Source organism: Emys orbicularis, chromosome 10 (assembly GCF_028017835.1).
Source record: "Emys orbicularis isolate rEmyOrb1 chromosome 10, rEmyOrb1.hap1, whole genome shotgun sequence".
In the NCBI taxonomy this organism is placed as follows: Eukaryota; Metazoa; Chordata; order Testudines; family Emydidae; genus Emys; species Emys orbicularis.
Window position 1 is genome coordinate 6,904,445 of NC_088692.1, and position 132,405 is coordinate 7,036,849.

The 132,405-nt window shown below is 55.4% G+C and overlaps 3 protein-coding genes across 6 annotated transcripts; 1 reads left to right on the forward strand and 2 right to left on the reverse strand.

The window, feature by feature from the left end:
* Positions 1-1,368: 1,368 nt before the first annotated feature.
* MIEF2 (mitochondrial elongation factor 2) lies at positions 1,369-11,692 on the reverse strand. Of its 2 annotated transcripts, none has more exons than XM_065411580.1 (4): positions 11,624-11,692; positions 7,811-7,964; positions 5,609-5,789; positions 1,369-3,797 (listed from the first exon to the last, which is right to left on the reverse strand). In XM_065411580.1, the coding sequence occupies exons 2-4, from the start codon at positions 7,955-7,957 to the stop codon at positions 2,728-2,730; spliced, it is 1,398 nt and encodes a 465-aa protein (XP_065267652.1). In that variant the 5' UTR covers positions 7,958-7,964; positions 11,624-11,692; the 3' UTR covers positions 1,369-2,727. The 2 variants fall into 2 exon arrangements, with proteins under 2 accessions (XP_065267652.1, XP_065267651.1); XM_065411579.1 differs by lacking the exon at positions 11,624-11,692 and adding an exon at positions 11,208-11,317.
* Positions 11,693-13,505: 1,813 nt separating this feature from the next.
* Positions 13,506-39,995, forward strand: FLII (FLII actin remodeling protein). Its single transcript, XM_065411994.1, has 30 exons — positions 13,506-13,588; positions 16,255-16,365; positions 18,434-18,505; positions 20,113-20,193; positions 22,039-22,124; positions 22,830-22,991; positions 23,911-24,014; positions 24,789-24,964; positions 25,463-25,620; positions 26,511-26,595; positions 27,653-27,800; positions 28,094-28,230; positions 28,922-29,134; positions 29,704-29,883; positions 30,152-30,234; positions 30,775-30,849; positions 31,500-31,583; positions 32,141-32,312; positions 32,447-32,551; positions 33,157-33,348; positions 33,605-33,793; positions 34,204-34,343; positions 34,581-34,824; positions 36,707-36,861; positions 36,991-37,051; positions 37,994-38,122; positions 38,388-38,494; positions 38,893-38,998; positions 39,336-39,401; positions 39,861-39,995. Exons 1-30 carry the CDS (start codon positions 13,526-13,528, stop codon positions 39,993-39,995), a joined length of 3,819 nt encoding a protein of 1,272 aa, XP_065268066.1. The 5' UTR covers positions 13,506-13,525.
* A 9,775-nt stretch (positions 39,996-49,770) lies between these two features.
* LLGL1 (LLGL scribble cell polarity complex component 1) lies at positions 49,771-109,403 on the reverse strand. 3 transcript variants are annotated; one of them, XM_065411674.1, is made up of 22 exons: positions 109,323-109,403; positions 94,796-94,893; positions 72,947-73,028; positions 72,321-72,451; positions 67,471-67,629; positions 66,427-66,589; positions 65,733-65,868; positions 64,530-64,584; positions 62,316-62,470; positions 62,007-62,224; positions 61,626-61,693; positions 59,151-59,304; positions 58,419-58,523; positions 57,248-57,540; positions 55,595-55,748; positions 54,816-54,969; positions 53,737-54,020; positions 52,801-53,065; positions 52,346-52,460; positions 51,911-51,999; positions 50,996-51,116; positions 49,771-49,849 (listed from the first exon to the last, which is right to left on the reverse strand). In XM_065411674.1, the coding sequence occupies exons 1-22, from the start codon at positions 109,401-109,403 to the stop codon at positions 49,771-49,773; spliced, it is 3,159 nt and encodes a 1,052-aa protein (XP_065267746.1). The 3 variants fall into 3 exon arrangements, with proteins under 3 accessions (XP_065267746.1, XP_065267745.1, XP_065267744.1); XM_065411673.1 differs by having other exon boundaries at positions 51,905-51,999; XM_065411672.1 differs by lacking the exon at positions 109,323-109,403 and adding an exon at positions 107,211-107,339 and having other exon boundaries at positions 51,905-51,999.
* Between the last annotated feature and the right edge of the window lie 23,002 nt (positions 109,404-132,405).

Genomic DNA, 132,405 nt, shown 5'->3' on the forward strand with positions numbered 1-132,405 from the left:
TTAGTCTGTATGTGATCACCTGCAAAACAAGAGTTGACTTGATATTGCTCAGGACAGAGGAAGTGTTCAGGCTGCCTTTATACATCACAGCAGAAGAGGGCATACACGCTTAGTTTAAAGTCCTTTGGCATTCACCATGCAGCTTGCCTGTACCTCTGAAAACTCCCTCTCCCCCTGCCCCTCAGGTAGCGAGTGGAGCTGTTTCAAAGACAGCCTTGACTTCCCTTTCCTTAGCAGGCACTGCAAATAAAACTCTAGAAATGCACAAACAGGAATCCCTTTGTTAGTACAGAGAAGAGGCTGAAGGTTCAGCAGCCAGGCGGGAAAGAAGCAAAAATACGTGCTAGATGGGACTTAAGTCCAAGAAGCTGGGGTGAGCACATCTACTGAAACCCATGGAGTTCTCCCCCAGAGAGCCAGTCCCATTTTAAAATGCTCAAGGATGAAGGCATGGGAAGTATCCTTCCTCAAACTGAATGACAGCAGCTTCCCCACCTTCAGACAACTTTGCAGTAATCCTCCTGGGATCAGGACAAAATACAAAGTAAGGTTAACAGAAATACCACGTCACATGTTCCATTTTACTTCTCTGTCCCTCACTCCTACTGGTAGGAGCAGCTGTGGCCTAAAAATACATCCCGGACCTGCTGGCTAAAATCGAAGGATTAAGAGGCTTTGTAGGGCAAGCACTGAGCTGCCTGAATACTGTAGCAGAACTTTAGTCAGCACTATTATAACTACACTGGCAGTAAGTTGGCTGCAGCCTATTCAACCCACAGAAGCAAGCCTCTGCTGCTTACTGCCACAGCTAAACATTAACAGCATGATCGCATATCAGTTTCACCGCACAACACAAAGTGTGGTTTAAAGGTAGCGTCCCTATTTGGCCAGTTGAGTACTTCAATTGTTAGAGCACTGTTTTGAAACTCTAGTAGCACGTACAGGAATCTTGTTCTCCAGGAAAACGAAGGCAGCCTATAGCTGATCGTGAAATAGAATTAAAGGCCTGAGCCCCTCAACTCGTGAACTGCCATTTCCTGAGTGAAATCTCCCCTCAGTGTGAAATTTGTGTAGGGGCTGGAGGAAAGTGAGAGAGTTGTACTATCTTTAAAGCAACGGGGAGTCATCATCTGGTAGCGAGGGCCATAAGTACCTGGATAGGCAGAGCAAATGCTGTTATCCAACACAAGAGACCCATTCCGCAGTGAGGTTTTATTCTTGTCACTAACATTTGGAACATGGTTTAGTGCCTACAGATCAAGTAGTCTTCAGATGGAGGGAATGACAGTGCACAGAGAAATAGATTATTCTTCCCCCCCAACTCAAAATACCAGCTCCGCAGAGAAAACTAAACACCAGTCGATACTCACATTAAAAGGCTGCAGGTTTATTTTCCACCCATAGTGTGCAAAACAGGCATGGTTCTTAATTCATGAGAACAGTCAGAAAACATATTTCTAGTATCTGAAATAGAGCTGGTACCAAAGTAAATCTCTCAGCAGCACTATAAAACCAACTCATTCTTAACAGGAAGACAAACATAAAATCACTTCAGCTCTTGCTAACAGGAAGCCTTCTGATTAAAGCATTGTCCCCATCCTGCCCCTTTCTGGTCTTACGGGTGACCGAGAAGGGGCAGGATATCTAGATAGCAGCAACACATGCATAAAACACTTGAATCTGAAAAGCTGGAGTGGGGACTGTCAACATGATTCATTTTAAAGCAGAGGGGGACGTGGGTATGACAGCAGTAGGTCCAGCACTGTCCTACCTTGCAGCCATGCGACAGTCTTTTGTGTGTCCACAGCTGTAGGACCCATCTCTCTCCCTCAGTCACCACCACCCTTAATCCCACCGTGGAGCCCCCGCTGAAGTGCATAAGGAGGGAGAGTTATAACATAAAAAGACTCCCAATCGGGTACTGAACCCCTAGTATTAGAGCTCACATTAACAGAATGAGCAACACCGGTTAGATTTAGCTTGTCCTGTTGGGAGCTACATTAGTAACACTGAAAGTGCGTCAGGAAAAAGCAGATGGGATTTGATTGGTTATGGCAATATCCTGTGGTGCATAATCAGTTTCAACTGATCCTCCCCTCAGCCCTGTCCCTTCATGCTGCCAACATCCTGGGTTTGCAAATTCATACCAGGTTCCAACACCACCCTCTTATAAATTTAGAGTCTGGCACTTGAAGAGTGAATTTTGTGCTCGTGAAAGGGGCTGGATTGAGAGCCCTGAAGACAAGTCCAGTTTATACACAGCCCAGGTACAGTACAAGTAGCGGCAGTGTAAGGTTCCCCACACTCACCAGTGAGGGTCTGGTCTGGAGGGACTACCTCCAGGAACAAGGGGAAGTTCAGGTTCCAGGCCCATTCAATCCTGGACCGCTTCATGCTACCGTGACGGCAGTTTGGTAGGGACAGGACGGAGACCAAACTCACTTCAACCAGGCCTCACCACTCTATAGATGATACCTGACTTCTCGTGACTACAGCCATGGGCTGGATTGGAAGTGGTGAGACCTGGTGGTGATGGGCTCCAGATCCCATTTCCCATCCCTTTACTCAGGCACCTTGTGTCGAAAAAGTGACTACTTTGTTCACTAAGTGCAAGGATTTCACCTGGTAGCAACTAGGAAGTGAGAAGCTTTGCAATCCACTCAGCTTAGAGAAGTGGATGCAGAGACGCGCAAAAACCCCACAATCAGGAACGCCCAGGCTAGCAATTCATTTATCCGCCTGTTCCTGCAACAAGAGGTCTGGCTGAGATACAGCACTGTAGAGTGCATACCCCATCTCATCTATCTCCTCCTCCAGCAGCTCGCAGAACAAGTTAATCTGACTGTTGAAATAGCAGGGGAGGAAGCCTGTCTCCAGGTAGCCAACCAACGCTTCAAGCACGTGCTGGAACCTCGCCGCCAGGGCTTCCTCTGCCCAGTCCGATTCAGTTTCACTCAGGTGGAGGAGGACATGAGTCAGGTGGCTGCCAGTCAGTTTGCTCAAGAAGGGATGATTTTTACAGACGCCTTTTAGGATTTTGAGGCAGCACCGCCTAGCTCCAGAGTCTGCAGCATCCAGATCTTTAAGCTTGGAGACCTCGGACCTATAAAAGCTTTGTCGCCAGAGGTTTTCCACTAGTCCTTTTGGAGGCTTGGCAAGAAGAACCGTATCCCCAGCTTCTGTCACTGGGCAGAGGGTTATGCTCAGCTGGGTCTCGTAATGCGTAACCTCCAACTTCAGCTCCTCGGAAGCCATCACGGGTCTGATGAGACACTCCAACATGCTGCCTATGGCAGGCCAGTTGACAGAGGCCACCAGCATTTTATGGAGCGCCTCATTGATCACGTTGGAGGAGAGGTACCTGCCCACTATGAACCTGTCCCAAGGGCTGCTCCCGCGAGGAAAGTACTCCAGGTCAGTCCGCCTGATCATCCAGAACTGGGGGTCTTTTACGATGGTGTCCTCCCCTGGGATGAGGCTCCAGAGCGTAGTTTCAAATACCAAGGGCAGCATGAAGCAGACATGGTCAGCAGCAACAACCTGGAGGTCATCGCAGAGGGAACCACTGAGGAACATGCTGCCGAAGGGCAGTTCTGGGCACTTGTTTTGCAGGAAGCTCTGCAGTTCAATGCAGATGTCCTTTGCCAGCTGCTTACCAAGGGCCACGTCCGATTCCGGGATGGTGACGTGGTTTCTGTAGTAAGAGAGGAGTTTCTCCTGGAATGTGAGACAAAGCAGAGTCCTGGATTCTACTTGAGGAGTCTCCAGGGAGGTGGGATGGCCATGAGTCTCGGCGGCTGGGAAGGAAATAAAGAGATACATTAGAGTCCGTGCTTCCAGAGGGGGCACTGCAAGTACAAAAAATAATGATCATCATCAGAGCTGGAGACCAAATCTGTACTCAGAACAGCAGCAGCATGAGCAGTGGCAGTGCCAGCTTCCCCCATGCAAGCTGCATCGGACCCTGACCTGGAAGGATCATCAAGACTTCAGCTTGATATCCAGGGTCATCCAATCCTTGGCCTCTCAGCTGAGATTGCCAGCAAAGTATCAGTGAATGCTTTCACTCAAAGATCACAACTAAGCCCTACAACCGTGCTGGGACAGGGATTACCCTCACAGGTCAGGCTGAAAAGCCGCAGTAGGAAAGACTTCGTGACTTGCCCTGGGTCATCAATTCAGTGCCAAAGCTGGAAATGAGACCCAGGTCTCCTGACCCAATCTGGTCCTTTAGGCCTGGTCTACACTTACCCCCCAAGTCGAAGTAAGGTACGCAAATTCAGCTACGTGAATAACGTAGCTGAATTCGACATACCTTACTTCGAACTTACCGCGGTCCACACGCGGCAGGCAGGCTCCCCCGTCGACTTCGCGGTAGTCCTCTCGCCGAGCTGGAGTACCGCAGTCGACGGGGATCACTTCCTGGTTCGATTTATCGCGTCCACACCAGACGCGATAAATCGAACTCGGAACTTCGATCCGCAGCCGTCGAACTACCGGGTAAGTGTAGACTAGCCCTTAGAGACTCAGGGTACATCTGCCTGCCATAAGAGACATGCAGCTGGCTTGGGCCAGGCTGACTCAGGCTACGTGCAGCATAGACGCTTGGGCTCGACCTGCAGCCTGGGCTCTGGGACCCCAGGAGGGGGGGGGGGGGGGACGGTCTCTGAGCCCGAACCTCTACTCTGCAATTTGATAGCCCTGTGAGCCTGGGTCAGCTGGCCCGTAGGTCTTTTATCACAGCACAGATGTCTCCTCACCGTCACAATGAGGGTTCTCTACCCTGGTGGCTTTGATTGAGGCACACCCCCACACCCCATTATAAACTGGACTAAAACCACCACACAAGCTCTTGGGGGCAGTCACTGACTGTTTTGTGTTTGTACAGCACCCAGACAAGGGGCTGTGATGGGGCTCCTCCAGGCTACACTACTACGAGTAATTGATGGAAGCCAATGCCGACGCGGAAGCAGTGACTTGCAATCACTGCCAGACGGGCTGGCTTTGAACAGGCACCTAGATGAGAAGAGCTCCACGTTCCAGGACCACGGTCTGCTTGATGCAGCAGAGTATCTTAATCTCTACCCTGACTACCTGGCTGATGTTCCAAGCAGTCTAGACCAGCCTCCCACAATCCAGCCAGCTTTCCCATTTCTGGATTAAAATACGCCCTACCTGGTCTAGATGGCAAGGAGACTCAGGAGTGAGTGTAACCATCTCTGCCCGCTAAAGTGATGTGGAACCAGCTGTGAACTGTGTCATCAGCTACCCACTAGCCAGCCAGCTGTGTGGAACATAGTGGGCCAAATTAACACTGGTGTAACACCCCGATGCCAAGCAAGGAGCCCACGGAGACAAGCTGTGGCTAGCTGGAAAGGGCAGGCAAGGACTGGTCCCACAACAGGAGACAGGATGAGTTCCCCAGGAGCCAGAGGATGGAGGACTTCTCATATGGTCGTGCAGCATAGTGTTACGTAGGGAACAACGATCAGTACGAAACAAGAGGTTGCCTGATGGCAGCAACACACAGCGAACACCTGGGACAGGTGTTTTAACCCTGTCTAGAACTTGGACACTAGGAGTAAGAAGACGCAGCATAGATCCTGACCTTGGGCAGGAAGGGTCGCAGATGGGGACAGCAGAGACTCGCTGAGGTCTGCCCGGCTTTGCTTCTTTGGAGGCTTCGGCACTGCCTTGATCAGGCTCAGATCTTGCCAGCTCTCCTCGATGGACTTCTGCTCTGCCTTAGTGTCGTCCTCGTCAGGCGAGCTGGTGGCTCGGTCTATCAGCTGTGGGAGCAAATGGAAGAACAAAGGTTCACAACTGCATCACTGCTCTTACCAGCTATAATCTCCGACTGACTCACCCCAGCTCTGCTGCCAAAGCATCCATCCACCCACCCAGAAGTGGATTGCTCTACAACAGTTGTATTTAGTTTTCATGTAAGTTTTTACTGCTCACGAAAGACGCTCAGCTGCCAGCACTACAGAACAAAGAGTACGGACGGCAAGCAGCACTGCAGTCCCGGCACACTGCCCCACGTCGGATGTGGAGGGAGCACGTCTAGACGTGCAGAGGGTAACATGAGGACATGTACCATAGATTAATTGGTTCTGCAGACTGATGGGCTTGTTTCAGAGCTGCATCCACAGATCAGCTTTTCTTCCCCCTTGTGACTGTTACAAGGGATTTGCCCTGTCTTAGTCTAACTATAAGAAATTAGAATTTCCACGCCAGACGAACAGAGACTCTGGACAAATCACAGAGCGTTTCTGTCAAGGGTGAACATGTAGATACAGCACCGTCTTTCCTCTCCCTTTGATTCCTTGCTCCTTATCCTCAATCAGGAGGGATTAAAAAAAGGGATTTAAAAAAAAATTTTTCCCCCTCATTTTAAATGAAAACGAGGATGATTTTTTAAAAATAAATCGATTTAAAATTGGCAACCTATGTTAAGGCCTAAGCTTCTTGTAAGCATTTAAATTAAATACCATAAATAATATTAAGCAGTACACATTTGCTGCCAAGTTTTAAAAAATGTCAGTTCACTGCATTGATGGAAGTCTCTGGCCCAGAACCTAGAGTCGGAGTTTAATGAAGTGCTTAAGTGCTTTTGACAGCAGTAGCCTCTTGTACAGACTCAGAGAAAATATTTTCTTTATTTCAGTTTATTCAACTAGTTCAGTTCAATGATTAGTTCATTCAAAGATAAAACACCAATTGGAGCTAAAAAACCAGGAGAGCTTCAATCTATGGGTGAAAACTAGCTGTGAGAGGACCTAAAATCTTGAAGGATGCAGTGGCCAGAAATAATCAGTTCAAGTCACTAACTATAGTTAATACTTCTTTTGTTTAATACATCAGTTAATTTTAAACGCAAAATATGTATCCAGCACATTTAAGGTAGTTTTAGTTAATAAAAAATGTAAATGCTGGTTTTGTGCATTTTAATTGAATTTGAATGTCAATCCAAATGGGATTTGAATTTGATCCAAATAACAAGATGAATGCATCATTCACCACTTTCTAACATAAAAAAATGTAAGTTATACCATATAATTGCATAAATAAATGTTTAGACACAATGTATCCTCCTGGTTAGCAAAAAAGAACCACCAAATATACCTAAACTGTAACAGCTATATTTAATTTCAAATCAGCGTAAGAACATACAGTTACCAGTCAATGAAAATCAACCTTTCTTTAGGGAAATAACTAGATAGTACAAATGCAAAACAATTAAAATCAGTCATTTAAATCTCTTTGATTGAAAACAATTCACCTTGTTCTAAATGAGAAAATCTTGCACTTTTTTTTGGGGGGGGGGGGTTGAGGAAACCAAAAGGTTCTTTTCCTTTTAACAGAAAGCCAAATCGCCATCATAGGCAGAGTTCAGGGATATTTCAGTGTCCCAGGCTGGGAAGAATGATGGAGACAAGTCGCTTTCTCTCCCTTTCCCCCTATAGTAATGCTCCTCCCTCAAAAAATACACTCAACAGGTTTTGTGATCTTTGATCACATGGGTATCACATGCAGGGCTTCTACTGGCCCAGATCACAGACTCTACTTAGAGGAGGCCAAGGACTGTTTGGAAAGAGACGCGTATGGAAGGTCTGCTGCATTGGTGTGGCTAGGGTGGTTTTGGGAAGGATGCATTGCAAGGTCTTATTCCTGTACAATCTGGAAGTAGCGCTCTTTTGTTAATAAGGGACAGCTACTTCAGTTCCTGAAGTCCCAATGCACAAGTCACAGCTTGACAGTGAAAAGGACATTAGTCACTAGTCATGTTCCAGAGGGAACCCAGGCTTACCCGTTTCACCACCAGAGTTGCGATGGCCAGCACAGCAGCACCCCCCAACCCAAGCACCAGCCTGGCATTGGCCAACAGGAAGTCAACAGCGCCACCCAGCCCGTTGTCGTCCTGCCTCTTCCCCCTTTTATGAACCAGGTCAGCCATGTTCAACCTGCAGAAGAGAAAGAAATACGCAAGGTGAGGAGCCCGGGCTGGGGTCCAAAGCGGCTTTGTGGAACCATTTGAGGATACTGAAAATCAGGGAAATTTTTCACACAAGAGGATCTACTAATTTGTGGAACAGCCTCCCCAGGGAAGGGATGAATTAGGGTCGGAAGAGACCTCGGGACGTCATCTAGTCCAACCCCCTGCTCAAATCAGGACCAACCCCAACTAAATCATCCCAGCCAGGGCTGTGTCAAACCGGGCCTTAAAAACCTCTAAGGAAGGAGATTCCACCACCTCCCTAGGGAACCCATTCCAGTGCTTCACCACCCTCCTAGTGAAAAAGTTTTTCCTAATAACCAACCTAAACCTCCCCCACTGCAACTTGAGACCTTTACTCCTTGTTCTGTCATCTGCCACCACTGAGAACAGCCGAGCTCCATCCTCTTTGGAACCCCCCCGCCCCATCCTTTCAGGTAGTTGAAGGCGGCTATTAAATCCCCCCCTCGCTCTTCTCTTCTGCAGACTAAATAAGCCCAGTTCCCTCAGCCTCTCATAAGTCACATGCCCCAGCCCCCTAATCATTTTCATTGCCCTCTGCTGGACTCTCCAATTTGTCCACATCCTTTCTGTAGCGGGGGAGAGGGGGCAAAACTGGACACAATACTCCAGATGTGGCCTCACCAGTGCCAAATAGAGGGGAATAATCACTTCCCTTGATCTGCTGGCAATGCTCCTACTAATGCAACCCAATATGCCGTTAGCCTTCTTGGCAACAAGGGCACACTGTTGACTCCTATCCAGCTTCTCGTCCACTGTAATCCCCAGTGCAGCCAAATCTAGACTAGACAAAGCAGGGAACAGACCCAATAGATCTCTTTGGTCTTTGATAGCTTCTTCATACTCACCTTCCTGGGTCTACATAATCGCACCTCCATCTCCCCTCTACATTCCTCTTGCCACCTGTCCTCGTCAACACCTTCTTACCACTGTCAGCTCCATGCCCTCCCCCCGCCAAACCTGGAATTGCCTCCAAGTTGCTAGAACAGCCCCAATAACCAGCACTTGGTGATCAGAGGAGAAGTTCTCCATTTAACACGTTTCTGCTACAGTGAGAACATTGAGTCCTCTATAGGTTACTGAACCCAGTCCTGGAAACGTGACAGGGACGGGAGAGAGATCATTAAACAAAGATGGATGCTAACGGATGTCCTCCCCTGTTTCTCTTACACTGAGAAAGGGAGTTATTTGGTGCAACAGGATTTTCAGACTCTTGTAATGGAAAATTAACTGAGACCGAGATGGGCTCAAATTCAGTTTCTAGACAAGATCTTTGCTCTGAGATGGTAGTTAGAGCAGGGGGTTGGGACAGGAGTCCAGACCACTAGTGACTCATTGCAGTACCACGATCACAGGACCTCTGTGACTCGGTTTACCCAGAGGTATGTTGTAAAGTGCTTTTAGCGCTCCAGCTGAAGGGAAGTAGGCAATTACAGAGTATCATTATAAAGCAGTGGCCAAAGCCTAGACAGGACTCCCTTAAAGATACAGTGCAGGGGGATTGTCTAAGATTGCTCAAGCAGCTCAAAGTCCATTCAAGATAAAGGCACCTCACGCTGCCCTTTACATGGAGATTCTGCTTCCTTCAGCCAGTGAACAAAACAAGGGCGTGAGCTCCTCAGGCAGCACTAGCCATCAAGCAGCTGCCTTGTCCTATTTCCACCAGGCCCTATAGCCATGCTCTTAGTTTCACATTGCAATCCTCCCCTTGCCAAGCTGCAGGACCACATGGGGCATTATTCTCACCCCACAGAGGAGACCACCGCACACATCCCTTCACAGGCCAAGCACGACTTCTTTCCTACTGCTGCTTTGCAGCAGAAATGGGCCGCAACCGAATGATTAGATCCTGCAACGCTGGGAGTGTACAAGTCTGCCTAGACCTCCCCTCCCCTCAAGTTTGAAACCCACACAGCATCTGTGTCCATTCCTCACAGGGCAGGCACAGCTCATGAGTAATGATCCCAATATGGCTCAGTTTCACTATGGGAACAGGAGATGCAAATCAACAGTTTATCGGGGGCTAGGATCTCAGGCTATTAAGAGCTCAAAATCTAGTTCCGAGCAACAGTTCCTGTTTCAGAACACAAGCACCACAGGGCAGCCTGCCCATCGCTTGGCGTTCTGGTGCCAAGCCACTCACTTTCGTACGCACCACCCGCATGAGCAGGCAGTCACCGAACGCCAAGCGGGGCTGTGCTGGGAGCTGGTCTGTAAGTTCAAGCTCTCAGGTTTTTCCAATGAGTAATGGAATGGTTTTAAAGGGCCCCAACAGGGCAAACTCTAGATCAAGGAATCAACAAGGCTATGAACGTGTAGCAGGCTCACCGAGGTAACTGGGTTAAAGAGTAGAACTGAGTCTATTAGTCCCTCGAACATACGGCATTTATGGAAGCGGGCAGCACGTCCCTGAATATGCTGGAACTTGTTTTCTACAGACAAGAAACAACAACGTTGTCCTGTGCATAAGGCACAGAATGTCTCCCTCTCTGTCTGGAGATGATCTATCACAAGCTACACATGTCTGCACTGAAGCGTTAACATGCAATTAACTAGCACTCTCCATGCAAAACAAATTTAATATTAAGCCCCAGCACCACTCCAGCAGGCAAGTACCCCCCCTTCCGCTCCCCCAATCTGTCTGCCTGCAGATAAAACAGGCACAGCTGTGGCTCAAATGTACACAACCATTTAAGTTGCAGAGCTAGCTACACCAGCCACCCTTCCTGCTCTAACCACCAGACTACACTTCCGCTGGGAACAGCGCAACCCACAGCAAACCCAGGTGGGTGGCTGCCCACAGCGGGACTGACAAGTGCAGAAGATTTAAGACACCAAAGCAGGAGTCTCCAGGCGGGGCACGCCACCTCTGCTAGCTCGCAGCCCCAGAGCAACTTGAGCATGGCCGCTGTCACTCTGCTTGGCTGCCATTTTCTGCCATCCCCCCAGCCAGAACAGCTCCCCATTCACACCCTGGGGTGCAGAGAACTACACAGGGGAGGGGTGAAAGGATCACACCGCATTCCCCGGCCCCACTACACAGCAGGAGGCAGAGTCACCCCCACAACACCCACCCTGTAAGGCCCGATTCGGTTTGGCCCCTCAGCTGTGGGCTCCTGTCCCCGCAGGGTGGGGGGGAGAGCGGGCAACGTGGCAAGAAGCCAAAGTTGCCCCAGTCGGAAATGCTCACCCAGGGGGATCGGCCCAGCCTAAGAGCCAACGGGGATCAACGCCAGGTCCCAGGCGGGACCGGATGCATGCTACAGAAACACAGCCCGGGCGGACGGGAAGCAGGAAAGCGCCCCCCTCTCCCCTGCGGTAACCGGACGCACCCGGTCCCCTCCATCGGCCCGACCTACGCAGCTGCAGAGCAGGGACTCTGCTCCCGCCCCCACGTACCCCCCTTGCTGTGTAAACCAACGGGTAGCGCGCACACAGCGGTCTAGATCACGCCCCCCCCCCGGTCGTGCCCCCTTCTAGATCACGCCCCCCCCCGCGCGTCTCCTCCCCAAGTCCAGATCACGGGGCCCCCGCTCTAGATCCACACACCCCCCCCCCACAGACCTCCTTGAGCCCGGCCCCCGGGCGAGGCGCGACCGCGCTCACCTTGCGCAGCGAGCCCCGCTAGGTCAGGGCATGTTGAGGCGGATCCCGGCAGGGCCCGGGCCCCGGGGGCTGGAACACGCCTCGGCCGGCCCCGCGGTTCTGGCAGCGGCCGGTTCTTCTGCAGCCGCCCCGCAGCGAACGTTGGCGACCGTGAGATTCTGTCAGGCCGCGGCGGCCAATGAGAGCGCCCGCCCGTTGTCTCAGCGTTCCGAAATGGAACGACCGGTTGGGTTGCCAATCGCACCCCGTCCCTGCTCCCGGCTCGTCACACGTGGGCGGAACCTGGCAGCTCTTCGCCTTAAAGATACAGCGGGGCCAGGGCAGGGGTTGGGGACATGGGGCCGGGGGGGCTCAGTTCTAGCACAAGCAGATGGTCATGGTCCTACATACCGAGCTGCAGAGACTCTGGGGGGAAGTGCTGAAAACCCGCCCCGAGAGAGCCCCCCCCCGCCACACACTAGCATCCCTCAATCCTAAATTAGGGTTGCCACCTATGCAGGTTTTCCCAGGATCATCCCTTTTTTGAGGTCGCTGTCCAGGGAGTGGGAGATCTGTAAGGGTGTTCAGTACACACTACCACCTGTGCAGCTTTATGGGCTCAGAGGGGGCAACCGTAGCTTGCCCCAGTCACAGCCCAGGAGGAGCCCACTGTGCTGGGCGTGGTACAAACAGAACCAAAAGAGGGTCTCTGCCCCCACAGGATCTGAGTATGAGACAAGATGCAGCAAGTGAATACAGACAGAAGGGGTGGAGGGAGCACAATGAGACAATTAGCATTGTTTTATGAATTAATATTTGTTAGTTATGATTAATAACCTGTCTCCTTTTGCCCACAAAGACAGCCAGCGTGTGGTGCAGACAATGAAATACATTGAAATCAATTAAAACAATGGGGAGTCTGTTGGCACCTTAAAGACGAACAGATTTATTTGGTCATAAGCTTTCATGGGTAAAAAACCCACTTCATGAGCAGAGCCTAAGGGAGACCTTAAAGGCTGAGGCCCTACCTGCTCCATGTTGATGTTGAAGAGAGGCCTAGACTGGACTAGGACTCTGCAGACTTAGGTTCTAGTCCCAGCTGGGTGACTTTGGGACAGCACCTTGCCTCAGTTCCCCCTTCTGTGAAATGGGGCTAATGATGCTGACCTTGTTTGTAAAGCACTTTGAGATCTGCTTGGTATTATTTTGCTAGCAGTAGATGTTCGTCCCAGCGTCCTTCACAAATACATCCCCTCTCTTTCACCGATTGCTGCCCTTCACCCCAGAAATGGCTGCATTTCAGTAGTTTGGGGGGCGCTGTGGATCTTTCACGAGGACGGGAGCTATAATAAAAATGAACAAAGCACCTCTAATGACTGCAAACAACATGTATGAACAATAAGGCTGTAGTGCTAGTAGTGTGTCATTAAAACATTCCACATCACACATGAAAACAGTGAGGTTGCATCACTAGCGTTCTCTTCTCACCATCACTGTTATGGGGGGCTCTGCTGGGATACATGAGGGTATGAGAAGCTATCTAAAAACCGTGCTCGGAGCAGCACAGCTAGAAGAGTTCTCAGCTGTAGGTGAGAATGAACCGCAAAGGAGAATGGGGACAGATTTCCCCCCAGGGACCAAATAAAGGGAGATTTGCACCAATTTGTGTGTCTGCACAAGACAGGCAGCTGCAATCACTTCTCCCCCGGGGTGGGGGAGAGGTTAAAAGCAGGCATCCTCTGAGCCTGGGAAATTTGTTAGCACCCCTGTCAATGAAGGGGTTAAAAGAGGGAGAGCCCGGCCTCCATCAAGCTTGGCTGTAGTGTGCAAAGGGCCGGCCCCTGCTTCCTCTAGGGCTGTGTCAATGTAACACACCCTGCCAGGAGGAACAGCCAGCCCCACTGGCTGCAGCTGAGAGGAGTAATGGCTGCCACTGGAGTGCTCCCCTTTATCAGGGGGGTGGATCTGAGTGGGAATGACTTCAAGGTAACTCAGGGCCCCCCTTAAAGTGGGCTGGGTGGGGGGAGGGGAGTTTAATTCTGGGGCTGGGCTGTGGGCAAAGCCCAGGGCTGGGAGACAGACAGGGAGGTGGTTGGGCAGCTCCCAGAGTCTAGGCCCTGCCTGCTTCCTGCCTGGCTAATTTTAGACAGTTGCTCACCCCTGTGGCTGCACCGTAGGGCCTGAGCTCACGCTTTGAGCTACTGCGGTGGACTTTTATCCTCCAGAGGCCCCCCAGGGATCTGAGCGGTGCCTGCCTCTGTTGAGCTGATTTTTGAGAGAGGAGGAGAGATGGTGTTTAGTTGCCAGAGATGCCTGGCAATTTCAGAGCCCCTTTGTGCGGCCGTGGAGGGAGAGATGAATGGATCCCACGGTAGGCCTGTGGCTGAAAAGCGCTATGTATTGTCATGTTGGTTCTGGTCCATGCTGTTATTAATGGCTGCATCAATGAGATTTGGCGCTTGTCTAGCATTTTTAATCCAGGGCTCCATGCACTGAAACTAATCATGATCCCTGTAAAGGGGACAAGTATGTAAAACAGCGGTTCTCAACTGGGGACCTGGGCCCCCTGGGGGTCCTGAGCAGGTTCCAGGGAGTTTGCCAAGCAGGGCCGGCATTAGACTTGCTGTGGCTCAAGCCAAAGCCCCACCATATGGAGATGAAGCCCAGGTCCTTGATCCCCGACTTAGCTTCATGGGCCCCCCAGGCGCCTGCCCTGCTTGCTATCCCTTAATGCTGGCCCTGGCTTTTATATGCAGAAAATCAGTTGTTGTGACACAGATGGGCCGTGGAGTTTTTATAGCATGTTGTGGGAGTCTGGGGCTCAGAAAGAAAAAGGTTGAGAACCTCTGATGCATCGCAGAGAGATGAAATGACTTGCCCACGCTGGCAGAATTGGGAATAGAACCCAGGCACTGTTGTTCCCAGTCCCCTGCGCTAACCCCTCAATCGTGTTTCCTCCTTGGTAATGCTGCTCTTCGGAGTTCTGTTTCCCCAACCTAAGCTCCGACCAGGGGTTGAAATGCTGCTGGGGGCTGGTAGTCCTTTGGCCATGCTCGCAGGTCACCCTTGTTCCCTGGGCCCATTACTTGCCCTTGGTCACAAGTGATTTTGCTTGTGTACGTGAGACATAAGTGACTCACCCAGCTTTGTCCCGTGGTGTGACATGACTGATATTTTGTGCCTGCATAATCTGACTACACTACTAAGAAGCTTGGCCCCTGGGATGACCCAATGTGCTACATTTATACTGATTCCTACCAGGCATGAAACTGGAACCAGGCCTGGCAGATAATGAGCTCACGCTGGCCCATGCCGGTCGCTGCATTTGAGGAGCGGGATTGCAGCTCTGCCGGCCCGTGATGGGGCCCACAGAGATTTTACCTCCTCTGAGGTTAAAATTCAGGTTCTTCCTTTGCGATTACCCCCCACCCCCACCCAACAACTGAGCCCTCCCATTCCGGTGTTGGCATACCTGATCTGGAAGGTAGTTAAACAAAATAATAGCCACTTAGGCCCTGGTCGTGCCAGCGGTTCCATGCAGGTGGGCCCCCGTTGGTATGATTGGGGACGGGCGCAGGGGTCTGTCTTGTGAAGTGGCTGGCAGGGTCGTGGCCTCCGCCTGTCGCTGGGAACCTACTGCTAAGCAGGCCCTTAAAACGCAGTTGCACAATCTGGGTTAAGCAGTTGGCACATTAGAAAGGCCTTTTGTTGCGGGTGCGTGCATCTGCAGGCTGGGTTGTTTTTTTAGAAAAGAAATCGTCTTCCTAACAGAGGTGGCAACATGCCTGCTAAGGCCGTGATCCTGCAGTGCCCGAAACTCATGCATGACATCACTCATGGGAGCAGCTACCTTGAAGCCAGTGAGCAGATGCTTGTGAATGAAGTTACACGTATGCTTGGGCCTCTGCAGAATCAGGGCCAGCTGGTGTCAGTTCATGTGATTTTATGCTGCCTCCAAGCCCCCTAATCTTGCGTAACCTGCCTGGCCATTGCTCCATTCGTACTCTGCTATGGAGATGTTCCCCTCCCCTATGTCAATTCCTAGGGCCGATCCTAGCTGGGCATGTGTGCACTGGGATAGTTTCTCTAAAACCTGTAGATGAGGCACCTGCAGCCACCCGTATTCTAAGCTAAGAGGGCAACCGTGATCCTCGGCTGCATAAGCGGGGAAATAAATCATAAGCAGGGCGGGGGAGGGGAGGGGAGGGGTCGAGAGCCACACAGGCGGGACAGCAGGGGGCTGCTGTTAGGGTGGAAGGTCCCAGGGTAAGAATCCCATGTGGGAGCTGCAGGATGTTTGGGGGCGGGAGTCAGGGGCTGAGAGCCGTTGGGGTGGGGGCGGCTCAGAGTCCTGTCCAGCTGTCTCTGCGCCGATCCGATGCGTCCGCCTCATGGTAACTGCGACGTCCGAGTGCATTTCATTGGGAGTTTGTTACAATAAGTCCTACCCTGTCAGAACGGCCTGTCGCCTTGGTATGTTTGGCAGGGATCTTGGGAAAGTGGCCTTGGTTGGTTTCACACCTGGGGTGTGGTGGAGGGTGTTAAGAGCACAGGATCTGTTTCATCTCAGGTGGATGGGAAACCTGGCAATGCCCATTTCTCTGCCTATCGGATGCCGTAAAATGCCTCTTTCTCTCCCCCTCTCCTCTCAGGGTGGCTATTTTCCTGACCATGTGAAGTCCATGACCAGCTTGCGATGGCTGAAGCTGAACAGGACGGGCCTGTGCTACCTGCCGGAGGAGCTCTCTTCCCTCCAGAAACTGGTAAGAGCTGTGCAGAGACCTGCCAGCCCTCGCTGCTGCATGGACGCTCCTCTTGGGAAGCTGGGCTTTTGGGAGGGGTGTGTGAGTTGTAATGCAGGTGATCGCATGGAGCCGTTGAGCGCCAGTGAACAGAGCTGGCAGGCTTCAAACGGAAAGCATCGTGGGCAGGCAGACCCACCCGAAAGCTTCCCCTACAATCATCACCCTCATAATACCTAGTTTTTAACTAGTGCTTTTCATCCATACAGTCTCAAAGAGCTTTGCAAAGGAGGTCAGTGTGATTATCCCCATTTCATAGCTGGGGAAACTGAGGCACGGGGAGGTGCTGTGACTTGCCCAAACTCACCCAGCAGGACAGTGGCCAAGCCAGGAATAAAACCCTTGTGGCTTGGTCCGGTGCTCTATCTGCTAGGCCATACTATCTCCCCTGCTGTGCATTCCAGTGTGCGTGTGTACACACCCTCTTTAAGGGTGACCTGCAAAGGATCTTTAAAAACTGGGCTTGGGTCTTTTCTTTAGCCAAAGTGCTCATTAGATGTTGGAATGAAACCAAGAATGGAGTCCCCCCTGTGCGAGGCGCTGCACGGTCTTTCTCTCCCGCCGCTGCTTGGCTTTCACTGTCTTGTGATAAGAGGAATGTGGTGGATTCACCATCACTTGAAGTCTTTTAAGTCCAGACTGGGCATCTTTGTAAAAGATCTCTTGTCGCTCAATCAGAAGTGATGGGCTTGATGCGGGAACTGCTCTGTGGTTTTGTGTCGCCTGTGTTCTAACTAGGTAATTCCAAGGCCTTGGAATCTGTGCATCTGTGTCATAACTTCACTAGTTCTCCATAGAGCCTTCCTTCGTAGACAAGATCTGACTATCTAGTGGTGTGGGCAAACGCACCTCCTCTCCGGCCTGCTTTCTACATTATAAAGAAGCAAAAATGGGCTCAAATCCCAATTTTGTTTATTTTTTCTTTTCAGATTCTCTTTAATGGAATCCCGTCAGGTTAAAACTCTCGCTTATAACCATGCCCCCAGGAACTCCCATGATCTGTGTGACTGATGCTGTCCTAGATGTCAGTCTAGCAGCTGCGTGCCTGCCTGACCTCCCTCACGTGAATGGTCTCAGGGATGTCAGTGCGATGACACACAGGGGTCAAGTTAAACTTGCTCAGAAGCGTTTGCAAGAGGGAAGCTTTTGCTGATTAGAGTGGAGTGAACGTCTTTAAACCAGATTCACAAGTCGTTTGATTTCTGTTTGTAACCAAACAAAAATAATTCAGTCAATTTCACTTCTGTTCTTTGCCTATTCAGTTTGTAGTCAGTTTCACTTAGAGGTTCCCGTGTGATCTCTCTATACCTAGTTTTTAAATAGTGCTTTTCATCCATAGATCTCAAAGAGCTTTACAAAGGAGGTTCTTCTCCATTCAAGGCATTTATCTTAGCCCCCACACAGTCTTTTCATGTATTTATCCTCACAACACCACTGGTGGTAGGGAATGTGGTAAACTGAGGCACAGAGACTGTGGTGTGCCCAAGACTACTCAGGAAGTCTGTGGAATAGCAGGGAATTGAAAGACCCTGGGTCTCCTGAGTCCTATTGAGGCCACCCTGCCGCTCAACAAAATGCTGCAATGTTTGGGATGCAGCAGGGCGAATAGTTAGAAAATAAATTCCAGTTTCCGCTGGAATGAGAAAAGCAAACGCTGGGAAACTCTTCTCTAGCATCCACCTGCCGAGGGGTGTCTAGGGCCTATAAAAACAATGGTTTGCAAAACAAGCCGGAGTGTTGGGGACTTGACTGAAGGAGCCTGCCTCTGTTCGGAGCATGGTTTGATGCTCTAGCTCCTGACGGGATGACGAAAGCAGGATGATCCTTTATTTCCCTTTGGAAGCACCAAGACGCTAGGTCAGTAGTAGCCAGTCCCTTCCCCAAAGAGCTGGACAGTCGAAAGAGACAAGGCACCCACAAGCCGGGGGAAGGGGCAGAAGGCTCAAGCAGAGTCCAAACGGCCTGGCAGTGCCACGGTTTCTTTTCATTGGGTTTATAACCAGGTGTTTGTTCTTCGCTTTCCAAACAGGAGCACCTGTCTGTGAGTCACAACAACCTCACCACGCTCCACGGAGAGCTCTCCGGCCTGCCGTGCCTCCGGGTGAGTAACCCGCGCCGCATCCCTCTGTCGCCCAGCACCCTGCTGCACCAGGAGAGAGCGTTTCTCTGCAGACGCTCGGCAGCCAGCCTCTAAAGGCTGGCCTCTCCTCTCCCGCTGGTCGACATGAACCCGCCCCGGACGTGTCAATTGGACAGATCCCAGATTGGAAGCCCAGGCTCCCTTGCCAAGCCTGGGGCCAATGGACGAGCTCGGAGAGCTCCCCAGTGCTGTCAAGTGGCACCCATCCGAACAGGGCCAGCGAGCTCTTCAATGTGGCCTTAGAAACTCGCCCCGCTCTAGAGGTTGAATCCTCTAGCTGCGTGGAAATGCTCCGGGGCTGCCTTGGCGCGGGAGTTGGTCTTGTCTGCAGTTACCGCACGCAGGCAGCCTGCGCTGCTTCTCCTTTTGCACTTCCAAGGGCGAGTGCCAGTGCCTCCCCTGGGCCTGTGCGTGGCCGCTGTAGCCGGTCCGTCTCGCGCAGGGGAGGAGGGACTGGCTGCTCTGGAACCGGATTCTCCCCACGCTCTGGTCGGGGAATGTTTTGGATCTGCTGCAAACCCTGAAGGAGGGCTTAGTCCACAAAGATCCAACCCCCTTCCCCCCCACACCGCCCCGTGCTTTGGTAACTTCCTGAACCGCTTGCTGTTCTGTAACCTGACCGGCTTCCTGGCTGCCGCTCCTTCAAGGGGCTGGCACCCTGGGTCGCTCTCAGGCAGAGGGCCTGGCTGCCGGGGCTGTGTGTCTTTTTTTTTAAAGCGTCTCGTTGCCGGGGTCAGCAGAGCGATGGTGGGGCTGAATGGTTATCCCCCCCACCAGGGGAGAGGGGCTCTGCCTTCTGGGGCTCCCCGCCTGCGGAGGTCCCTCTTGGTGCACCTGTGCCCATGTCGATGCTGTCAGCATATTTAAGGCTTTAACCTCCAGACAGGGGTGTCACGTTACACTTGGAAACCCCTGTTGGAAAGTGCCGATGGGATGGATCACTTGATGGTTACCTGCTCTGTTCATTCCCTCTGGGGCACCTGGCACTGGCCACTGTCGGAAAACAGGAGACTGGGCTAGATGGACCTTTGGTCTGACCCAATATGGCCGTTCTTATGTGGCCCAGCATGGAGCAACTGTGGAGATGCAGCCTGGGGCTCTTCCCTGGTGGGGGTGGGTGCTGGTGCCCTTCTCTGGGGGGTGGGGGAGGCTGGATGCCCTTAACAGCCATTGGCACTGCTGGGAGCTGAGAGGATTGGGCCCTTGGTCTGGCTGAAGCTTTGTTTGGTGGTGGGTCGGAGGAGATCCCTGAATGTAGCACTGTGGCTGAGAGGCTGAACGGGTCGGTATCCACCCCCACCCCCAACCCAGGGCTTCCCTTCCATATGGCAGGAGCTTTTCTGTTCTCTCCTCTGATCCCACCCAGCTTCTCCTCTGTCCCCGTTAGCCCTCCCTTCCACATGCTGCCTCCCTCTGCTAATCCTCCTCCTTTGGGCCCAGCGGGACCTGCTCACGTCTGGTCGGTCTTTGTCCCCGCTCTGATGTGGGTGCTGAGTCAGGGGCTTGCGAAGGCCCGGGCCGTGCCTGGCTCCAGAGCCGTGACTATAAATCTCTCTTCCCCTTTTAAGGCAATTGTGGCTCGAGCGAACAGCCTGAAGAATTCAGGAGTTCCTGATGACATTTTCCAGCTCGATGACCTCTCGGTGCTGGTATGTGCTCCGGGTCCCTCCTTGCTCTCCTAATCCAATCAGTGCAGTGAAACTAAAGAAGCAGAGAGATTCCAACAGCATCAGTGGGGAGGGGAAGGGAATCCTAAACCAGCATGTTCAATCAACCCAAAAGAGAGGCAGCATTGTCTAGTAATTAGAGCAAAGGGTGCGAGCCCAGACTCCAGGGTTCAATTCCTGCCTCTGCCACTGACTTGCTGTGTGACCTCTGCCAAGTCTCTTTGCCTGTCTGTGACACTTTTTAAAATGGGGATTGTACCCATCTTTCTGAATTGCTTTGAGTCAGGGCACATTCATGAATGGTTTAATGCTATACAGGCTCAGTAAATCCGGGTTTTAATAAATGGCTCCTCGGTTGTTAAAGTCCAATAGCACCAAAGGTTGCTTATAAACTAGAGCTTAGAACTATCTCTAACCCCACCTATAGCTAGGCGAAGCAGCATGTGATTTATTTAGTTTTAATTTATTTTACAATTTCAGTGAAAAATAATCAACATTTATTTTTAAGCATTTTTTAGATTTGTATCAATTTAAATTGTCTCAGTTGTGTGAAATTCTGGGAGGGGGGTCAGACAGAAATTAGTCAATGACAGTAGATGTCGAGATTCAAAAAGTTAAAGCTTTATAACTGTGAAAACACAAATTGTCAACATCCCAGGTCAATATATATATAAAGTAAATTTCCTTTGATCAAACTCCCAAGTTCTCAAGCAGCATTCTTCTGACATTGCCTATCTGTACATTTTGACTGTTGGAAATATTTTTCTGGTGGTTAGTGTGTGGGTGTGGTGAAATCCACGTTTCCAGTAAAATTGAATCCTTCCAAGCCTACCTAATACCACATTCTACCTGATTGTTTGCAACATGCTTATCACATCTATTAATCCTTGATTAACCCTTTACAAATGTACGCATGCCGCAAGGTGTGACTGTCCTGTTTACCGAGGGTGAGCCTGTTAAAAAGTGCCTAACTCCCATTGGCTTTCCATGGGAATAGGGAGTGTAACTTTCTTCGGCAGGTTTGACGGTCCCGGCTCTTATTATTAAAACCTGGTTGTTGTCAATAGGGCTCACCAAAGAACCCAGCTACGGACAGTATAATGGCTTCATTCTTGGATCCCCTTTTTAAAGGGACAGGCTGTTAACTCTGGGGCAGGGTTCTTCTTATGTGTCTGTACAACAATGGAGCCCAGATCCTGATTGGGACCTGTATTATGGTAATGCCCAGTTTGACCTCTGCTCAGGACCTTAGGGCATCATTGTAATACACTTTACCATAATACACATCATAACCTGCTTGACCTCTAAATTAGTCTCCATTTTAAAGCTGATCTAGTCTGCTCAGGAATATCTTTGGGGATTTCTAATCTTTCTTTCATAAACACGACGATCTAGCTGAGAAATAAGTAAAGGTCCAATAAGCAGCCACCATTTTGGTGTGAGACACCAAAACCCCAATGTGCGTGAGCTCCCCACGGGTGGCTGGCAGTTGCTGACTCCATGAGTGGCGCCGATGCCCCTCTGAAGGGAATCGACGAAGGGCCGCTGCCTCTGGTGCTGCTGTATTGGAAATGGCACAGTACGTGGCGTCCTTGTGATCTGCTGGGCAGGTAGCACAAACCACGGCTAAGTTCAAATGACTGGAGGCCACGTCCTGGCTTTGGATATACGCACAGATATATCAGCAGTGTGGCCCTGAAGATCCTTGCGGTGGCAGGAGGGGGCTGATTTCAGCCATGGGAGGGATGCTGTTGCTGGGCGGGCCACTCCGTGCCAGCTGGGATGGAGGGGTTCTCCTGACAGCTCTCTTGCTTCCCCTCCCCCCAGGACCTGAGCTACAACCAGCTCACGGAGTGTCCCCGGGAGCTGGAGAATGCCAAGAACATGCTGGTGCTCAACCTCGGCCACAACAGGTGGGTCTGGCTGCTCCGGGGTTCTGGCCAAGGCTGCGTGCAGGGGGTTCCTGGGCTGGCTGCACCAGCTGGGCAGGCAGGCGTGGATTTCCCTGTCAAACAAACCCCCTCTCTGGATCTAGGGGAGGCCTGCGCCTCTGGGGGCTGGTGACGGGTGAGAGAAGGGAGGCGGAACTGACGCCAGGGGCACTTGAGAGCAGCTGGTGAAGATCACTGAGCGCTTGTCCCATGCTGCCCGGTTCCTCCATGTAAATGCCTTCCCTCCCTGGGCCGGGGAAGCCCCTGTGTCCCTGTCGGAACCCGGGAGAGCCCCAGTCTTTGCCTCGCTGCCAGGATCGTGCCCCTGGCTGTGCTGGGTAGCTAGGCTGGGTCACCTCCCTGCTGCCCTGTTGGGGCTGCCCGAGAGCCTAGGCATGTGTCTGCACCCAGTTGGGGGGCAGGGTGACTGCTGCACGTGGAGACCTGAGCTAGCACCAATAACCACAGTAGTGAAGCTGCAGCAGCCCAGGCTGTATGACCCTGGCCTGTGCGGCTTCACTGGCCAAAGATCAAAGCCAGCCCGGGGATGTCCCCTCATGCTGCGGACACGTCGGATTGCAGTGTAGACTCTCGGCACCCTTCCCAGCATGGTGCAGCGCGGCCCTGGGGAGCTCCCTCCGCCTCTCCTGGCTGGTAAACAGAGCGTGGCTCGTCTTTCTTCTCCAGCATCGATAACATCCCCAACCAGCTGTTCATCAACCTGACGGACCTGCTGTACCTGGACCTGAGCGAGAACAAGCTGGAGAGCCTGCCGCCGCAGATGAGGCGCCTGGTGCACCTGCAGACTCTGATCCTGAACAACAACCCGCTGCTGCACGCCCAGCTCAGGTAGAGGGGTGTCCTGCTGCGCTGCCGGCGCTGTTAGGGGGCGGGACGCGCTCAGGAGAGGTCCCCTTTGGCTGGACTCTCTTCTAGCCGCTCTCCTGGGAAGAGACTTGTCCGGCCGGGGATCCGGTTTCTTGATGGGTTTCTGGTTGCATGGGGCCGCTGACCGACAACCAGACAGGCCTTCTCCCCAATAAACGCCCGAGAACCCAGCCTGGGGGGCCCCTTCGCTCCTCTCCAACGAGCCCTTTTGGAAGGGACGTGACCAGCCTCTTGGGGCCTGATCCAGAGCCCCCCGTGACATCAATGGAAACCCCCCCCCCTTCCCCCCTACTGACCTTCTGAAGCTTGGGATCCGGCCCTTAAGTCTTTAAATAAGACCAGTTTCTTGGACCTCATGGTGCCGGCCAAGCCCTAAAGACTGGTCGTCTCTCTCTGCCTAGCTCTGGCAGGCACAGGTCCTGTCCCCCGCCCCCCACCAGTCCCCCACCAGCAGCACGGCCTCTAGGAAGGGAGGGCTGATCCGGCTCCCACGGCCCAGTCCACCCTTGGCCTCCAGCCGGGTGCAGGGATGGCTCTTGCGGAATGGGCTCATGTCCCTGGGGAGCTGGGCGGAAACCCAGCAAAGCTGAGACCAGGTTTAAACCAGTCCTGGCGTGGATGTGCTGCATCCCGCCGCCTCTTAGAGATTCATAGACTCTAGGACTGGAAGGGACCTCGAGAGGTCATAGAGTCCAGTCCCCTGCCCTCATGGCAGGACCAAATACTGTCTAGACCATCCCTGATAGACATTTATCTAACCTATTATTGAACCAGAGCTTGGGATCCTGCTCTCCTCCGGTCCGGGATCTCCCCGCCAGTCCCTGGCTCGGCCCAGCGGTGGAGCTCCCCTCACTGCTTCTCTCTCCCTTTCCATGTAAAGGCAGCTCCCTGCAATGACCGCTCTGCAGACCCTGCACCTGAGGAACACACAGCGCACTCAGAGCAATCTGCCCACCAGCTTGGAGGGCCTGAGCAACCTTGCAGGTGAGCCGCCCATGGAGTCCGGGGCTGAGGGGGCACATGTGGGGAAACAGCACCTCTCCGGGCCTCTTTCCGACTGCTGCCGGGCAACAGGGCCGGTCCAGCGAGGAGGCCCTGCACTAGGAGAAAGGTATCCCACTCCCGGCGAGCCATTGGCTGAGCTCACGCCACCCGCATGGCAACTCGTGTCCACACACGGTGACTGTCCCCAGCACTGGTGGGTAAGCTGGCTGGGTGCATCTCCCAGGACCAGGCCTGGCTGATCCTGTCATCCACAGCGGCATCTTCCCTGGTCCAGCCGCTCCTCCTCCCTCCATCCCACAATGCAGTGCCTTGTGTCTGGGGAAAAGAAGCCCCTGCTCCCAGTACCAGCGTGGGCAGCCCATGGCATAGCTTCTCCTGCAGTCCCAGAGCGCACTGGGACAGCCACCTGGTTGAGCCGCATGGCTGGGTGGGGCAAGCCGTTGCAAGGATGATGCCCCTGAAATGATCCTGTTGCTTCTGGCCCCATCCTGAGCCCGCTGGCCAAGCTCCTATTGGTGGAGCTGGTCCAGGCTCTGACACTGGGAAGACTGCAGCTGTTAGATGGGCTGCCTGCCCCGTCCCTGTGAAAGTGGATGCGTTCGGGCCAGGACCTGCTAGATTATCCTGGCATCACGTCCGCGCACTCACAATTACTGTGTAACCCAGCCAGAGCCCTGGGTTCTCCGTGCCTCTCCGCTGACCTGGGCCCAGTCCGGTTGGTGGCTTCACATCCCTTCTGCTCTTCTTCCCCAGACGTGGACCTGGCCTGCAACGAGCTGAGCCGGGTCCCCGAGTGCCTCTACACCCTCTCCAGCCTGCGCCGTCTCAACCTGAGCAGCAACCAGATCTCCGAGCTCTCCCTCTGCATCGACCAGTGGACCCAACTGGAGACCCTCAATCTGTCGCGGAACCAGCTCACCTCACTGCCCGTACGTAGCGAACTCCCCCGAGATGACGTCAGGGAGCTGGCTGGCTTCCCACGGCCAAGCTTAGGGCAAGGTCTCATTGGGACAGGCCTGGTGGCTTTCTCTGGAGCTTGGTCCTTGGCTTGTGAAGCTGTGAATGCCACAGCGGCATCACAGACCCGAGGGGCTGGTCCCCCCCCCATGCCGCTGGCTCCCCATCCTCTGACTCAACAGGCCTGTGCTTTCCTCGCTGATTCAGGCCGAGCTAAGAGCTCCTAGGCCCCCACTTACCATAGCATCAGCGCCCCTCATGGTTTGTAATGGGTTTAGCCTCACAGAACCCCTGGGAGGCAGACGGTGCTGTTATCCCCATGGTACAGTTGGGGAAACTGAGGCACAGAGCGGCTAATTGACTTGTCCAAGCAGCTGGCAGGATGCCCTGGACAATAGCCCCTGCAGAGCCCAGTGGCCCAGGCTATCAGCTCTCCCTGATCTGTGGCACGTGTCTCTCTCTGTCCCCAGTCTGCCATCTGCAAGCTGACCAAGCTGAAGAAGCTCTACTTGAACTCCAACAAGCTGGACTTCGACGGCATTCCCTCTGGCATCGGCAAACTCACCAGCCTGGAGGAGTTCATGGCAGCCAACAACAACCTGGAGCTGATCCCCGAGAGCCTGTGCAGGTGAGCGACCCGCCGGCCGCCCTGGCCTGTCCGAGTTGGGTTGGGTCTGGGAGGACAGAAGCGGGATCCTCCCCGCAGCCTAGGGCAGAGTCTCCCCCAGGTGGCTGCTGTGTGGGGATAGGGAAGGAAGCCGTTCGCTCGCTTTGGATTCGAGCGGCAAGGCCGACTGGTCCTCTCCATCCCTGTGCGCCTTCTGGCTGCCGGTTACCCCCCCTCCCCCCCCCGAACACCTGCAAAGGGCTGGACTGCCCAAGGGACTGGCACCCGCCGCCGTCGCTGGCCTGGGTGGGGACTCGGCACCTCCGACATCAGCCCTGCTATGTGTTGAGCTCAGCTGCCGCTGACGATGGCCGCAGCCTGGCTGCGAAAGCCCCCGCCCCACCCCCTGCGAGCTCACAGCCCCCTCCGAAGCCCGGCGGGGGTGGATGACGACTCGGTCTGACTTCTCCAGGGTAGACCCGCTTGGTGCAGATCTCTGAGCTGCCGCGCCCCGCTCCCTGGCATGTCTGGGGCGGAGGGGAGGGAGGAGCAGGTGGGTGCGTTCTGCAGAGGGGAAGGAAGGGCGTTGCGTTTCTTGCAGGCGAAGCTGGGCCTGAGCGTAGAGCAGCATCTGGGTGGGACGGGGCAGATGGATGACGTACGGAGCAGGGAAAAACTAAGGACTCGGCTCGGGCCGAGCCGGCTTCCCAGCCCCCTTCCATGAAGAGCTGAGCTGGCTTGTGATGGCTCCCCCAGCTCCTTCCTCTGGGTGGCGCTGTCCCCTCTGCCCGCTGCGTCCCTCCTTCCTCTCCTTCTGGGATCCCCCTGCCCTGCCCTGCGGCTCCGCATCAGCCCAGCGCGTTTCGGGAGCGGGGGCCAGGCTTCTCCTAGCGTCTCTTCTGCCCCTCCAGGTGCACGAAGCTGAAGAAGCTGGTGCTGAACAAGAACCGCCTGGTCACCCTGCCGGAGGCTGTTCATTTCCTGACGGACGTCGAGGTGAGGCCGCGGAGGGACCCTCCGTGCTTCTCCGGCGCCTGCCGGGCAGACATCCCAGGCCCCGTGCTGCCGTGGGAGCTGGTCCCTGGGGGGATCCAGGCAGCCAGGGAGAGTGCGGGCTGGTGTGCGAGCGTAGGGCACGGCTCCGCTCTTGACCCCTCTGCGGAGGGTAACCCCACCCGCAGCGCCAGCCTGTGCTCCCCACTCCGAATGGGCTGGGCAGGGGGGAGGCTCTCTGCGCCCCTTGCCAGCCATGGGGTGGCCTGAGTTAATGTACTGGGTCGGGATAACCCCATTGCACAGCGGTAGGAAACTGGGAGCCTAACCCCATCCAGGATGTGGGCCTGAGGCTCTAAGGGTTAAGACCTGCGGCCAGGCAGCATGGCGCTGGGACTCCAACGAAGGGACTGTGGGGCTGTAGCCCCAGGCCCAGTCCTACTGATCATGCTGCCCCTTGCCCTGGCCCAGCACATCCCAGGGCAGGAGCTGCTCCGATGGAGCCGTCTGAGAGCCCTTTGCTCCCTCTGCCGCCCAGCCAGGCCTAGCGAGCTGGTGCCATGCTGAAGGGGGTTATGCCATGCAGCACGAGTGAGTGGGGAGACCCTGGATCACCCCTGCTGGGCCTTGCCTGGCGTAGGATCCCTGCCCGCCAGGCCTGCACTGGAGGGGGTGGAGAGGCCCCCTGCCGACGACCAGTGTGTTCGGCGAGGGGCCTGTTTCCGGGGTCGTCTGATCTGTTCTGAGTGGCACTTGGCTGGCTGTGGGCCCTCCGGCCTCGGTTAAGCCCGGGCCCCTGTGCGCCCGGTGCCGGACATGGGTCTCGTGTTGGCAGGGGAGGGCATGGCATCCCAGCGCCTGGGAAACGAGTCCCGTTCGCCCTGCCCGACTGTAGCCTTGCACCGTCAGACACTGACCCTAAACCCTGATGGGGCACAGGAGGATCCCCTCCCCCGGCCAATACCCCTGGAGCTCTCCGGGGCAGAGCGAGAACCAGCTGGTGCCCAGGTCTCTCTTGTGGCTGGTGTTTGGATCACCTCTCTGTCCCGTGTCTCTGCAGATCCTGGACGTCCGGGAGAACCCCAACCTGGTGATGCCCCCCAAGCCGGTGGACAAAACCTCTGAGTGGTACAACATCGACTTCTCCCTGCAGAACCAGCTGCGCCTGGCTGGCGCCTCGCCCGCCACCGTCGCAGCAGCTGCAGCAGGTGAACCACGGGGCAATGGGGGGGACGTCCCCTCCAGCTGAAGCTTGGCTCCTGGGGAGCCAGGAGGACTGGGAATCACAGACGCTGGGAGCAGGGTACAGAACCAGAGGGCTCCTGGCCATGCTGTGGCATGTCTCTCCTGTCGTGGCGCCAGCAGTGCCAAGCGATTCCCGCTGTGGCCTGAGAGCGCCCCACGGCGCAGGGTCCCTCATCCCGCCTGGGGTCTTGAGTAGGTGTCGGTGATTTCTGGGCTGTGATCTGCCAGAGCTCACCCATATTGCCCGTGTTCCCAGGGAGCGGCACGAAGGACCCCACGGCCCGCAAGATGCGGCTTCGCCGGCGCAAGGACTCGGCAGCGCAGGACGATCAGGCCAAGCAGGTGCTGAAGGGGATGTCGGACGTGGCTGAAGAGAAGAACAAGAAACTGGAGGTAGGAAGGGGTGGGGCGGGGCGATGAGTGCTATCTGTCTGTCAGCACTCACTCACTCACTCACTCACTCACTCACTCACTCACTCCACCTCGGCTACCTCCCTTCCACAGCCCACGTGCGTCCACCCTCGTCCCACCCCAGCTCTCTCCCATTGGACACCCAGGAATGGGGGCACCCGCCGGTAGAGGCCACTCCGGAGAATGCAGGCCTCGCTGCCTTGTCCCAGGCCACAGCGGGGAGTCCGCATCGAAGCCAGGATCGGACCTCACAGCATCGTGTATGTTGTGAGCATGGGGTTCAGGACAGGGGCGTCCGTCTGCTGAGGGCACTCTGCCTGCCGGCCACAAGGACTGACCAGGCCCTCCTCGCAGCTGGGCTCAGGACTGTCCCGACACAGCTGCTCCCTGGGTGTCTGAGTCACAGCTGCTGGCATCAGTCCCGTGAGCCCTGGTGGAACCAACGCAGCTCGTGGCCGGCCAAGCTCCAGGGAGGAGCCTCGATTGCTGGGGACAGCTCCGGAGGCCTGGCATGAAAGTTGGGTCCCAGCCCCAGTTTGCCCCTAGGCAGATGCTCAGCATCTAGGGGCACTGTGGGGTCGAACACGGCCCAAGGTCTAGGCCTAGGGCTGTGAGTGGAGAGAAGCCAGGCGGCGCCTCACCACCCTCTCTCTCCCCCCCCCCCCCCCGACAGGAGAACGGGGACATGAAATACACGGACCCGAAGACGCGCCGCTGGGACCAGAGCCTGGAGAAGCCCCAGCTCAACTATTCGGAGTTCTTCACGGAGGACGTGGGGCAGATCCCCGGCGTCTCCGTCTGGCAGATCGAGAACTTCGTGCCCACCCTGGTGGACGAGGCCTTCAACGGGAAATTCTACGAAGCTGACTGCTACATTGTGCTGAAGGTACCGGCGCTGCCGTGCCCTGCGGGGTGCCTGGAGCGTGGCCCAGGGCCCTGAGCCCCCAATCCCCTGGGGAAGTGAGCATGGAGCAGTGCAGTGACTCATCTGAGGCCAGGCAGGGCCGAATTGGGAATGGAGTCCAGGGGTCCCGGCTCACAACCCCCCTGCTCTAGCCACTAGGCCACGCTCCTTCCCAGCTGCAGATAGAACCCAGGGGTCCTGGCTCCCTCCCTAGGTTCAAAGGGTTTCCCGTGAAAAGGTTTAATCCTCTGGGCGGGAGATAAGACCAAACAAAATCCGAGGTCCCACCCTCCCCAGGCTCCCCCGAGGCGAGTGACAGTCTGCAGGGAATGGTTCCCTCATCCCAGTCGCCCCTACGTCGGCTCCAGCTTCTCCCATGCAGGGGGCCCCATGCTGTGCCAGGCTGCAGGGAGCGTCCCAGGGCCGTGTGGGTAGGTGGGGCTCCTGTGGGTGGCCCAGAGAGCAGGGAAACGCCGCCCCCCCCACCCCAGCGACCCACTCAGCTTCCTCCAGCCCCACCCACTGCTCGGCCCGTTGGCCTCTCCCCGCAGACGTTCCTGGATGACAGCGGCTCCTTGACCTGGGAGATCTACTACTGGATCGGGCACGAAGCCACGCTGGACAAGAAGGCCAGCGCGGCCATCCACGCTGTCAACCTGCGCAACTACCTGGGGGCCCAGTGCCGCACCATCCGGGAGGAGATGGGGGACGAGAGCGAGGAGTTCATCCAGGTACCTCCCCCCTCGACCGCCCCGACCACCCTCCCTCCTCCTCCTCCACCCACACCTCCACCCTCTCTGCAGCTGCCAGCTCCTCCACACAACCCCATACAGACCAATCCATCCTGTACAGACCCCCCCCCTTCCTTCCCCAGCTGTCCCAGGGCTGGAGAACTGAGCAGTCCCCTGCAGCCAGTCCTCGCCCTGCCGGGAGGGAGCCAGAGAAGCCTTTTGCTGCGAGCCGGCCGGCTCCTAGCTGATCCCTTGTCCCCACCCCTAGGTGTTCGACCACGAGATCTCCTACATTGAGGGGGGCTCGGCCAGCGGCTTCTACACCGTCGAGGACGCGCAGTACATCACCAGGTAGGGCGCCGCGGGGGAACCGGGGGGTGCACTACTGGCCACAGCCACCCTCTGCGGTGCCGCGATTACATAGCGTGCAGGCACAGAGAAGCTGCCTGACCAGAGCAGAGCCACGGCCCGTCAGGTCTCTGGGCCCAGTCCGGCTCTGCACCCATCCACGGGAGCCCGACCATTGTCCTCAGTGGGAGCTGGTTTGGGCACTCCGGTCCTGGACACATGTCCACAGGACAAGCTTCTCCAGGCCCTCTCTGTTCCCCTAGAGCAGGAGGCCTCATGAATAAAGCGGCTGTCACCACGGGTGCCCGTGACCCACGGAAAGGTCTAAACCCGGCTGGAATCCGACAGAGCGCTTGGGGTGTTCTGTTATCCTGTGGCAGAGAGTTCCAGAGGCCAGGCCACCCCTCGATCCATTCTGAGCCCGTTGCTGCCCAGTCCTGTGGGGCGTAGTGTCCCCCTCGTGCCCCTGTGGGGGCAGGTTCTCCTCAGGCGGTGGGCTCTCTCGTGACCCCCCCACCCCTCGCGTACTGCGTGTCCTTGCAGGCTGTATCGCGTCTATGGGAAGAAGAATATTAAGCTGGAACCCGTGACGCTTAAGGCTGCTTCGCTGGACCCCCGGTGAGTGCGGAGGGGGATTGGGACGCTCTGCAGACCCGCGGCACCCAAGTCCGTGCCTCTCGTGCGGTGGGGCAGGGGGACTGGCCTGCCGGGATAGGCGTGGGGACCTGCAGACCCCCGTCCGGCAGCGGAAGCTGCAGGGATCGTAGTGATTCAGCTTGTCTGGACCAGAGCCTGCAGTGTTAACGCCGGGGCGGCAGGCGGGAACGCCGCGTCGGCAGAGGCTCTTGTCACCGCCCCGGGTTGGGACTCGGGATATTCGGCTCCATTCCCTGCTCTGAACAGGCTCCCCGGGAGACCACGGGCGAGGAACGGGGCCTGTCTCGTCTGGGCAGTGGGGCTGCGAGCCCTGCCCTGCCTCCCGCGGGCTCAGGGGTAAACGCCTTCGTTGCCACGAGGGGCTCGGGTGCTGCGATGATGGCGCAGATCCCTCCAGAGCTCGAATTGCCCGCCCCTGCCGGCAAACCAAGCCATTGCTGTGCGTGTCGGCAGCCACTGGGCCAGTAGCTCTCTCCTGTCCCCGCTCCCCCAAGCAGCTACCAGCTGGGGGGGGAAGGGGGGTGTCTCTGCCACTGAGTTCCCATCACAGCTCTTGGATTCAGCCGTGCACCACGCTGACCCCTCTTCTCCGCCCGCCCCCCCGGCTTCAGGTTCGTCTTCCTCCTGGACAACGGCCTTGAGATCTCCGTGTGGAGGGGGAGCCAGGCCACGCTGAGCAGCACCACCAAAGCCAGGTAGCGTCCGCAGAGGGGCAGCCGGGAGAGGGCATGGCAGGGCCGGAGCCAGCGGGCGCTAACACTAGGGGGCGCCGAGTGCGCTCTGCCCCCTTCCGCTGCTCCCGCTCCAGCAGCACCCGTCGGGGAGCAGGGTGATTGCCACACACGCCAGCTGGGCGCTCGCCGGGTAAAGCCTGCTCCAAAGCCCGGGAGGATGTGTGAGAGGCATCCGCTGCCGCTCTGCCATCACAGGGCCTGGCGACCCCCGGCCACCTGCCCTCCCTTTTGCCATCATGGGCCGGGCGACCCCCACGCCGCCTCCTGCAGGGCAGGGCATCCCCCGCCCCCTGGCCTCCCACCTGCCATCACAGGGCACGGCGACCCCCTGCCACCTTCCCTTCCTCCTGCCATCGTGGGCCGGGTGGCCCTTCCCCCCCACACTCACCTGCTGACGCAGGCCCGGCCTGGTGCCTCCTACTGTTCTGCCAGCCCCACCTGGCCCCAGCAGCGCCCCTGGCCTGGGATCTAACTGGAGTCTCTCCGGCCCCTTCCTCTCCCCCAATCGTCCCACGCAGGCTATTCGCTGAGAAGATCAACAAGAACGAGCGGAAGGGGAAGGCGGAGATCACGCTCCTGAGCCAGAGCCAGGAGCCGCCCGAGTTCTGGGAGGTGCTGGGGGGCCAGCCCGAGGAGATCAAGGCCAACGTCCCGGACGACTTCCAGCCAGCCAAGCCCAAGCTCTATAAGGTAGAGACCCCTTCCTGCTCCGCGTGCCCCCCGGGGCAGCCTCTCTGTGGTAGAGGGGTGCCCGTGCCCTGTGACTGGGCTCTGCCTCGTCTCTGGCCGCCCCCCCTCATCCCTCTCCTCTCTCCTCGGCTCAGGTCGGCCTGGGGCTGGGCTACCTGGAGCTGCCCCAGATCAACTACAAGCTCTCGGTGGAGCACCAGAAGCGACCCAAGGTGGACCTGCTGCCAGAGATGCGACTGGTATGGCGGGGTGGGGCAGGCCGGAGACGGAGGGGTCCATTCCACCAGGCTGTGTGCCATAGGCCGTGCCCGGCCAGGGTGGGGCTGTGCCCACTGAGGCAACGGGGGCTGGGTACGTGGATGGATGATCTGAGATTTGCTGGCCCTCTACCGCCTCCTCCCCCTGGCCCTGTTCCCGCCAGGCTCTGGAGCAGGAAATGGCCTGGAGTTCAGGCCCTGCTCACAAACTTCTCCCTATCGCTTCAGGAGTGGATGGTGCCCCCGAGCGGGAGAGCCGGTCCCTGGGGCGGGGCCCCCGTCTCCATCTCCAGCCCAGTGGGAGGTGGGGACTGTCAGGAAACCCCCTCCTTTTCGGAGCGGGGCGGGGGGCATCAGGGTGGGGATCTGAGCTCGGGCCCTGCTCCCAGCTGGAGGATGCTGCCAGGGCCTGGCCCTGAGGCAGGGCGAGGGCCGGGCGGCTCTTGCTGTGCAGGAGAGTTACCTGTACGGCTCCCTCCCCCTCCTGCTTAGCCCCCAGGTCCTGCTCTGGGGGTGGGTGGGGGGGATCCCTGCAGGGGGCGGCCCCCCCCGCCCGCTCCATTCCTCCTCTCCCGGTTGCTCCGCAGCTCCAGAGCCTGCTCGACACCAAGGCCGTGTACATCCTCGACTGCTGGTCCGACGTCTTCATCTGGGTGGGCAGGAAGTCCCCGCGCCTGGTGCGGGCGGCGGCCCTCAAGCTGGGGCAGGAGTTGTGCAGCATGCTGCACCGGCCCAAGCACGCCATGGTCATCCGCAACCTGGAGGGCACCGAGTGCCAGGTACGGGGGCGCTGCGGCCCGGGCTCGCCTTGCCCCTCGGGAGCAGCCAGGGGTGCTGTGCTGGGACTGGCTGGGGAATCCGGGTCTGGCCAGCTGCCGCCCTGGGGTGGCCCGACCGGTCTGCGGGGTGGGAGACGGTGTCCATCGCACTTCCCTTCTAGCCGTGCCGGGAGCTGCCCTGCGGGGAGGGAGCCCCCTGGGAGAGGCTGAAGTGCCCCGTGCCGGCGTGTCTCTCCTCCCCCACCCCCCGCTGCAGGTGTTCAAGTCCAAGTTCAAGAACTGGGACGACGTGCTGAAGGTGGACTACACCCGCAACGCGGAGAGTGTGCTGCAGGCCAAGGGGCTGGCCGGCAAGGTGAAGAAAGACGCCGAGAAGAAGGATCAGATGAAGGCTGACCTGACGGCGCTGTTCCTGCCCCGCCAGCCCCCCATGGCCCTGACGGAGGTACGACGCGGGGGTGGGGGGGTAAATGAAAGACCCTCGGGGGAGTCATCTGGGCCCTTCCTGTCTGGGTAGGGATGGGCTGGGACCTTCTCTGCCAACGCCAACGCAGCTGCCCTAGGCTCCCCTCCTGAGTCCTTGGGCACCAGCATTGTGGCCCTCCAGCTGGCCATGGGGCAGCCAAGGCTGGGGTGGGGGAGAGAGGGGGTGGGCTGGGGCTCTGGCTATGCCCTGGATCTCTCCTTATTTAGGAGGGGGAAAAGGCCATTGCAAGCCCCCCCCAGCCCCGTTTTCAGGACCAGGACTGGCCCCAGGGTCCCCTAGGCTGCCATGCAGAGCGCTAACTGCTAGGCCAGCTTGCCGCCCATTGCAACGTCCTCCTAAGTGTGCGCGTCTCTTGGCGTGCGGCACAGGCGGAGCAGCTGATGGAGGAGTGGAACGAGGACCTGGACGGCATGGAGGGCTTTGTCCTGGAGGGCAAGAAATTTGCTCGCCTGCCCGAAGAGGAGTTCGGACACTTCCACACACAGGATTGCTACGTCTTCCTGTGCAGGTAACACCCACCCCTACCTTCTCTGGGCAGCTCTCGCCCCCTCTCGCCGCCCCCTTTCTCAGCTGTCAGAGCCCCCATCCCTCAGGCTGATCCTCTGCCAGCGGCTCCCCCGGCCCCCGAGGTGAGCATGGCATGGGGCTGCTGGGTTGGGGAGGCCAGGAGAGCTCTGGGATATGGTGGGACTAGTGCTACCCTTCCCCCCCACATCACTGGGCTCCCCGCCCCCTCTGCTGACAGGTACTGGGTGCCGGTGGAGTACGAGGACGAGGCGGAGAAGAAGAAGAAGAAGAGCGGTGGCAAAGGGGATGGAGAGAGAGGGGAGGAGGACGAGGAGGAAGAGGAGGAGGAGAAGCAGCCGGAGGAAGACTTCCAGTGCATCGTATACTTCTGGCAGGGGCGTGAGGCCTCCAACATGGGCTGGCTCACCTTCACCTTCAGCCTGCAGAAGAAGTTCGAGAGTCTCTTCCCTGGCAAGCTGGAGGTGAGCTGGGAGCCTGATTTTTTCCCCCCGCCCCCAAGGGCCACACCATGAACTGGGAGCCTGAGCACCCCCCCACCACCACCACCACCTCAGCTCTCAGGACCCAGACTAGGAGCCCCAAGGCCCCTGCCCTATATATGCCCTCCCATGGGCTGGGAGCACCCCTTCCATACAGCCCCATGGCCATACCACAAGCTGGGCTGTAGCAGGCGAAATCCCATTCCCCAAGGCCATCTAATCTCTGCTGCCTGGGGCGGGACAGGACATTACCCGCCCGTCTCCCAGCTGCAGGGCTCAGCCTTGGTGCCAGCTCCCAGGACCCTCTGGGGGCTGCTGCCCACCCGGGGGGGGCCTCGAGCTGCCCTGAGGTCGGTGTGACACACAGGTGCTCCCGTTGGCTGGGGCAGGCGATGCTGACCTGCCCTGGCTAACAGCAGAGGAGCCTGTGAGGGTGACGCAGGCCCAGCCCCGTCCAGCTGGTGGCTCAGCCAGGTGGCTGGAGCATACGGCTGAGCCTTCCTGGGGTCAGGCGTGCTCCTGCGCTCGCCTGCAGGGGGCAGCCTGCGCCTCGTGTGGCTGCATCCCAGAAGGCAGCTGGGGCAGGGTCTCATTTGCATGTAGGTACAGTAGCTCCTCGCTTAACGTTGTAGTTCTGTTCCTGAAAAATGCGACTTTAAGCGAAATGATGTTAAGCAAATCCAATTTCCCCATAAGACTTAATGTAAATGGGGGGGTTAGGTTCCAGGGAAATTTTTTTTCACCCGACAAAAAACTATATACACACACCGTATAAGTTTGAAACAAACAATTGAATACTGTACACAGCAATGATGATTGTGAAGCTTGGTTGAGGTGGAGGAGTCAGAGGGTGGGATATTTCCCAGGGAATGCCTTGCGGCTCAATGATGAACTAGCACTCGCTGAGTCCTCCAGGGTTAACACATCGTTGTTAATGTAGCCTCACCCTCTACAAGGCAGCAGGAATGGAGGGAGGGGAGACAGCATGGCAGAGAGAGACAGACAGACACACTCTGTGTGTGAGAGAGATGCGCATTGCCCCTTTAAGTACGCTGACACCACACTCTAAGTACATTGCCTTTAAAAAGATCAGGAAGTTGAGACAGCAACTGTGGCCAGCTCTCTCCGTCCTGAGCCCTGTTGTCTCCCCCCTGCTCTATATGGAGAAGGGGTAAGCAGGGGGGAGGGGGACACCCTGACATTAGCCCCCCTCTGGCCCCCCCTGCACAGCAAGCAGGAGGCTCCCGGGAGCAGCTCCAAGGCAGAGGGCAGGAGCAGCACATGGCAGTGGGGGGAGGGACAGCTGAACTGCTGGCAATTGGTAGCCTGCTGGGCGGCTGCCGCACAGGGAACTTAGGGGAGCGGGGACCTGATGGGGGGGCTGCCGGCCCACCCTGGTTCCATGTCCCCACCAGCCAGCTCCAACGGGCTGCTCTTCCCAGGGCTGCCCAGAGGTGGGGGCAAGTGGGGCAATTTGCCCCGGGCCCCACAGGGGCCCCCACGAGAATATAGTATTGCAACTATTTTTTTTATGGAAGTGGCCCCCGAAATTGCTTTGCCCCGGGCCCCCTGAATCCTCTGGGCAGCCCTGGCTCTTCCTGCAAGCAGCGGACAAAGCAGGCGGCCGACAAACAAGGTTATAAGGGAGCATTGCGCAACTTTAAACGAGCATGTTCCCTAATTGATCAGCAACAAAACAACGTTAACCAGGACGACTTTAAGTGAGGAGTTACTGTACCCAGCATGCTTTGCTAGCCGATGGCTCTCTGTCCCTTGACGGGTCGGCACATGTCCCAGGGTCCCCTCCGAGTGTGAGTGAACTCCCCGGCCCTGGACGCCTCTAACGCCATCCCCTGGCACCCAGGTTGTGCGCATGACCCAGCAGCAGGAGAACCCCAAGTTCCTGTCTCACTTCAAGAGGAAGTTCATTATCCACAAGGGCAAGAGGAAGTCCAAGGACAACAGCCTGCAGCCCAGCCTGTACCATGTCCGCACCAACGGCAGCGCCCTCTGCACCCGGTGAGAGTCAGAGGAGCTGCTCTGCTAACTGGAACCTCCTCCTTGGAGGGGTTGAATGGGCCGGCCGTGCTGGGGTAGGTGGGGATCCAGGCTGGGGCTGAGAACTCCTCCTCCTCTCGTCCCTTGCAGGTGCATCCAGATCAACACCGACTCCTGCCTGCTGAACTCGGAGTTCTGCTTCATCCTGAAGGTGAGCATCCCTGGGGCTAGTGTGCTGGCCGTGGGCTCCGAGGGCTAGCACAGTCTCCAGCTGGGCCCGCTGCAGCGACGGCTCACGCCGCAGCCCCGGGTCCACAGGGAGCAAGGACAAGGTGCCAGAACCTTTGTAGAAGTGGGGTGGCCAAGGCCAAAGTGCTTCCCCCCCCTCCCCCGTCTGCAGCTGGCTGCTCCAGTCGTGAGCCCGCTGCCCTTTCTTCTGGCACCACAGCAGCCCCTGGTGGGCAAAAAGTGTAATTGCAGCGCCTCCCCAGCAGAATGGATTGTTCTGCAAGGGGTGGGGGTGAAATCTGTGGGGGACATGAATTCTGTGCTTTGTTTCTTTGGTTTAAAAAGTGGGGGCGGGCATGACCCCCCCCCCGGCCTCCCCCCAGTTCCAGCGCCGGTGAGCAAAGAGGACGAGGTGGAGTCCTTTGAAGCTTCCTGCTGCCACCCTCCTCGTCTTGACCTTGCTCCAGCACATGCCGCTCGTGGGCATCCTTCTCGTGGCTGGTCCAAGGAGACGCCACGCGTCTATGGCTGCCCTTGAAGGTGCTGGTTGCCTGACACGTCCTCCCCACGGATTATGGGCAAGGAGCATCTAAGGGAAAGGAGGAATGGAAGCCTCGAGCTTGGGGGAGGAGGGTGTGGGGCAGGATCAGGACCCTGCAGAGACTGGCTGGCAGAAGAACCTGGTCGGTGTCCGTGAAGCCACGTTGGGGGGTGACCGTGGGAGCATCAAGCTGCTCTAAACTCCTGGTTTAAGCCAAAGCAGCACCTCCCTCCACGTGTGGCCTCCTTCCGCCCTTCTCTCAGCGTGATTCCCCTGTCGACGGGGACTTCATCTGCTCCCATGTCTCCTCTCCTTATGCCCGGGCTTCCCATCCAGCCCAAGGGCTCTGCTCCTGTCACCCTGACCCACGCTCCACTCCCCTAGGTGCCGTTCGAGAGCACCGATAACCAAGGCATCGTCTATACCTGGGTGGGCCGGGCCGCCGACCCCGAGGAGGCTAAGCTAGCCGAGGAAATCATGAACCACATGTTCGACGACTCGTACAGCAAGCAGGTGAGGCAGGACGGAGCCTCTGTGGTCGTGGTCCGGTGGCTGGTTCTCAGTGGCGCTCTATGCCAGATGGGCAAGGCTGTTCTAGCTATGCTGGTCTAGCCAGCACCGGCCAGCCACTGCTCCCTCTGGGGTGCAGCCATGGAGAGCGGAGCCGGGGAGAGCTCGGTCCTCTCCCTGCCTCTGCTCCCAGAACCCTAGAGCAGGAAGTGACTCGGGAGTCGACTGACACCCTCCAGCCCCCTGACCCCTCCGCTCTGTGTGCCAGGTGATAAACGAAGGGGAGGAGCCGGAGAACTTCTTCTGGGTTGGCATCGGGGGCCAGAAGGCCTACGACGAAGACGCCGACTACATGAAGTACTCGCGGCTGTTCAGGTATGTGCCAGCAGCTGCTGTCCCCGGAGCCCATGGGCAGAGCATCCGCTGGGTAGACAGGTCCCTGGCTGGTCAGGACTCCTGACATCCGTTCGCTGGGTGCCTGTTCGAAACACGGGCTCGCACATCTCCTCCTCAGCCCTGCTCAGCCTGCTCCTTAAGCCACCAAGGCACCAGGGTAGTCTCTGCCTATTTGGGCTGGCCCTGGGGGGAGGAGACCCTAGGCACTGTGACATGCTGGCCACTGGACTGGTAGAGCTCGGGAAAATGTTCCCCAGGGCTCGGCTGAGATCTGACAAACTCATGGCCACTGGCGTCCAGGATTTGCCCTGGACAGCCGGGCTGGCCCGAGGCAGGGCACGCCCCCTCGCTAACAGCTGCTTGGCTCTCCACTGCAGGTGCTCTAACGAGAAGGGCTATTTCTCAGTGTCGGAGAAGTGCTCCGATTTCTGCCAGGATGACCTGGCGGACGACGACATCATGCTGCTGGACAACGGCCGGGAGGTGAGTTCCCAGGGCCTGGCGCCCCCGGTGCGGAGTGGGCTGTAGCCACGTGATTGTCCTCGGTAACTCTTCTGCATCCTGCAGCCGGGTCTAGGCTCCCTTGTAGGGAACCTCTCGCTGCAACCCCAGAGAACCCAGTCTCTCCCCCAGGACCTGCCAGTGGGGCTCCTGGGCCCAGATCCTCCCACTTCTAGTGGGTGTTCGATGCCGCGTGAGGCCCTGCCCATGTGGGGCAGGGGATGAGCCAGGCCTGGGTGGGCTGCAGCAGATCTGCTCTTCCCGTCTCGCGCTCTGACCAGCGCCACCTTAACCCTGCTGTCTTTGCTGTTCCGTGCAGGTTTACATGTGGGTGGGAACCCAGACAAGCCAGGTGGAAATCAAGCTGAGCTTGAAAGCTTGCCAGGTAAGGGCCGGGCCCAGGCCTTGGGATTGCCCCCTCCCGGAGCTGGTCTGGAGCATCTCAAAAAACGTCCCTGGCTATGACTGAAAGCTGCTGTGGAGGGAGACACTCCTCCAGCCTCTGACAGCCCCCTGGGAGTGGAGGGAGTCTACTGCCCTGGCCCATGGTTCCGGGGGGGTGGGTCCAGCAGCTTGGCCCCTTCCCCTGGAGATGCTGCAGCATCTGCCACTAGCTCAGCCCTGGGGCCTGTGGCACGGGGCTGCGCCTCCACCAGCCCCTGGGGACAGAGCTCGGCCCCCGCAGGTGCAGCGGAAGGCCTGTTTTGAGGTTCCAAAGCCCCTGGCTAGGAGCACAGCAGCCCTGGCTCCCTGGGGCCTCCTCCCGGTTTGTGCAATAGGAACGGAGCAGGATCTGGCCTTGGGGGGGACCAGTGCCTGAGGCCACCCCTTCCCCTTTTTTCAGGTGTACATCCAGCACATGCGCTCGAAGGCGGCCGAGCACCCCCGGAAGCTGCGCCTGGTGCGGAAAGGCAACGAGCCCCATCCCTTCACCCGCTGCTTCCACGCCTGGGGCGTCTTCCGCAAGCCGCCCGCCTAAGGAGCCGCGGGGGAGCACCTGCCCTGCCGGAGCAGCTAGAGCCGGCAGCCAGCCCGTGGGTCCGCCGCAGCGTGACGCTTCCCCAAGGGGAGGAACAGAACCTGCCTCTGCCCTCTAGGGCCGTCTGCCCTCCTCTCCCCCCGCTGCTTTGCTGCTGCCACCTCTCGCGCAGGGGCTGGTTCCTAGCCGGGGGCTGGGCCCGGAGCTGCCCTTCTCCCGGAGAGACACCCCGAGGGGCGTGGGGAGCAGCCCACGGTGCTGAAGCTATGTGACTAAAACTTCCCCGCCTGGCCTGTAACATGCTGCACCTCACCTGCCCTAAGGGGACAAGGCCCAGCCCCTCTGCTCTGGTACCAGCTCCTGGCGCTGAAGAGGGGCTCAGGGCTGGATCAGGCTGGGGCCCATGGCTGTATTGGGCTGATAAGGTTATTTCCTCCCCTGCTAATGTGCGAGGGGCTTTGGGTACTTTTGGCCAGGCCACACCTTCTGGTCTGACCCCAGCAGGCAGGGGCACAATTTGGGTGAGAGCAGGGTGCAGGGCCTGTAGGGAAAGGAGCCAAGCTGGGGCAGAGGAGGGAACTCGGCTCTAGGCAGGAGAGGTTGGGTGCTGTTATCTGGCTCCGTGGCGCTGGAGAAGTGGCTGCAGTTTCCTGCTGAGGGAATACAGGTCAGCGCTGGGCCAGAGCCAGCTCACACAGCGGCGAGGGAAGCACTACGGCCAGGCAGGGGGAGCAGTGGGTGTGATATCGGCCACAAGGCTACACAAGTGCCAGGAACCTCCCGCTCTCCAGAGGGAGACTGTGGCTGTGTTTAAAATCCCTGAAGCAGCTGGCCCCTGTGAGAGCAGCGGCCTGGTGCCAGCCAGCACCTCACGCTTTGTCAGTCCCCACCTGGCCGGGTGCTGCCTGCAGCAGCCTGGCTCTTTACCCTCATGCAGGCAGGCTCTGGGCTGTGCCTGTCAAAGGCACAATCCACAGTTTGGTACCAGCTTCCTATTGATTTTCCAGGGGCAGTAGGTGCCTTTCATCTCCCTTCCCTTGCCCCCTGTGCTCTACGGCCTACGTGCCCATGGCCATGCTGCTGTGCCCAGCCCCTGTGAGACTGCTGAGGGCGGGAGCCCCTTCTCCTACCAGCCTGGGGATGGTTAGAGGCAGGCAGGGGCTTTGCTGCTGTCTGTTATACAGCAAGAAGTCACACAGCTAGAGCGGGGAGTGTAACCAGCAGGGATGTGCAGACACGATCCACACAGGCCAGCACCAGCTGGCACCAGTAACTGGCCCCTGCCCCCTGCTGCCCCTTGAAGGCTGCTGCTGCGGTGAGCCATGGTGTGGCCAGTGCAGGCCACTAGGGGGCACTATAACACCACCATGGGCACTTGGGTTTTAGCACAGACTTTTTCCTGCATGCTGCAGCTATTGGAAGCAGCTGGCTGGACCCCCTTGCCCTGCGCTAGGACAGTGCTGCTTGCAGAGCCGCAGGAGAGGGGTTAAATCCCCCCCATTGGCGCAGAAGGTCAAGAAGCACTTTTTGCACTCAGTACCCCCCTCACAGTGACTGTAAGTGCCAGCTCCGTGCCTGGCTGGTGCGTTCTGTATCATATCAATAAAGATTGCACTTCACCGAGCCTGGCCCCACACGCTCCAGTTTAACTTGTGGCTTCTCTGTAACTTGAAGTCTTTAAACGATGTGCTGAGGCCATCAGTAACTCAGCCAGAGGTTAGGGGACTGTTAGAGGAGTGGGATCACGGTGCAGCAGGTCACACTAGAGCAGGGGTGGGGAGCAGGATCTGGGGCTTGCCCCACTCCAGGCAGAGAGCAGGGTTGGGGGCTGCTCCGTGTGGCTCCCAGGAGCAGTGGCATATCCCCCTCCAGCTCCTATACATAGGGGCAGCCAGGGGGCTCTGTTCTGCTCACAGCCCCCAAGCACCACCCCCATTGGCAAGGAACCAATGGGAGCTGCAGGGGCAGCACCTGCAGAGTCAGACAGGTAAGCACGGAGCAGAGCTGTTGGCTGTGCCTCCACGTAGGAGCCAGAGAGGGGAACGTGCCACTGCTTCTGGGAGCTGCTTGACGTAAGTGCCGCCTGCCGCCCTGATTGTCCTCTGCACTACTCAGTCCCAGCCCAGAGCACCTCCTGCACCCCCCAGCCGGAGCCCTCACCCTCCATGCCCCTGCCCCAGCCCCGATCCTTCTCCCACCCCCTCAGTCCCAGCACACCCTCCTACACCCCAAATCCCACACCCCCAGCCAGAGCCCTCACCCACCCCTGCACCCCTTCCCAGCCCAGAGCCCCCTCAACTCCTAATTTCTAGTCTCACCCTGGAGCCTGCGCACCAACTCCAACTTCATGAGCATTCATCGCCCACCATACAATTTCTATACCCAGATGTGGCCCTCAGGCCAAAAAGTTTGCTCTCTTCCCCCCCCCCCCCCCCCCCCGCCAGACTAGACAGGCCTGTCTGCTCTCAGAGGCTGTGCACGAGGGTAGGTACAGCCCAGGGAGCTGGGCTAGCGCATGAAGCTTTTACAAAGGTGTGTCAGTAAAAAAGCAGCTGCCACCTAGGCCCTGCTTTGAATGGAAACAGTCTATTTTGAAGTGAATTGGAGCTAGTTTCCAGCCCCCCCTTTAGCCCCAGGCCACCTTGCCAATGTGTGAGGGGGGGGTCATAGGGGAGGAGAGGGGTGCTATGGCCATGGGAACAAACCAAACAGGAACCTGCTCCTCTGGTCTGTACCCTGGAACCCAACGCCCGAGGAAGAACAAGGCTCTCTGCGCTGAGGGGTCCTGCTGGAGTCTCCCTCCCTGACAATGGAGGTTTTTCTACCCCAGCTGCTCTTGGGCTTGGTTCTGGGCCATGCTCCGGCCAGTTACACACAGCCCATGAGGTGAGCACAAGGGTCCCACCCAGCCTTGGACTCTGGGGCTATCGGCATTGCAATAAAATGCCCTGCGGCAGCCAGGCTCTGAGACCAGATCAGTTGCCTCTGGCTCCCAGGGCTCTGGCCACACGGCTACGGCTAGCAGCGCAGGCTGTCGGCCTTGGGCTGGAGCCCCCCAGGGGGGGGGAGAGCATGGAGGGGCTCAGAGCCCAGGCTCCAGCCCAAAGGTCTGCACTGCAGTTAGTTGAAGGCTGGATTTAGCCATGCCCAGCTGGGCTTCCTAACCAGTGAGGAGCTGAATTGGGGGTGGGGGTGGCTTGCTTCTCGACCGCTTCCCTTTCTCCGCAGCACAGGGGTGTGGGAGGGTTTGGCCACAACCCAAGGCTGCTGCTTACCTGGGAATGTGGTTTTCCTTTTTAAGCTGGGGGGGGGGGTGCAGCATTGGGGGCTGCACAGGGCCCTGCCTCCTCTGCCGCCGAGTGCAAACAGCAGCCTCGCGCTGGGCGGTGGAAAGGGCCACAAATGCAGGCTCTGGCTGGGAGCTGCCCCAGCCCCACGAGCTGCATCTCCCAAATGCTCTGGCTTTAGCCAAGCCAGACTAACCCCTGCCCCCCGCCTATGAAAGCAGCTGGTTTCCCTACTAGCCCCCACTCCGCCCAGCACGGAGGGGGCGGTGTATTAACTTCGCCCCAGGGCTGCCACAATGGCCAGGCCTCTGGCACACAGGTGAGGGACTGTTCAGAGCAGGAAGGTGGAGCCCGGTGCGAGCAGGGACCAACCCCCGGGTGCTAGGGCTGGTAGGTACAGAGGGGAAGGGGAGGAAGCAGCTCCCTGCCTGGCACAGGCTGTGCTCTGTGCAAGACAGTGCCAGCTCCCTCCTACCCACGTGCATTTTGCCTCTGAGACCAGGCACAGTTTAACTCTCTGCTCCCCTCACTCCAGCAATGGGTACCTTGTGCTGCCAGGCTCTGGCCCAGGCACGGCTGCGGTGTGACGAGTACGCTGGCGTCCTGCTCCCTGGGCGGATCCCAGCCTCCTGGCCGGAGTGCGGCCACCCTCGAACACAGGGCTTCTGATGCCCAACCCCCCAGCGCCAGCCCCCACTTGCAGAGGGAGAGAAATGCTCCGACAGGTGGGAGCAGGGACAGGCACCGCCACAGCTAAGATATTAAATGCTTTATTTTCAATATTAAAAACCAGTATTTCATAACTAGACAATGCTAAATTCATCTTACCAAAAAGACACGGAGGGGGGGGAGGACGACATTCTACCGGGGCCACTAGAACCCCACAGGGCTGGGTTAGACTGCAGGGAACCCCATGGCAACTACATTTCTCCCCTCCCCTCCCAGATCTAGTACCAAAAGAGCCACACACAGTATTGGTTCCGGCGGCAAAGGTCAGGTGTAGAAAAATACTATCAGCAAACAGAACCGGGAGGGATCCAGAGAGTTTGTGCAGTTCAAATTCTTCCTTTGCCCCAGCCCCGGCTCAGCCAGTTCCTTCAAAGACTCAAAGTATCGGCCACTGACTAACCGAGCCCCCCACCCCACCCCCGCCACGCTTCCGATCTCCGGTACCAGGCTCAGATTCGGGGACATGCTCTGCCATGCACCTCCCAATCAAAGAGCCGCAGAGAGAACCGGGGTCGGCCCAGAGCTGGTTTGGCACAAGGGGCCATGTGACAAGGCAGCCAGGGGCCATGCCCAGGCCGGCCGAGGGGAGATGGGCGTTTGCTCGTGCTGGTAAGAGGTGGGGCTGATGACCCATAAAGGCATGGTGAGGGGGCTGCAGGCAAATGCCCCCATCCCAGCCCTTGTAACTCCTACAACAGCTCAGGTACTGGGGCTTTCAGGGCCCAGCATGCCCTTTGGCACTTTGGAAAGAGGAAAGCAGCCTGGATCAGGCACTGAGGGGGTACGGCCTTCACTCCATCCCAGGCCTGTCCTGGCCTCCAGCTCCAGGCCCCCAGCCCTTGCAACGGGGGGAAAAACAATGCCTGCCCGGCCGCACTGGGAGCGGGTGCGCACCCTGTGAAGGGGCCTCCCGGAGACGAGGAGAACACTCCGGGGGCTAAAGCTTGGGATGAAGGAACAAGACCTGACCTGGCTGCGAGATTCCCCCCCTCCCGCTGGGAAGAACAGAGCGGAGCAGGGGACGTTTCCCAGCCACAGTGCTGATCAGGCAAGAATGGAGAGCTCAGAGCAGAGGGATGGCAGCCAGAGATCGCTGTGGAAGCCGGGCCAGGCTTGAGCCGTTCAGCTTCCTCCTTCCCAACCCCGAGGGGAGAGGCCCCTCGGGCCCAGGAAAGCCCAAGCCAGCTGGCTCCTTCGGGCCCAGAAGTCACCTTCCAATCCAGTTTAGAGACAGGAATCCCCAGCGGCCACCGGGCTTTGCTCTACACGCCAGCTCAGAGCAACTAAGGAAACTGATACTGCTAGAAACGGGACCTACCGCTCGACAGCAGCTCAGGCTACGTTCTTCAGTGCTGCCTTCGGGGCCCCCCCACCTGACTTTTAAGCGTGACCAAGTCAAAACAAACCATCTTCAACATTCACCGAGCGCGCCCCCCACCCCCCCATCCAAAAGCCTCATCCCACCTGTGCAAAGAGCTCAAGCGGCGCTGAAGGAAAAACAGGATCCTAAGGAAATGGATTAAAATATCCCCGCTGAAACTGACCGGTCTGCCAGCAACAAGCCTTTTGATCAACAGGCACCTGCATTTCCGCTGCCTGGGAATGAACTTCCCTGACCAGCAGCCACCTGTCAGCCCAGTGGCCGGGGAAGTTTCAAATGCCACATGGGGTTAAAAGTGTAACTCGGGCCAGGGTTCCCCCCCAGGGGCCGTTGGGTGGCCCACGTTAAAAGCAGGCTACGCGGAAAGCCAGTTCAGAGGCTGCTTTGCCCTGAAGCAGCAGGAGTTGGCTGGGCCCCAGTCTGATTGCAAAGCCTGGCTGAAAGGTGAGGAAGGGAACCTCCTCCAGCAGAACTCGGGCCCCGTCTCACACCTGGCTGAGGCTGCGAGCAGCCTGTAAAGTCACAACTGCACGTAAACGGTCTTGGTGCAGGCAGGCAAACATCTGGGGCCGTTTTCATACAGAGGCGTTGGAAACCAAGTGTGTAATCGCCAGGGACTGGTTTCCAGAGGAGCCGGGCACTTGCAACAACCGGTGAGACCAAGAGGCAGCTGCTCAGCCCCTTGGAGGGGGCGGGGGAAGAAGAGAAGAGTCTACAGCCCCTTGTTTTGGCATCTAACTCTTAGGCACGCCTGTTTGAAGGCACTGGCCTTGCGTCACCCACGCCTGGATCAGCATGGCAGGGTCCCATCTTGGGCAAGCCGTGCCTGGTGCCGACTGACTCTGCCCTGGTCTCCTTCATCCAAAGGTGTTCCAAGAGGTGGGGGGGGGGGAAGTGGGGGGGGGGGGCACGGAGAACCCAGCTGGAGCCAGCTGTGAAGATGGAAGATGAAGGCCCCTAGAGGCAGCCAGCCCCCAAACTAAAGGCTGCTAAACCAGAGCAGGAACTTGGCTCTCCTGCCCCCCAGGAGGAGGGAAAGGTGCTAAGAAAGGAGCTGGACCCTAGCGTGGCTATTTCACCTCCAGTGCCAGTGAGACGCTCTGGAGTTGTGCTATTGGTCGCAGCGATCACCCGCCCGCTACACGACGGAGCAGCTGGCACCAGCCCTCCGCCCCCGCCAGCTTCCCCTGTCCTCCTGGCACTTTACAGCGAGAGCCAATGGGTCCCCAGAGGGTGAACCCTGCTCCTTGAGACAAGTGGAGATCATTCCCCACGGGCCTTGCAGGGGGGTGGGAATGCCATCAACACCACTGAGAAATCAATCCGGTATTGAGCGAGAGGGACCCCTAGTGGCAGACAGGTGTTAAGGCGAGTCCAGCCAGCCCTCCCGGACTTACCATCTGCGGCAGGCAGGCAGGCAGTTCCGTGGAAAGTAGAAGTATTCAAAGAGCTGCTCGAGTGAGGAGTAAACATGTAAACACTCCCCAAGGCAAAGCAATGTCCCTATCCCCCCCGGTCCCAGATCAGAGTCCTTCTGGGAGCTCAGCAGAGGGGGGGAGAAAAACCCAAACCAGAGACTAACTGTATAAAACCCTCCCCCCAGGCGTCCGTGTGATGCTGTGCCCCGGCAATGGGGTCCCGGGAGATGGATGCAGTCCCTCCCGGTCTAGGCCAGGCGGAAGCAGTGATTCCACCCCACTGCCCCGGGTCCGGATTTTGCTTTGAGGGGGGGCAGAGCTGTAGTGTTACAGTGCACTGGGCCCGCTGGCGGAAGGCGGCTCGGCGGAGAGCGAGAACCTTCGAACCGGGGCAGAGCGGGGGGGCGGCGTCACGCTCCAGCTTCCCGGCCGGATGTTAAAGAGAAGAGGCGAGTCTAAGTTACGCGGAGGGTCTCTGGGGAGAAGCGGAGCCGACAGCCTGGCTCAGTCAAGTCTTGTGTCCAGGGAATCCAGGCGCGGAGACAGGCCGGCACGGTCCCTGCAGAGAGCACAGGCAAATCCATCAGTACAGCATCCCGGGCAGGATCCACCAGGGCAGTCCTGTCAATTACATTATAACCCTGGGGGGGCATCTCCTATCCCCTGCCCACCCCCACAGCTGCACCTGGGCTAGTAGACAGCTTTCAAGCAGTCACACCCACCCTCCGTTTATGATTGGGGGCGGGGGGATCCGAGAGTGTGTTGTACTATGGGGTGCAGCGTGGAAAGATAGAAACTGCCTAGCCTTGAGCAGAGTTTAAAATCAGGCAGCGTTAAGAGGCTTTTCAAACCGCAAAACAATTGCACGAAAACCAGGCTCCTCTGAATGGTTTTTGTTTAGCTGTGGTCTGCCAGCTCTTGCTCTTTGTTCTTCATTTAGAAGGGGAACAGGGAAAGCTTTTATTTATTTATTTTTTAAACTGGCAGAAAGTAGGGGAAGTTATCAAAAAAGGGCCACTTCGAACCTTGTGAAGGGAAAGGCAAATTTAAAACAAAAAACAAACAAACAAAAAAAACCACCAAAAGTTTCCCCAGCTCTACTCATGAAGCCGCTAATGCAGGACGCTGCCCTCTGCTGGCTACAATCAGAATTGGGTCATAAGCCCTGTACTGCTGGCACCTAATGGAGATTCTTTCGCCCCATGGCAGCAGCTCTGCTCTCAGTTTGGTTAGGTAGCAAGCAGCAGAGAGTCGTGTAACCCACCCAGCTTAGCACTTTGCCCCTCTCTAATAGTGGCTGGGCCATGCTGGCGATGAGCCTCCTCTAGGCCTGGCTGATAGAGCTGGGGATTTTTAAACTCAGGCTTTAAGATTCACGGTTCAATCCCCACTGCAGACAACCCACCCCTGGGCACAGGAACAGAAAAAGGACCGTGCTGTCCCCAGGCCTACACTAGTGCAGTACAAGACTCTCCAGCTGAGCCCCGCCTTGCAGAGGTGCACAGAACCCCCCCCAGAGTGCACCATCCCCCTCCCTGCAGGACCACGTGCTGCCAGTTATTAAACCTAGAAGATCCCCCGGGGGCCAGCCATTAAATTAACACGCTGCCCGGCTGCCTTTATTAAACGAGGAAATGATGCAAGACAACTGCAGCAGCTTCCGGAACGACATTGAGGCCTTAAGTGAAGCATTTCAAACCATTTCACAGCTGGGGAAACAGGGCCGAAGCTCGGCCAGGAACAGGACCCAGGAATCCGAATTCCAAGCCCCATGCTCAATCCACTAGCCTGCAGCAGCCTGGAGGGTTTAAACACGCAGGAGGGCTTCAGTCAGGGAACCTCACACCAGGGCGACATCAGCCAGCATACACAGATCCACACGGGATCTGGCTGGGTGGTGCCGGAGTGGCAGCTGGCCAGGGCCCCAGAATGCAGGGCATCTGCAGGTACCTGTCTGTGGGAGGCACTCCCCCCCCCAGAGGAGCCATTCCCCACTCTTCCGGGTGTTCGCAGAAGGTCACGGTCCTGACTGCTGTTTAGATCCAGGCTGGCTTAGGGGACTGCTGGAGAAAGTGACCCCAGATGCAGCGAGAGGCATTGTGGGGGGGGGGGGCGGGCAGGGAAGGGAGGGCCAGCGAACAAGGAGGGGCGAGGGGTTGACTTGCGGGTGCACAGAGCTGATCGGGCGTTTCCTAACGTTCCCCATGGGACTGGAGTTCTGCCTCTCGACCCGCTCTGTCGCTGCAGCCGTTTATCCAGGTCAGTCCTGCTGACCTGGGCCCTACAGCTCCCTTAGCCGAGGTGGCTGGAGCCTCCGAGTTCCTTGCCACTGCCTTGCTGCTCCCTCCAGCAGTTTGGGGCCTGCAGGTTTTAAGGGCGGCCTCCAGCCCATCCAGAGCCCAGTGCAGCCCGGCTCCATCATTCAGCTGCTGGGATCCTGCGCAGCCTCGCTCTGCATGGGGGGGAAGGAGTCTCCCAGCCACCACCGCCTGGCACAGGTTGGCAGGCAGCTCTCCCGCTGGCAGGCCAGGCTGGGCACACAACAGAGCCATTCACCGCGCTCGCAGGGCACCAGGCTGGGGACACCGTCTCCGCTCCCGTGTCAGTCGTCTGGGTAGGAGCTTCCCTCGCTGCAGCGCAGACGCTGGGACCGTGCTTCCTACAGGGGGTTCCCGCGCTGGGCAGCGCCGTGTGCCCAGCGAACGGGGCCCCGCACCCCAAGGCGGCACACAGCCGGCAGATCCAGCATGGCTGACTCCCAGGGGCGTCCGCACAGCCTCACCCAAAGGCAGCCAGGTGCCACAGCGAGCAGAACAAGCCAGGCGCTGGGCTCCAGCGGCCCGGTGAACAGGCCCCACCAGCAGAGCGGCGGCAGGGCGCGGGACAGCGTGGCACCAGGGACCACTGCACCAAGCTCTGCCTCACCCGCAGGGCAAGAAACCCCTGCCTCTCCGCACACCTCATTTAATCAGAATCCCCGGAGAGCGGGCCTCCTCCTCGCTCACATTCCTCAGGTTCCTCTCCGCTTCCTCCGAGGAGCTGGAAGACAGACACGCCGACACTGAGACGGCAGCCGGGAACTGGGCCAGAGACGCCCTCCCACAGCTAAGAGCTCCTGGGCTCCGGACACCACCCAGCCTCCCGGACGTTAAGGGCAAGCCAAGACGATTGGCAGGGGATGCTGGTCCAATCACCCACCTGCGTGTGCCCCACCACAGCAGGACCGCGTCCGAGGCCAGACGCGGGACGCGCCAAGCGGCTTCCCCACTAATGGAGACACCTGGGTCTGGGGACGGAGTCCAGCTCCTAGGGAAGGTGCCCGCCCCACAGAACCATCCCCGCCCCCAGTCGCTCCCGTGGACGCCCGCTGCAGAGGCCGACTGGGCAGGATCGCTGACCTGCCCGCAGAGACGAGCTCTCCGGGGCTTGGCTGCGCACTGAAGCCTCATCTTAAGGAGCGAGGCACGGCCTGAAGACAGCGAACTAGCTCAGGAGCGGGCCCACGGCCAGGGCTGATTCCAGGCCGTGCTACACACAGAGCGACCCCGGCTGGGGCAGGAGGCTGTCCAGCACGGCACAAGGCCAGCCCCATGGGGGGGATGTGCACAGACGTGCAGGGAGCCCCTGGAGCGGCCTTATCTCACAGGCTTTCCGTGCGCCCGGCCAAGGGGCTCCCAGCAGAGAGGCTGCATTGTCCATACAGCCGAGGTCTGACCGGGGTGCGGGACCCTTCTAGCTAGGACGGGCCCTAAGGGAAGAGACCAGGGTGAAAATCCTCTGCCACCCTCAAGGCGCAGTATGGCTAGTGGGGTTTCACCACCTCTCCCCTCTAACACTGCAGAGAGCTCTGGCCTCAGGGTGGGCAGCTCTGTGCATGCACAGCGCCCCCCGGAGGAGCGCAGGTGACACCTCACCGGATTCCAGTCACAAGCAGTTTGCAGTAATCAAGTGCGCGCGTCGATCCCTAGGCACGGCCGGGCGAGGCTGCGTGCAGGGAGGGTGAACAAAGCCCCTTGAGCCTGGGAGACGGGGAACTCCTCGGTCTTGTAAACATCCCCCAGGCCACATGCTGACTATGCCCAGGGAGCAATGGCGCAGCTGATGCTGCCAGGCCCCAGAGCGGAACCCCCCAGCCGAGAACGCTCAGGCTCGTTGCACCAGTGACTCCCCAGAGCCCGAACTTACGCCAGGAAATCTTTCACTTCCTCCACGGTGATGTCCCCGGTGGTGTCCAGGGGGCTCTCCGGGCTGCTCGGCGAGTCGGTGGGCGCCGGGGAGAAGGCAGCCTGGGGTTCCTCAGGCGTCCCTGGAGGAGAACACAGGCAGCACTGGGCTTGGTTCCAGGACACCCCTCAGGGTGCTAGTCCTGCTAGAGGGCAGGCCGGGCACCAGCAGATCAAGGAGCTGACGGCTCCCCCGGACAACACCCCCTGCCCTCAAAGACAGCACATCCGGAGCTGTGCCAATGACGCCTGTGCCTCTTCCTATGCCAGGAGCATCTTGACTGCCGCACCCATGGGACGAGCCTTCCCGCAGGACCCAAACTGTCCCAGCAGCTGTTCGGGCCAGGGGCAGAGAGGTCCCCGGTCCACAAGAGGGGGTGTGCTTTGGGAACCGCCTGGGGTGGTGTGTGGGGGGGGCCACGCGGGACAGTCACTCTGCCAGGCTGCACTCCAGCCTCCTGGCTCTCAGCAGGGTGCCCAGGTGCCAGCCTGTCGGAGGGGCCCGCTTTGGCATAGGGCCGTTTGGCTGGAGATGCTGCGTGCACCGGAGAGGGAGAGAGATTTGCCACCCAGCAGCACTTCATCCCACCACAGGCCCGCGACAGACCCCCGTCCCCTTAGGCAGCACACGTCAAGGATTGCCAGTGCAGCTAGAGTCCACTGTCTTCCCATGGGCTTTGCCGAGGGAGACCAGCAGCCTTGCAGCGAAAAGCACAAGGACCCTCCTCTGCCATGTCCCAGCCCCCCGTGCCTCGGTTTCCCATCTGTATCACTGGGCAGCTGTGAAACCCAGCTCTGTCAGCGCCCGCAGCACACCGAGCCCCTCGGCGGAAGGGCAGAGCGGTTCAGAGAGTCAGAGCCGTTTCCTTACGGGTGCTGTCGCCGGGGGAGCCGTTCGCCTCCGAGCCCTGCAGCACGTGAGTCCCGTTGGCCTGGGTCAGTTTCGGTGTCCCGGTGAAATTGGGGCTGACGAGCAAGAAGAGAGAGTTATTTCCGTCCCCGCCAGCTCCCAGCCTGCGCAGAGGGAAGGGCAGCAAAGGGAGGATAGGGGGCACTTTGCTGCAGGGGACCGAACTGCAAGCGGGCCCACGGTCACCCCCAGCTTCTGCGGCACCGCACTGGACAGAGAGCAGGGCCTTTGGGATCTAGGGGCAGTTACCCGGCCCCATCAGGGCAGAGGGACTCAGGGGCCATGACACAGGGCAGCAGCCAGTTTGCTTCGGCCCAACAGTGTTGGGAGGCTGCTCACGCCCTACAGCCCCAGCATTCCCCACCAGGGACACAAGTCCTGCAGCCCGGGCGGCCAGCCTACCTGTGACAGGCGGTACCGCGAAGCCGGACGAGCTCCAGCGAGCACAGCGGCTCTGTGATGTTCCGGGCGCTCAGGGAGAATCGCTCGAACTCGGAAGGCGAGATCAGGTAGAAGCCTGGGGAGAGGGAGGCCAGAGAGACTCAACAGCGGGCACCCACTCGGCCAGATTAACCAGGGCGGCTTACGCTCCCCTGGCGTCTCAGTGCACCAGCTCCCCCAAGAACTGCTCCCCAAAGCTGCCCCCTTGGTGGCCCAGCTCAGCAGGGAGGAGATCAAGGCCCCGCTGCACAGACGGAGAGTCCCTGCCAGACAAGAGATGAGAGGGCAGGTCCTAGGTCCCAGCCCAGCACTCTACCCACTGTGGTAGCCTGGAGCCAAGCGAATGGCGCTGAAGGAGCCCAAGCCAGGAATCCATGTCCCGGCCACCGCCAGTCCCACCGGCGCGGTGCGCTCACCTTGCCCGTGCTTGGTGAAGACGCAGGAGGCGATGCCGCTGATGTCCTCCTTGCGGATGCAGTCGTAGTGTACCTGTGGCCGCAGGCCGGGCACCGTGAAGATGTGGATGTCCCCCAGGTTGGTGAGGCACGCCAGGCAATTCTCCGTGTAGTCCTCGCACGCCAGGCTGGTGAAGCTCACCAGCGCCACCTTCCGCACCCGGCAGCCCTCGTGGGCCGTCAGCTTGAACTTGGTCTTGGCACTGACTTTTGGCAGCGTGAACACCTGGGTCAAGGCGGGGAGCAAGCCGGCTGGAAAGCGGAAACCTGGTCCTGCCTCCCCACCCCACTGCTATGGGGCAAGGGACCCATGTTGTCCATGGCTACAAGCTCCATAGAGGCTCCATCCGCAGGCCGGCTGAGTCTTACGGGCAAGGATCAAGGCCTTCTGGTGTAGCAGGGCTCTAGCCAGCAGCAATGGCAGACTCATGCAGCCATGTCCACGCCCTTCACTAGCCCACGGCCACCAGCCTAGAAAGCCCACGGCTGGCTTAAAGGGATCATTCTCCCAGGGTGGGAGCCGCTGCCCTGCTGGGTTAGGGAGCGTGTTCCCAAGAGCCAGGCCCAGCTCCAAGGGAGGTGTGGTCTGTGGAAAGGCACAGGCCCTGGACACCCACTTTTTGAGAGCGGAAATGCCCTGCACCCAAGCCGGGGCATTTCATCTCTAAAGAAATCACAGCAGAGACCCTGGCTCCTGCCACAACGTGGTTCCACCCAAGCCAGAATTTGCCGTGTCCGCCCCCCTGCCAGACACCCCCATCCCTCGGGAATGGGAACGTCCCCGCCGGCATGAGGCAGCATCTCCCGCTACCTACGCCACCTGGGTCAGGGTAACGGCGGCAAAAGACAGCAACTCGGCAGCGTGAGACACAGCCATCGGCCCCTCCCCTCTCTTACCTTGAACTGCTCCTCCGAGGCGATGAGCACAGAATGGCTGCCCTGCATGTCAGGGGCTTTGGCCAGGTCCCGGGACACCTCGTAGGGCTCCGGGAGAGGGTTCCCTCGCCCGTCCAGGACCGCGATCGACACCACCGGCGCCCTGTGCATCAGCTGGATCTCCTTGCCCAGCAGGGCTTCCACCGAGCGCTCCGAGAACTTCTCCTGGGACGGGACCTCCAGGGCGTAGGCGAACACGGAGCCCGAGTTGGTCCCAGCCCACATGGTGGGCCCGTGGTGTGCGGCTGAGGAGCCGGGGGAAAGCAGCAGCATTAGCAGGGCTGCGCAGAGGTTCTGGGGGGGCCCAGGCCCCCCCAAAAGACAGACCACTGAGGGGTGGCCCCAGGGCAAGGAAGTATTGGAGTCCCCTCACCCCACAGCAGCGTTTTCTATCCCACGGGGCTGGGCCCAGATCCCCATTCTGGACATTGCAATCAGGCGTACGGGGTCACAGCGCCACTTGGGTTTGTGCCAGGCCACTCTGTTTGGGGGCCCTCGCAAATGGGGGCCTCTGGGGCCAACTGCCTCCCCCCAGGCAGCCCCGAGTATTAGCACAGCATCAACCCACACCAGAGCCCCAGAGGTAACCCAAGTCAATCGGCACTTTCTGAGGTTGGGGTCTTTAGCACTGGCTAGTCTACTGCCCAAAGGAAGAACTGCATAAGGCAGTGCTAGCCTGGGGAACTCCCTGCCACATGGTTTTACTGAAGTAAGCAGGGTTTAAAGATTAGACCTTTCTATGGAGTAGAAACTCTCGGCAGCGTTACTAGACAGCATAGCTAGAAACTATATTAATCCTCATGCCTCAGGGCATCAGGTGAGCACCAGATGAGGTCAGGAAGAAACTGCCCCTGCTTCTCAGTACAGGGCTGTACCAGCTGGGGATCAGGGGTTAACAACGCCTGCCTCTTGGGCAGCTTGTATTCAGGGCAGGTGCAGACATGGGGTCCGGCCAGGGGAGCTGTAGGTCCAGCCCAGCACGGGACCCCCTCCCTGCCTGCACAGTCGTATTCCCTCTCAGAGCTGCGGCCAGGCCTTACCGTCTCGGAGGAAGGTATCGGCGAAGTACAGGCAGCGCACCACCCCCGAGAGCGAGTCGTCGGCTGACCGGGGCTCGATCCGCCGCTGCACGGGGGTCATCTCCACGTCAGTGGGGCCGGCCTGTTCGGCCAGCTGGGCATTGGCTTCCTGCACCTGGGGGACGAGACACCAGTCCTGTGAACAGCCTGGATTCCAGGGGTCAACTTCTTCCCTCCCTCAGCTAGGGAGCAGCCCCCCAGGACAGCCCCTCCTGGGGTCCCTGAGAGAGAGCAGGGACCCTTCAGGTGTTGGGAGTTAGAGCTCAGCTATGAGGGAGGGCAGGATGGTCAGGGCACTAGTCAGAAATATGGGAGGTTCAATTCTCTCCTCTGCCAGACTTCCTGTGGGAACTTGGGCAGGTCACTTAGCCGCTCCCTGCCTCAGTTTCCTTTTGCCCAGAAGATGTGTGTCAAAGAAAAGCAGGAGCAGGGATTCTGCTTGGTTTAGACATCAGAAACTCAGGCCCCACCGGCCCTGGGGGACTCTACTGAGTGGAGGCGGCTCGGAAGCAGCTGCAAGGGACGGGGAAGGGGCAGTTTTGTTTTTAAACGGTCTGACGAACCCCCTGCTCCGGTCACATCTCACTCCAGTGCGTCGAACGCACGCGGGACAAAGGATGTCCGTGTTAAAGAGCCAACACGCCGCCCCGGCAGTCCAGGTGCGAGAGGTCACAACCCCCCACCCCAGGGGGCAGGCTCAGGATGGGACGGTCCCCCACTGTGCCCCGCCCCGCGGTTACCTTGCTGGAGGAGCTGTTGGCACCAACTCTCTTCTTGCCGGAGACTCGGCTTTTGCGGATCCTGCGGAAGGACTGGCGCAGGGACTTCTTCAGCGACTTCACTCGGGAGAGGGGCCCCTCCATGGCCAGGGAGTCGTTGGGGTGGAGCGTGCACCTGGGGCGGCACAAACAGCTGCTCAGCGCCAGCCTGGGGGGCAGGAGCGGGGACCCTCCAGGATTCGCCGTGTTCACAGAGGGGAGACTCGTCCCCAGCCTTCTCCCCAACCGTGCCTATGCCTAGCTCCGCCCTGGCGGCTCGGCAGGGCCTGCCATGTAGAGCCCCCCCCCCCCCATGTCACTTGGAACAGGCGGTTATCAGGTAACCCACAAACACAGGGGACTGGGACTAGACCCCCTCCCACCTCAGCAAGGCCCCTCTGCGGCTGCAGCCACCAGAGGGTGCCTCTCAGCCACCCCATGACAGTAGGCTCAGGCGTCCCAGGGGAGCCCCTTTCATCCCAAAGCACTCCATGACGTGGTTGTAGGGGGGCTGAGCGCCAAGCAGCCTGGGTTCAGCTAGGACACGGTGTCTAGAACATGCTCCACAACCGTTTGAGCGGCCAAGCCAGTCAGGACGCCCAGGTCGGCACCTGCTGCCCCCCAATCAAGGAACTGCTCCATCGAGGGACCCTCTTCCTGGCCACGCTCCCACAACACGTCCCACTGCCCCATGCGGCGCTCTGCCCCCTGGCTGCAGCAGGAGAAGGAACGGCCCTCCCAGTGCCGTCTGGAGAGGTTCCCGACGCAAGGATGGAGCAGCTGCTGCCGGGTGGGGGAGATGGACAGCTCTTCCCTGGGCGCGTGGGCCCTTCTGCAGAGTCACCCATTCCCCCCCTAAGCAAGCCCAGGCAGCCACACCTGCTCTGTGGGAGGCCGGAGATCGGCAGCAGAGGGGGGTGAAACCCCCGGGGCGTCTGCTGGTCTGTTCCAAGACTCCTCAGCACAGTAACGGGGTCGGGAGATTCCTCAGCCACAGCCTCGAGTCAGGATACCTGGGCTCCCTATTGGCAAGGGGGGACACTGCTCGCCTACCCAACCCCCCTTCATTCCGCAGCAGCTGTAAGGAGCCCAGAATGGCTCCGAAGGCAGGAGATCGGTACGTGCCGAGCACTGGGCTACTGCTGGGGACCACCGGCGGCACATGGACAAGCCAGCAGGAGGCTGCAGCATTGCACGGGACCGTCTGCTGGCAAGCTACAGCACCCGCTTCTCCGAGCCAAGCCCCCTAGGACTTAGCTGCACATGGGAAAGGGATCAGCCACACAACATTTAAACCTCCCTCCGCCCCACTCATGGGTCACCGGGCCCCCCACCAGCTCATTATCTCAGCTTCTCCCAGCACAGCACCTGGCTGTGGCCACTACCCACAGAATCCTTGGCACTGCTCCTTCCAGCAGGGGGTAGAGGGCTGCTGTGGGACAGGACAGTGCCCCTTCCCGAGCACAGGGGCGAGAGGAGCTGAACTCCCTAGAGCCCGGCCCTGCCCGTCTGCCAGGGGAAGGATCAATAGCAACAGGGTTTGTTGTGCTCGTTCACCGCTCAGCTCCGCATCCCAGTGCCAGCGCCGAGCTCCGTGGCTGGAGCCGGTCCCCAGGGAGGAGGGAGGGCAGCTACCTGGCCAGCACCGCGTTGCGTCGGTAATAGTCGAAGAGCCCGAAGCCGTGGCTGGTGCCGAAGGCCACCAGGTTCCACTCGGAGTGCAGCGTGACGGCCGTGACGGCGGCCGGCGGCATGCACTGCACCAACACGCTGGGCTGGAAGCCTGGGCTGAAGGTGATGGAGCCATTCTTGGGGGTGAGCCGGTCGTGCCCCTTCCAGGTGAAGCCCTCCCGGTCCTGCAGCAGGTCCACCATGGCCACACTGATCATGTGATTCGACTTCTCGTCACTCAGCTCCATGACGAGCACCTGGCGAGAGGCAGACGGGGCACTGAGGGCCAGTTCCACCGAGGCATCTCCACACTACTGGTGCATGAAGCTCAGGGGAGAGCTCCTGGACTCCAACTGGGAGCCTGGTGCCCATGACGGCAAGGCACCCACAGCACTGGGACTGGTAGATAAGTGCAGGCTCCAGGCGCTAACAAAGCACCCCTCAGCCGCAGCACCCGCCGTTATCCCAGGGCCGACGCCCGCCCCGGCGCCAATGCTCAGTGCCCCCGCCCTCCCTACCCAGTCCTGCCAAAGCCAGATGGGGGTTGCAATGAGGGCAGAGGTTCAAGCCATGGAGTCTCATGTGACAGCTGGGCCGGGGGAACCTCTCCTCTAGGAAGCCACTGGTACATTTCTGCCGCCATCAGCGCTGGCTGGCCAGTGGGGCAGCGCGACGGCCCAGGGGCAGCTGGTCACAAACAAAGGGGTTTATCCCTGCTTGGACTGACGCCTTGCAGCTGGATGGCTCCCCAGAAGCAGGAGACAGAGCAGACGTTCCACAGCTGATTGGAAACGTACGAAGCTTCCCCAGCCAAGTCAAACCCACCCCCAGCAAGGCTGCCAAGCCCTGGGGTAGATCCCACCAGCCAGGGGGTGCTGCCCTTCACCCTACAGGCCAGGTCACTGGGACGGCTGGGAAACATGCCCTGGCATCAGCTCTCCAGCCCCTTTTAAGAGGCAGAGCGAGAGCATGGTCTGAGAATCCCACCCTCCCCACCAAATACTTGGGCTCTGCTCCTGGCCCCCACACTCCCTTCCCCCTCCCCAACTTTGCCTGTAAGGAAAACCCGGCAACAGAACGGGGCTGGCTGGCTGTTCCCTTGGAGCGTCACCCCCCCGTCCCACAGCCACCCTACCTGCCCGGCAGTCCCAGCCACCACCATCCGGGCCGTGTATTTACACAGCGCAATCTTCTGGATGCCCAGCCGGGGGTCGTCGCTGTACGGATCAAAGCAGCCAACCTGGACGATGGAGACGGGGGGTCAGGGGCGCGAGAGGGCAGGACACAGCTTGCGTTCGGGGCTCCGGCAAGCCATTACACACACCGACTCCCCCCAGTGTGGGCACCCCCCTCTTCCCCCTCCCTTTAATGGTCTCAGATCCTACCTTAACCCCCTGCCAGGACCGGCCCTCGCCAGGGGCCCCTGATCTGTGACACTGGGCTGCATTGTTAGACAGCTCCCTTCTATTTGCATTAAAGACGGGCCTGGACAGACACCCCAGGACTGATGCTCCCCACACAGCCTGCCCTGGCCCTGCTCAGAAGGAGAGAGCAGTTTATGGCCCACGGCCTGGCCTCTCTCCAGAGGCAGCCAAAGGGTCCCCTGGGGTGGGTGATGTGCAGAGCGAGTCTGGCTCTCTGGGCGCCCCATCAGCTGGCAGCATCTTGTCACCCACTAAAGCCCCGGGCTGGCAGCGAGCCACCCTGCACGGGGGAGCTTATCCGATCCATGGGCATCCCGGGAATCCTCAGCCGGCTGGGCCCGGCCTGTGACATGGCAGCACAGGGACACGCCTGGAGAGGCCCAATGGCTCCTGTGAAGGCCCCACACGGAGTTGCCAGGATGAGGACGGGCCGAGGGCGGTACCTTGCGGAAGGGAGGCCACTCCTCCTCGCTGGCCGGGTTGAGGCAGTCGCTGTGCTCGCAGTCCGTCTGGAAGATGTTGGCCGTGCCCAGTTTGTACAGCGGCCGCAGCGACACCCCCGAGGCGTCCCAGAAGCGGACCGTGCCGTCCTCGTGCCTGGGGAAGGGAGAGGGAGAGACGTGCCGCTCGGTGAGGAGAAGCTGTGTCTGTCCCTTGCCCGGGGCCCTGACTCCCCACGTACGGCCAGCTAAGCTGCTCCATCCAGGCCAGCCCGTAGCCTTACAGCCTGCCGCAATGCCCTGGCCTGCCCACTTCTGCAAGGGAGAGGCAGAAGAAGGGAACAGACTCTCCATTGCCTCTGGTAGCGTGGAGCTAGTTTTGACTCCTGTCCAGTGGCTCTGCCGCTCCAGTGCCATTGCATGCCACCTCCCCACCCCACAGCCATCAGGGCTGATCTCCGCGTGCTCGGATTGCGATCCCTGCCACCTCCCCACCTCACAGCCATCAGGGCCGATCTCCGCATGCTCGGATTGCGGTCCCTCCTCCCTCCCCCAGCCCGGAAGCTTAGGGAGCCGGCGGGAACGAGCTCAGGGGACCAGCATTCACGCCCGGCTGGCTCAGGAGGGTGGCGAGGTGAGGCAGAGATCTCCTTGGCGCACAGCATGTCTGGATTCTGGACTAGTCACTGGGCCACGGACCAGGCGACCTGCCGCAGTGGTGATGCCCTCAGGACGGAGCCGTCACAGAGCTGGACGGCTCCATCAGGCAGGGGTCAGGAGGGAGGGATGTGGCCCCTACTCAGCTTGGCTTAAGCCCGCAGCGCCTCGGTAGCAGTAGACCGTCCCACGATGGCGAAGGGAAGCAGTTCCTCGGCAACAACGGGCCAAGCGGACATTTCCCTGCCGACGTCAGGGCTAGAAGCCACCCAACAACTCCGTACTTCACAACGGCTCGAGGTGAGCAACCACAAGCCATAAACACAGGTTGCTAAGCCCTGGGAAGAGCGAGGGGCGTTCTGCGGTCAGCTGCCCACGTCACAGCCCCTGGCTGCTTCCGGTTCTGCGCTCCGGGCACAGCACAGCGATGGGAGCCAGCTCCCCGAGGCAGCCCCTGAGCACACCAGCCGCCACTACCCAGGCGTGGCTCCTCTGTAACATATCAGCCCTCCCCCTCCCCCCCCCCCCCCCGCCTGCCCCATCTAGCAGCAGGCAGAGCAGCTCGAGTGCTGTCATCCGCACCGGATCAGGTCTCTGGCCAGGGCTGCCCCAGGAAACGGGCCAGAAGTAACCGAGCCACCCAGGAGCCCCCAGGCAGGCGTGCGTCTCAGCGGGACAGCAGGCTCCGCCCAGCATGACGACGTTAGTTTCGAATTTTCCTTCGCCCCCACCTCCCCCGCTCCAGCCTGAACATCTGCGGCCGCTAACAAGCCCTGCCTGCGTGTTCGGAGGAGCCGGTGCAGCGCTCAGCCAGCGACGCCACTGGCAACATGTCGCCAACTCGGAGCCAAGATAAAACAACCACCAAGAGCGAGGAGAAGGAAAAACAAACAGAGTGACACATCCTTACCAGGCTCAACAGGGAGGACAGTTAGCAGCCCACCCAACAACTGAGGAGGGGCTCCCCCCACCTCTCCCCTGGCATCCGTCCACCCCCAGACCTCTCGCCCGGCCTCCTGGCGTTACACTCCTCTTCCCTTCCCCACTCTGGAGAAGCAACATCCCCCACCCTGCAAATCAGCAGCATCGAACCCAGGTCTCCCAGCCCCCTGCTCTAGTCACGACACACCGCTACCCTCCTGCAGTGGCAGAGAACGCCCTTCAGGACAGACTTTGGCCCTGACTTACAGTCAGCCAGGAAGAGGCCCCCTCGCCCCCCGGCCCCCTAAGATGCGGCTTTCTCCGCTGGAGGAGGGCTGGCAGAATCACTCGCTGGCTGCCTCTAGGGCATGATGCAAGCCCCAGCCATTCCAGCACGTTTTAGCCTCGCCCATTGTACGTCCCTGCCCCAGTCCCTTCGCTGCCCCTACTGGGCCCTCTATTGGAGGGATGGCTGCCAGACGGCCATGGGGCCAGCACCTGCCAGAGAGTTGGATTCAGATTGGGTGGTTCTGGGTTTCCCCACTTTGTGCCAGTGCTTTTATACCTCATGCCCGCCTTCACGTACGTCCACGCTGCGATTAAAAACCCACGGCTGGCCCGTGCCAGCTGACTCGGGCAAAGGGGAGGGTTCATTGCCGTGTAGACGTTCAGGCTACGGCCGGAGCCCAGGCTCTAGGACCCTGCAAGGGGGGAGGTCGTTAAACCGCCCCTTGGGCCGAGCCCGCTGGCATGGGTCAGCCGTGAGATTTTAACCACAGTGTAGACGTACCCTTCGATACCCCACACGCTGCTCCCTGGGACACCCGATGAAAACCCCAGCACTGGCCAGCTGGGGAAAAGATTAGCCAGTCGAACGGGTGGTGGCAGAGCCGTACTTACCCCGTGAGAAGAAGGCCTCTCTGGGTGGGTTCTTGGGCTAAGTTTTTCCCTCCGCTGATCGGCCAGTTCTAGAAGACAGATCCCACCCACGCAGGGTGGGGGGGGGGAACATTAAGCAACAGCTCATTCCACAGGCCCATTGGGGCCTCACCCACGTGCACACCTCCCGCCCTGCTGCTGGCATCCGAGCAAATCGAGATGGGTTTGTGCAGCCCAACTGGACGCTGCTCGCCAAGCCAGGAGGTCAGCGTGACAACTCCCCACAGGGGCTCCAAGTGTTGTCAGGCTCATTGTGCCAGGCGCTGTATGGACCCCACCCACCTCCTGGCAAGACCCAGTTGCAGCTCAGTGGCTTTTCTCCAGCAGGGGGCGTTCCCTTACCACAGAAGAATGCCGGGGGCTCTGCTGCTCTCCAGCACTGATGATCCGCTCCCACAGCTTCAGGGGGACGTTGGAGATGTGATAGGAGCAGGTGATGGCGGAGGAATGGAGGGGCGCCAGGTAGGGGGCAGGAACCGTAGGCCAGCCGGGCGTCTTCAGGTCGAAGACCACCAGCTCCTCTTCCACCAGGACCACCAGGGCACTTGGGTTATCGAACTCTAGAAGGCAGAGCAGTGAGACGTCAGCCGCCAGGCGTCAGGCTGGCGGGGAGACCGAGACGCACTTGGTTCTGAAGAACGGGCCGCCTACCCTCCTCCGGCTCCGTGTGGTGCACGGTGAAGAAGTCGATCACACGCGACGTGAAGTCCAGGGTGACCAGGCTCTGGCCCTGCAGGATGCTGACGCAGTGCCGGTCCCCGTAGCTGGCGCGGGGCATGCCCCCGCTGAAGATGATGAAGTGATTTCTGCAGGCAGGGGAGAAGTAGCTGGCTATCGGCAAGTTTGCTGCTAGAATTTCCCTCCACCCCACGGGCTGGGGCTTGAGACCTCACAGGCCCCACTGAAACGTGATGGGAGTGGGGTGCCCAATCCCCTCAGGAAATCCCCAGCCAGACCCACCTCTGAGGACAATAACCCAAGGCTCTATGGGCCTGGCAGGACACCACTGGCAGGGTAGCAGGGCGCCTCGGCCAGCCCCGGGACACCAACGCACTCCGTTCTCCTGACAGCTCGTGTGACGCCCAAACATTAGCTGCCTGCGTGGTACAAAGGGCGTCGCCCCCAGGGAGAGTTTTGCTTGAAGGTGTTTGCTGGTGGCATTTTGAATGGGGAGCTGCACCCGGGAGGGCATGGGTCAGGCACCCTGTGTCCCTAGAAGGGGCCATTCAGAGAAAGGACGACGCTGGGGTTGGGGCACTAACCTTGGCACGGGGAGAGCAGGGTTTAATTCCCTGTTCTACCCCAGGCTTCCTGTGCCATCTTGGGCAAGTCACTTGGTCTCTGGGACTCAGTCGACTAGCTGTACAATGGGGACATCAGCCCTGCCCTGCCTCCCAGGAATGAGGGGGACCCCAGATGAAAGAGCGTGAGGCCCTCAGACGTTATGGTGATGGGGCCACAAGCAGAGAGATTGCATAAAGCTAACATGCCCCCGCTTCCCCCAGATGAAGTCATTTACCCCAAGCCCAGAGCCATTCCTCATACAAGCTTCCTACTAGTGAAGGCACCACTCATGCGCTACTCCCCCCCACTCTGTAGAGCGGCTTGGCCAGTTCTGCCGAGACGCCCTACGTGCCCCCCGCCCTCCACACAGACTGGGAGGAGCTATATGAACGCAGCAGATGCAGGACACGGGCCATGCTGCCCCGAGGAAGAGGCAGAGCACAGAGGCTGGTCGAATGGACGTTTCTCCAGAGAGAGAGAGAGAACGCCTGGATTAATGGAGACATTACGAATGGAACAACGATGCTCGCTCTAGGTCTGCGGTCCCTACCCATATCCCTCCCCCGCCCACTTAACAAGGCTGAGATGCCGGCATTGTACATGCCATGGCTACCTGGGCTAGATGTACAATTTATGTGGATTTGGGTTCAAGACAGTCGGGGGGGGAGGGATAGCTCAGTGGTTTGGCCTGCTAAACCCAGGGTTGTGAGTTCAATCCTTGAGGGGGCCACTCAGGGATCTGGGGCAAAATCAGTACTTGGTCCTGCTAGTGAAGGCAGGGGGCTGGACTCAATGACCTTTCAAGGTCCCTTTCAGTTCTAGGAGATAGGATATCTCCATTAATTTATTTATTTTTATTTATAATTTATTTAGGAGCTGGACTTCCCTGCGTTGGAGTCCAGCGTTTTTAATCCCCTCAGCAAAACTTCAGACCCAGGTTTGGATCCGCTGAGCTCCCAGAGCTGCGGCTTGCTTAGATCTGGGCTTTGGTTTAGGGCCCCCCAGCTCCACCTTTCAAAACCTTCCCCCTATTTTGGTCCTAACCCTCGAGGCCTCATCACAGCCAAGCAGCCTGTCCCTGACCGGAGTGACGGCAGCTGAACTACACCAGTAGCTTCCCCAGGGCCATGTGCTCTACGTACTGGCCACTAACTTCCGCTCCTGGGCAGCGCTCCCATTACAGGGGACTTGGGTGGACTGAGCCCCCCTTCCTACTTTTAGGGGCTACCCCACTTCGGTCTTATTCAAGGGCGCCAGGGGGCCACGTTTTAGCTAGTTCACAAGTTTACTTGCCAGCGCTGAAAATGTGATTTGCCAGGTAGTGTCAGTTGTATTAAAGAGTGTTTAAAACAGGAACTTGGGCGCCTGTCCTGAAAATAAAGTCTCCGGCTTCCATTAAAGGGGCCCTCTAGTCGTCCCCCGCCCCCCCCATTAATTCGAGCACCCCTCCGCAGCCCGGTGGGACAGCCCCCCACGGACACAGCCCTTTGCTGCAGGAGCTGTGGCAGAGACGAGCACCGCGATCAGAACCAAGGGCCACCTCCCCAGCGGTCTGACAACATTCGCCTGCAGGGGACATACCCAGAGTCACAGGTTCTCCGCAGGATTTTGTTGATGGCTTTACAGGGAAACGGACCTGGAATGAAGAAGGAGCCGCCACATTAAAGCCAGCCTCCCTGCTCAACACCAGCTCCTAGGAGGGGGCTCTGTCTTAGCCCCGGTAAATCAACCCACTCCCATTTCTTTGTACCACAGCAGCTCCTCCAGCAGGCTTAAGAGTACATTTTCTCTCCTATCCACCTCAGCTGAAGCCCGGTTTAAGCTCCCAGATATTCCCTTCTGTATCAAGATAGATGCTCAGCACAGCACTCCGTGCTGACATACACAGCATCTGTCCGTCCCGTCCCCCCATTAGAGCAGCTTTCCCGGCCCGACTTGGACAAAGGACACAACCGTCATGAGCTGCTCTGGGCTAGTCTTTAATGTAGCATTAAATCGAAAGTTCCCAGTGATTCCTGAACAGCACTTCCAGCAGCCTCTACATCACCCTTCCCTAGCCTGCTAGAGTCCGCAAGGGATCCAAACTCGGGCCTCCCTCCCCACCTGCACGCCACGCAGACGTGGCAGGGTTCTGCCCACAGAAGGAGCTTCTGGGGAAACACCCCACTAGCAGCAAGTCGCTGGTCCGGGCTTGGTGATGCAGGCTTGCTCCATCCATCCACGTAACGGGGCAACGGTCACCTCCAGAAGGAAGCTAGAGAGCCGAGTCATCCTAAGTGACTCCATCTTGCACCACATATGAAGCAATAGGTTTAGCCTCATGTTCCCATCTCCAAGGGCCCAGAGGGGAGCCTCCATTGCCCTCTGTAGGTGGGCTCTTTTGGGGAACTCAACGCTTCTGGGGTCCTCAAGGTGTAGAAGATGTAGCTATAGGATCCACTGACGTCAGAGCCCTAGCAGCTAAGACAACATTTGCTGGCAAGCCAGGTCTGCAGCAGTTGTACGACACTTACAGTGTCTCTCTCCCAAGCCCTAGGCCATCAGTGGTCAGCTTCCCAGAGCACCCTGTCGAGAACAGCACGACTGACCACATGAGTTAATGGCTCAGGTCAGAGGCTCCTTGTGGCCCCATATCTCCCTCCCCCTCCAATAAGGCGTTGGGGGCAAGCGTGAAGTCAGAAGTGGTGTAATGACAAACCCTCTTAGAAGGTAAAACGGCGCTTGGTGCCGTTGCGAGAAGGCAGAGGAACAAGGCGGGTGGGTCATGAGGCAAAGCAAACTCACCATAGGGGATAGTTGACATGAGTGGCTGCAGAGTCTTATGGCAGCTACTGTTGATGGACCACACCATGTAACCTCCATCGCTGTGCGAACTCACCACCGTCCTGCCGCTCCGTTCCCAGCCAAGGCTCTCCAGCTGCTGCAAGGAACAGATGTGGCCAATAAACCCAAGATGGAGAGAGACAGGGGGCTACAGGAGGCAGCTGTGCCGTCTCGTCCCCTCTATGCATACGCTGCCTGGGCAGAATCTGGTTTTGCCACAGGGACATGGGGAGCAAGGCCCAGCACTTCAGAGTGGAGATGGAAGAGGAGGTCAGCAATGGAGGTTTGGGGACCACTGCAATATCACGGGTGCAGCTGTAAGTTAGAAGAGTTAAGTCAAATGCATCAAGTTCAGTTTGGCCACAGGTCATTGCCTGCGAACCCTCCTGTCTCCCTGACCCCGAAAGGAGGGAGCCTGGTTAAGCGTAGCCTCGTTGACGAGGCCAGCAGCATTCTTCGAACTCCAGGCCATCAGCTTCCAGCAGGCGAGCCACCAGGTATGGCAGAGCACGGGAAGCTGGCTCAGAGGGAAGCCACAGAAACTCATCTAGCGCAGATGGCTTGGTCAAAGCTCCCATGTTCCGTGCTAAGTGGAACACCCAGCGGCCAGAGTGCGCGGTGTTCTCGGCTCTCCATGAAACCCCATTCAAGGTACCTGATTGCCCAGGAAGAGGTGGTGGACATTTCTGGTGCTCTGGTCCCACACGATCACCAGCCCCCTGCTATAGCCAATCAGGATCTTGGAGAAGTCTTGAGGGTGTTCCTGCAGCGACTCCACTGGCCCAAGAGCCTTCCCGCAGCGGTAGTCGTCTGGCACGCTAGCATGGAAGCAGAGGGGTTGGGAACACCAGGCCGGTTAACAGCCATGCAGCCTAGTCCCTTGCTTTCTCCTCGCTAATCCCTCCCCGGCGCTGCGGGCGAGACAGCGCAGCCCAGCTGTTCCGTAATGGGCAGGAGGAAGATGGTCCTCTCTCAGCCCTGGATCAGGATATTTACGTCCCCGACAGCCAGTGAGGACACAGACGGACCAGCCAGGGCAGCCTCGTCACACAGGGCACAGACTCAGTAGCTCATCCCTCCAATGGGCCAGGAGGAACGCAAGCACAGACAAGCGTGTTAGGGAGCCCCTTGAATCAAGGGACTGGCTTGAAACTGAATTTGAACTTCACTGATCATCTGTGCTGCACAAGGATACACCCAGCACTGCCAGTCCCGAGTCCTGCCCCAGCGGGACTAGGCTCCATGTAAGACCTGGGATGGATTCTCTGGTGGCAGTACCCACTTTGGTCTTTCCCAAGACCTGCTCGGGAATCTGGGAGAGGATAGGGTATTGTAAAGGTGGAGAGGTACTAGATCACCACTACGTGACCTACGTAGATGCTACCCATCAGTCATGGGGCTGCGGCATCTCCAGAAACATCTCAGAGGGAGCAGCCTCCAGGCATCCCAGATCCACCTTAAGAAGCTGCTCAACACAGCCCCCTGAAGAGCTGCAGACTCTCTACACTTGCCCGGCAGCAGCCCAGCTTTACAGCAAACATTTAACAGGTGCAGCCGCAGCCAGTGCAACCCTGGGTCGGACGGCTCTTTCCACAGACCCCTGCCAGCAACCCACCCCATCTGCCGTGTACCTTGGTGCCCACAACCATGAGCTGATCTCCACTGGCACCAGTTCACGGAGCTCCCCAGGCCAGCTCACCTCTGCATGATCTCCTCTTGATACAGGGTTTTATCCTCCAGCAGCGTTAAGCCAGAGAGCTCCAGGAAGTACACACCACCCCCTTCTGTGCCCAGGCAGGCCACATCGCAGGCAGATTTCAGCAGGATCACCGTCACCCGGGTAATGCTGGGAGGAGAGCTACCAGGAAGACAAGATTCAGACAATGAGAGCCACGCCGGTTTACAGGCTGGATGTTTACACGCAAAGTTGCAATGGCTCATTTTGAGAGGACTTCCCGTTCCCTCCAGGAGATGCACAGGCTGCACCATGGGTCAAAGAGGAGCATGGGCTGGTTTCCTCCGGCCAATACTGGGTCGGCAACAGTCACTCCCTTTTATGGACCCCCAGGGTACGAGACACCAGAGGGGCCTGAAGGAGGAGCAGACTGGTTAGAAGGAGAAGCTTGTCCACAAGAATCTACCAAGCAGAGCCACGTCCGTGGGCCCAAGCCTAGAAATGCTGAGCTCCCTCAACTCCTACTGACTTTGGCTTCAGTTCCTGCCATCAGCACATCCTCCAATGGTCCAGATCTGCCCCAGCTACCAGGGCCCAGCAAGAAGGTAACAGACCCTAGATTGTGCGTAGACACTCCACTGCAGTGGAGATGGACGGTGATGCACAGGAGTCTGAGGAAACGAAGCCAGGGAGACCTCGTACCTATGGGTTTATAACCGGCTTTAGACCCAAGTGGACTATTGTAGGCCAAAGAGAAGCAAGCAGCTCTGTCTATACACGATTATTAAGCGGTTTAGGACAGGTAAGGGAGACACCCGGGAGAGAATCGGTAAAGCCCCGGACAGCAATCGCTTGTCACTTAGATTCTAGCTTGCGCGCTCTTTAAGCTCCTGTGCATGATGAAAGGAGAAGCAGACGAAGCTTCCCCGCTGTGCCAGGCTGAGAACCGCCTGTCAAGCCGGTAGAGGCAACAAGGAGGGGAAGGAGTCAAGGAACCCAGCAAAAGCAGCCACCACAGGGAGGGATTGGAGGGTCAAACAGAATCTCAGCGTTGGGGCAATTCTCGCCGGGTGCCTGCCGTGCCCAGCCCCCAGCAGCCTCTGGAGTAAGTCAGAAGGCGCAGTTCTCCCCAGCCCACCCTCCATCATCGACGCTTTGCCAAGCAGCCTCTTGCTCTCTATTAACACAAGCCCTGCATGGGCATGAGGGTATTTTAAAAAGGGGGTTTGGTCTTTGGCTTCTAGCACTGGGCCTGATTTTAAGAGGGGAATTCAATGCACAGCAGCTGCGGCAGTGGCATGCCGAGAGAGATTCCAGCAATAAAATGACACGCTCCAACGGAGGGCGTGGGTCTGCCTGTCGGTTAGTCCTGAAGACCCCTCCTCTGCCATCAACAGGATTGCTCTGGGCCCTCATGAATGAGAGCTGCTGGATGCAGCGCCAACGCAGGGGCAGCAGGGGGCAGCGTTGCCTAGCATGGAAGGAAGCCAATAGGCGAGTCTAGCCAAGCCCCATCAGTATCTGGGCTGACACCGTTGTTTATTGGGGATTTGGCAGGCCATGTGGTGTGGAATCCCCGCCTCCCTCAGAGGTGCCGGCTCTCCGAGGGAGCCTCCACAGCAGCACATGGCCGTCAGGGATGTCCCCGACCCCTGGCCTAGCGCTCAAGCGGGGCTTGGGACTTCCTTAACCTCGTTCAGTCTCAGATGTTGCCTTTTACTGTCATCTTCCATAGCGGGCGAGCAGCATCTCTGACCTGGGATTTGTAACCCTACAGATCCCACCTCATGGTCCCCTTCAACCGGCCACCGCAGCAGCTGGTTCTCTGACTGCAACGCTTCACCCCCTCCTCACCCCCAAACCGTCTTCCCTGTGGGCTTTGGAACCAGGAATTAAGTTACCTCCACGGAGCCTGCTCAGCTCACTGGAAACGGGAATGAGACAGGTCTACTGCCAAGATCAGTCATTCCACGTTGCGGATTAGCTTCCTGAATTGCTATATAAGCATTATCAATAGCTGGGCCAATGTCTATTCCCTACTACTAAGCAGGGCCGGCTCTAGGGTTTGGGCCGCCCCAAGCAGCCAAAAAAAAAAAAAAAAAGCCGCAATCGCGATCTGCGGCAGCAATTCGGCGGGAGGTCCTTCGCTCCGAGGCGGAGTGAGGGACCGTCCGCCGAATTGCCGCCGAATACCTGCACGTGCCGCCCCTCTCCGGAGCGGCCGCCCCCAGCACCTGCTTGACAAGCTGGTGCCTGGAGCCGGCCCTGCTACTAAGTCTGTGGGGTCACTTGTACCGCTCTCCTTAGGAGATCTCATTGTCTAGGTAAGTGATCAGTTAACCTGTGCGCCGAGTTTGTATTGTTCTCGGAAGTCTGAGATCCAAATAAAGATGGCCCCAGGCAATGATCCAGGCAGTCTCTCTCTGTAAACCCAGATGCTGCACTGGCAGGTTATGGAAGTACTGAGAGGTAAATAGGAACAAGCAGGTATTTGTATGTACACTAGAATCTTGGAAGAGCTACGACTGTAAAGCGACTCACACTCCTTTCGCGTGCTGCAAGTTTCCACAGCCCCTTCACAGGGCTTTCCACCCAGAGAATGAATAATGTCACTGCCTGCACTCCATGGTGCAAACGGCACAAGAACAAAGCCTTCATTTAAAGAGACTGCTACACAGGAAGAGGATCTTGCATCTTCCAGAGCTAGCCAGCGTTAAAGGGACACAGAATTTACCCCTTGATTTTTAATACTGCGATCCCCTCAGATGAGTAGCTGTAGATGCAAAACGCATCATTTGAGCATGCAATTGTGGCAACCGAATGTTCAGATGAGTAACTCTGGGCCCTGAGCATCTGCTCAAGTGGCACACAAAGGGATTACTTTCAGAGATGCTAAGCATCCACATTCTCTGCTATCAGTTTCAACTGGAATTCTGCGTATCCAGCACTTCTGAAAATCAGGCCGAAAGGCATCGGGAGTCCTGGCACCAGGTGGTTTTAAGAAAACATCTTTCTTTGCTGGAGTTCTAATTTTAGAAATTAAAAAATGTCAACATTTTTTGAAATTTTACCCTTCAATTTTTGCTCTTCTTCATTTAGTGCCCAGAAACAAATGGGCTAATGAATTCTACTCGGGTTATCACAGGCTGTGCAGCAACTCGAGGCTTGCTGAAGTTTGGGGAAATGTCTTCCATTATCTTTTTGGAAAGATCGCAGAAGCATATCCATCAACAGTAGGCGCTGCAAAATTTAACTCCCGACAGCGTCCATTTAACGAGTGCTACCTCCCTAGAAGAGTTAGTACCAAGTTTAACAGAGTTTCTTTGGGCTACATTCAGAACCGAAGAGCAAGATCTGCAGGCGGAAGAGTCCTTAAAATGAACTCAAACCATGTTTGGTTTATACTGATGATTGGCCAAAAAGATCCATCCCATCCCTTGAGAATTAGGCTCGTTTGGTCATTCCCCACCCTTGTAAGTAAAAAGAGGCCAAGCAGATTTAGATCATTTTTAAAAAGAATAACGTTTGCATCTGGCAACACTGGAGCCACATTTCACCCCAGCACAGAGACTTGAGGATAAACTCTGGCAGACCTTTCGCAAGAGCTCTGCTGCGATCCTTGCTGCTCGTTCGGGAGGGTTTTTGTTTAAATGTAAAGACAAGAACGTGCAGAGTCCAGCAAGAGCTGAAACTCAGACATCAATTCATTGCCCTGTCAGTTACTCATCCATGCTGCCTTTCCCCATTTATAAGCCGAGGTGTCTGCAGAACCTACGCTAATCTCAGCCTAGCAGGCTGTCTATTTTCTCCACCAGTGCAACCATTCCCATGGTAACCGATTGATAGGCAAACTATACAGCTGGGTACAAAAGGGACAGCTTTGGAAACCACAGAGCCAGGATAGAGATTCCCAGAGGGGAGTAGGAATAAAACTGCATCTTGGGCAAAGTGATTGAACCAGATGGAGAAAATTAAACTGGGGGGTTCGGCCTTTTAAATACCCTTTGGCTGTTTCCACGGAGTGGCACGTACAGGGCACAGACTGGAATTTCGATTCAGTTCAAATAGCCCAAGACCTTTTATGCTGAAATCTGGGCTGCTTGGACAGCCTCACAAGGCAGAGCCGTTAAAGATTTCACGGCTGGCCTTCCAAGCCCCGTAACGAGCGCTTTAAAGCAGGGCTCCGTGGTGAACAGTGGCTCTAACACCTGCCTCATGTCCCAAAACGAGCAAGGCCCAGTCAGTGGCTACTGCCTCACGTTACTCCTGGGTAAGCTGGCTCAGTCTGCACTGCAGCTGGTGAGTTACTGGCTCTGCAAACGCAACCTAGGATCTGAGAGGCCCATGCCGAGCTCTTTCTGATTCGCACATCACCACCAGCAAGACTGGCAGGCCCGTGCTTTCCCCAATGCATGTGAGGTTAAAACGGGGCGCTGGGACTCCCTAGGAGGGGTTTTGTTTGGGGGGGGGGGGAGAAGAGGGCGTTTGGATGATGCACAAAGCAGAACACAGCCCAGCTCCCTCAGAACCGCGCTGACTCTGCAGCACAGCCAGCAGCAAGGGGCCGTAATTGTCACTGAGTCAACAGGACACAGGTCTGGCGATGCTGGGGGCGGAGCTGCACAAAGCAGCCTGGGTCCTGTGCCGGCTCTAAGCACCACCTCCGGACAGGCCCTATCTGAGCCATGGCCAGGCCCGGATGGATTGCCGGGTCAGCGAATCAGGGGAAGAGCCATGGCAGGGCCCGGATGGAATGCCGGGTCAGCGAATCAGGGCAATGCACAATTAAATCCTAGGAGCACTCGGTACCCAGCAGAGCCCAGGAGCAGCCCCTGCTACAGTTAAGCCTGAAAGAGGAAGGCAGCAGTGAGTACTTAGTGCTGTCGAATCCTGGTCGGCCCGGGAGGATGAAGCTGCGGGTCTCCTCCAAGTGCGAATAGCCATCCTTCTGGTCGATGTCCCACAGGTGCAGGGTGTTGTCATCCAGCAAGGACAGCAGCCGACCCTGGGAGAGAGACCGACGCGGAAGGAAACAAAGGATGTCACAGGATTACGATTAAAGGCCCCTGCTGCGGCAGTGAGCACGCTGGACTTGGCCACACCAGCCCATGCATCTCAATCAGGACACTGGGGTGCAGGTACCTTTACACACCATCCCAATGGCATCCACTTCCTGGCCTGTTGGCCGTACCCACCCACCCCTAAGCAGTTGCTAAAAAGTCTTCCCAGGCCCTGCCCAGCAGAGCTATCAGAAAGGGGCAGAGGTTTTTATAAGACAGGAGGCCCCAGTAGGGGGATCAGCAGGCCAGGAGGAGTCCACGGGGGTTGGAGACATTAGCCTGCCGCCTTCCTTGCCAGAGAATGACCAGGAGTCTGGATAGGTCAGAGGATGGGCTGCTGCACCCTGGTGACAGCGGGACATGGGTTACTCTCCCCCAGAGGCACCGGCACCTGCCTGAAGGGAGACGCGAGGTGACGAGAACCGGAAGCAGCAACGTACCTGTCCAGGCAAAAAGTGTATCTGCGTGACGGCAGCAGTCTCCTTGTGCAAGCCAGTGAACTCCACTCCTGGAGCGCCGTATCTGGCATGGGCGGAGAGTCAAGGAGGCAACGAGGGGACAGAGACAGCCCTGAACCGACCCCCCTGCCCTCCACTCCAAAACTAACTCTGCCAGCACCTGGGGAACTCTGCCTTTTAGCACACCAGCAAGTAAGACCAAGGCTAAGAACTGGGGACTAAACACTTAAGACCAGCTATGTCCATTTTGGTGGCATCTTGCTTGCCACCCAGGTATCCACACACCTACGCTGGTACCTCGCCAGGAGATTTTAAAAGCCTGGCATTGCCATTCTGCGGCCAGGCATTCCGCCGGACTGCTCAGCAAGAAGCCAACCTCCCCCAAAACACCTGAATGAGGCATCAAGGTTTATGTGGTCCTCAGACACCTCCAGAGAGTTTCACACCATCGTCTGCCTGCCCGGTCTAGGCACACCTACTCCTGCCTCAGCCCAGCGCAGCTGGACTGCACAACACACACCAGGGGTGGCGCCCACGGGAAGACGGGTCCCAGCAACCCTTGTGTTTGGGAGCTCAACGGGCAGCAGGAGAGGGACTGGTTATTCCATTATACCCAGCAGCGGATGTACTGGGGGGGGGGGGGGGGGGAAGAGGGGTTTAGGAACTACCTGCGCTTTCCACACCTGGGTTGCGTAGAGCCATACAGGACAGGGTTAGACTTGTGAAAGCAACACACCAGCTCCCACAGCTGATCCACTCCAGTGCCTCCGTCCAGGACGCTCAGAAAGAACTCTAGGGTCTGTCTACACTGCAATTAGACATCTGCGGCTGGCCCGTGCCGACTGGCTCAGCCTCGCAGGGGTTAACTAACAGTGGTGTTGATGTTTGGGGTCAGGCTGGAGCCCAGGCTCTGGGACCCCACAAGATGGGAGGGTCCCAGAGCTCAGACTGCAGCCCGAGCCCAAACATCTACATAGAGGTGTCTAACTGCATGTCGGGGGGGGGGGGGGAAGAGCGCACAGAGTGGCTGTAGTAAGAGCATGTGGGTGGGATGCGAGGCCCCCCGCACCCTGCCTGTTTAGCCGCGACACAGCAATGAAGCCAAAGGTGGTCATTCTTTCGGCAGGATTAGAGTGCAGCAATTCCTGAGCCCTTCACACAAAGTCCCCTGGTAAGACCGGCTCAAGCAAAGTCCCACACTGCAGCCGACAGCCTGTGGCGTCCATATTGGCTCTGTGAGCACACAGCAGACCCAGCCTGCTGCAGGGAGTCAGGCTGGCAGGAGGGGGTTCTTGGGGCAACCACAGATCAAGGTCCGCAGACAACAGCTGATGCAGTCTGGCAAGGTGGCAGTTCCACCCCACTGTCCTGGTCATGGCTAGGCGGGGCGGGGCAGGGGCTGCCCACCCCCACCAGGGAGCATGTTTACCTGCTGCAGACAGGCAGAATAGGGCTGCCCAAGGACAGGGGTTCATGCTCTGAGTTGGTCTGGGCAGGGTGAGTCTAGACAGCACTGTCATGCCCCAGACACCCCGCACTTTGGCACAGCCAGCAGCTGTTCTGGCAGCTTGCCAGGCACCCCAGGGCTGTTCTTCATTTGCATAAGGCAGAGCTGGTTTCCCCAGCCCTGATCTTTAGAGAGGCTGCTCATGTCAAGGCCTGCAGCCTTCCCACGGTCCCCTCTCCAGAGCAGGAGGACCGCCAAGGTCTGCACCGGAGAGCTCTGCTTTCCACAGCCAGCCCTCTGCAGAGGTTGAGTTCACACACGAGTCTGACTGTAGAGGTGCACGACTGTTTGCATCCTGCACCCTCAGCCCCACTGCTTCACAGCAGCCAGCACAAGCGCTCTACCTTTCTCCTCCGGGATCTGCATCTGCTAGAACAGTACCTTAATTTGTCTCGCTGCAGCCAAGGGAGGAAGCTCCTTTAACATCCCTGGGGACGACAGGTACCTGGAACTCAACGAGCACTCCCCAGAGGGCTCACTAGCTCAAAAGCCAGCGTGCTGGGGAACTGTACATATCCAGATGGGATGGGGTTGGGGCAGATGCCTCCGCAGCCACAGGTTTGTCATCAGTCTGCCAGGGAGGCCCCACCCGGCTGTCTCTGCACCTTGCGAGAGGTTAATAGGGTGGAGATCAGCTCATGGGCCCACAGCGCTGCATTCTCCATCCTCAAGTGTTTATTCTTGCAACATCCAACTTGCTAGTAAAATCCACCCAGCTGGCAACTCGGGAGACCAGAGTTGGCTAGCCCCAGAGCAGGCACCAGGACTGGAAGCAATGCCAGATAGGCCGTGCTGCCCTGGTATGCCTCTAGACGGACCAGCTCTCTGGACAAGTGAGTATTTCAGCCTTTAGGTCCATTCAGTCCTTACCCGCACTGCCAACAAAGTGCCAGCTGCCAGACAGTCACAGACCCGCCCGCTCACTGGGGTGGGTTTGGATAAGTCGACCCCTGCCTCAGGTAGGCTAAGACGGAGTCTCTCGGGGAGACTGTCCCATTGCTCACAATGGATCTCCCAGGAGCACTGCAAGTGGCTTAGGGATAGAGAAAGTTGCATTGAGAATGTGCTCCCCTCTCCCCCTTCTAACGAAGGCTAAGGGCACTGGCAGAGCCCCAGGACATCTGGGTTCTGCTGGTCTCCATCACATTCTTCTGGAGCCCCCCGTCACAGCTGGCTGAGTGCCACAATCCCACCAAGACATTTCTGGGTCTCGCCAGTACCTCAGCTCCTGGAAAGGAACAGGCTGCCCCCTCGCTACCCAGCAAGAAGCAGGACCGGAAGCCATCGCTGTGCTTTGTATTCATGACAAGACACCAGGCCGCGAGGACAAACGTCCACCCTCCCGGCGGGCGGGGAGGAGCGTAGGGGTCAGCAAGAATTCTGCACTGCAGCCGGGGGCAGGACTGGGAATGGAACCCGGACGGCCCAGCCCCACGCGGCCAAACCTTCCTCCTCGTCTGCAAAATCGGCTTCCAGCCTCATTGCCGGGGGGGCTACTGGCAGGGTTATTTCATAGTTAAGCTGGGGCGCTGTTGAACCATGGCCTGCTGCAGGAGGCAGTGGCCTCCAGGCTGTTTTCCTGGACGGATAGTTCGTGCGAAAGCACCTCCCAGGCGGTGCAGTCAGTCCTTCGGGGGAGACCTTCCACTGGAGTCCTCTCCTGGGCCATTGGGGATTGGCGGGAGGAGACAGCAGCGGGAAGGCCGCGCAGGTGAGTCAGCGCAGACAAGCAAACCTGGAGAATCCATGCAACTGGGATGCCCGATTCACAAGCCCCGCTCCCCGCGTCGCTGCCGCTCTTCCTAGCAGGCAGGCGTCGCGCCGAGCCTCTGTTTTTCAAGCAAATAATTCACAGATCCCAGAAAGACATCCACTCTTGATTTAAAAGTTGCCTGTGATGGAGAATCCATCCTGACTGCTGGAAAATTCATTCCAAGGGTTAATTACCCGTCGTTAAAAATTTACATCTTATTTCCAGGCTGAATTTGTCTAGCTTCAACTTCCCGCCATTGGAGCCCGTTATACCTTTCTCGGCTAGACTGACAAGCCCATTGGCAAATATTTTCCTCCCCTATCAAGTCACCCCTTAACCTTCTCTTTGTTAAGCTAACCAGACCGAACTCCTTGAGTCTATCACCGTAAGACATGCTTTCTAACCCATTAATCATGCCCACAGCTCTTCTCTGAACAATGCATCAGCATCAGTCTTGAATTGCAGGCACCAAAACTGGACACAGGATTCCAGCCGCAGCTGTGCCAGTGCCCAATACAGAGGTAAAATAACCTCTTCTCCGACTCGAGATTCCCGTTTACACATCCAAGGATCGCACTGGCCCCTTTTTGCCCCAGCGTCGCACTGGGAGCTCACGTTCAGCTGATTATCCACCACGACCCCCAAATCTTTCAGTCACTGCTTCCCAGAACAGAGCCCCCCTCCCCATCCTGTAAGCACAACCTACATTCTTTGTTCCTAGATGTACACATTTAGCCCTATTAAAATGCATATTGTTTGTTTGTGCCCAGCTTAACAAGCAATCCAGATGACTCTGTATCAGCAGTCTGGCCTCTTCCTTATTTACCATTCCACCAATTTTGGTGTCATCTGAAAATCATCACTGAAAGTTTGATGTTTTCTTTCAGATCACGGATAAGTGTTAAATAGCGTAGGGTCAAGTGCCAATGCCCGCAGGACCCCACTAGAAACAACCTCTCAATGATGAGTCCCCATTTAGAGTTAGATTTTGAGACCTATCAGCCAGCTTTTAACCCATTTAAAATGTGCCATGTTAATTTTACATCATTTTAGTTTTTAATCAAAATGTCATGCAGTACCAGGTCAAATGCCTTACAGAAGTAGATTACATTGTTACCTTTATCAACCAAACTCGTAATCGCAAAAAAATATATATATCAAGCTAATGTAACAATTTATTTTCTGTAAACTCATGTTAATTGTTATATTTTCCTCTAATTCTTTATTGAGTTCCATATCAGCCACTCCATTATCTTGCCCAGGTTTGATGTCAGACTGTCACACCTATAATTACCTGGATCATACCATTTACCCTTTTTTAAATACTGACAACTTTAGCTTTCTTCCAATCTTCCCCAAGTTCCAACACTTACTGAAAGTCATCATTAATGGTCCTGCAAGCTCCTCGGCCAGCTCTTTTAAATCTCATGGATGCAAGTTATTTAGACCTGATGATTTAAAAATATCTAATTTTCATAGCTGCTGTTTAACATCCTCAAGAGATACTAGTGGAAAGGAAAGTGTTATATTATAGGACTACATCATCTGTGTTTGGGGAAAAACAGAACAGAAATATTTATTAAAACACTTCTGCCTTTTCTACATAATTGGTAATTCTACCATTTTCATCTAGTAATTGACAAATACCATACTTAGGATTCTTTTTTGTTCCCAATATACTTTAAAAACTCCTCCTTATTGTCCTTAACTCTGCTGGCCATAGATTTCTCCTTGTGTCCCTTTGCTTCCCTTATCAATTTTCTACAATTCCATGCTTCTGATTTATATTCATTGCTATCAACTTTCCCTTTCTTCCCCTCTAAACCAGGTCAGGTGTTTTAAAACATACATACATACATACACACACCCCCCAGTACAGCCTTCTTCCTCAATTGTGAGATTAAAAAAGCTACTGACTAAGTAGCCAGAAGCAAGACTGCTATTCCATTCACTGCAATGAGCCTGTAGAAGTCGGTCTTGGGTATTTAGACTGCGAGCTCTTTGGGGCAGGCACTCACTATGTATGTGCAGCGCCCAGCACAACGAGGTCCCGTTTTCAAATTGGGCCAGAGATACAAACAGATCAGTACCTACGGGAGCCATTACAAGGAGTACTATGCTAATAGAGCGAGCCTACAGTTTGCAGCAGGGACACTCCAGGGACATATTACCAAATGTTGCCGTCTCTCTAAAGGGCTAACGGGAACAGCAGCCCATAACATGGTTCCCAGAGCAATCGCTCTGTCCTGGGAGAGAGCTATCGAGTAGCCAAACTGCCTTTTGTTGCCAGCAGAGGCTTAAAGTTTAATCCCAGAGAATTTGCTGCCCTCTCAATCTGAATTAAGGTGTCCCTTTCAGAGACCCCATGACTGTCTGTCACTTGTTTCCAGGGGCATTTCTTGCAGGCTTTAGCTGAGAGCAGCTTGAATGTCTCTCCCTGGCAATTCCCCTCTCTCCATAGGAGCAAAGCGCCCTGTAAGGAGTCCCTTGCTTCTCCTGGTGCCTCCCTTCCTTTCTTTTTGGTTTACCGTGGCCTCCCAGAGCTGTATTCTCTGGAATCCCTCACTAGAGGGTCACCAGGCAACCAGCTGCCTGCTTGCCCGTTGCTCGGAGCAACCACCTCTTCTAACTCCAGACTCCACGCTATGCTTATTCAGCAACTCTCCAGCGCTCGTTTCCTGTCCCAGAAAAACAAAAAGAACTTCTGAAAACACAAGGAAACGGAACGTGAGCAGAAAAATCCAGCGCATCCGAAACGGGGACGCAGCGGCTGGAGGATCTGGGCTCCTTCCTCGCTCAAGGGCCAGGCGTGCCTCCTTTGCCATGTGGTTCCCCTAGAAGTTTGGGGGTGGGCACAGATTAACTCTTGACTGAACACCAGGACACAGAACCTGGGGTACAGCTGACATGGGAAAGCCGCTCCCCTTGAAGAGGATCATGCTATGCCTAAGGTATTGCAGAGGCTTAGTACAACACAGAATTTCAAGTGTAAATATCCCCAGTGCTTGGAGGAAGATTCGGTCAGATCTTCACCAGAGACACTTTCCCCAGACAAGATTCGACTCAGTCTGATGTGGGTTTATACAAGGATGGAGGGGACTTGACCCTCCCGCTTTGAAGGCGACCAAAGGGAAGGGGCAGGCTGGAGTTAGAGGCCGCGTTTGGCTTCGTTCCCTGGACCATCTGCACTCGCATGCTATTGTCCTGACTCCGTAAAGCGGCAGCCGCCGCGTCCGCAATGCAGCAGGAGCATGGGGAGGAAAGCGGGTGACATGATGAATTTAAGTCACTTTCATAAACTCGTTTCATTGCCCAATTAAAATCCCAAACTGCTGGCGCTCCCGAGATGGGTAATCCGATAGGCTGGGTATGTCTGCAATTAGCTTTGCTCCTTTGGGCGCACACAATGGCATTAGCGCTCATGCTCTCTAGGACCCCGAACTTTCCCATGGGTTCATTCTTCCAGCTTTCCTGCTGCAGAGACCAAGCCGCAGTCTACCTGCGCAGTCAGCTGCCGGAGCCATACTACCGCAGTCGCAGGAAGGCAGATTAAGAGAGATTAGTGGCACAGGACCAGCCTGGGCTGGCAAATCTGGGTTCAAATCCTACCACTAGGGAGCTAGGATCAGCTACGGTCCTGGGAGACATTAGCCCACGTGATAGCAGGACCACACAACTCAGCCCCATCAGTGCTGCCTCTGCCCATTGCGGGACAGGACTGAAATACACCAACACAATCCTGCCTTCTACAAGGCCAGGCTGCAGCAAAACACCAGAGATCAGGAGTGGGCAAACTGCGGCCCGTGGGCTGCGTCCAGCCCGTGAGATGTTTTAATCCGGCCCTCGAGCTCCTGCCAGGGACCCCGCTCCCGCTCCACTCCGCACAGCTCCCGGAACCAGCGGCATGTCCCCCTCCAGCTCCCACAAGGCTCAAAAACAGACACTAGAGAATGGCAGGAGCGCACGCTCTTGGCCGTGCCATACGTACTGGTTAGGTGCTTGTACGCAGAACCCTGGGTCACTGTGATAGTAACCTGCTGAGTCCCAAGGATCAAGAGACTCCAGCCATGTCTACACTACAGGTGAAACCGCAGCACAGCTACTGTGCACTAGTGCCGTGGTGCAGACGCACACTACAGCGAGGGAAGGGGCTGTAGTAACTCCACGTCCCCATGCCGGAGAAGACAGAGGCGTTAATGAGGCTGGCCGCAGCTGGAAAGCCAGGGTAACTGCCAATAGCTAGTAATTAACCACTCCGTGAGAGGAAACAGCCCTGCAATTCCTACTGCTTCACTGAAGGGCGAGGGGAAGGAAAGTAGCCCCAAGACATGGGCTGGGGGGGGGGGGGCGTTCAGATTCCCCCACTCAACTCCGTTTTGTGTGTGGGTTTCAAAGCTGATTAGCAGCCCAGAGCGCAAGGAGGAGCAACTTGGATTCTTAAAAGTAAATGTTTAGTGGCACAGAGCTCGAACACTTCCCATTCCCTTAACCTGTCACACCGAGCCCTTCCGACTCATCCAAGCAGCTGTCACGGATGGAATACAGACGCCCGGAATCAGGAAGTTCCCTGGCTGGACGCCTAAGCCTGCTGCAAGGCAAAGGGCTCTAGGTAAGTTAGTGGGCTCAGCCCAGATTCCTCCTCCCTGCCACCCTCTTCTCGCTCACGAACTGCTGGAGAGCCAGACCCCCCATGGGTATGCACTGCAAATGACCCCAGAATGCTAAGCAAGTGCCTGGTCCCCCAACAAGGATCTCTGCCTCCTACCCACAGGAGAGTCCTGCACAAGGAGCTAGTCCGAGCACTGCAGGCTTAGGTTTATTTGCAATGGTATAAACATGCTCCATCTGGGATCAGCTCTACAAAGCTCCCAGCTTCCAGCAGCAAGTAGCCAGAGCCAGACCGGAACCCCGAGTACCCGGCCAGGCCAGTACAGCCGAAGTACGGTAAACATCCCATTCCTGGGGGGATTACAGCCCTGGCCCGTGGTCGCAGCGTCCTACACTCAAGCACGGACAAGATCAAGAAAGTCTGATAGGTTTCGTCCCCTGGCTCCGTGGGAGTTTGATACGAGGTGCGTTGGCTCGGTGATGCAATAGAACCATGGGCAGCACAGCTGTAGGCACGTGGATTTTGGGAACAGCGACTGCGGCCCAGCCATTTCGTTCCCGTAAATACCCAGAACAGCGTCTCAAGATCCCACGCTCATTCCACCCAGGTCTGGAGATCACAGCCTTGCACTGGAATTGGAACGAGTCCACTCCCCTGGCAGAGATGCCTCAGACTGGCAGGCGGCTGGTCACGAGACGGCATAACACTTGTCACTGCATCGCTGCTCCCGACATCTCAGCGCAGCCTCATTCACACCTTGTGCCCACGGGGGAGGCCAGGGTCACCTGGCACTGGAAGAGCCAGAGTCAAGCAAAGCGTATAATGCCTACCTGACAGCCAGGCTCTAACCTGCACAAGCCATCACTCCCAAGAGTAAGTCGTGCATTAGTGGGTGCCCCACATGGCAGACGGGCTCCTAGAACAGCTACCAGCTCTGTCAGCAGCTTGGTACAATTTAGGAGGTTGCACGTAGCATCAGATTCACAGATTGTAATGCCAGAAAGGATCAGCATGGTTATCTAGTCCCACCTCCGGTATGACACAGAACTTCCCCAAAATAATTCCTAGAGCAGATCTTAGAAGAGACATCCGATCTTGATTTTAAAAAGGTCAATGATGGAGAATCCACCATGACCCTTGGTGAGTTGCTCCAAAGATTAAATTACTCACTGTTAAAATTTTACACCTTATTTCCAGTCTGAATTTGTCTAGCTTCAACTTCCAGCCATTGGAGCAGGTTAGATCTTTCTCTGCTAGATGGAAGAGCCCACTATTAAATATTTGTTCCCCATGTAGGTATAGACTAACCAATTCACCCTTTAACCTTCTCTTTGTTAAGCTAAATAGATTGAGCTCCTTGAGTCTGTCACTATAAGGCAGGTTTTTCTAGTCCTTGAATCATTTTTCATGGCTCTTCTCTGAATCCGCTCCAATTTATCAACATCATTAATTGTGGACCCCAGATCTGGACACAGTCTTCCCGCAGTGGTCGCACCAGTGCCAAAAAGAGATAAAATAACCGCTCTAGCCCTACTCACAATTCCTCAGTTTATGGATCCAAGGACTGCATTAGCCCTTTCCGCCAGCGTCACAGAGTTCATGTTCATTTGATTATCCACCATGACCCCAAGTCTTTTGCAGAGTCACTGCTTCCCAGAAGAGAGTCCCCCCACCATCCTGTAAGCACGGCCTGCCTTCTTTGTCCTTTGATGTACAACTTTGGCCATATTAAAATGCATATTGTTTGCTTGCACTCAGCTTACCAAGCCATCCAGACTGCTCTGTTTCAGTTTCTTGTCCTCTTCATTTATCACTCCCCCAACTTTGGGGTCATTTGGAAACTTTGGTGATGATTTTATGTTGCTTTCTTCCAGGTCATTGATAAAGGCGTTAAACAGAGTAGGACCAAGCAAGCACCAACGCCTGCAGGACCAGACTAGAAACACAACTACTTGATCATTCCCCATTTACAGTTACATTGACACCTAGCCGTTAGCTAGGTTTTAAATCCATTTAACGTGTGCCATGTTAATTTTATATTAGTCTTTAATCAAAATGTCATGTGACACCAAGTCAAATGCCTTACAGAAGTCTAAGTATATTACAGCAACACTACTGCCTTTATCAACCAAACGTGATTCCTTTTTCACAAGCTTGGTTGACGGGAGCTATTCCCCATCAATCCACATTGATGGGAATTAGTTACCTGCCTTAAATTAATAGAGTCCCATATCAGCCACTCCATTATCTTGCCCAGGATCTATGTCAAACTGTCAGGCCTAGAATTATCTGGATCATCCTGTTTACACTTTTTAAATATTGGCACAAAATTAGCTTTCTTCCATTCTCCTGGAACTTCCCGTTTTCCAAATACTTATTAAAAACAAAACCCAAATTAACAGTCCAATGAGCTTCTCAGCCAGCTCTTTTAAAACTCTTGGATGAAAGTTATCTGGACCTGGTGATTTAAATAGGTCTAACTTTAGTAGCTGCTGTTTAACATCCTCCGGAGGTACTAGCAGCACCAAAAGGAAAGTGTGTTATATGGTATGACTACATTGTCCCCCAACCCCACCCTAGTACAGAACAGAAATATTTATTCAACGCTTCTGCCTTTTCCTACACTATTGATGATTCTACCATTTCCATCCAGTAATTGACCAATACCTTTGTTAGGATTCTTTTTGTTGCTAGTATACTTTAAAAACTCCTCATCGTCCTTCTCTCTGCTGGCCATAGATGTCTTCGTGTGTCCCTTTGCTTTCCTTATCAATTTTCTACAATTTCTAGCTTCTGATTTCTAGTCGTTACTATCAACTTCCCCTTTCAGCTATGATCTGTGATCAATTCCACTTATCTGTCAAGACAAGGTCTAATATACAACTCTCCTGTGCTGGATGCAACATTGTAATTTAGGAAATTGTCATTTCTAATATTTAGAAATATTAAGTAACCCTCACCTTCACACTAAGCTTTATGGTCAGGAAGGTGTGGAAAAGCCAGACCTGAAAAGCAGGCTGCAGAGTTGCAAAAAGAAACAGCCCTTCTCAAAGGGAACCAACCAGCCACTAGCCTGAATAGCTGCAGCTCTTTGCAGCATTTCTGCAAGAAGGAGAGACCAGGCCCCATGAAAAGCCAGGCTGTGGGCTCCAAGAATAGCAGGCACCACAATTAAACTTCTCTTTCCTCCTCTCAGTCTCTCCCCTCCGTCAGGAAGGCAGCAATAAATTAACACAACCCCTGCAATGCCATCTACATAAATCCCCAGCAGTCACCCATTGGTGCCACAACACAGGGCCAGACTTAGCCCCGGTGGATGGGTTTCTGGACTGGCTGCAGTTGACACAGGCCCCAAGCAGAAGGGTGTTTGAGGTGCCGTTAAGCTAGGGGAGGAAGCTGTTAGGAAACGGCTTACGTGGCTCGTTTTACGGTGTCTGAGCCAGGCAAATTCACAAGAGACCTGCCAAGGCTTTAAAAGTCTTGTTCTTTGACGAACATTTTAAATGCAAGGCTACCTCGCAACTGGATTTGCCACGCGGGTGCATGCTCTCCAAGATGGTGAGTATGGAGAGGTTTTAACCAGCTAGTGCAGAAACCCAAAGATAAAAGCCAAAACACCCAGGCTTCATTAGGGATTTTCCAGCCCAAGTGTAGGCTTGTCAGAGGGAGCTGCAAATACATCTAAGTCCTGGACCATTTCTATTTAAATTCCAATGAGAGTTCTGGACACAAGTATTCCCTCCACCCAACCTGCTACTGCACGTAGGATGACCAGACAGCAAATGTGAAAAATCGGGACGGGGTGTGGGGGGGGGGGGGGGGGAGGAATTGTCCCTATTAAAATCGAGACATCTGGTCACCCTAACTGCACGAGGCGGGTGCAAGAGAACTCGGATGTTGTCGGCATTCAAGCCAAGCAAGGTGTCAAAAGACATTCTGCTTAAGTCACTCTCTTTCAGTGCCGCTTTAAAAGGTGTTTTAGTAACAGATAAGGCAGCATGGGAAAGACCAGCTCAGTTTGATAGTTCTCTAAAAGCATTTCCTCACTTTTTTTTAATCTGACCTCATTTCCGAGGCTCACTTCACAGCATCCAAATGCCTAACCACACAGGAAAATACAATTGGCAGCAAACAATTTAGAGGAGCCTAAGACAAGCAGTGGCTTTTTTTTTTTTTTTTTTTTTAAAAAGACCCAACAGTTTGCATAATCTACTATCTGGCATTTTATCACCTATCAAGAAATCCTCTGCTGTGAAACTCAGAGTCAGTGAATGGTGAATTTGCTATACTGCAAGTGTGTCAAACGCTTCAGCGTTCTGCATTTGACATCATCTGTATCTTTTACAGAGAGAAGCCCGTAAAGCTGGTAATTTATCAAGGCTTAGGAAATGTACTTGTGTTATGCGCTAATGCGATATACACCATCTCATTGTAAGTGTCTCCAACAGGACGGTGCCAGATGCAAGGTGACTGTCCCTCTGCTCAAACTCGTTATTGTAAGCCTCATTCTAAAAATCTGCCTATGCACTCGTTAAGATCCTGACGACTCCTACGTGAATCTTGGCTGGAGCAGCGAGCAGTGCACCAGCGTTAACCAAAAGCTACGTTTCAGTTGGAAGCTTACAACAAATCCCCCCCAATAAAGACACTGCGTGTTAGCAGGACACATGATCTCTTCAAGGGAGACTGCTCACTCCACAAAGGCAGCCTTCCAGCAAGGGGATGCTTGCAGTGGATGCTTCCAGACTACCACAGTTGGAAGTCCTACAGACGCCACAACAGCAATTAGAGGTTGCCAATGGGAGGAGTTTAATGAGTCCCACGCTGGCAGTTAGCCTATCTGCATTCAGGATCACCAAAGAGCCTTCTGTAGCAGGAATTGGTGAGCTCCCTGCACAGACGGGAAACTGCTAATGCCCTAGTTGAGAAGGGGACATTACAGGGAAAAGGGCTGCTTCGGTTCCAGGACCAGAATTGAAGCAGTGTGAGACAGGCAGGAATAAAAATCCAGAAGGAATTTGGATCCTCAAAGGCAGCAATCCCATGGCAGCATCTGAAGGAGCATTTGCGGTCTGCTCCCGCTCGACAGCATTGTGTCCAGCCACCAGGAGGAATGTTGGAGAACCTTTGTCACCTACTTTGCAATTCAGCCAGGGACAACCTAGCGCTGCAAGGAATTAGCTCAACAACACAGGAGAGCATGCCCTCCAGCCACAGAGCTGGTACAGAAGCAGTGCACGCCCCCCACAGGAGTGTACTGGCGTAACACCACACCAGCTTTAACAGGAACCCCAATGGCAAGAGAGATGCATACTTGTGCCGGAGTGCAGGCAAAGCGCTCATTAAAAGGGACACTATCAGGGAGATTTCCTTATGCTCTCATTATAAACAAGGTGGACTGCTTTGCTTTTCAGACCCCACACTGGTTACTATTTGCACTTCCCTCAGGTTGGGCATCGGCAGAAAGCCACCAACTGTTGCTTCCAGATTCTCATGCACACCCCTGCTTTGGTTCCATCGTTCTAGTGTTTTAAGTCTTAGGTTTGTTTAGTAAAGTTTGGTCAAAATTACCTTTAAGTAATCAAGGTCCCTCAGACACAGAAGAATGGAGCAGGGACTACAATGAGCAAGAGCTATTTGAGGCCAGTTAAGAGCAAATCTGGTATATAATAGCATCTCCACTGCAGATTCTTTCTGCAGACATCTAGAGCAGCGATCCAACGGTTAGGTGTCACTTGACCATCTGTACAGCTCTATTCTACAGGACCACGGACGCTGGCAACAACTGTACTGGAGCAGGAGGGTTGCAGACGCCCTCCAAAGCCGGGCCGAGCAGATCAGAGAGATGACTGCTGCATAATGAAAGCTTTCCATTGGCTACTGCAGCACGACAACACACACACACCCCAGACTTTTAACACCTTAAAACCAAAATACATTGAGACTCATTTACTTTAGCACTTCACTCAGCTTAAGTGGGTAAAACAGATGGATCACTTTCACTTTTACTACTATGCAGTTCCAGCGGCTCATCTGACAGCCCAGGGCATAAAGAAACACAAAACGCTTTTCATGGTAATTGTGTCTGGGGAAAGTTTCCATGTTCAGTGTTCTCTTTTGTCAAGCACAGGCACACACGCATCCTGCCAATACTTTAATGTCTGGGGGAGAGTGAAGAGTTAACAATAGCAATGCCTAACTAAGCAGTAATATAGGGAATGTAAAGCTTTTAATATTCCTGGGGTAGATCCCCTGAATTCACCACACACAAGTGCCCCACAGATCCATGTACCCAAAGAGGAGAGCTCTTAGCTCTCCTCCCTTCCCCCCAGTGTCGACATTATCCACAGCGGGGCTCGTTTGCATCACGCTGTGGTTTGCGCAGCTACAGTTCTACATTTCACTGCAACGCTGGAGCCAGTTGTAGGAGTTTAAAGACTGAGCTCAAAACAGTGTCAGAGCAGCCTGCCACGCTGCTAATGCTCCAGAGCTGCGTGAAGTTCTGAAACCACACCCCCAGAGCGGCTTTTTTTACTGCCAGTGTTTGCACTAGCTTTTCCCCCCTGGCATGCCCCCACCATTTCATTATTCCTTGTACAGCTTCACCGGCAGCCGCTCAAGAGCGAGCCTCCCTATACCACAGTGGGTAAGACCACCAGCGCCCTTTCCACACCGGCACTGCCAGTGGAGAAGTTAAGTTACATGCTATCAGAGAGGAAACCTGCCCTCAAATAGAGGGGGTTCCGACGGATAACCAGGCTGCCTAGGGACCACCTCGGGTCAGAATTATTCAGAAAGTGACAAGTATTCTTGCAGGACCAAGCCATTGACATCTGCTTTCAACAATAAGCCTTATCCACTGAAGGTGAATTAGCAATAAGATGCCGGCCAATGAGCTGAGTCTCCCAGACACAAGTCCAGGTGTGATCTCTTGTAACAGGGTGCAATAGGTGTACGACACCCAGAAGATGTCATTCCTCCTCCCTCCCCCACCAGTCAGGGTTATAAGGGGTTAACACCAGACCTGTGACAGGGGCCAGCGTTCACCATTCCACTAGTTACTGCTAGTGAATAATTTGGAGCACCTGACATAGGTTTAGCCTCATCTACAGGACAGCCGTGGTGTGTCACCAGATCGGGAGGCAGCAAGACAGGAGGGCATCCAACAAAGGTCTGTTTCTGTCCTCACAAGCAGGCTTGGACGGGTCGCTAACTGAGGTAACTTGAGGCAACTGAAGTCTAGTCTCCCTGTGCCAATGGACACAGCTGCATTGTTCTCTTGGCTACACAAGGCTAAGAAGTCTTCCAGTAGCTAGCTCTACCCCACTGCAGTCCCAGAAGGAGAGCCGTCCTCTGTGAACAGCCCCTGGAGAAGGGAAAGGCCGTTGTGAACTGGAATGACAGGCTTCCTTAATGGCACACAGCAGCTCTATACAAGGCCCAGGTATGTATCCAGATTCATTGGAATTTAGCAGCCTCCTGACAACACCTCAAGCCATTGGGGGTAGAAACCAGCCTTGCCCAGGCCCCAATAGGAAGAGGCTGATTTAAGCTATTTCTGCCTCCATGTCAGGCTAGGAGAGTCACCCATAGCCCCCACATCGAGGGCTTTCCCTCCGAGTGCTGAAGTCACTGCTGCATGGCCTTGGCCCCAGTGCCTTCAATTGTTGGATGGCCAGCGATGAAGGGTTGATCCAGCCACCCATTCCCCAACCTCAACCAAGTCTCCCCCGGGCACCTCTCTCTGCAGAAAGAGCTTAACAGTCATCCAGGGATCACGGGCCAAAGGTTGCCGACCCCAATGTAGAACAAGCCCCCCCTTGGAGGAGTCTGCTGGGAGGGGGCTGCAGCTTTCTAAAGTGGAGTTGCTGTGGGAGGAGGGAAAGCTGGAACCCAGTTCTCCAATGGAGCCAGTCCGAGTGAAAACCAGGCCCCTGCATTTCAGCATACGCAGCTCGTTTCTTTGGCCAACTCAGGAGGAACGGATTGCTTTGGAACAAAATTGGACAATTAAACAGCAATAAGTCACCAGGACCAGATGGGATTCACCTGAGAATTCTGAAGGAACTCAAATATGAAATTGAAGAACTGTGGTATGTAACCTATTGCTTAAATCAGCCTCTGTACCAGATAACTGGAGGACAAACGAAATGCCGATTTAAAAAAAAAAAAAAAAGGGGGCAATTACAAGCCAGTAAACCTATCATCAGTACCAAGAAATTGGCTGAAACTATAATAAAGGACAGAATTATCAGACATAAGACGACCACAATTTGTTGGACAAGAGTCAACAGGGTTTTTGTAAAAGGAAATCATGCCTCACCAATCTATTAGAATTCTTTGATGGGGTCAAACATGTGGACAAGGGTGATTCAGTGGATACAAGTATCAGGGGGTAGCCGTGTTAGTCTGTATCTACAAAAAACAACAAGGAGTCTGGTGGCACCTTAAAGACTAACAGATTTATTTGGGCATAAGCTTTCGTGGGTAAAAACCTCACTTCTTCGGATGCATACCCACGAAAGCTTATGCCCAAATAAATCTGTTAGTCTTTAAGGCGCCACCAGACTCCTTGTTCCAGTGGATACAGTGTACTTGGACTTTCAGAAAGCCTTTGACAAGGTCCTTCACCAAAGGGATATGTGCGAAGGTCCTCTTATGGATCAGTAATTGGTTAAAAGATAGGGAAAAAGGGTAGGAATAAATGGGCAGTTTTCACAGTGGAGAGGTAAATAACTGCATCCCCCAAGGATCTGTACGTGGGACCAGTGCTGGTCAACATCCATAAATGATCTGGAAAGGGGGGTAGACCGTGAGGTGGTAAAGTTTGCAGAGGAGAACTATCCTGAGTAATTTTGTAAGTCCAAAGCTGACTGCGAGGAGTTACAAAAGGGATCTCTCAAAACTGGGTGACTGGGCAACAAAATGGCAGATGAAATTGACTGTTGCTAATGTGCAATGCACATGGGATTTTCCCCCCCCCAAAACGATACACACAAAATGGAGTCTAAATCAGCTGTTACCACACGAGAAAGAACTTTGAGTCACTGTGGATAGTTCTCTGAAAACATCTGGTCAATGTACAGTGGCAGTCAAAAAAAAAAAAAAAAAGCTAACAATGTTAGGAACCATTAGGAAAGGGATAGTAGATAAGACAGTAAATAAAATGCCACTATATAAATCCATGGGACACTGATGCTTTGAATACTGCATGCAGACTTGGTCACTCCATCTCAAAAAAGATCTCACAATTGGAAAAGGTACAGAGAAGGGCAACAAAAATGATCAGGGGGATGGAACAGCTTCCATAGGAGAGACTGAAGAGCCTCAGCTTGGAACAGAGACAGCTGGGGGGTGGGGGGAGGGAGGGAAGAGGATAGACGTCTATAAAAATCATGACTGGTGTGGAGAAAGCAAACAGGGAAGCGTTCTCTACCCCTTCACATAACACAAGAACCAGGGGTCCCAATTCAATTGATAAGCAGCAGGTTTAAAACAAAAGGAAAGAAACAGTCGGTGCAGCCGGCGGTTAGTTAGGATGTTGCTTCCGCCCGTTGCTCTGAGCTAGCAGGCGCTGACCCTCCTGGACTGAGCTCTTGCTCCCGGGGAGAAGTGGGCTTGGAGATGGGAGCAAGGGGACTGGGAAGCCGCTCACTTTGTCTAAATTAGCCACTGCCACCGGCAGATGTTCAGTCTTACCCAACTGAGGCGATTCCTTGCTGGGTACAATCCACCCAGCCGATGCTAAAGCGGCTCTAGCCAGCCCTGTCAAAAGCAATAGCTTCAGATACAGGCTACGTGACCTGGCAAAGGTGGTTTTGCTTTGGCGGTGAAGAGAGGACCTTTTATGCTGCTAACCCTAACCCGGATGGAGCGAGAGGAAAAGGCACTGAGGCCGCCCCTGCCTAGTTATTCGTACTGTTACTGCACGTCACCCCGTAGGGGTGCACAGCATAGAATAGAGACGGTCCCTGCCCCAAGGAGCATCTGTGCTCCTAGGTCAGTTTTGTATAACTGGGGCGTGGGAGGGGGTCGAGTTGCCAGGGCAACGTATTGGTGCCAACACACACACACACACACACAGTCTGTTGTGCCTGTCAACTAAGCTCTCCACTCCGGGGACAAACAGAGCCATCTTCTGGCTGCATGGCCAGCGACGTCGCAGCTGGGCCGGCATTCAGGCCTGGTGCACAATGGAAAGAAATGCCAGCTTTGTGCTAGGACGCTGACTAAAGGGAGCTCCTCTCGGGTGCGCACACAGCGACTGGGTCTTCAATTTCCTCCCCCCTCCCGTGCAGAGAGGCTGCAGTGGCGCCGGGAGGAGATTCTACGGCTAGGACAGGCCAGGGAAGGGCCAGCTCTGCACCTTGTCCTGTCCGGCACGTCCGACCGATTTCTGACTAACACCCCCTCGCATTCCTGTGGAGCGGGGCCCGGAGAACAGGGCCTCAAAACCCCTGGGACAAATTGATTCCTGGCCTGCAGCCAGAAAGCCCTCTGAAGTCCCTCCACACAGCAAGCAACAAAGGACGCTCTCTGCCAGGCCTCGCAGAACTTGCCAGCTCCCCGCTCCTCCGAGGGGCTTTGGCTACGTGCAGCAGACTAGTCAAGGATGCCCTGGATACAATGGGTCAGCTCCCCGCCCCCCCGCCCACAACGGCTCAAGACAGACGCTCGATTCAGGGGCAGCCAGTTAGCCTCGGAGCTGGGAAAGGCCCTTCCCCAAAGGGTCCCTGTAAGACTGCATCCTGATTCCCTGAAAACGCCAGCCCAAGTCCGTAGGCTGCTGTCCAGGGCGTTCCGGTCCATTACTGGGGCTCCTCCTCTACATAGCGGCATCCCTGCGAGAGACGTGCTGGTAGACCGCATGCAGACACCCCATTTCTAAGGCTGTGGTTTGGGCCCATGTCTTGCCTCTAGAGAGGAGTCTTTCCTCTGCACTGGAGAAAAAAACCCAAAACAAAACAGCGTATTTGCTAAGACGTGTTGTCCGAGCCCTGCGTGATGCACAAGAATCGGGTGGGCCTCAGCATTTAACTGATTGCAGTTTAAGCTGGATGTACGTGTATTATTTTTTCAGAGAGAAATCCAGCGCCTAATTGGACACAGACTTGTGCGCTCCATGCATGGACACATTTATTATTTGTATCAACGTAGCACTTATGAGCCCGCCATGGGACAGCACCCCACTGTGCTAGGCCCTGTACAAACAGAACACAAAAACACACACCACAGTTCCTGCCCCCAAAGTCCTGCCAATCTATGTAGAACCCAGATCTCCAGCTCAGTACCTTATCCACCAGACCTTGCTGTCTAATAACTCTGGCCTATTTGTTCGGGGGAGAGGGCCCACTTGGCGGGCTAGTGGTCCCCATTTCAGGTTCGCCTTCCCCACCGATTGTTTGCAGAGGTGGAAGAACAAAAAGAAACACTGGGCAAGGAGCTTTAAACACCAAGTACCTGGCACCCCAGCTGGCCCAGTGTGTCCCCACCAGCCTTGCTCTCCCCAACCACCTCTGCAATTTGCCATCCTCAGCCTGCAATTTGTGCTCCTTAAATAACCCCCTGAGCTGAAGGTTTGTTGGAGGAGGAGGAGGAAGAAACACACACATCTGCTCCTTCTCCCCAGCGTGCATCACTGCTCAACCCCGACTTGCCATTGGCACGTATTCTTCATGGAGAGAGGAAATGAACAGCATCACGGCACCGCGAAGAGAGCTGGAGGGAAGCAGTGGGGAAGCCGCCAGCAGAGGAGGAGTGCGAGCGTGAACGCTCTCCCTATTGCAAGCCACCAGCAGGATCCGGGAACGTCAGTTTTTAGTGCCTGATCTGCCGTTTCCCCTGGGCACCGCTCCACGGCGAGTGATGACACCACGTCTACTTAGAGCGGAGGTGGACTCCATTCATAAATCAGATACCGTATTTTTGGAAGATTGAGCAAGTTCAGCTGTTTCCTTCCCCACCCCTTGGGAATGAGGAGTTTGGATTTATCCTACATATATATATATATATATATACACACACACACACACACACACACACACACACGCTGCTGCAGCGATCCATCTAGGCCCCGGATTCGGTTCTCCATGGAGAGATCCCTGATGCCCAGGGAAAGCTATAACCAGGTTATGCTAACGGGGCAGGCTTGTGCTTGAAGGGAGGGGCCGCAGAGAGGCGTTTGGTTTGCCACACTTGAAGGAAATCCAAGAGCTTCAATGAGGTTGCCCCTCTGGCTCACATGGGCACTGTTTTACCCTGTCCATTAAGGGCAGAAAGTAGCACCGTGGCAGGAAAGCCACTGCCACCGCGGTTGAAGGCAGGAGGAGAGCACAGGATGGCAAGGCTCGCTGGCATCAGACGCGAGGCTGCCGTTTGGTCACTGTCTCCACGTCTGCCCCTACCCACAAGCTGGTTTCTATGACCACTTTGCCAAGCCAAGGCCCAGACGCGGCCATTCAGCTATTCACCAGAGGGCCGGTTGCTAGGCACGGAGTAGGAAACATGCTAGAAGAGGAAAAAGCCATGCTCCTGCTGAGAGCTGGAGGATCAACTCTGAGTCACTGCTCTGCACAGATAGCTGAGCGCAGAGGCTGGAATCTTGGCAAGACCCATTCGCAGCAACACCCATGCAGGGAGAGGGCGGGCGCTCCCACCCGCCCACCCTATCTGGAGCACAAGCAGCCTTCCCCTCCCCCACCCCAGCCTCAAACTTGGCCCATGCAGCCGTGACTTCACTTCCCATCCCCAAGGCGTGGTGACTAACCCTTACGGAACACCACCCCTGGGAAGCAGGTAAACACCATCATCCCTGCTTAACAGATGGGGAAAACTAGAGGCACAAGCGAGGACCCATGAACAGAAGGGATCAGTGTCAGAACGAAGAGGTCCTGGGCTCCAGTTCTGTGCTCCAACCACTACCTCCAATGTGGGCACCTGGAGAGGTAGTAGGTTAAGATCTACATACACCCCCTCCAGACATACACCTTTCCCAGATGCTGGCTGTCCTCCCACCCACCCACCTCGAGCCACTCTGCTCCACCCCCGTCCCCTCCACTCTCACCTGCCAAAAAAGGTGGGAACAGAACGGCACCCTTGTTTTCCACGTTTTAGATGCGTATAAACAACCCACACCCACAAGAAGCCAGGTACTAGCAAACTCGCGTGCACAGCAAGAACACACCCATTCGCAGTGGGTTACAATGCTCACGACACAGCCTAGCCTTGCTTCCAAGAGCGCTATGCAGAGTCCTCCAAAGCTACAGGCTCGGCAGCCTTCAGCCCTGGGTGGGCACCGAAGTGAAGCAGTTAATCCAGGCCTTAAGCTTGGTTGCAATCATGGCTGTGAGATTTTGCAGAGACAAGTACCTCAACGTTCCAGGCTGTAAGCCTGAATTTTCACTCTCATCCGGACAATGCAGTCAGCCAGGGTCCGAGCCCCAGGACATCCGCTGGGAAGCTCACAATACTCGAGGCTATTTCGTGGGAGAAGAAACCCCACTTTCCCGACCCACACTACAGGCTCTCAGCCAGAAGTTCCAGTTTTCAAAACTGCAGATGAGCTACTGAATCGAGATCAGCTGCCATATTCATCCCGGAACCGCAGTGGGCTGAGCTGAAATACAGCCCTCGCGTAGAGTGGTCCCAACACCTTCCCGAGCCAGTAAGGAATGCTTCTGCCTAAGCCAAGACTGGATCACCCCCCGCAGGTCCCAGCTGTTTGGCCTGCAAGGTATCTTGAGACACTATACGAAATGCTTAGCTAGCACCTACCAAGGTGAACAGAGAAGACCAAGTCAGTGTCTACAGTTAGCCAAAGAGTTCGAATGAGACCAACCCAACACCGGAGCCATGTGCAGCGGCCACATCAGGCCCATTTGTAGCTACTGCGAGTTTGCCCCCCCAGCTGGCAGGAGGTGACCTTACCTTCCGCCCTTCTCCAGAGAGTCCCGGAAAGGATACACTTTCACAGCTCCCGATTTGGTGCCAACGGCCATAATTCGCAGCTTGGGGTCGTAGGCCAGAGAGCTCGGCTGGTTGGGGAACCCATGTTCCACGGTCTAGGAGGAAGACGAGAGAAACGAGACAGCGTCACATGCCACGGAATTCAGCGGTGCGAGGCTGACTCGCTTGTAGCCCCCAGAGATGGTTACACGGGGCCCATCCCAAAGCCTTCGGCCGGTGCTGCCTCCATAGGCTTGGACAGCGCACGCAAAAAAGAAGTTCAGTTGCATCCCTATTTACAGGGCCCAAGAAGATCTCACAATTGACATGCCACCCTTCCCTACAATGCTGGGGAGAAGGGGGAGGGACTCTTGCTCACTTGCTGCTCAGAGACTGACTCCCCCTTGAGCACCTGCCTGAAAGCCTTTTTCACGGGATGTGCCGGCGGTGCGAGGCAGTTCTGTTGCCCCATTGCCCAGGTGAGCTAAGCAAGGACCACACACACTATAACCTCATCTAACATTTCTAGCCCTTGGCCAAGCCTGAGCCTTGGCATTGTCTGAAAACGGGCAGACCTTGCCTTCCCTGCTCCTCAGAGAAGGACTTGTGACTCAGAGCTCAGCCAAGGATGAGGGCCCACTGGGCTTGGCACGGTCCAGAACGTGGGAAGCCGGGCCCTGTCCCAGACACAGACTGGCAGGAGCATTACAGGGAGACAGTAGGTCCAAGCTCCACACAGCTTGTAAACTGCAGCCAAATTTAAGAGCCACAGCTCAAGACACCTTGCAGCTACCAAGCCTGGAATAACCAGGTGAGTGGGGGCTGGCCAATCACTGTGCGTCCCACTGACTTCATCAAAGCCTTTCAAACAGCCTGCATGAGCCTTAACCGGGAGGGCAGCGCCGGATTTGCCGTGGCTCCGGCCCAAGCCTGGCCTTTGCAGCTAGGATTCCCAGCAGCAGCTATAAAAGCAGCCCTGGATAGACAGCACCACTCCTTAGACTGCTGGCGGTCTTCTATTACTGGCCACAGCTTCCTTTCAGGAAGGTTAATAAGAGTCGACGCAGCCCACGCAGTGCAGGGGCAGCCTCCCTTAGCGCTGCTCCCACCCCAGTGGCCTCCTGGAAGGCCACGTTTTAGGAGAAGTGGAAGGGAGGAAGAAGAGAAAAGATTAATCAGGCTTGGCTGGAAGAGCCGCCTGGAGCAACCGCTCCCTCCCACCTCCCCTGAGCAGTCCCAGCAGCGCTCCATCCAAGGACTGGGGTTTTGTTTTGTTTTTTTTCCAGGACCAACGTGCAAGTATCCGAATTCCAGCTATGTCTCAAGTGTCAGGGTCAATCTGAGCTCAGTACAGGAAGAGAATGAATCTTCACTCTCGCTCAGCAAACACTCCCCGCTTCCCCTTGGCGATCAGTGTGCAGCTCTGAACGCGACCACCCAGGGAATATATTCCTCACCCCTGCAGCCGAGCAGAAGTGGGCAGAGGGATATGGGCATTCTACTAGGTATCCGCAACCAGAGCTAGGGGACAGCCCAGCATAAAGGCTGGCTAGAGGGAGGACCCCTCTTAGCAACTGCATCTAGATTATTGGATGAACTTCAATCCACTTGCCAACTCAGAGAAACAGAGGCTGTTTTTGCATCGAAAGTGTTCATAATGGACAAGTTCTCCAGGAAGCGATGTCAGCAAGAGACCCTATTACAGGCTCAGCGTACAGACCGGTTAATTCCTCCTACCCAGAGTGAAGGAAGCTCATTCCAGCTCCGGCACCCCTTTCCCTAATGCTCACAGACAGGACCCATCTCCCAAGCAGGGGCATTGAATACTGGGCATTTCCAAGGCCCCTCACACAGAAGGCTCTCCCCAGTGCTTCACAACTGGCTCTGGGAATAAGGCCATGTCTATACGCACAGTGCCGCTGCTGCCAGCTGTGCCAAGCGGCAGAAGCTCTCCCGCCGATATGGCGCCATGCACACGAACGCTTATGTCGGTGAAACTTACATCGCTTGGGGGGGGGGGGGGCACAGTCACACCCCTGAGTGATACAAGTTTTGCTGACACAGGTTGTGGTGTAAACATAGCCATAGTGTCACCATATGGTCTGCAGGATCTTCCCAACTGCACCTTCCACACACAGACTCTTAACCCTTGCGTCCACTTAGCGGATCTTAACCTCCTGCTTCCTCGTGGCTGCTGTGGGCGACAGATGTTCCAAGTGCCCCTTTTAATGCCAAAGTAGTTTCTCCAACGGTACATAGCAGGGAGTTAGATGAGGACCCGACTACGGATGCTCTTGTACAAAGGAAAGGCCAGGAAAAAAAATGGTTTTTTGTAAACTTACAGTCCAAGGACAACTAAATGTTTAAATACACGATCAGATTGTAACAAGGCAGCTTGAGAGGTAGTGGGAGAAGTTTGCCAGAAGCCGGTCAGAGGATGGCTGGGCAAAAACCCTTGAGAAATCCGTCATCAGCCCCATCTGAAACATACAGCTTGTTCTGAAGCCAATGCACTGCAGACACCAACTGCAGCACCACCAAACAGGGGCCCCCTGAAATCGTGGCCCACACGGTTACTCTGCAAAGTAGCAACACAGAACAGACTCAGGATCTGGTCATGGTAAGTACGAATCATAAAAGCGCTGATTTGCTAGTGGCTGCTGGGCCTATTCTGGCATTTAGAGACCAACAGCTCTCTTTACGTGCGAGGGATTCTGAAACAGCACCACATAAGGTTAGTGGAAAGACTCAAATGCCATGGGAACAACGTAACGCTCTAGCTCGACGAAGACCAGGTTTGGGGACTGGGTCTATATGACAGCAGGGGCTTCACACCCTGGACAGAGGGACACCTTGTCACCTTGCACTTGAGGATGCACTGGACATGATACCACTACAATTCTCTTGGGAACGGGGCTGGGACCAGCACTAAAGTTTGCCACATTTTCAAGTGGAGAGTTCCAGTGAATAGCCGCCAGGCAAAGGCGATCCAGGGAGCAGGACATGGGTATCCTCTCTCCCTCCCTGAAAGATAGCAATCGGATAGCTTCGAAAGACTTGGGTGCCAATTATCAGAGGGGTAGCCGTGTTAGTCTGGATCTGTAAAAAGCAACAGAGAGTCCTGTGGCACCTTTAAGACTAACCGATGTATTGGAGCATAAGCTTTCGTGGGTGAATACCCACTTCGTCAGACGCATGGGTGCCAATGTTACTCCTCCTGCGGGGGACTCCATCACCAAGCCAGACAGCTCTAGGCTCCCTGCCGTCATGCCACCCTGGCCGGTCAGATTTCTTAAGCTAAGCAGGGCAGGGCCTGGTGACTGCATGGATGAGACCAAGGAAAACAGATTCTGCGACTGATAGCATTGGCTGTTAACGTGGTTGCTACTGCTCAGAGTCAGTACTGCACCCACTGGCCTAGGCTGAAGACAGTCCATGGGAGGAAGAAGGGGACAGGAGAGGAGTCACTGAGTATGAAGCAAGGGATTGGAATGCAGGCTCCTTGGAGCTAGAGGAGAGCCAGCCGCCCTGCCATTCAGCCCCAGGGCTCTTTACTAACCACACTCCCTCTGCACCTTCCAGCCAAGGGCCTCTAGTGCTTTGCAGCCATCAGTTTGCCCCCAGCCCCTCTGGGATGTAGGTCTCCATTCTGTAAGTGGGGATACACCAAAGAGAGGCTAAGTGACTTGCCAAAGGTCTCAAAGTGAGTAAGTGGCTGAGCCAGGAGAGTCTTTGCTTTAACTACTAGGCTGTTTTGCCAGCAGAGGAGCTCCAACACATGGGCTGGAGATAGCCAGCGTAGGACACCAACGAGCTACTCACAAGTAGCAAGTGACGTTTACAGTCTTCAACACCCGCTCTCACAGGGGAAGCGTCACCCACGGTCTAGGTTGGGAACAGCGCCCGAGGTCATAGGTCAGCATGAGCGCTAGGAATTCAACCCAGCTCTCCCAAGTCCCTTGAACAAGGAAATTCTTTGTTCCTGACAAGACACTGCACAGTCGTAAGGGGTGAATGGAGGGGAAACATTCACACATCTCCTACATCAAGGGCTACGGGATCCCCTGAGTCCACACAGGACAGAAAGGATTTGATATCACTGCTGAAATAAAACGGGTATGCAGTTCCCTCTGTAACTGGAGGCTTCACCTCTGACTCCCCGAGAGGGGAATGGCACACAGCGGTTAGGCCCCAGGAGACCCAGGTTCAATTCCTTGCTCTGCTACAGACTTCCTGTGCAACCTTGGGCAAGTCACTTAGTCTGTGCACCACCTATATAATGGTCATTAATATTTCCCTACCTGCAAGGACAGATGCACGAAAGACTGCAAGGCGCTCAGATATTATGGGACTGGGGATCATATAAGCCCCTAAGACACATCACTGCATAGAGCAGGGGTGGGAAAACTTTTTGGCTCAATGGCCACATCTGGGTATAGAAGTTGTATGGCGGGCCATGAATGCACACGAAATTGGGATTAGGGTGCGGGGGGAGGGCTCTGGCTAGGGGTGCAGGCTCTGGGGTGGGGCTAAGGGGTTTGGGGTGCAGGAGGGTACTCTGGACAGGGATTGAGGGGTTTGGAGGGTGGGAGGGGGATCAGGGCTGGGGCAGGGGGTTGGGGTGTGGGGGGGAGGCTCAGGGGTTCAGGCTCTAGGCAGTGCTTACCTCAAGCGGCTCCCAGAAATAGCAACATGTTCCCGCCTATGGCTCCTATGCGGAGGCGCGGCCAGGCAGCGCTGTGCGCTGTCCTGTCCGCAGGCACCGCCCCTGCAGCTCCCAGCGGCTGCAGTTCTCGGCCAATGGGAGCTGCAGGGGTGGTGCTTGGGGTGGGGGCAGCATGCAGAGCGGAGCCCCCTGGCTGCCCCTACGCGTAGGAGCCGGAACGGGGCCATGCCGCTGCTTCCGGGAGCTGCACAGAGTGGCCCCCGACCCTGCTCCCCAGAAGCGCCAGAGCAGGGCAAGCCCCAGATCCCGCTCCCAGCGGGAGCTCAAGGGCCAGATTAAAACAGCTGGTGGCCCGGATCCAGCCCACCCGCCGTAGTTTGCCCACACCTGCCATAGAGTATTCCCAGACAATCAACCTGCCAGGTCAGGAGACCACCTTTCCCTTTCAACCTAAAGCAGGACATACTGCAGATGCATATAGTACTTCCTTACGTTTCTCTTGAGCTACAACGAGCGGCAGATTAGTATCTTGGCCCCTACCACACACACATTGACATTAGCCATCTGCCATTTTATGTTTCCCCCAGCTCCCAAAAGCCAATGCTCCCACCTCTCAAACCGCCTCCCCCGGTTTTCCCACTGGGAGCTGAAGATTTGGTTTATTACAAGCCGTCAGCAGCAAACACTTTATTTTTATCTCACGCTCCAGCTGCTCAGAGCTCTTCCCTTGCACTGGTGTTCTCTTTTTGGATGGGTTTCCACACACCAATTAAGTGAGCTAGGTATTGCTGGTGCACGGCTGTTTAACAGCCATCCAGCTGCATTTCTCACCCTGGTTTAATTACTCGAATATCAGATCAATCACTGTCCTGGGATAACTAGGAATCCAGGAAGCAGTCAGTGTGTGGGGCCTGCTGCTTCATTTCCAGCTGCAGGATTCCTTACAGAAGCTAATTAATTAGCTCTTTCCCCATTTTCCTGCAATCACCAGATTCCTAGCCCGGCCTATTTGGAAGGGGAGTTCAGGTGCAGCTACTCAAATGGCTGCTCCCCCTCTCCAGCCAGAGGAACAATAATGATAGGGAGGGAACAGCAGCTGCATCTGGTATTGAATTCAGACATCAAGGCAGGAGACAGGGCTGCTAGATTAAATTCCTGGCCCTGCCACAGATCTGTACATGACCTGAGGAGGGCATGTGGACCTGAGTGGCGATGGTGTTTCCTCACCTGGGGGAGGCTAGAATGCTTTGAAGCTTTCCAACAGGAGGAACTATGAACATTCAAATTAATAAAGAATTTGTCGAGGCCAAGCACGCGGTTGGGATTGTCCCCGCCCGGCTGGCCAGGGATTCGTCATTTTCAGAGGGCCAGTGGGTCAGATTTTCCATGCTGTCAGCCAGCTTGCAAACAGTCCTCTCGTTCCGTTTTTCTCAACCTTTTTGATACCAGGGACTGGTTTGCTGCCTTCCTAAACTCTGTCAGGGAGATCTCAGGGACCAGCGCTTGTCCACGGACCTGTCCTTGAGAAACACTGCTCTAATTGGTCATCGAGCCACTAAGGGGAAGCAACATTGAACCAAGGGTACAATACTTTGTGCATCTTTCTAGGGAGCTTAGGAAGAACCACCCAGAGGGCTGAATATTCGAGCACTTTACACATCTGGAGAATACCGCAGCACCAGGACAATCCATGATGAGTCTGGAGGCAGCTTACCAAAGCTCATGGGCCCATCCTGCTCAAAGCAGATCCGGTTCGCACTGTACTTGTCACCACGACATCCAAGGAGAGCCTGATTATAACTACTCCAAATATCAATGGAGGCATCACGGCTGTCATTAGCATGGCCTCCCCCACTCCCCTTGTCTGGTTTCATACAAAGCCTTTCAGGGAAAGAACTATTTCCTCTTGTCTGGTTGCATTCCACAGTTTGCGTTCCTCTTCCTAGATCTGTTCTCGAATCGTTCTTTGTGGTCACTTTTACAGTCAACGACTGACAAAGTAGAATCTTGGCACAGAGCTACTGCCACCACCAGGCCCCACTTGGACAAGACGCAGTGCATTCTTCTGGTCAGGAGTTACCCATCTTCTTGAAAATGAGGCACTTCATTTCTAGCTGCGTTGGAGCTGGGTTATTTTGAGAAAGGACCTTCAGAAATCCATAACTGGCCTGAACAATCATATCTCTCCTTGGAAAAGAGACGGCTAAGGGGAGATATGATTGAGGTCTATAAAATCATGACTGGTATAGAGAAAGTAAATAAGAAAGTGTTGTTTACTACTTCTCGTAACACAAGAACTAGGGGGTCACCAAATGAAATTAATAGGCAGCAGGTTTAAAACAAATAAAAGGAAGTATTTCTTCACACAACACAGAGTCAACCTGTGGAACTCCTTGCCAGAGGATGTTGTGAAGGCCAAGACCATAACAGGGTTCAAAAATGAACTAGATAAATTCATGGAGGATAGGTCCATCAATGGCTATTAGCCAGGATGGGCAGGAATGGTGTCCCTAGCCTCTGTTTGCCAGAAGCTGTGAATGAGCGACAGGGGATGGATCACTTGATGATTACCTGCTCTGTTCATTCCCTCTGGGGCATCTGGCATTGGCCACTGTCGGAAGACAGGATACTGGGCTAGATGGACCCTTGGTCTGACCCAGTAGGGCCATTCTTATGTTCTTATAAAAACAAGAAGGAGTCTGGTGGCACCTTAAAGACTAACCGATTTATTTGGGCATAAGCTTTCGTGGGTAAAAACCTCACTTCTTCAGATGCATAGAGTGAAAGTTACAGATGCAGGCATTATATACTGACACATGGAGAGCAGGGAGTTACTTCGCAAGTGGAGAACCAGTGCTGACAGGGCCAATTCAATCAGGGTGGATGTAGTCCACTCCCAATAATAGATGAGGAGGTGTCAATTCCAGGAGAGGAAAAGCTGCTTCTGTAATGAGCCAGCCACTCCCAGTCCCTATTCAAGCCCAGATTAATGGTGTTAAATTTGCAAATGAATTTTAGTTCTGCTGTTTCTCTTTGAAGTCTGTTTCTGAAGTTTTTTTGTTCAATGATAGTGACTTTTAAATCTGTAATAGAATGACCAGGGAGATTGTGTTATGTTTTTTTAACACTCTTTCAGAACCAGAACGGAGAGGAAGAGACAAGGAGTTCTGATCCACAACAGATCCCTTTAAAGCACCTGTTTACAAGTGGCCATCACTCCATCCTCAAGACATTCCTTCTTCCAGAACCCACGCACCATTCTCTAGACTAGCGAGTGCCCCAGGATGAGAGGCCACCTCAGAGTCATGCCAACCCTTTTCATTCTGTTGCCATTGAATGGGAAAAAGGGCCCAGGAGCTAGTACCCCATAGTCAGCCCTCCTTTAGAGGAGCACCATTGCTGCTTGAGCCATCCAGAATATAGCTTCAAGAATATAGCAGAAAATAGCTATAGGGCTCAAGTCACTTGCTCCTCATCCCCGTGTGATGGAACAACACTGGGGAGTCAGATTACGTCATTCATGACCGTGAGTATGACCTGGGGCAACAAGAAGGACCAAAGCAGATCAATAGGTGTGATGGGAGGGAGATGAGCTCCTTCTCATCAATGACAAGCTAGAGGATCTACAAACTTCCCCCAGATATATTACACTGATAAGAACAGATATAACTTAGAGAATTTTTTCACTTCAAGGTCCCAGAAGCAAAGACAAGGTTTTCATCTCGAGGCCAAAATACTACACTTGACCAGAGCTCAACACTGAGAGACACCCAGTGCCACCAACCCCCTTCCCCAGGTTTCAGCATCTATAGATTCACCAGAGCTTTGGCTCAGTAAGTTACAGATTTCAGGGAGCTGTCAAGCACCCCGAGGGGACTGAGTAAGTCTTGTGTTTTGACAAGGCTAAAAGAGTTTAGCCACTGGGCCATGCAGAAACACAGCTTATTTGGGAAGAGCACTGGTCCTACCGCTGGAATCAGGATCTGTCACTGCCCGCGAGATGCTCTTCTCCCCACTGATCAGGGGCCCACCTCCCAACCTCCAGCTGATGTTGGAAGAGGCCTGTAGTCAGACAACTCTGCACTTCTCGGAGACAGTGAGTGAGAGGAAGAGGAGAGCCATAGACGTAGTGCATGAGAGTGCCAGCAAGGAGCCGTTGGCGCCAGTGGAACGGCTATCAGAGGTACCTGCCACTCCAGTGCCAGGTCTCGTGCATGGGCTGCCTGAGTTATGCAGTGAGTGACGGAGTCGGTGACCTCTAGGGATCAGATTCAGAGGCAGCGCATTTTACTTGTTAACTGACAAGTCTCCAGGGTGAAAGGTTAGCGCATTAATCCTGCTACAAGCCTCCACTATTACCCCTCCCCAACATCTTCCTTCTGCCACTAAATCCACAGAGAGCTTTCAAATTCCTCGTCAGAGCGACAGCTTAACGAGCTATTCCGTATGACCCAAGCCCATAGTACAACACATCCCCTCCCTCCCTGCCACGCCAGACGACATCCCCAAGAGCTGTATCTGGCACGCAGAGGCCGCCTTCTCGAACTCAAGCTCTGGGCCTGGTTACAGCAGATACAAATCAGATTTCAGGCAAGCTGGGGGGGGGGGGGGGGTGGAAGAGTCTTAATAGAAGTCAGGTGGACGATCCTACCCCGAAGTGCTCAGCGGAGCAGAAAGCAGTTCAGAGCCGCTCCTCAGCAAGTTCCTGCTGCAGCGCAGAGCCCCCAGCCACATGCAAATCCTGCATCCACAGAAAGCCCCTCAGAGCAATCTTGCTTTCCCCAGGCCTCCCAGCACTGGACAAAACTGCCTAGGGACTCAAAGCAAGAACTGCACCATGCTCCCCCACCCCCGCAGCTTGTAACAGCCTTGAACGTATCTGGTTTAACACAAAGATAAAAATCATACACCCAATCCTGCAAACGCCTCCTCGTGAGACTAGCCAGGCAGTAAGCGTTACGACCGGAATCGTCTGCAGGATCAGGTCCCGTGTCACCGATGACAGAGCCCTGCCTATAGCATGGGCAAGGCACATGGCCACACTCCACAGGGCCGCTGCGCTACAGTTGTTTGCTCCAACTGAGCCACTGGCATTTGCCTCAATTCCAAGTGCGAGTAAACCTCACGTAGCTCTTCCAGTGTAGGCCCGTTCCCGTCCTTGCCTACGCTGGCGCAGCTGCTCCAGGGGCAGAGTGGGAATTAGTCCCATCTGCAGCCTTACTGTGAATACAAAGGTTCTGTAAACACAAACTGATGTCAGGGCTGCGGGAGGGGACGATATAAGCTCACTGATTGTCCGAACGGTTTAGGATGGGTGCCCGAGCTCGGCCTCAGAGCCATCTGGATTCCTTTGCAGATGTCTGCAAGCATTGATCAGTCCAGGCCTTTCTCTCTAATGCTCTGGGCCCAGCCCCTAGAGGAACGATTGCCAACGCTGACAGCCCTTCTTCCCTTTTTAAGCCCAGAACTCGCAAGGAGCCTCAGGAAGGAGACAGCCTGAATGAGGGGCAGATCTGAAGGTTGTAACTCTCAGACAGGATTTCGCAGCCCTTAATCCAGTGAGATCCAGTTCAACACCCTAACCATGAAGTGACCCCCTAGGGTTTGTAGCTTAATCTGCTTGGAGAGGCGACTAACGGGGCTCCATGCACAGGTGAAGTAGACGTCTGTACCCTCAAAGACTGATCAAAGTTCAGGACATCACAGACCATCATGTGAGTAATTCAGAGCCCTTGCCTACGCTTCAGTTGGGATGGAGAGAACATCCTACCTCATGGGATCAGGCCCTGGACGAGAAGGCAGTTAGCACACCAAGAGACCAACTACACTGGCCACAGAGCTTCTTGAACACAGCTCTGCCCTGCATTTGACCCACAGCATTTCCTGGCTTCTGTAGCAGAGGCTACCCTTTAGGGAGGTCGCTGTGCAATTGGGACAGGTATCCAGGCCAGACTGGTTTTCAGCTGCAGCCAAAACGGTCCCCAGGTCTGCAGGGGCAGAGAGGCTGGGCTGACCCATTTCTGACATGGACAATGCAGCGTCTAAAGCAATCAGTTAGTATTCCATCCTTGATCACGATGATCTGGCAGAGACCCTGGCAGATCTAACCCAATCCCTTGCAAATACAAGAGCTACCACAGCCAGTGCACGAGAGATGGCCACTGTGCATCTGTTTATGAAATCTGAATCTATACCTTCTCCGTTAGCTTCCTGCTGGCATCGGAATTCTATAGCTAGCTCCAGGCATACAGACCATTAAGCCTGCCTATGCTAACAGGAATGGATAAAAACAATATTTGCTCACAACGGTCAGCATGAAGCGCCACAACAGGAGTCACTATCGGTTCAGACCACGCTCAGCTTCATGGTCACGCTCCCCATATTGAACATGGAGCACAATGGGCCTGCCAGTTATAACGCTGGCCACGCCCACCCCAAATCAACTAAGCTTGTCTCATTGATAGCCATGCTCCTGGCCATTTAGAGACATCCCCACATGCCGGAGCATCACGCAGAGTGGAGCTTTGCCTCTTTCCTGAGCTGCTGTTTACCGCCACTCCCTCCGGATCCTTCACTCAAGGCAGATGGAAAACCCAATTGCAAGTCAATGGGCGTCCAGCACTTCGCTCCTCTGGGGGCAGGCTAGTCATCGTAAAGCACAGCTGCTTGCTGAGGTGAAGGTAGCAAAGGAAACGGCTTCTGGCAGGCTGCAGAAGAGACCGGAAGGTTCCGAGCCTGGCACCCCACCAGTTGCCAGAGATATCCAGGCTATGTCCCAGAACCGAGCTGCGTGCCAATCCTATCAAATGTAGTTAGCTGCTAGGGGAGTGGTCCATTCTTTCTGCTCAGGAGATTAATGGAAGACTGTCTAATTCCCTAGCACAACTAGAGGAGGAGATTATGCGATCACAGTCACTGTACATTTCAAATGCAGACTTAAAAGCCTCCACACACAGCTCATTTTTCCTATTTGACATCAATGGGAAATCCACTGCAGATCAAAGGTAGCGCAAGACCCAGAATCCTTCAGGGCTTTGTCCCCAGCCCCACTGGGGAGACCCACATATTAAGGAGGGAGCTTTAGCAAAGACAGGAACAGCCAACAAATTGTCTACAGGACTCAAGTGCTAGTAACATTCCCAAGCCCAAAACACACAGCTGGCTGATTTGGAAGACATCTGCATCACTACACCCCTTTGAATCCTGGTCTCCAGTTAGATGAGGAGCCCCAGCCACGGCTGGCTTTAGAAATTTCGGGCTCCCCAAGCAGGCTGTTCTTGAGCCACCTCTCCAAAGCCACCTAAATTCACATACAGCCCTAGTGTGCTAAGCCAGCAGTACAGCCACACAGCCTGACATGGGAAGTGTGGGGCCACCAAGCATGGGGGGGGAGGGGGCTGGCCATTTAGGCACCTCATGGTTTGTGGGTCCCCAGAGCTTGCTTTTTCACATCCCATATTTTGTTAGGCAAGTTCCAGCTTCGCTTTGGGAACAGATTAACACCACGAGAGAAGGTGGGCAAAACCTCCACAACCCTACAGGACAAGCCCCAAGACAGGGGTGTTTTATCCCCATTTCAGACCCACTATGAGCTTTTCAAGGAAAAATCGTCACCACTAAGGTCCAGCTCTACCTCCCTTATGGGGCAACTGGGAGTCCTGTGAAACATACAGACAACACGCAAGAGCTCCGAGGCCCATGGGAGGTGGACAGAGCTCCAGACCGGGACTCAGGTCCTGGGTTCTATTCCCCAACTCAGCCACTGACCTGCTGCGGGCCAGTGGGCAAGTCATCACCTTTCCGCTGGCTTCCCCTTTCCACTCGCCCTGCAAGCTCTCTAGGGCCGGGACTGCACAGTGGGGCCCTGCTCTCTACTTCAGTATTACTGCAATCCATGAGACACCGAAGGACAAGCACTAGGGAACAGAGCAAGGCTGGGAAGAGACGGCCAGACAAAGTCATCGGGTCAGAACTGCCAGTTATAGCAGTATAGCAGCAGGCATTCTTCCTGCAAGTATCCCACAGCCTGTCAAGCCACGAGCACGGACGTTTGCACAAAGCAAGTAAGGATCCTACAGCAGGATCATGCCGCATTCGCTTCCAAGCTAAACAAGCGATAAGGTGGAACTGACCTCCCTTCATAGAATATCAGGGTTGGAAGGGACCTCAGGAGGTCATCTAGTCCAACCCCCTGCTCAAAGCAGGGCCAATCCCCAACTAAATCCCCAAATGGCCCCCTCAAGGATTGAACTCACAATGCTGGGTTTAGCAGGCCAATGCTCAAACCACTGAGCTATCCCTCCCCTTTAGTGTGCAAGTGGCAGGACTGAAAAAGCATCAACCTTTGATGCACTCATTCGGGATGGACTCCAACCGAGCGAGAAGATTTTATTTATCTTCATAAATATAACCCAGAGCACACAGCTGTGCCGAGGGGGTGCCGATCGGAAGTGGAGATGTGTGTAGCACAAGGGAGGGGATCCCTCCACTTCCCAGATCGGAGAGCTTGGGGAGCCCCTAAAGCGACCCAGTGAGAGATGCGAAAGCAAAAGTGCAGCCACATTTACAGCATTTCTACCGAGGCCGCTTCTGGCTGCCTCATAAAATGTGTTTGTGGCCAGGAGGCCAAGGACCGCGGAGTCCCGTTTGGCCGTAAAGGAAGGAACAGAATGTCAGTATTTTCAGGGAGAGAGCGCACGCATTTGTCCACGGAGCGCCGCCCCCCTCCTGGGATCCCTGGTCTTCTTCTGTATCACTCCCCCCACCAGTCACTTACCAGGTTAATGTAAAGATCCCAGCAGGCTTATTAAGCCTGCACAATAAAGAGACAAAAGTCCAGGATGAAAAGGGCTATAAATCAAAGGGACACAGCTCTGTCCCTTCAAAGGGGAAGGGAGCACACAGCTCAGAAGGGAATTCGGCATTTTAAAGCCCCCTTTGCGGAGTTTCACCGCCAAAAGCCAGGCCACTTATCCGCCTCTGCACCAGAATAAAACTCAGGTGCTGATCTACCTTTCAGCTCCATTTCCTCCCATACAAAAAAACCCTGAGCCTATTTCCAGACCACATCTGAGGACAGGAGTAAGTGAAAACTAACTGTTTCAAGCCGGAGCCCTACCCGCACCAGGCTGGCCTGTTTTCCTGTAAGTCTGCTCGCTGGAGATTGAGTATTCCTCGAGCGTCCAACATACACCTATTGTTTCGCTTGAGCGTGCAAGACACATGCAGAAGAGACTGACTCCTGCAAGGGGGATGGATGGATGGCCCGGGGAAGAGATGCACAACGGGGGGGGGGGGGGGGGGGCTCAGCTTTTGGAACACGACGTGGGATTTCCCTGCACCCGAAATTCAGCGGTGCACACAGGAAAAACAAGGCAAGTTGCGTCCCCTGCCCAGTCTCAAGCAGCCAAGCTCAGCCCCGCAACGCTGCAAGAAAAACGCTCTTGCAACAAACTCCAGCCCGGCCCCCCCCCGGCCTGCAGGAAAAGTGAAGCGAGAGAAGCTATGACAAACGCCCCGAGAGAGGAGCAAACGCAGCCAACAGCATCACAACAGAGCCCGGCTCAGCCCTTCCAGCCCGAGCCGGGGGAGAGGGCGCGGGAGCGCAGGGCAAGCGGCCACCAGCCCCGGCTTTGCAATGCGCTCGGATCCCAGCCAGCCCGACCCCTCTGCAGCCCCCCGAGCCCCGGCCCAACACCCCCCCCCGCGCCGCGGCAGCCCCCGAGCGCCCCCCAACAGCAGAGGATGGGGGGGCTGCTGGCTGAGGCTCTGCACGGGCTCCCTGCACCCCCACGCCCCGGACTGCAGCTCCGAGCACCCCAGGAACCGCTGGGGGGGGGGGGGATCTGCCCGCCGCCCGGACCCGCCGCGCCCACCCACCTTGTTGAAGGCGAAGAGATCCAGCTTGAGCTTCTCCCGCTGGGGGTCGTGCCCCTGCCTCCGGAACCGAAACTTCATCATCGTGCCGGGCTGGGCGCTCGCCGCCGGGCTCCCTGCAACGCCAGCCAGGCAGCGGGCTCGCCTGCCCCATGCACCCGGCCGGCCCCGCGCCGCCAGCCCGCAGCCTGGATGCTGCGGGGGGAGGGGAAGGGGCCGTTCAGGAGGCGGGGGGGGGTGAACGACGTCCGGCCGAGCCAATCAGCGACCGCGGGGGAAAGCGAACCAGACAATGGGGGAGAGAAGAAGGCCAGCGTTCCGCGGCTCCCGAGTCCGGCCTCTGCTGGGAGCATGCGCCGGGGCGCGGGGGTGCCTGGGAGATGTAGTTTTTCCCCTCCCCCCCTGTTCTGCCAAGTCTTTGGCGTCCCACCAGGGGGGCCCGATCCTGAGTGGGGCTGCTGGGCACTCCTGCCATATAAAGTCCTCAATGAATTCTCAGCCCTGTCTGAGCCAGTGTCTTCTCTGCCCAGAGAAGAGGTTTGGCAGCCGGACAGTAAAGAAGGTGGATTCTGATCCCCGCCCCCCCCCCCCCCACACACACACACACGCTGCCCAAAGAGTGCGAAGAAAATAAAAGCACTTGGGCCAGATCCTTTCACGACTGCCCTAGGCACAGCTGCCTTAGGAGGGGGGATGCAAAAGACGGGGACTATTCGGCTTAGAAAAAAGACGACTGGGGGTGGGGAGGGTATGACACAGGGCTGGAAAATCACGAGTGGTGTGGTGGAGAAAACGAGCAGGGAAGTGTTATTTACCCCTTCACATAACACAACAACCAGCGGTCTCCCACTGAAATTAACCGGCAGCGGGTTTAAAACAAACGTAAGGAAGCCCTTCTTCCCACAACGTACTGTCAACCTGTGGAACTCATTGCCAGGGGATGTTGTGAAGGCCAAAAGTGTAACTGGGTTCAGAAAAGAATTAGATGAGTTCCTGGAAGATCAGTCCATCCGTGGCCATTAACCAAGATGGTCAGGGACCCATGCTCTGAGTGCTCCTAAACCTCCGATTGCCAAAAGCTGGGACTGGCCGACAGTGACGGGGGATGGATCATTTGATAATTGCCCAGTTCTGGTCATTCCCTCTGAAGCACGGCTTCCTCTTCTGTCACTTACACTGAGCATCCTAAGCAGAAGACTGCGATGGTCTAGGCCTGATTTTCTCAACCTTTTTCTTTCTGAGACCCCTTAACAGGCTATAAAAACTCTGTGGCCCACCTGTGCCACAGCAACTGTTTTTCTGCATATCCAGTAGATTAAAAGCCAGAGGTGGAGTTAAGGGGTTGCGAGCAGAGCAATTGCTTGGGGCCCCACACCACAGGGAGCAACTGGGGCAAATGGCCACGGTTCCCAGCAACACAAGCACATGGGCCAGAATTTGTCCCCTGCCAGCACTCTGTGCCCCATGGGGAGACCTTGCCACATGCCCTCCCTGGGTTTTTTTTGCCAGGAGAAGGCATTGGGTGACAGCCAGGCCTCCTAAGGCACCCTGCCAGCAGAGGCTGCCCGTGGGGTATCTTGAGTCAGTGCATCTCCCACCTAGCCTATGCATGCTCCCGCCCCATCCAGTGCTGTCCGCTTTGAGGGCTGTGCTGGCAAGCTGGGTGTTCCCCGGTGGAGGGCAGGTAGCAGCCCCTAGGCAGACTCTCTTCTCCCTTGTGTGGAGCTTTACCTCTGCGCACAATGGGGCTATCCATTTGAGGAACTGGCTGTATCTCTAATCCGAAAAGCGGGTTCTCGGCAGGCTCCGCAGCGTGATCGGTGAGGGGGCGGGGCGAGCGTGTTTCTAGGCCTGGGAGCCAGCTCCCGCGGGTCCCGTCTCTCTCGGGGCAGGGAGGGATTGCAGAACGTGCTACGGTTTGCAAAGATCAAGCCACGGAGGAGCAGCTTCACCGGGGATCTGCAGCTGGAGGATGCAAACCCCTGACGGAGGCACCTGAAGATGAAACCTTGTTAGGGCAACAAATTGTGCTCAGGGCTGAAGGGACAGGGTGGTAATAATAAAAAAATCTTTCTTTCCTCAGCCACAAAGTGCTTCATTCTATCATGCCTTCAATTACGGGTGCAATGTCAGGGGTTGGGCGGTCACGGTCCTCTTTCAAGCAGTTGAGTGTGACAGCTGCCTTCTATGCAGGCTCAATGATGGAACAATTAAATGCCCTTTCATTTAGTGATAGCTGAAACCATGGAAAATCACTGCCCAAGGACTAGACCATGTGGGGGCAGTGGCTGGGTCATGTGGTCTAAGGGATTTCCCGGGGGTCTGATGACACATGCAGGGACAGAGGGTTGATTTGATTGCAGCTCTGTGCATGTGCGTGAGTGAATGAAAGTGGGAGAGACAGAGAGAAGCTGCACAAACGCCACAGAGGCACACAGCGAAGGCAGCAAGGAAGCCCCAAGCAGCCCCATAAGCATTTGTAGTATGACCCTGAGAAAAAGCTTAAAGGAAGAGCTTGTGGGTAGAGTGCTGGCTGGAAAGAGGCTTGGAACTGTGAGCAAGGAAACTGTCTCCTGCTCTTTGATTCCTGCTGTGTTCAGGGAAACAGGGCTTTATGTACATTCTTTGTAAATTAACAGGGTTGCATCAGAGAAATACCCGACTCCATTGCCATTTTCTCCTCCTAATGGAAACAACTTGAAAGATCATGAATTCTGACTCTCGTTAAAAGGGGTAACACTGGACGTAAATCCCAGACTGAGATTTGGAGACCCAATTCTGGTTAGTTTGAATTGGAATTGGACAGCCAACTGCCCAAGGAAACTGTGAAAATCTCCTCTCAGATCTTGCCTTCAAGCCATCACCGACCTTCCTGGTATCTGTTTTCTAGCTGGAACCAAACCCAACCCCAAGGTCTGAATCACTGCAGAACATTGAGGAAGTTGGGAACTGGAGCAAAATCCAAATCCAGGTTTTTCAGTTAGCTCCTGTCATCTCTACAATGGAATTAATCAAAACCCTGGAGCCGAACTCCGGGGATGTTTGAATTTGTGGCTGATGTAAATTTAAAAAGTATGGCGAGCTGGCCTCTAGCCAGAGTAGAGTGGGGAGCAATCATGAGGCAATAGATCTTCTTGTCCTTCTGGTCTATGTGCTTGTGATACGTTGTTTCATATCTCTGGCATCCTCATGTGAACAATAATCACTAATTAGGTGGTGTGGTCAAGTGGGTAGGGCGCTGGGTTGAGAATCAGGAGAGCTGGATTCTATTCTCGGCCCTGCTGTTGGATGACGTTGGGTGAATCACTTTGACTCTCTGTGCCTCAGTTTCCCCTCCTAACCTTTATTTGTCTTGTCAATTAATCTGCAGGCACTTCGGGTTCCTCACTCTGGGGCTGTACACTTCCAAGCACAGTAGGCACCTGAGCTGGGTTTCAAGGCTACTGCAATACAAATCATAATCTTTTAAATGACTTTTGGTGGCACCTCCTCCAAGTGAAACTAACGCGAAATCATAAAGACAGCAAAGGCCAATGAGTGTACCAGAGGGGGATGCTCCTACCCGCACCCAGCAAATCACCCCCAAACTATCCAGTACAATCCTGCATCCTGCTCTAATACCTCCCCAAACCAGTCAATCATAACCCCATAGCCCTCTGGGGTGGAGCTGCAGGCGCTCAGCGCCTCTGAACATTAGGCTGTTGGGGTCTGGCTGGGTTCCCCCAAAACTGAGGGACCCAGAACCACTAGGCACTTTGGAAAATGCTGACTTTATTCTCGCCTTACAATTTCCCTTTCTTTCCAGCATTCAACGGACTCTCTCTTCCTCACCTACTGTGGGCCCAAAATCATCCCTGGGCTAATTCAAATCACTGCTTTTACCCCAGGGGTGAATGTGACTCACTTGTGATCATATTTAGCGGCTATAGGGGAGTTTATGTTTCAAAGCGCTGTGCAGTCATTTGCTAATTAAAGTTAATGATCCACGTTGTGACACTGGCTCTAATGGAACGACACCAGGGACAGGAATTGGAATTATGTAGCGCTCCAGATGCCTGAGACAGCTCCAGATGCAAATGTTTCTTATTATCCATTTCATAAGAATGCCATAGTAGGTCAGAGCAACAATCCATCTAGCCCACTATCCTGTCTCCGACATAGGCCAGTACCAGAGCGTCAGGGGGAGTGTACAAAACAGAGTAATTTGGGGAGATCTACCCCGTCTTCCCCTCCTGGCTTCTGGCAGTCAGACATTTAGGGTCACCCTGAGCATGAGGTTATATCTCTGACCATCTCTTGGCTAATAGCCATTGATGGACCTATCCTCCTGGAATTTATCCAGTTATTTTTGGAACCCAGTTATACGTTTGGTCATCACAACATCCCATAGCAATGAGTTCCACAGGTTAACTGTGCTTTGTGTGATGAAATACTTCCTCTTGTTTGTAATAAACCTGCTGCCTATTAATTTCATCAGGTGACCCCTGGTTTTTGTAGTGTGGGAAAGGGTAAATAACACTTCTCTGTTCACTTTGTCCACATAATTCATGATTTTATAGACCGCTATCATAGCCCCTCTTATTTCCAGTTCAAAATAACCCAGTTCCCTAGATATGGGGTGCAATCCTGCAAAGTGTTAACACCCCCAGGCCCCACTGCCGCCCGTGAAAGCAGGCAGCATCTTGCAGGACCCATCCAGAAGCCTGCAGTTTCACGTATTTAGGGCCTGATCCAAAGGGTCAATGAGTTAATAAATAAAAAATAAAAATAAATAAAAATAATAATAAATGAATGGAGATATCCTATCTCCTAGAACTGGAAGGGACCTTGAAAGATCATCGAGTCCAGCCCCCTGCCTTCACTAGCAGGACCAAGTACTGATTTTTTTGCCCCAGATCCCTAAGTGGCCCTCTCAAGCATTGAACTCACAACCCTGGGTTTAGCAGGCCAATGCTCAAACCACTGAGCTATCCCTCCCCCCTTAGTTTCAAAGGGCTTTGGATCAGGGCTTTATTCCGTGCTTTCCCCCTCCGCTTCCCACACACTTCCTGGAGAAATAGGTCTGTCAAGCTGTGCCAACTTCAGAGAGGTTTGGAAAATCCAATCAAAGCAAACCCACACAAGTGAGCTTCCGCATCTCCCTTTGCAACACACAGAGCAAAACCCTGCGCGGCACGAGGCGGGTGTTGTAAAAGCTGCCTTGGAATGAATCCGGAACCACCATACCAGTCTCTACCCACGCTGTGCCAGCCAGCACTGGTGTAATAGCCCCAACGGTGCAAGCAACACCACCCACCCACAGCACCATGGTGACTCGCTTCGGCCTGCCTTCGGGTGTATGACCTGTACTCTGCTGGCCGGTACAAATAGCACTGCTCCTCTTCAGTCCCGCCCCTCGCAGAGCTCAGCTCTGCACTGGTTTGTCAGCAGCGGTATCGCCAACCCCAAATGGTCAGCAATTGCGAGTCAGGCTCACCAAAAAATCCTGAGATTGGCTTTGAAGTCATGAGATTATGTAAAAAGACTAGCTTTGGTGTTCTTTTTATTCGCCTGCAGCTTTTTGAGCCTTTATGGTGCACTGGGGTCACATTCGGATGCTTTCTCCGCAGCCACGAGGGCTAGAATGAAGGCGGAAATCACCACATTTCCACTTGACTCCAGGAGCTGGGGCTTTAGGGAAAACAATAATTATCATGAGACTCATGACAAAAGCCTGAGAGTTGGCAACACTGCTTCTGCAGCATCACGAATGCCCTGAGACGGGCTTCTTTACCAGCATGTCTCTGATGAATGCTTTCAATGGGAATGAGATACTTTAAAAGCTGCCACCATGGCCCCCATTTCTAATCTGTACAGGGAGAAGCCTAGAGAAGTTGGGAAAACCAAAGGTTGTTTTGGAGCGCTGTTCATGTGCTTGAAACACAGAAAGAAACACCAGACATCCAGTGCTATATGCATTGGTCTGTACATACGTACCGGAACCCTATGGCCTTGAGTCAGCAAACACTTACTTAAGGAGCAGAGGTTTAAGCATGTGCTTAAATGCTTTGCTGGGCTTGAGCCTCTATGAAGATTAAGCTACAATCCTTCCTTAGTTCTCCCTTCTTCCGCAGCGTTTACAAGCTCAGTAAAATTGCTGCCACCACCCACGACACAAAAAGCACAAACTGCTCCGGACAGAACCAGTGCCGGCACCTCCGGTGCGACTCCGGATAGCTGGTGTTTTTCTTAAAGCCCCAGCTCCTGGAGGTGATTGCACAAGAAACTCAGTTTTCTAGCCCTCAAGTAGGGTCACCAACAGTCCCTTATTACAAGGCACGTCCCTTATTGTTTCATCTCTGTACAAGAAGATTGGGAGTTACTGAGTGCTGTGGTGTGGGCCTGGCCAGGGAAGATCACTGTGCACACCAAAATAATAATGCTATGGGATAGCAACGAGTCTTTGCACCCATCTTATCAGAGTCCTGACTACCCCCACCCCCACATCCAGCTTCACCCTCCTTCTGACCAAGGAGGACTACACAGAATTCCACTTGGGATCTGCATGGCCCACCTGCTAACAGGCTGCAGGGATCACCATGCATAGAGCATGGCCCGGGCCTGTTTCCATCCCTGGGTGCTAAGTGCAAACCTCCTGCATTCCCAAGGCCGGGACCACGCCCGGCCGCACTGAGAAGTACCGAGAACTAGGGTACCAGGCTGGCGGAGCTGCTGGCTGTTAACAAAGCGAATAATCAGATAGGAGAGAGAGCGCTGTGGTGATTACACAGGAAGTGGATGATTCACCGGGCAGGTTTATGGGGCGACTGGTTGAACATGTCTGTGCCTCTGCCTCAGACGCTGACATCTCCTCACGAGGGCCAGCTGGATCCTGGGTGTAACTGGAGAAATCGGGCCTGGATGGTTACCAAAAAACATGTTCCATTTAAAAGAGAAAAAAAGAATCCCCCAGCCCCGGTCTTTGAAACTATCCCAGGAAGGAAAATTTCAGCGTGTTACAAAGGCACAGTTTGGGTCCAGCTTCCCTGCTATGAATCCCGCCCCCTCCCTGTCCCGAAGAGTCCCTAGCCCCACTCAGTCGCTAACACCCGACGGCTGTAATAAACCACTTTCAGAGCCCTGCCGCCGGAGGGGTCAGACTGGCCCAACGCAGCATCCACCAGCAGACAGAATCGCAGGCCCCAGGCATTCCAAATCTCTAGCTAGCCCCCGCCCCCCAAATGAGATTGGCTTCAGAACAAGGAGATTTAAAACAAATAAAATTGGGGGGGTCATTGTCTTTGCCTTCTGGTGCCTTAGCCTTTTGGAGTCCCCTTCTCAAGCTGTCTCCACCCCCAGAGGGCTGAAAACTTTGGGGTTTTTTCCCCCCCAGTTCAAGCTGACATTCTAGCATAATCACCAGAGTCCAGGAGCTGGGGCGTCAAGAAATTCACCAAGTCATCTGGCATGGAAGCTTTCATTGGAAAAAAAAGGCTTCTAGCCGTTCTGGCTGCAAAGCCCACCCAGCCAGCAGGACCAGCAGCAGTGCTGGCTCCGAATCTGCAGGCAGACAGTGCCAAACACCCATCCACATCCTGATCTAGCCGTGTGAATGTGAAGAAACTCCCTGCCCCTTGTAGACTAGCCTTCACTGGGTGGGTGAACATCAGTGCTAACAGGAAAAGGGGTGGTGAGTACAGTGCCCTCTTCTGGCTGCAGCTAGTGGCCACGCACTGGAGCAGACAGCCAATTAGCCTGAGTCCCCCGGTGTGATGCTCGGGGGACCAGGGTTATGAGGCACCCGCCAGTGGCATGACATGGGTCTTGTCTGTGCCTGCTGTAGATCAGCTTCCTGACTCCACCAGCACAAGTCCTGCTGTCCTGGCCTCCGCAGACCTGGCTCCCTCTGTCCAGGGAGTGACAGGCACACGCTGAGTCCCCGAAGCGTGCCCTGCAGCGTCCAGCCCCTTAGCCACTCGACATAATTCAGAGTTACCCGGCCTGCTGGGCCCAAAGGAACGGGACAGGGTCCACTCCAGCTCATCACTTTGCTTTGCACCGCAGCACGGAGATCTAGCTACAGTGAACACAAGAATGTTTATTATCAAGGAACCGAGATTCAAGCGATAGGGAGCAAGGCTATTGGAAGCCAACGGTTACACATAAAACAAAATCAGAACATGCTTCCTGGAGACCGAATGTCACTGATAAGTTACCCTCCTGTCTAAAGCTTAGCTCACCCCGAGTTCTCTCCAGCATCTTCAACCATGCCTGGTTGAGACCCTTTTTCATGAAGCAAACTCACTGGTCCTTTACTTCCTCGGTGAAGGATGCCAGGGTGTCTGCTTTGACCCTCAAATATACATGAGCGCACCTTTGATGTGCACCTCAAGCTAGGCTCCCTCCCCCCGCCCTGCTTGCTTTTCCTGTTACTTTCCTCTTTTTGAAGTTTTCACAAGCCTTCATTAGCATTCAGTTCAGACTGGTGAGAGGAGACGCACTGTGAACTATACAATACTTACCTCAGCTAGAGAAACATTTCTTGTCGGACAGAAAACCTGGTTTTCACCTTTGCTGATGCCCAGTCCCTAGACACAGGCCTTAAGGATATAATGTTCAGTGTACAGACATCATCCACGGGCCTGTGTTTTGCGAAGGCCAGTGCGACACTGGTTTTTATTAGAGACCTCTCTTTAGTGAATGAACTGTACATACCAGACCCAGGAGATCCCTGCAACCCCTCTGTACCCCGAAGAGGTTCTGGGGTCTCACTGGACAGCCGCTCCTTCCGCCAAGTGAGCCAAAACCCGAGTGGGCAGCAGGAGCTGTACCAAGCCAGTGTCTGTGGAAAATTGCCTTTTGTGGCCTTTGCACAGGCTTGTCACTGTGAGCAAGGCCCAGAGCCTCAAAGGTATTTAGGCTCCTAGCGTCCATTTCAAAGCCTAAATACCTTTTGAGGATCTGGGCCCAGACATCTACTGCACGGGAGGCAGGTTTCGGTGAAAGCTCTTTCTGGGGGCGGGGGGATTGTAGTCTGTGGCTGCGTGCATTTGTGCCCCGAGAGATCCCCGGCGCCAGTCAAATGCTGGCAGTGTGCTGCCTTTACTTTGATTGTGGGCTCATTGGGGCAGAGACCCACTTCTTCTGGTTCTGGGTTTGTACAGCGCCTGGCACCCTGGCACCCGGCTCCATGCTGGGGGCACCCATCGGCGCTACCACCGCACAAATTAATAATAATAATATTGGTTTCCTGGTGGCACAAAACCACCTCTTCCTACTTCCTTCGGTGGTAAGTTCTTATGGGGCCAGGAGTGGTGTTTTATCAAATACATGTACAGCGCCGAGCTCCACAGAGCCCTCACCCCGAGCAGGGCCTCTCCACCCCACCAGAAGATGAATAATAAAAGCAGCACTTGGGCTATACTGATCCTGAAACAGTAGCCATGGCGCTAAGGTAGCGGGGGTGCAGAATCACAGCACCAGGGCTGCACGGGCACGGCTTAGCTCCAAACTCGAACATCAGCAAGCTGTGGTCAGGCAGCACCTCCATCCTGTTGCTAACACATTGTCCCCGCCCAGCATCTTTATGTTGTGTGCTGCCTGGGGCAGGAACGGGGCCTCGTTTTCCATTTGGAAAGCGCCTGGCGCTGTGCTAGTGGACACAACTAATGACAATAATCCATCCGTGTAATGGCCACACACAGTAAACCTGCTTTGCTGCAGGCACTCTTGACCGCAGCTTCTGTGATGTGGTGAATCAGGGCAGTTATTTGAAGTGCTTACCGTTCGCTATGGCAGCAGATGTGCATCGGATGCCGTGTACTGCACAATTCTGATGGTGGAAATGAATATGTGGAGATATACCTATCTCATAGAGCTGGAAGGGACCACGAAAGGTCATCGAGTCCAGCCCCCTGCCTTCACTAGCAGGACCAAGTACTGATTTTGCCCCAGATCCCTAAGTGGCGCCCCTCAAGGATTGAACTCATAACCCTGGGTTAAGCAGGCCAATGCTCAAACCACTGAGCTATCCATGTCACAACCCTTTAGGGTGGGCTGCGCGTCCCTAGCTGTTTGCACTCACCTAGCATGTTCTCTATTATTGAACAGTGGCAGATGAAAAGGGGATGGGTAACGTAGTGGCAGAAACCTGAAACTGTCATAAGTAGCCCTGGCCTGATGGGTGAATGTCTCTGCACAAGGGGGCGCTTATCGGGAGCAAGATGTAACAGAAGACAAGCCTCACATTTAATAATGCACTTGTTGGGAGGCAGCATTACCTAGGGGTTAGAGCAGGAGCACAGGCAACAGGACTCCAGAGTCCTATTCCCAGTTCTGACACTAACTCCTTGATCAAGTCAGTGCACATCCCGTGCCTCAGTTTCCCCATCCATAAAATACTAATGCCCCTCTGCAAACTGTTTTGACTCATTCGAAGGAAGGTTGTTATAGGAAGGCAAGGCCTTATTACTAACTGCGTTTCCATTGGTGCCCAGAAGCGTGTTCTGAGGTTTCCAAAGGCTGCTCTACACCCGAAGACTAAAGGTGGGATTCGGAACCGATTTAGTGCCACTGGTGCCACTGTGTGTGTATACACTGCTCAGTGGATTTAATCCTGCTTTATAGTGGTTTAGATTGCATACGCCATTTTTGTGCTGGTATAACTATCTATGTCAGCGAGCAGGGGATATTTACCATTATATTAAATAATATACCACACCTTAGCATAGACAGTTAAACCAGTATAAAGTCCCCTTTTTGTACCACAATAAGCGACACCAGTATAAAGCACCTTCATATGATACCACTGCATTCGCACTGGGAAAGAATCTATTGCTTTAACTCTATCAGTACGTTCACAATGGTACAACTTTCTAGCATAGATGAGGCCTGAGAAATGAACCAGTATAGCCAGTTTGAAACCAACAGAAGCATGGCCACACACGAAGTTGTCCCAGTTAAACGAACCAGGTCGTTTAAACCAGTGGTTCTCAGCCAGGGGTACACGTACCCCTGGGGGTATCCAGAGGTCTTCCTGGGGGTAATCAACTCATCTAGATAATTGCCTAGTTTTACAACAGGCTAGCGAAGTCAGTACAAACTACAATTTCATACAGACAATAACTTGTTTATACTGCTCGACATACTATACACTGACATTTTAGGAACAATATTTATATTCCAATTGCTTCATTTTATAATATGGTATGTAAGCAATTGTTCGGTGCTAACGGGCTGTGACACTTTTGTATTTTGAGGCCTGATTTTGTAAGCAAGGAGGTTTTAGGTGAGATGAAACTTGGGGGTATGCAAGACAAATCAGACTCTTGAAAGGGGCAAGTGGTCTGGAAAGGTTGAGAGCCACAGGTTTAAACCAATCAGCGTTCATTTGGGGCCACTTGTTCAAAGGTTTCCTAGATGTCCTAGCAACAGAGGCAGAGATGGTCTGGATCCCCCCTCCCAATCAAAGCCCGCTGCTCTCTGGGGGTGGGGAGGGGTACACACTCTTGCAGCTGTAATAGATATTCGCGGGTAACTGCACCTCAGTGGAGGTCACGCACCTGTCAAGCCACACAAAAGGTTAGAACCGGCTATTAAAAAAAACCCGCCACGCCAAGAAGACATGCCTTGTGTTGCTTGACAGGTTCACAGGCCAGCTGCCTGTGTGAGTGCATGAGGGTGGGATTGAAGGGGGAGTCGCTCACAGTCAGACGGGACACAGCTGGCCCCTACCCTTACATTGCAATGACTCAAGCTTCAGCAGCGTTAGCATTTAAATAGTCACCCCTGGGCTTTGAAGTTAACACCCCATTAAAAAGAAATGAGGGAGGTTTGCATTTGCACTGCTGCTGGAGCTATTGTTCCACTCCATCAGGATGCAGGCCACTGATTTCCACAGGCTTTTCCTGAGGCTGGGGAGTGTTTTAAGTGCAGCTTCGGGCCTGGTATATTTTCTCTGTCTACAAACAATAAACACATCCTCTCCGCCAAATCATGGCTGACAGCAAACCAAGAAAGAACCAACGCCAAGTGTCCGTGAGTGAGAGCACAGGGTGCGCGTCTCTCCTTTCTCTCCTCGGCACTGACCGGAACCCAGAAATAACTCCGTTTCTGCATCTAGCACAGTCTCCGAGATTTAAACGCATGGCACAAAGAAAAGAAAAGGCATAACAGTTATATCCACATCTGATTCCACAGATTCCCCTCAGGCCAGGCCTATACTAGAGATTTTGCCCAGTATAACAGTGTTGGTTTGGGGTGTGATTCCCCCGCCCCGACACTTCTATGCTGGCCCAACCCCTAGCACAGATGCCATTATACCAGCATGAAAGTCCTTTTGCTGGCATAGCTTATTTTGCTGAGGGAACTGGTATCAGTTGCACTGGCCAGAGCACTTGTTTGGCTGGTATAAGCTGCATCTCCGCTAGGGAGGTTGGCTGGTGTAGTGATGCCAGTGTTGCCCCATTTCCACCAAAGCAGCTAGTCAGAAGTTCAGGGCTCTGTGGGTGGTCCAGCTGAGAGCAGAAATTGACAGGAGCTGGGTGTTTTCTTTGATGTGCTCTTGTTTATTTACAAGGAAGGTACAAAGTTCTGTGTCTCTGAACAAAAAAGAACCAGAAACAAACGCAACAAGGTGGGTCAGGGCCGACTCCAGGCACCAGCTAAGGAAGCAGGTACTTGAGGCGGCCAATACCAAGGGGTGGCACTCTGTCCGCTATGGGGCGGCACGTCTGGGTCTTCGGCGGCAATTCGGCAGCGGGTCCCTCAGTCCCGCTCAGAGCGAAGGACCTGCTGCCGAATTGCCGCGCCGAAGAGTGGAGCTGTGCGATCACGCTGCTGCGTTGTTTTTTTTGCCGCTCGGGGCGGCAGAAAACCTGGAGCCGGCCCTGAGGTGGGTGAGGCAATGCCTTTTACTGGGCCAGCTTCTGTTGGTGGGAGAGAGAAACTTGTCCAATAAATGGTGTCAAGTATCAGGGGTAGCCGTGTTAATCTGTATCCACAAAAACAATGAGGGGTCCGGTGGCACCTTAAAGACGAACAGATTTATTTGGGCATAAGCTTTCGTGGGTAAAAAACCTCACTGATGAAAGCTTATGCCCAAATAAATCTGTTCGTCTTTAAGGTGCCACCGGACTCCCTGTTGTTTTTGTCCAATAAAAGATATTACCTCCCCCATCTCTAATATCCTGGGACCAACATCACTGACTGCATACAAAAAGAAAAGCAGCAGTTTCTTAGCTCTACAGCCCCACACACCTACCCAAAACAACACTCAGCCCAAAAGCTCCTGGGCAGGTTCACACCCACCTTTTGTCTTCAATAGGGGTTCCGTTTACAGTTATGTTAATTGCAGGGTGAGTTTACGCCTATCAACCTCATTGGGGTTTTAACCCAATCCATAAGAAGGTTTCACCCAGCTCATAACACCTGCCAGCCTGTAGTGTAGACCTGACCTGAGCCAGTTTTGATTGCCCCTGTGTATGCCCTGATGGCTAACACCAGCTATTGGAAATGGGCCTGGGGTATGATCAGGGTACTAGCCAGACACCCACGTTTAATTCCCTGCTCTGCCACAGACTTCTTATGTGACCTTGGGCATGTCTGTCCGTGCCTCAGTTTCCAATGTGGAGATAACAGCCCTGCCCTGCCTGACAGGGGGTTTTGAGGAGAAATTAACCAAGGACTGTGAGGTGCTCAGCTACCATGGGAACGGGGGCTGTGTATGTACCACTGACAGGGACAATTGTGTTCATGGAAACAAGGTCTAGTGATGAAGAGGATACTGTCAGGCTGTTAGCTACATTTCAGTTTTTTGAATGGTTTGACAAGGGGATCGGCTGGTTTACACACACATTTGCTCGGAAATAACAAAAAGGTGTGAATTGCACCTGATTTAGTTATTTCCGGACAGGTCTGTGGGTGACCACTTTTGTTTTGGAATGAAAAGGGTTAAATTTGATTTAGCTCAAGTCAGTTTGTGTCCAACCTAAAGCCTGGTCTCCATGGAGAAATGTCTCCAGCAATTTCACATCACTCCTGTAAATGGGAATAAAAACAGATACATTGGTGCAAACCCCTACCTTGGACACAGTTATATCAATTTCAAAGGGTTGATATTGGCTGCAAGTTTAAAAGTATTGTGTCCATAGGAGGCAAGCTGTTCTGAGAAAAGTTGAAATTGACAAAACTGATGTAAACACTTTGAAATCGATATAACTGCATCCACTCTAGGCAAATGCACTCATTTAACTGATCTGTTTTCAGTCCGATTTGGTGAGATCAGTGCAAAAACTACACATAGACGGATCCTTAGTTAAATTAATTTTAATCACTTTCATTCCAAAATAGGAGTGTCTACGTGCCGACTCAAACCGAAATAAACACACAATGTCACCGTCTTACCTGTTCTCCAGTCATCCATGAAGTCTTTTAAAAAACAGACTATATGACCGCTCAAAAATACGTAGATTCTAGAGCTGAGATTTGAATTCCGCTCTGCATCCAGGGTCTTAACCGCAAAGCCATCCTTCCTCTTTTTGAACCATAGCAAGAGTTCATTTCAAGCGGCCTGAGATTGGGTGCAGAATTCCCAAGGGGGGGGGTTATACATGATGTGCAGGGGTCTCTCTGGCTACAGATGTATATTTCAACCCACGGAAAATACCGCTTCACAGCATAAAGCCATGATGCGGGGGACACACGGCAATTACGCAGCGCTGAGGGACAGCCACGTTAGCTAAATGCTGGCAGCGCTGCTGAGCTTGTCCAGGCTGGAGATAATCTTCTCCAGGTGCCAATGGCTGAGCACCCAGGCAAATCAAGAACCTGCTCCTCGGATGCCAGGGAAGGGATCTGGCTAGTTTAATTCTACATGCAAGATCTCTGTGCTGCCCAATCAAATTCTAGCTCCTGCAGCAAGATCACTTTGTCTAGCCTCAGATGCCTCTACCTGGCCATGAGCTCTGTTTCCTATTTCTTTGGCCTCAAAAGCGCTTCCTCCCTCCTGGGAAGGAGTTGAGGTGGCCCACAAGCAGTCAGTCCCTCGTGGATATTTTTAGCAGGACTAATCACAGCCACTCGCCATCAGCGGATGTGTGAAGAGCCCGCTAGGACCGGAGCAGGGAGATAAGCACCGCTGTGGTGCCAGCGAGTGGCTGGTGGGCTCTTCCCCAGATACCCAGCTGACCCCGCATCCAGGATGTGGGCTGGTGGCTGGCAGTGGGAAGGATATTCCCATATCCCTCCAGCTGGGAGTTCTTTGGCAACGATTCTCTCCCTCTCCCGCCAGCTCGAGGTTATTGACTAGAGAGCAGAAATGGCGTGGGGAGTTTCCTATGGGCCGGGCAAGTGGCCAGACGCGCTATTGCTGTGGGAGCTGAGCCAGAGAACGACCTGGTCACCTCATTCACAGACTGCTCCGTCCCTGCGGCCTTGTGCCAAAAGCAATAGATCAGCCCAGGCCCTGTAGCCAGATGCACACGCACTGCCTCGTACAGCCCCCTGCACTCTGCCCACCGGCACCGCACGTCACTAGCTACAGCCAGGAATCGCTCCTCAAGGCTGTTGCTGTTTAATGGCGCAACAGCAGGGTGTAGGGCAGGAAGTGAAGGAGGAGACTATCCCTGACTGAGGGGGGTTAGGTAGGTCCCAAGGTCCTCTCCACCTCGGCCAGGGTTTGGCCAGGACACAGGAGACTCTCTCTAAACCCTTGAGCCATCCATTTTCATCCCCCAAAATGCAGACGTGCTAAAGCAGAAAGAGCCGAGCATGTTAAGACAGCATCAGGCAGCTCTCTGGATATTTGTAGGGTTTCTGAGAATAGTCCCACTTGGAGGCCAAAGCAGAAGCTGTAGCTGGAATTTCCCTGGGAACCCCTCAGCCCTGGGGAGGACGGAGAGGGTTAGGGACAGAAACGACATCACGGGAGCGAACCTGTGTCACTGGCTGAAAAAACAGCTGTGGCTGGGGTGGGATCTGATGAGAGAAGGGGAAAATAGCTGAGAGGAAACCCAGAGGCCCCCCCCCCCCCATCAGGGCAACTGGCAGCCCCCAAGAATGTTCCATCCCAGTTAACACCGCAAGGATTTGAGGAGGCATCGTGTGGTCTAGCCATTTCTCATTGGACTGGGCGACATGACTCCGGGGTTCTTTTCCCAGCTCTGCCCCGACTCGCTGTGCAAGTCACTTCATTCCTCCGTGCCTCAGTTTCCCCCCGCTGATGATATTCCACCCCTTTCTAAATTGCTTTGAGATCTCTGGGTGAAAACAGCCCTCTCGGTGCCAAGCGTTATTATCAAGAGCTAGTTATTAAAAGACTAGCGCCGGTTCTAAAATTCTCTGTCCACTTCCCACCCTAGAACGGCTCATTGCAACCGAGACCTCGCTGGTGATAAAGGAGCTAAAAGGCCCTCGACAGCTGGAGCAGAGGTGACACGTTTCTGAGCGACCAAGGGGCACAATTTGGGGGGGTGTGAGACCCGAGGCCAAAGATCAAAGGCCTTTAATTACCGAGCTGTGCAGTAATAAATGAACAGGCAGATGATCTCTTCGCTTGGAGACAAAATGCTCCTGGGATGACATCACTCAAGGGCTGCTATAAAAAGGACGGTGATCAATTGCTCTCCTTGTCCGCTGAAGGTCGGACATGAAGTAATGGGCTTAATCTGCAGACAGGGAGATTTAGGTTAGAGGTGGGGGGAAACTCTCTCACTGTGACTCTAGTGAAGCATCCGGTACAGGTTAGCTAGGGAGGTTGTGGAATCATTGGAGGTTTTTAAGAACAAACACCTGTGGGGGATGGGCTAGGATTACTTGGGCCTGTCTCAGCGCAGGGGAACTGGACTAGATGTCCGATCGAGGTCCCTTCCAGCCCGACATTTCCCTGTCTTTTCTCGCAGTCAGAAAGCTCTGTTAGTGAGGGAACGCCTGAGTTAGGGGATTTGGAATGACTGAGACAGAGGCCCCCAGCAGCAGCTGTTAGCATCTGACAGCTGCCCCCTGTGGGTCTGGTAAAGTCACCACTGGACTCGGGGGCACAGTCCGCTGCCATGTGACAGGTGGCACAGGTCTTCTCCCAGCGTGATTCAAACCACTGCCCCCAAGCACAGCGTGAGCTGGCAGCCCCGATGGCAGCCTCAGAGCAGGGCCGGTGCCCAGGGCGCCAAGATTTGGGGGCGCCAAAAAGCGGCGCCCCCAATTTTTTTCTCTTTTTTCTTTTTTAACAGCGGCCGCTGCGCTGGGAGGGAGAGGGAGTCTGAGCCGCCGCCGGTAGCCCAGGGGTTCCCCGGGTCAGCGCGCCGCCGGCAGCCCAGGGGTTCCCCTGGGTCAGAGCTGCCACACGGATCCCTGGGCCGGGGGGTGGGGAGCTGCCACGGGGGGGTGCCTCAGGGCGGGGGAGGGAGCTGCCGCATGGCTCCCCAGGCCGGGGGGGGGGGGGAGCTGCCGCGGGTGGGGGGGCGCCTCAGGGTAGGGGGGGAGCTGCCGCGGGTGGGGGGGCGCCTCAGGGCAGAGGGGGGTGGGGAGCTGCCACAGGGCCTCGGGGGGGGGGGGGAGGCACAAGGTGGAAGTTTCGCCTAGGGTGCGAAATGTCCTTGCACCGGCCCTGCCTCAGAGAAAGGCCAAGGAATAAATGGCCCAGGAGACTGAAGTCCCTTCTGAGCCCTAAAAGCAGCCCCTCCAGGGCAGAGGAGAGGCACTCTGGTAGGAAGCTCACAGTGCTGCTCGCATTAGACTGAGCAGACAACAGACATCACCATAGAAAAGCCTCCAGCCCAGAGCGCCGTCCCCAACAGCTGGTCACTAGGCGCCGCAGGGAAAGCTGGAACCCTGGCGCCAGTTGTGTGACCCTGTCCATGGGGACATTTTCTCCGAAGCCCAGCCTGGGCCCTGGCGCCCGAGGAGTCATGCCCTGTGGCCCTCAGCCAGCAGCACTGCAGGTACGCCTCTGACGCAGGACTGGTTAACCCTTTACTCGGAAACTCGGCAGCGGTCTGTGCGCGGGACTGGGAACCAGATGTTCTAATCCCAGCTCCGACTCACTCGATGGCCTTCAGTAAATCCGTTTGTCGCTCCGTGCCTCAGTTTCCCCCTCATTAAAATGGTTTGGCTGGTGCTCACTGGCCAGCCTCCCCGGGGGTTCCCAGGTTTGGCAATGGTTAAGTGCTGCGTTTTACCTACACACTGGGGCCCTGGTTTCAGTGGGGACGTCTAGGCACTACCGTGACACAGGCGTGATGCTGGTGTCTCTGTAACACACTGCAGTGGGATACCCTAGTGCCTCTGTGCATGGACAGGCCTGTCGCTCGCACACCTAAGCGGTATTCCCTAAAAAGAGACGCTGAGGCGAGCCGTGGGCCAGTCCCAGCTGGCTAGGGAGAGCTAGAGGCGCTTTGCTCGGCTGCTTTCTAGCCGTGGGCAGGGCCGGCTTTGGAAGTGCGGGGCCCAATTCGAACATTTTCGGCGGGGCCACGGCAGGGATGACTAACAACAACAACAACAAAAATGTAAAAAAAAAGCCTTTCATTTCTTCCATGTATTATTTACTTTCCATAACTATATAAATAATAAAATTATATATTATGTACATTGCGTCATATATGCTGTTGATCGGTTATTAATGAGCTCCATTTCACATGTGTGGGTCCCCGCCACTCCCTGGGGGTGTGCTAGGATGACCAGATGTCCCGATTTTATAGGGAGAGTCCCGATTTTTGGGTCTTTTTCTTATATAGGCTCCTATTACCCCCCACCCCCTGTCCCGATTTTTCACACTTGCTGTCTGGTCACCCTAGTGGTGTGCACATGTGTGGGTCCCAGCTTCTCCCTGCCCCCCTCATTGAAGCAGGTGTGCAGGGTTACTGCCCTGGGAACTGCAGGGCACCAGTGGACATGGGGCTGGCTGGAGGCAGAGCAGGGGCTGACTGGAAGTAGGGTCTGGCTGCAGGCAGGGCAAGGGGTGTGGGCGGAGACAGGGGTGTGTGGGGCGGGCTGGCTGGCTTCAGGCAGGGTCGCAGGGGTTTGTGGCAGGGGTTGGCAGGGATGGAGACAGAGGAGTGAGGGACTGGCTGGCTTCAGGCAGGGGGGTGCAGCAGGGGTTGGCTGGAGACAGGGCAGGAGGTGCGGCAGGGGTTGGCTGTGGGCAGGGGGTGCAGGGCTGGTGTGGGCAGGGCGGGGCTGGTGTGGGCAGGACAGGGGGTGCAGGGCTGGTGCAGGCAGGGCAGGGGGGGCGGGGCTGGTGTGGGCAGGACAGGGGGTGCAGGGCTGGTGCAGGCAGGGCAGGGGGGGTGGGGCGGGGCTGGTGCAGGCAGGGCAGGGGGGGCGGGGCTGGTGTGGGCAGGGCAGGGGGGGCGGGGGCTGGTGCGGGCAGGGGGTGCAGGGCTGGAGGCAGCTGGAGCCCCTTTAAGTAGCCCCCGAGCCCGCGCTATCCCAGGGCTCTGGGGGCTATTTAAAGGGCCCGGGGCTCCCCTGCTTCTACTGCCCCGGCCCTTTAAATAGCCGCGGGAGCCTGGGGAAGCGGCGGGGCTCCGGCAGCTATTTAAAGGGCCGGGGCGGTAGAAGCAGGGGAGCCCCGGGCCCTTTAAATAGCCCCCTGAGCCCCACAGCCCTACCCCAGGGCTCCAGCTGTGGGGCTCTGGTGGCAATTTAAAGGGCCTGGGGCTCCACCCCCTGCTGGGAGCCCCAGGCCCTTTAAATTGCCCCCTGGGGAAGCCGGGCCACGCCGGTACGACGCACCGGGGCTTGGGCGCGGGGCCCGATTCAGGGGAATTGGTTGAATTGGCCTAAAGCCGGCCCTGGCCGTGGGGGTGAGGCAGCTTTGCTGTAGCAAGCAGGCTCCCCCCGCCTTGGCTGGAGTTCGCGCCATGCTGTGTCTGGGCTCAGCAATCGGCAGCTACAGCTGCTCTCCCAGGCCTGCTGGGCGCCCCCAGCCCAGGTACGAGCTGTGCTGGGCCCGGGCCACCACAGCTTTTAAAAATTAATTGGGTGGATTTTCCCTTCCTCCCCCCCCCCTCTTTCCACCCACTCCCACGTCAGCCACATGCTGTCCGGCCCCATCCTGCAGAGTGTCGACACCTCCTCTCACAAACCACATCCAGCTGCAGCCACCAAAAGGCAGGGTGGCTCATGGCAGTTTCCACCAGGAGCTGCCCCGGCCTTTCGTGCCAGGTTCCTCTGCTCCTCACCCCTGCGCAGGGCTCGGGGTAGATAGAGCCAGGATCCCCCAAGGATATCCAGCCCCCCTTACCCTCTCATATGGCCCCTTCTTCCTAGTGTTACCTCCCTCTGCTTTGCACCCTCCCCCTTAGCCTTCCTCTCTCAGCCCCCCAGCTGGGCGCTTGATTTCTCACTCCGGGCCTGTATCCTACAGCTCCGGCTAGAACCATCCTTCCCGAAGCAGCAGAGAGCGTGGGCGCTGCGTGGCCGGGGAGGGGGGGGGGGGTCTGAATTTGGTTGCCTGAGTGCCTCGAGCAGCTCCCCTCCCGTGCGAGAGGATGAGCTCGTAGCAGATGTTCGTGCGGTTTGTTAAGCAAAGCTGAAGACACTGACTGTATTAATCCCGGGGAAATGCTTTCATGTGGATGTTTTGAAAGCTCCCCAGCACACAGGCCGGTGTCTCTGCCAAAGCAGGCAGCCGGAATTTGCACAGGGCACGACTTGCACAGGAAGTGGCAGCAGAGAGAGGGGTTTTTGCCCCAGCGAACGGCCCAGTAACTGTTGCCCCCCCCCGCTCCTTACCCCGGCCCCTTTGCCTGTCCCCAAACTGGCACAACTTTCCAGGATTAGAGGTCACATCTGTGGGGATCTTAGGAAGGAACTGGCAGCTCTGGACTCCCCAGGACCACTGCCAGTTAATTAAGAGCTAGCTCCGGCCCTGGCTGCTGACACTGCATCAGTCTATGCCATCTACTACACCAGCAAAAAGCTCCGAGTGTGGACACAGTGTCTCACAGTGCTCCGGCAACACTGCACTTTGGCCAGCAACTGGCAAAAAAATACCGTGGAGATGCTAGGGGCTTTGCTGGCATAGCTACATCCATCAGAGATCACACAACTGTCTGACAGCTGTGCGGGCATAAGGGTGTAGCACAGACTGCCAGCTGTGAGAGCCTGTTTGTGATGTTGACATGTACTCCAGGGGAAGTGTCTTGAGACCCCCAAACTCATTTCACACACGAGCCAGCCAAAAGCATTCTCAGGCAGAAGTGGGACTTGAACCGGTGACCCACTGTAGAGGTGAAAAAGCAGCTCCACTGCAAATTAGCTCTCCCCTAGGCCAGCCAGCCCCTGCTAGGCTACAAAAGCCTCAGAACAGGACCGCAGCACTCGCCCCCATTCAGGACTAAGGGAAGGTAGCTATGGAGCTCGTGCTGCACGTTGATCTGGAGGACGGACAGGCTCTGATGGGACGTGAAGACCCAACCACAAAGAGCCAGCCAGGAGCTGTAGACGGTGGTTCTGCTCAGCACCTGGGCTGCAGTTTACAAGGCGGTTTCAGACAGCCGTGCAAAGTATTCGCCGAGAGGACGGGGGGCTGGATTGATCCATGCCCCAGAGGGAAGCACTAGATCATCAGAGGCTCTTCCCTAAGCAGACTCGCTCTCCATGTGTGAGGGACCTCAGCTTACCCCGGCACTGAATTCTGGGAAGCGCAAGGCAGATCACCTCTAGCACAGGGCTCAGGCCCCTGGCTGGGCCAGCCTGGGTACCTAAGCTGAAGCCAGACACTTCTCTGTTTCCAGGGGCCCTTAATGCTCTAACAGGGCACCTGAATATTGGGGGAGAGCCATTGTTCTCTCTGCCTATCCTGTTCAAGGTGGATCTTAAGGAGGGCTGAGAACTTCCTGGGGAATAATATCTTCTCCCCTCCCTTGCTCAGTACAACAGCTCCTCTCCCAAGCCAGGCTGTGGGGAGCAGGGGTTTGCTCACTTCATTTCTCACGGGGTTTTTTGCTTTGTAGCCATTAAGTTTCACGGCTAGTTTCCAGGGATGGGAAAGGAGAGACACATGGAGTCTTCCCCAGCTTGACTGATCCACTATGTTAAATGCCCTTCTCGAGAACACCTGGGCACCTGTGTAACCAATGCCAACCACAAACATTCAGCCTTGCACCACCCCTCCCACTGCGAGCAAGGCTCCCCCCCACCCCCAGCTCAGCCCCAGCCCCTCCTCCGGGAAAGGCTGATGGACCCTGCAGCATGGCCGGTGAAGCTCTGGCAGACCAAAGGGAGGGGGAAGCTCAAGATGAGCCTGCTCCCAGCCCATCCTCGGAGAGCTGCTGGTCCAGGCCCCAGGACTGCATCTCCCTGCGGTGGTATGTCACAAGGAGACCCCGGTGAAGCGCTCTGGAGGAGGAAGCCAGCTCAACCAGGCCGCAGCTTGAAGCTCGCCACATTTAAAGAGGCAGAACTCCTGATTTAGGCTCAGCGGGTGCAACTGGAAACCCTGCCCCCAGTCCCAGCCACGCTTTGCACGGAAAGGAGGCACGCTGGGAGCTTGGCCTTGGGGAAAGGTGCCGGGTTGACAGCCCTGCAAGCGTCTATTTACCCATCTGCTGTCCAGCTCGGAGCCTGGAACAACTGCCCCGCTCTGGGATTAGTACCAAGAACAGATGCAGCATGAGCACCAAACAGTGAGCGCCCCCCATCCCTGGTGCCCCACCCCCGACCTCAAGGGACAGCTGGGAAACGGGTAGTTCAGACGCAGTGGCCCATTCCAGCTGGATCCTTCTGCTGAGACTACTGCTGGGGGATGGGGTTGGGGCTACTCGCAGCGGGTTGCTGGAGGCACAGAGGCCCGCATTAGATTGGGGCGAATGATGGTTTTGAATTGAATTGGGACATTGGCATGAGCAATAGGCCCAAAGCAAATAGGGACCAGAAAGAAGAGTAGTTGTGTTAAACTGGGCGTGACCCTTTGAAATACCCACGTTATCTTATTTAAGGATTGGGCTGAAGTAATAGAAATAAAACTGTTAATTGGCACCAGGTGCAGTTGCAGTAAGTAAGAGCCCAGATAAGTTGGTTTAATGTGTTACAAAAAAATGGCTTCCTCTGGCCTTAGCTAAGGTCTGATAGTGGGCAAGGACATCTCTTGTTTGTTAAAGGGGTA

Excerpts from the sequence above, each read along its gene's own strand:
- MIEF2 (XM_065411580.1), bottom strand. The coding sequence starts at position 7,957 with ATGGCTGACCTGGTTCATAAAAGGGGGAAGAGGCAGGACGACAACGGG. Across the intron at positions 5,790-7,810 it reads CAACTCTGGTGGTGAAACGG|CTGATAGACCGAGCCACCAG; the intron begins GTAAGCCTGGGT and ends TTGCTCCCACAG. Across the intron at positions 3,798-5,608 it reads TGCGACCCTTCCTGCCCAAG|CCGCCGAGACTCATGGCCAT; the intron begins GTCAGGATCTAT and ends TTTCCTTCCCAG.
- FLII (XM_065411994.1), top strand. The coding sequence starts at position 13,526 with ATGGCTGCCACTGGAGTGCTCCCCTTTATCAGGGGGGTGGATCTGAGT. Across the intron at positions 13,589-16,254 it reads TGAGTGGGAATGACTTCAAG|GGTGGCTATTTTCCTGACCA; the intron begins GTAACTCAGGGC and ends CTCTCCTCTCAG. Across the intron at positions 33,794-34,203 it reads CCCCCATGGCCCTGACGGAG|GCGGAGCAGCTGATGGAGGA; the intron begins GTACGACGCGGG and ends CGTGCGGCACAG.
- LLGL1 (XM_065411672.1), bottom strand. The coding sequence starts at position 107,339 with ATGGATTGCAGTAATACTGAAGTAGAGAGCAGGGCCCCACTGTGCAGT. Across the intron at positions 54,970-55,594 it reads CCAACAGCTCCTCCAGCAAG|GTGCAGGAAGCCAATGCCCA; the intron begins GTAACCGCGGGG and ends CTCGTCCCCCAG. Across the intron at positions 53,066-53,736 it reads CCTCGGAGGAGCAGTTCAAG|GTGTTCACGCTGCCAAAAGT; the intron begins GTAAGAGAGGGG and ends GCCTTGACCCAG.